Source organism: Sciurus carolinensis, chromosome 4, assembly GCF_902686445.1.
Source record: "Sciurus carolinensis chromosome 4, mSciCar1.2, whole genome shotgun sequence".
In the NCBI taxonomy this organism is placed as follows: domain Eukaryota; kingdom Metazoa; phylum Chordata; class Mammalia; order Rodentia; family Sciuridae; genus Sciurus; species Sciurus carolinensis.
The window spans coordinates 37528403-37672581 of NC_062216.1; the positions used below are offsets into that span (position 1 = coordinate 37528403).

The 144179-nt window shown below is 40.4% G+C and overlaps 1 protein-coding gene and 1 non-coding gene across 4 annotated transcripts; both read right to left on the reverse strand.

The window, feature by feature from the left end:
• Positions 1–1154: 1154 nt before the first annotated feature.
• Positions 1155–62135, reverse strand: Acsl1 (acyl-CoA synthetase long chain family member 1). Of its 3 annotated transcripts, none has more exons than XM_047548904.1 (21): positions 61980–62135; positions 42642–42868; positions 29448–29562; positions 25928–25992; positions 22880–22981; positions 20515–20614; positions 20125–20303; positions 17002–17034; positions 16822–16873; positions 16219–16292; positions 13529–13606; positions 11905–12039; positions 10282–10416; positions 9542–9637; positions 8466–8538; positions 6823–6911; positions 6102–6218; positions 4946–5089; positions 3324–3425; positions 3136–3207; positions 1155–2818 (listed from the first exon to the last, which is right to left on the reverse strand). In XM_047548904.1, the coding sequence occupies exons 2-21, from the start codon at positions 42834–42836 to the stop codon at positions 2678–2680; spliced, it is 2097 nt and encodes a 698-aa protein (XP_047404860.1). In that variant the 5' UTR covers positions 42837–42868; positions 61980–62135; the 3' UTR covers positions 1155–2677. The 3 variants fall into 3 exon arrangements, with proteins under 3 accessions (XP_047404860.1, XP_047404859.1, XP_047404861.1); XM_047548903.1 differs by lacking the exon at positions 13529–13606 and adding an exon at positions 13678–13755; XM_047548905.1 differs by lacking the exons at positions 13529–13606; positions 42642–42868; positions 61980–62135 and adding exons at positions 13678–13755; positions 29231–29308 and having other exon boundaries at positions 29429–29501.
• Positions 62136–113089: 50954 nt separating this feature from the next.
• Trnam-cau (transfer RNA methionine (anticodon CAU)) lies at positions 113090–113162 on the reverse strand. Its single transcript has one exon. It is a non-coding gene; the product is annotated as a tRNA-Met (tRNA).
• Positions 113163–144179: the final 31017 nt, after the last annotated feature.

The window sequence follows — 144179 nt, forward strand, 5'->3', positions numbered from 1 at the left end:
TAACTGAAGAAGGCAGAATGATCCAGAAACCTTGCTGTAGTTTGAATATTTGTTCTCCAGAATTCACGTATTGGAAACTTAATTCCCAAGGGCTAGGAATATAGCTGAGTGATAGAGTGCTTGCCTAGCATGCGTGAGGTCCTGAGTTCAATCCCCAAAAAGGTATAAAAAGGAAACCTAATTCTCAAAGTCCTATGTTATTAATAATTGGAGAGGAGACCTTTGGGAAGGGATTAGGTCATAAGGCTCCTGCCCTCAGGAATGGGTTTACCTATTCTACACAATGGGCTATTAAGGGAGTAGGTTAATTATTATAAGAGTGAGTGTGTTAAGAGTCAACTTGGATAGCTCTCATGAGCCCCCTTGCCACATGATGTCAAGTACCACTTTGGTACTCTATAGAGTTCCCACAGGAAGAAGACCCTCACCAGATGTCAGCATCATGCTTTTGGACTTCCCAGACTCCAGAATCATAAGCTAAGTAACCTTAAATCTTTATAAATTACCCAGTCTCTGGTATTTTGTTATAGCAACAGAAAATGGCTAAGACAAGCCTTATCAGTGATATGAGCATAGGGCTTGGGCTTTGGAGGAAGGAAAACAAACATAAAACACACTAAACATAAAAACTTAAGTGACAAAGGAAGACTGATTTAAAACAACAGGCTTGGAAAAAATTAGGAGTTAATATCCATGGAAAAGGAAATCTTTAAAATGATAACACAGGGAGTAAGATAGGGATAGAGGAAAAAGGGAAAAGTTGGCTGCTATAACTGATATATCTTCTGAAACAGTTCTGTAGTACAAGGATTACTAAAATATAACAGAATTAAATCCCCTGTAGGACCACAGTGCCAAAGTCTCCTAAAAGATAGCATTTCAACAAAGAAGTTCCATTCAGGAATCTTCATGTGTTATTCACAGCATGATTTTCTTCTCCCCAATATCTTAGGACTGTTGCCAGAGACAACCTAGTGGGAGATTCAGGTCAGTCTGGAAGTGTCAGAGAACAACAGACAGAGGAACAAGACCTGGGCAGGGCAGGAAGCAGGTGGGAGGGAACTGAAGCCGTGGACCGTTCTTCCTCTTTGCTTATATACATCACAGGCTGTCCCACGAGTTAAACCTGACATCAAAAGAGATCCTTCACTCACTTCAAATGCAGAAATATTTATTTTGGTTTCCTTCATTGTTTTTGGAAATTCTGTTTTGGTTTATAAAACATAGAAATAGCCAACACTTAAAGCAAACATTCAAAACCCCAGTGTGACAAATTATTGACTTTTTGTGCAATTAAGAATACAGATATGAAGTTAGGCTACCAAATAGTGTTATTACAATGACAATTCTTTAGTGCAAACCCTGTTGTGCTTGTATAATACATGTCCTCTCACATATCCAACAACAGTGGCTTTAAATGTATAAACAACAGCTCAGTCTATTCAGTCAAATGTGGCAATGACTCTCAATTAAGTGAAATCCTGTTAATTTCCCAAATTAAAAAAATTCCTTGAGAAGTTAAAACCAGGAAGTGATTTTTGTCCCCAATATTTCTACATCCCAGAATTTTGGCTTATCAAATATATTTCCTAGAGGTCAGATAGTATTATGATATAAGAACATTTGCTTATTACTGTCCATTTCAATAAGTACCCAAGTGTATATACTCCCTTAATATTTCTGCGCACATGCTTTGCGTGAGAGTTCATTTTGGGGAGTGGGAAGCGACCAAATCATTATATCATCATTTGATATGAAAACCACTTTGAAAGCCCCTCGGCCATTACAAATGGTGAGTAGTTCAGTAAAGATCAAGTGGATAGTTATTCAGGCATCACAGTTGAGCATGGTAGATCCAGGTGATTCTTGAAATGCTGTCTTCGCTGTAGAGTCTAAGGCAGATTTTTTTTTTTTTAATAACCCCTGGGAAGGTTTGAGGAAGGAAATTAGATCTGGAGGAGTCCAAAAGCATCCTGTTATGTGAGTGAGAAGCCATTTGCTCTTCTTCGGAGACTCAGCACCCACATTGTTCTGAGGTGGATCTGTCCTTTGGTTGATTGGGAACTTTATGTCCCAGCAGGAACAACAGGGGACTATTCTGAACCCTTGGAAATCAGAAGGGTTGTATGAGATAGGGATGGGAAGGTGGCAGGGATTAAAAAAGAAGAAGAAAGAAGAAGAAGAAATCTCTGGTCCACTTGTGACATTCTCCAGCCAGGACAGTTGCTCTTGTTTTTAAAGGGACAGCTTCCCTCCAGTGCACTGTACTTGTCAGAGCAGCAGATAGCCGCAGAATTTGCAGCAAGTAGCAGACATCTCAGAAGTAGCAAAGTCCTAACCCCTTGGTTAGAAAAACAGGGAGACAGAAGTTTTAACACCCACCTTATTAACTGAGGAAGTATTAAATAACTTAGCACTTTTATAAATTTCCCCTTTACAATTTTTAAGGCTCATTTTGGAAATTGTATATCACCGTGAACATGGTCTGCGACACCAGGTGACTGTAAGGCAGTGTTCCATTTCCTCTAGGATTCCTATGACAAGACCCGCACGGACAAGTCAAACACGGACGTTTCCTTCCCTAAGCTTGCTGCAGTCAAAGTTACCAACATGAAGGCCATCAGGAGAAGAAGGGACTGTGCAGGTGTGCTGTTTCTCCTGAGTTCTCTGCCTCATATTAAACCTTGATGGTGGAGTATAGTTCATCTATCTGTGACCTGAAATAGTTCCGTAGCTCTGGCCTTTTTGCCTTCATTGTTGGAGTCAGAAGGCCATTGTCAACAGAAAATAATTCAGTGTGTAGAGCAATGCCTTTAACCTGCAAATAAGCAAAGTGTTCAAGGAGGAAGTCCCCAGATGCACACAACCTACAGTCTCCACAGCAGGTAGTTGCCCTCAGAAAGGGTGAAGACCCCTGTAGGCATCCCATCCACCCTCTCGCTTCAGCCAAGCTACCGAGTCCTCAGCACAGCACAGGTGTTAGAACTCAGGATTGTATTGTGACCCCCAGAAGAGAGAAGTCACGCCCATGGGTAAAAAACCCTCTCATCAAACCACTCCTCATGCATTTCTTTGGGTCACCTTATTCTCTTCTATAATCCATTTGTGAAATATCTTCATCAATGAAAGGCATACCTGTTCAAATGGTTTTAGACCGGAATCTTTCCCAAGTCTCACCATGTCCTCTAGGATAGCTTTTTTGACATCCTAACAACAGAAGAAAAATAAAATCGTTCCTCTGTGAGGAGGTCTGTGCGTAGCCATAGGCACATTCAATACAAAGTGGAGAAACAGAAGGTAGCCTGGATGCTTCGGAGCCTTACCTTATTTCTACACAGTTCCTCGAAGGATCCTTCAAAGCCTTTCTTTCGGGCCCAGGAACACAATATCTCAACATCTGGTACCACAATTGCTATAAGAAAGGCCTTTAACACAGACAAGTGAGTTATTACAGGGCTTGATCCAAGGACTCCAAAGTAGTGGTTCTTTATTTTGCCACATCAAGGAACCCTGGGAGAGTCTGACATGGGCCCTCTCTTGAGAGTGTACCCTGTCGCCCAGGAGTTCACTGAACCCTGGTGAAGAACTCCTGGCCCTGAAATACAGATAGTATCAGGAATTCTGCAACTAATGTTTCAAAAGAAGCACTGGAAATCAAAGTCTAATTAAACCCTATTTTTCATTTACTTTTATGTATTTTGTTCAAAGAAAAAGTATTTTATAAAAATAAAACAGAATTAAATGAGCAAACAAGGTGACATATGTCGGGTAATTACCTTTAAAAGAGTGAAAAAAAATTTAAAAACAATCATCTTTTAAAAACCTTCTAGTACCACAGTCTTTACAACTTAGTAAATATTAAACAAAAATCGAAAGTATGGTAAGACTCTACAGCAAATAAAAAAAAAGTTGGTGCAAACTTAAAAAAATAGTGCAATCTCTTAAAAGAAAGGAAAATTCTTCTAAAATGATTTTCTTCTTTCTTTTTTTCTAATTGTTTGTTTTTATTTTGTTTTTTGGTACTGGGGATGGAACCCAGGGGTGCTCAACCACTAAGCCATATCCCCAGATCTTTTTTTATATTTTATTTTAAGACAGGGTCTCACTAAGTTGCTTAGGGTAAAATGATCTCTTTCCTTTTTCTTTAATTTTAAAATTTGTCCAAAGATCAACTTTTGGGAAACAAGATATTCATCTTTTGCCACCATCTGTGCAACATTTTGGCAAATTTACATTCCACTGACATATTGATTTTGCTTTTCAACTTTGAATATGCTTGGCTCCTAGCGACCATTTGCTCAAAAATTATTCAGCAGGCATATCATAAATAAGATAGGTTTAATGTTTGAAAATCTAAAATTTTATTATAATCCATATCTCATTTTATTAAATGAGAAACAGATATTACCCACCCCACAAGCAAACTTAGGCAACTATCATTGGTACCCAGACCACTGAATTTAAAAAATAAAATAGAGAAATTAAAGAGAAAAGCCAAGCATAATAGCACATGCCTGTTATCCCAGGTACTAGGAGGCCAGGGCAGGAGGATCATAAGTTCCAGGTCAGCCTGGATCCTATCTCAAAATAAAATATAAAAACACAAGGGGCTGAGGATGTAGTTCAGTGGTACAGTACTTGGCTAGCATTGTGAGGCCTTGGATTCAATCCCCAGTACCTCAAAAACAAAATAAAAACAAAACAATAACAATAAAAACAAATAAAAACCCAAGAAATTAAAGAGAAAGAACAACAACAACAAAAACTTTCCTGGGCAGGAAATGCCAAGCAACAAAAATCAATATATTGAGTTAATGATATTCTAGCAGCCAGACATGAAAGTCAATGTACACTTATCTCAAACGACCAATCATATTTAAAACACCTGCAGTCCACAGCACTAGCAATGCCTAGCAACAGAGTTCTCAGCCTAGAAAGTGCATACCTGCAAGCTTTCTCCATGGACAAACACCTGAGCAACAGGTTCACTTCGCAGGTAAACATTTTCAATCTTTTCAGGTGCTATGTATTCTCCTTGTGCCAGTTTAAATATGTGTTTTTTCCTGTCAATAATCTTCAATGTGCCATTCTGTTTATCAGAGAGGAAGGGGATATGAGTAGGTCCGTGGCTGGTTTGCACCCTCGTCAATCACAACACAACACAAGGCATTTAATATGCATTATCCTTTCACCCTAAAAACATCTCAGAGAGGCCCGTCATTATCCCATTTTACAGAGAGGGGAAACTAAGGTTTAGAGAGTTTTATCAATGTGCCCAAGGCCATTTGGCCAGGTATAAATATAGAAAAGGGACTCCAGAGGTCAAGCTCATTCTGCTTCACCACTTGGCACCAGTGACTCGTCTGTCACCAGGGGTGCTTCACTTGATCCCTTTATTTATCTAGCCTCCTACCTGAATTAGGCACATGCACTTCTGACTGGCCATAGTCAAGTTCTGTGAGAGCAGGGCACAGACTTCTCTTTCCACCATGCTCTGCGCAAAATAAGGGCTCAAGAAATGTTCACTACACTAAGGCAGAACCCCAGATTTCTTCAGCATCACCGGGGGACACGGAGGTACTCCTGGCCCTTTGGGAAGTGTCAGCTGGCTGCCTGCCACAAAGTAACTGTGGGAATGACCACCATCAAGGCACAGCACTTATATTGTGAAAAGCTAGTCTTTTTTAGAGTTCAAGTGGGAAGCAGCCACCAGAACTAATGTTACGTGTCCCAACGAAACACATTTGTGGGCTGGGGTTGTGGCTCAGTGGTAGCGTGCTTGCCAGGCATGTGTGAGGCACTGGGTTCGATTCTCAGCACCACAGACGAATAAGTAAATAAAATAAAAGTCCATGGACAACTGAAAAAAAAAAAACAAACCACATTTTCTAGAGTTAAAGTCAAAATGCTGAACGGTTATGGTAAGAGTACTAACCTGTCTCCTGTAGGAAATGAAACAGTCTACAACTACCATTCAATGAGGTAAAAAGGGAAAGAGAAAATGTAGGGTGCCACTGGCACATGGCAGCTGTGTGGCCGGTGGACATTTCCTTCTCCACATGGAACAACACCATGTGTGAACAGGAGAGCTGACAACTTACTGGTAGCCACTTTCCAATGTCTCCTGTGTGCAGCCAGCCATCCTTATCCAAAGCTTCTGCCGTTTTTGCTGGGTCCTTCAAGTAGCCCTTAAACACATTGGGCCCTTTCACACACACCTTAAAAAAAAAAATCTGTTAATAGCATTGATTGGGGATTCTCCCAAGAAAATTGGTATGTCCCCACTTTAAGCAAGGAAGCCCTGACTTTCATGATCCAGGAGTTGCCAGAAACCGTCAAGATCCTGGAGGCACCTCCCATGTCCCTATGTCCCTTTCTTACCTCAGCTGCAGTCAATTATGGGGCTAATGCTTGCCCTCAGTTCCAGCACAAAGCTGCTGGAAAGCCCCCAAGGGGATGTAATCACTTTCAAGTAATTAGGCTTTCCACCCAGTAGACAGCAGCTCCCTAATAGGTATCCAGGGCAATAGTAAACAGGAGATGGACCCTGAGGACTTGGGTCACTTGAGCTTCTGTATCACGCTCTTGAGCTCAAACCCCTCCATGTCGGGCAGAAGGCAGTCATTAGCGTCTGTGTTCTGACCCCTTGGGACTTAAACACAAATGTACCTTCAATAAGAAGCCTGTGGGACTCCAAGATCATCAATAAAGTCGAGCTCAATTGCTATACTGAGCGGTGTTGGGAACTGTTGCTACACTCACAATGGCCAGCTATTATGGGAAATGGCAGGGTGGGTCACTGACTAATGGGGTTTCACTTACCTCGCCCTCACCCTTGGCAGCCATGTAGTTCATTTCTTCCACATCAACAAGTTTTATAAAATTGCAAGGCATGGGGGCACCGACATGGCCTGTGCATTAAATAAGAGGGCGATCATTCCTAAGGTGACTGCTAATATCCTCAAGCCAAAGCATTTTTATAACCAACAAGCCTCATCATAATCAAAGCTGCTACCAACTTCTGGTTTCTGCAATGAAAGCTATTCTCTCCCTGGTAAAATAATTTAAGAAGGTTTCTTTCTAGAAAACAGATGAAAACATTCAAAAATTTCTGCAAGACCTGACCCAAGTTTGAGGCTCTGAATTACTTTTCAAAGTATAAATAATTTAGCTGCTGATTTAGGTAGCACAAATACCTGGAAGTGTGCTATCTAAAACTCTTTTACCTGGTTTCTGTGATCTGACTGACAGAACTCGTTTGTTGCCCAGCCCTTAAGACTTCACGTCCCTATTCTCTCTGAGAGAATACACATAGCTCTGGCAAACCTTGATTATTCTGCCATGCACCATCTGGTTCTGACCAGTACTGCCTTTATCTCCTTCAATATGGACAAACATATTCTACACTTAAGTTTATTAAGACAGGACAGTGCTTATTTCCACTGTCAATTTAATTCTCTTGTCAAAGGGTGTTAGGATTGGTTGTCTTTTCCAAAAACAAAAATGACAGATATTAGATGCATTTGAAGAGCACTGCAAATAATGCCTATGTCTTAATGATTTTAACATATAGGGATCCAAATTTTCTGGCTGTTAAGGAACCTGAGCTTAAAAATGAAACAAACACCAAAAAGATGATTCACAGACTGTCAGCATTCCTTCCAGTAGAAGTATATTATTATTTAGTGCTAGATGCTAAAATCTACGTCACTAGGTAGTGCTAATATGTATAAAGCACCAAATAAATCAGGGAAGTTAATTGCAGTGTAGAATAAACTACCAATGTTGCAGAGAGAAAAGCACAAAACATGTGCAGTCAGACTCAAGCTGGAATTCTAGTTCCAAGGGAGAATGCTGTGTAAATTGTTCTCTGTTATTTACATGCTATTTAAGCAACAATCTACAATTTCCTCTCACAGGAGATGGTACCAATCTCATGGGGATATTATTGGGATTACCCTCACATAATGTCCATCTTAAGCATCTGTTGAGGAAGCTTATCCATGACAGGTGCTCAGTCAATTTATTTGTCTATCTGTCCTCCCCTTTTTCCCTTTTGAGAAAAAAGCACTGTGTTTATTCCTATCTACGGTCCCAGTACATAGCATAGAACATAGTGTATTATGGATGTGGATTAAAATGATCAGCAAATGATGAGACCCTAATCTACCAGCAAGCCCTACAGGGCCAGACATCTTCTCTCAGATTAGCCTGTTGGATCCAAAGACTTACTGCTTCCTGCATTACAGTCAGATTCTCAAAATGCTACTGCACTTGGCCACAGGAGCAGAAGGGCATTTTCACCTGGCTGCCTGAATTACAAGACTGTCTGCCTCAAGGTTGAATTACTTGAGACCTAACACTTGTTTAAGTTGGTTAATGAACTGATCAAGGATTAACCCAATTCCAACATTTCAATAACCCAATCTGAATAAGATCTGCAAATGGCCCTCTGTCAATCATACCTGCTGTCCAGTCTCCGGGCACACTGAGAGAACAGCCAGCCGTGCACTCGGTCTGTCCATAGCCTTCATAGAACTGGGTCACCAAGAGAGAAGACATTATTCTTGGGGACAATCAGCCTTTGCAGGAAGTACACAAGTAATCAAGTTCCACTAACTCCTGAGTAATCACTGATTATGAAGTCTGAAGTTCACCCCGTGGCACAACATGCATCCAAACGTCTCCCCCTCCCCGGCCCATGCCAAATGCCAGCCGTCGTCCATGTTCATTTTCTACTTAACATCCTGAGGACAAGCAAGAGAGAACCCCCATGTGACCAGTCACTACTCACCAGGGAGTACTCCCACTTTGTCACTTCGTAGGTGTGCCCTGCACATGTCCTATCATTAACTATATTCCCCTGCTTCTCCCCTTTAAAATAGGTTCTCTGCATGCTTTGCAGGCAGGTTTCTCTCTTAAGATGCGTTTCTGTATCTGCATGCCTACCTCTAAAGGCATGGCTGAGTCCCACCCCAGAAAAAATTATGCAGCCCACATTCCTGCTTAAGGTAAATAAAATAAATAGATAAATATGTATGTATGTATGTGTGTGTATATATATGTATATGCACACACATGCACACACATACTTGTTTCTCCAAACAACCTAGTAATAACATATCTTCCAAACAAAAATAACACACACACACAAAGTGGAGAGAGAAGAAGACTGGGAAGACACTGGCCAAAGGACTTTCAGATAAGAGGAATAAGCTCGAGCAATCTACTGCCAGCATGGAGACGACAGTGAATAACAATGTGTCGTGTATTCCAAAATTGCTGAGCAAGTAGATTCTAAGTGATCTCACCACACATATGGAAAGGTGTAGTAGGTAATATGTATGTTAATTTGCTTGATTTAGCCATTACACAATGTAGTCACATATATCAAAACATCATGTCTTATACCATAAAAATACATAATTTTCGTCAGTTTTTAAAAATTGACACACACAAAGAGAAACAAATAGACTTTGTGTAAAGAAGAGGACTTGGCACTATAAAGACTGGGATGATCCAGTGACAGGAAGTGCCTTACCTGACAGCCAAGAGCTGCTCTCAGAAACGTCAGCACTGTGGCGGATACAGGTGCGGCTCCTGTGACCATCAACCGGACTTTACCTCCCAGGCTTGACTTGCGAAGTAAAGAGAGGAGGAGGTGAGGGTTACATATTTGGAAGTCAGTGGGCTCCTCAGTCAAGGATACCTGCTTGGGACCCCCCTGTGTCCTAACCTACCAGCTCCTCTGCAGGTGGCACTAGATGGGACTCCCCCTGGAAAAGAGAACTCTGGGGTGTTCACATAGGACTTAACGTTTTGTTTCCATTCAGAATTAACCCATTCATTCCCAACAGGTATGGAACTAAGCCACTGCTTGCGGGCATTTTAAGGAATTAAAACAAGATGGTGGCGAATTTATGGAAGCTACCACAGTTTGAGCACTTTTGAGGGACATAATGTCATTGCACATTCTTCATCATTCATGATTTAAAAAATTACCTCAAGAATGACATACTCATTCCAGAAAAGCTAGACAAAATGGAGACTCAAAAAGCACCCTCTTTCCCTAGTTGACTACAATATTGTCTAGATGAACCCTGGACACTGAGATGGTTTACTTCATGACTTTGTCCTTAATTTTTTAAACATGTATCAGAATTAATAAAACCATGCTGTTTTCTTCCTTATCTTCATATCTCTTAAAAAAAATAGCCCTCATAGAAATTTTGAAGTCCAAATGAATTTACATGAGAAATCATAGCTGAGTCTGCTTGGTACCTGTATTTTGTGGAAGATGAGTTTATCCCACAGGCTATTGTTTCTAATGATGCCACTGCGAAGTTCTGCTTCTTTTCTCTTTGAGGCAAAGTCCAAAAGCCATCGCTTCAGCGTGGTGTTTGCTTGTGCAAAAATCTAATGAAGCAAGAAATAAGAAGGTTTTCATACCTACAGGATGACATGAATAAAAAGATAATAACAAGTGCTGGTGAAGATATAGAGAAATGGGAACCCCCACACCCTGCTGGTTAGGATGGAAACAATGCAGCTACCGGAAAACCATCTGGCAGGGCTGGGGATGTAGCTCAGTGGTACGGCACTTGCCTAGCATGAGGCCCCAGGTTCCATCCCCACTAATGCAAAAAGAAGGGAGGAAGGGAGGAAAGAGGGAAGAAAACCATCTGGCAGTTCCTCTGACTGTTAAACAGAGTTAGACTCTTAAGACCTGGCAACTATGCTCCTAGGTGCACACACCTAAGAGAAATGAGAACATACACATATACAGAAATGTGCACACCAATGTTCAAAGCAGCATTATTCATAACAGCCAAGAGCTGGAAACAACCCAAATAACCACTGATGAAGAAACAGCTACATAAAATGTGTTATATTCATACAGTGGACTATTACTTGGCTGATAAAAGGAATGATGTACAGATAACGTGCTACTTCGATGAACCTTGAAAACACACTAATGAACGAAGCCATTCACAAAAACACACACATTGTATTCATATGAAAGTCTAGAACTGAGAAAATTATAGATTTAGAAGGCAGATTAGTGGTTGCTTAGGGGTTGATGGATGTAAGAGGGTGGCAGATGACAACTAAAGAGTAGAGTTTCTTTTCAAGGTAATAAAAATGTTCTAAAATTGACTGTGGGGCTGGTTGTGGAACTCTTGTGGAAGTCTTTGTATTGTAGACTTTACACAGATGCATTGTAAAGTATTGGCATTATGTCTCAATAAAGCTATTTACATTTTTTTTAAAGAATGATTTAAAAAAATGAAGATCCTTAGAAGAAAAGTTCTGAGTCAAATTAATATTAATATAAAATTAAACAATATTAAAACTGCCTGGTTAAAATTCACTTTGGAGAATGCTCGCTGGTCACTGCTCGTTGGTCTTGCCCAGCAGTGTGGCCACCACAGAGGACTGACATCCCCTCAGCCTCTGCCTCAGCTCTGTCGCTTCTCTCAATGGAGCTAGGTAAATAATATTTTACACGTGCATGGAGCCATATAGTCAATAAGGCCCTTTCATAGTTGTTATTTTGTGTGATCCAATTAGCAGCTTTGTGAGATAGGCAGCAAGGGAAAACTGGAAGAGTCTATTTCGTGGATGAGAAATAGAGGCTCAAAGGATTGACTGTAAAAATCAAATGGCCTCCCGCCACCCGCCTGCATCCTTCACGAAGCGACTCTTGTCTTCTCTAATACTCCTTACTGACAGCTCCATGAAGTCACGGTATTCTAATTTTATAGAGGAGTAAACAGAAGATCTGTGAAAGTAAGAGGACTGTCCACTGTCACACACATGGTAGGGAGCTGAGCCCGAGTGAGACCCCAGCCTCTGACTCAAAGCCCAGCCTTCCAGCCCTCATATTCGCTGCCTGGAACTTACTCGGTCAAACATCCGATTCAGCAGTCTTGGAACCACAGGGAAGATAGTGGGTTGAAGCACCTTGAGGTCATCCATAAGCAGCCTAATATCTCCTTGGAAAAATCCTATTTTAGCTCCATGGCACAGCATTACACACTACGGAGGTGAAAAGAAACAGCACAGGCTTTATTGCTGCAGCAGGAGCTACGCAGCACACAGAAGGCAAGGCACGAGACATCAGTGTTAGGTTTCAAGCCAGTTTCCAGAAATCTTAAAAGCTTCTAAATATAGGCAGCTTCTTAAAAAGTGCTTCCACATTTACTGTTCATTGTACAAACAACACCGAAATATGGTATTTCTCTTGATCATCCTGAAGATACAGGAAGGATCATGAAACTAGGATCTGTTGTTTTAAATGATGATCACAGAGAGTCTATCTTGGCTTCATGATCAATATCTGTTGAATGAATTGCATGGTATTATATACTCCAAATATTTTTAGACTTCCAGAAACTTCAGGGCTTTTTATTCTCAAAAGAAAAACTTAACAATGTTATCTCTAGTCCAGGCTTGTTAAAATTTCATTTTCTTTTATTTGAATATAACCGCAAATTTCTGAAAACACACTGCATATGCTGAAGTTGACAGACCAGGATATCTAATCTGATGCCAGAGTGGCTTGTCATTCTGTTGTAGTGTATGGCATGATTTTTTTCCCTCTGCCTAGTGCTAACTGCTCTGGCAGCCAGATGGACTTGTCAAACAGACTGCCTGTTTTAAGTTTAAAAAGAAAAGGAGATTCAAAAGATGGTGCCATGGAAGTACCATCAGTCTCTGGCTTAACCCACTAGACAGGTATATCATGTTTCACTGACAAAAAATTAAAGTTCGGACCTGCCTCCTAAGCACAACCTCTGAAGCTAAATTTAGGGTCACACAATACCCTGGTAACTGACTTGAGATCAATTTTATAAACTCAAGAGATTCTTGAGGTGTGCAAGAAGCAGAATAACACATCACATGACAGGATCTAGTGATCCTTGCTCATTAAGGGGTAAGTAACTCCTACAGGACCACAGTCAACCAAAGCATCAACTCTATTAGTCAATTGTCCACAACACCTAGCACAATGCCTGACAAACAGGCACAATCAATATTCAGTAAATGAATAATGGTACCCACTGTTTTTCTTATAAAATCCAAAATTGTCCAAGAAGGGAAAAAGGAAAGTTCTTGGTTGGTTTCAAAATTAATTGCTCTGTTATGTACAGGGAGTTCAAGCCAAAGGTTGGTTAAACATCACCTGCTTTTTCCAATCTTGCTGAAAAGTTAGTCTTAAGTCAACTCGTACATTAGGAACAAGTGCAATCAAAAACAGACTTTATAAAAACAGAAGCCTTGAGAGGCTTTATCAGATTGAATGGATAAAAATCTTCCTTTTATATTAATCTTCCTGGAATCATGTCCATATTTAGTTTCCTTCAAAAGCTTGAGTATCTAATTTTAAAATGAAGGATTAGGGTTCAGGTATTTAGGTCAGATGCAGAAAAAGAACTTAACACTGTTTCTAATAATTTGTGCCATTTCTAAGATGGGGCTGAGCAAAGGCTTATCTGGGGGATGGCGACCTGCACGTCACACTTACCTCCATGAGGCGCTCATACATGTGTGCAAGTGGTAAAAACGAAATGTGTGTGTCACTGGCATTCAAGGCAAGTACTTTCTGTAAAACACAACAACTTAGCAGAACACAAAACAAGCATGCACGCGGGCAAAACAAAAACAAATGCCTACCTCTACAACTCTCTCAAACATATGGGCGAGAGGCAAGAAAGATATCAAAATATCATCTGGGGAAGGAGTGACTGCGTTCTGAAAGCAAAGATACCAGCAAAGCAGAGAAGCATTAAGACTTCCATCAACTTCCCACTGCCTTTCAAAGCACACAGTACCTCAACACAGGAGAAACTGCTTTTGCATATAGCTTACAACTTTTTTTCGCCAAAGAATGAAATGGAAAACAAATACTTCATGCAAATACAGTGGAGGTCATCTTGGCAACCAAGTACATCCACTTCAGGACTTTTTTCTTGTAAGGAAAATTTTGCCCCAATTGGGATATTGAGGGATCGTGTGCTCTGTTTATTTCAGAATTAACAGTATCCGCTACCCAGCAAGTTCAACTGCACCTTAAATATAAAATCCACTCCAACATAAAATAGCGCATTATGTTGCAAAAGGAAAATGGGGGGGTAAGATTTACAACATCCTTTTATTTATAGTACAAATGCATCTACAGCATTTTGAGTATGATGAACATTTTTACCCCATGAAAATGTCACCATTTGTTTAAGGCACCCTCAGATCTGGTACCGGGCAAATTTGATCTCCTATAAAATTGTGATCATGATGGGTCTACAGGCAGATTAAGTTTAGGCATCTTGTATCCCTCAGACAGGGCCTGATTTAGGGGCAGGCATGGTGAGGGTGTGCTTGGAATGTTCTCTTTATTAACATAATAATTTCTTGCTAACTGTAGCTACACTGCATCAACTGGAATATGAGGGTGTCCTTTCCCTTTTCAAAGCTGGACGTCCTCAATAAAGTGACAACTGGTGAAAACACCAGTTCTGGGCAAACACAGCAGCCCCAGGAGTTTTGGATATGGTACTGTATTCAAGTGTGACCTGCATCCCAACTAGGATTTCTTACTACAAAAATGTTTCATAATGAGAAATTAGACTCACTAACATCCATACTTTTTTTTGGGGGTGGGGGGACAGGGCTGGAGATTAAACCTAGAACCTCATGTACTTAAAAGCACGTTGTGTACCACTGAACTACATCCCCAGCCCTCATAGTTCAAAATGTTCTGATTTAATTAAAAATAATGTTCATTGTCATGATCAAATGATAGTATAACTGATTTTGAATAAAGTTCTGTAATCATTTTCCTCAACAAGCCAATGCATTTCAAGGTATGTTTGAAGGACTACTGGGAAACTAAAATTTCACCTTTGGTAAGGTACTCAGTGTTGAGCTCTGCTTAGAAACTGTATACTAAACAGGCATCATTATCCTATGTACATGTATGATTACATGAATGGTATGAATCTACATTATGCACAACCATAGAAATGAAAAGTTGTACCCCATTTGTGTACAATGAATCAAAATGCAGTCTGTAAAATTTTAAAAATCAAAAAAAAAGAAAAAAAATGTTTTTTGGGACTAAGAGAGTGACTGTGGAGTAAAATTAAGTGACAGGAATCCTCAAAGATCAGACTTCTATTGCCACTCCCCCAAACCAGTAAGCACAGGCTTTTGCTACAAAATTTAGGGCTACAGAATACTCTCGAGAGATTGCAAAAACAAATTGTGTTAAATGTGAAATGAGTATGTGGGAAAAGGAATTATATTGTTCAATGTAAGTACCTTCATAAAGACAAAATTGAAATATAACTTTGATTGTAGGGACAGAATTATATTCCCCTCTCAAGTTCATATGTGGAAGACCTAATCCCCATGTATTTGGAGGTTAGGGCCCTGAGAGGACCATATTTGAGGGTGGATCCTGATCTGATAGGGATGTTGTCTCATAAGAAGACACACCAGAGCTCTCTCTCTCCAAGCATGCACAGGGGAGAGGACAGGAGAGCACCCAGCGGGAAGGCAGCCATCTGCAAGCCCATAGAGAACCCTCACCAGAAACCAAATTCGCTAGCGGTTGATCCTGAACTTCTAGCTCCAGAACTGTTAGGAAATAAATGTCTGTTGTTTAAGTCACCCAGTCTGTTATGCTATGACAACCTGGGTAGAACTAAGACCTGTGGGTAGCATACTTTAAGATTATAGGAAATTAATTGAAGTTTGAGGCTTTTGTCCTTCTCCTGCAATGACAATCAAATTGACCACGAAATAATATTTCAAAACCCTTCAGCAGTCTTTATATAAGATTTCATTTCCAACCTAGAGAAATTATTTTCCCCACATTGGAATAGTGTATAAGAGCAGAGAGTCCCTTTTGCCTTTGTTGTTTCCTAGAAATATTAATAGGACAGTGTCCAAATAGCTTTCCTATGTAAACACTATGGTAGTTCCACCTCTCAATTCACCTCAATGGTCCGGAGAGGGCTGATTAGGTCCACAAGGAAAGCCATCTGAGAGAAGGTGGCCTTGCTCATATTACAGTTCAGACCTTGCCCATGTTTCCAGGAGCGTTCTAAATACAACATGGACCCAGCTTGGGTGGTGGGCAGTCACCTTCGTACTTCCACTCTGAAGGCCTAAAGCCAATGCATTAATGTGTGGGAAGATGATACCGCCCAAATTTACCTCTGTCACTTTCACAAAAGCTGAACAGTCGCTCACAACATTTTGGTGAGTAATCATTGCTCCTTTGGGGTTGCCTGCAGAGCACACAGAAAACATAACAAGGTCAAAGTACAGGTAATTCATCAAAGAATGGCAGAAAATAATAATTAAGGTTTAATAATTAAGGTTTCTAATTCCTCTCCTGTCAGATATACCCATGAGAGTCAAATGTTGAGTAACATCAATTCTTGGGTAACCTGCAATCCTTTTAATGAAACTTACTATCTTAAAATTATCTTAAACAATCTTCATTAATATAGACAAATTTTAGAGGATGCGTGTATTAGTAAGAGAAGAAAAACCAAGAATTTTATTTCTAGGAGACACCAACAGTTTGTCCTAGCAAGACGGGTGACTCTAAAATCACCTTCAATACATGTCTGAATGCGTATGTGGACACTCAAGATTCTGAGAACATCACAGAGAGAAACAAGAAGACAGCACTTGAACTACCTGTCTCTCCTGCTTTCTTTCAGTCCATTTGTAAATAAGTCATTCAAAAAGGGGGATTGAGAGTACAGATTTCCAGATACCAGGTAGAAGCAACTCCATCTTGAAATTTACCTGTAGTTCCACTTGTGAAACAAATTACTGCAAGATCTTCAGGTGCTGGAGGCTGAAGGTTTTAAAAAAAAAAAGCAGTATAAATCAAAATAGAAAACTATCAGACATAAGGTATCACCCAAACTTTAATAATCTCTATATGACTAGACATTGCAAATTTCAGAGAGGGTTGTGACATACCTTGGGCTTCCTTCTGTTGGCTCTTCCGAGGTCCTTGATTAGAAGAAAGAAAAAAAAAATTATTAAGTGGAATCATTTTCTAACTATAAAGAGTAAGGTCACATCCAGTCATTTGAAGCTGCCTTTCCTGTGAAGTGCACTCCCCGTTAGTTCAAAGACATGATAATTTTTAAGTTAAATAAACTATGGTACTTTCAATTAACCAGAACCAAAATACTTATCTGCTATTCTAAGAATTCATTTTCCAGTTTTCTCCTTTCTTTTATAAAACTACCTAAGAGGTAGGAGGACTGGCCTTTGAAAAATAAATTATTCAAGAGACAGCAATCAAAGTCTTTTACACTGTATTTCTGGTCCCCACTCACATCTCCTATTATGGCTTTTAAGAAGTCCTGCTCTCAGTCATAGCCAAAGAATGGCAGAGCCTCTTCACCCTTACTGATTCAGAGTGTAGCACCACCTGACCACCTAGCTCTGCGGAGCTGACATCTTCAGGTGGGAAGAGAAACCAACCTGTCAGATTGCTAGCCATTTAGGTCAGGCTCAAATATCTGTACTCACCACACAGAGAGAGGAGAGGACTTAGGGGCCTCCAATTGCAAATTGGACCCCAACAGAAACCTTCCTGAATCAACACAAAGGTTCCTAAGGACTGACTCCTTTCTGAGGTACAGCAGTTGCCAACGCAGGCTTCCACTGACTTGGCTCAGTTTGCTGCATTAAGGCAAACTTTCATACCCATTAATTTCCAAAAATGAACTATTTATAATCTTTTCCTATTAAAACTGAATAGCTTGAGTGAGCACATGGAGCAAGCAGCCTATTATAAAATGGAAATTAGACAGGAATGCTCAGGGCTCAGTGGGCTTCATCAAGCTCAGGGTTTGAAATCTCAATCACATTTTAAATTACATACCTGAAAGACCACGATTAAAAACAGGTATGGTGATGCCCAATTAGAAGTAAGGTAGGAGCTAAAGCAATGATAATTCAGCAAATCTTTTTTCAAAATAATCTTTATTAGCTCCAAATTTTTACTCCTCTGTCTAAAATTCTTACATAACTTCTGGAGACCTTCAATTCTTCAAAAATTGATATCAAGTGAAATAAAGCAATAGTTACATGCAACTTGGTTTTTAATTTTGAGGGATGAATACTGGATAAATTAGAGCACTATTTCCCATGGAAGTTTCATAGGCTTAAATCGGCCTTGTCATCATTTGAAAGAAATTAAAAAAAAAAAAGTTGCCATTTTAAGGTTAAAACAAAACCATAAATAAAATCGAGTTCTAGTTAATGATAAACATTCTTAAGTATTTAGGGGAAATAAAATCTGTAACCTATTGAAAATGCATAAAAATAAGATGTATTGTTGAATGTCTATAGCAAAGGGGAGATAGGTTAATACATGATATAGCAAATTTTTTAAAACTTTAATAAACAGACTTTGGTGACAGGACTATGGCTGGCTATCTATTGTATACTTCTTTCCACTACTCGCATGTTTGAAATTTTTTGAAATTAAAATGCTGAAAAAATGCAAACCTTCCAAGTACCAATGTTTCTATTTTTGGTCTGATAAAAATATATTTTTACTTGATCCCATGATCAACCACAATGCTAATTTTAAGTTCACATCTTTGAACCATCATCCTTTGCTTACAATTGTGTTTAAAAAGTACAAATCATATCAGACAGGTAAGAATAAAACAATGTTTTTTTATAAGTTAAGATTTAGTATAAACTTTATATTACAATGTAATGTTTTCATTAAAATTTTTTTTATCATACAGCAATCACAAAGACAAAAAAACTCTGTGTGTGTGCATGTGTGCGTGTGCGTGTGTGTGTGTGTGTGTGTGTGTGTGTGTGTGTCTGTCTGTCTTCTTGGGGGAGGGATAGAAGGGAAGATGGGGGTTATAAGTGAAAAAAAAAGTGGGGAAGTAGGTAAAATGTTAGCTAAAACACCAATTAAACCACAAAGCACAGTCATGAATACATATGAAGTCATGTGGCAAGTCACTCAGAGTTTGTGTGTGTGTGTGTGTGTGTGTGTGTGTGTGTGTGTAGTGTGTGCGCGCACACATGGTGAAAGGTTCTGTTGGAACGACTTTCCCTATGACGTCGAGGTTCCTCAGGAAAGGTTCTAAGGTCCTTCCTTGTAGCCCTGAAGTCTTTGTAGAAGGGAGAGAACTATAAATACAAATTTTTAAAACCCTATTTATAACAGTTTCATAAAAATATTTACAACGTCTTCAGAAACAGCATGACTTACTCTCTTTAGCCTACTTTTTCCTAAGATGTGTATAAAGAAAGATTCTCCTGCTGGCTCCCCTGAACTCTAATCCAAATCCATTTGGGTGGGGGGATCAGTTCACATGGACCACACTCATTCTCCTAGAACCGTTACTTATAAAGTTGTGCTTACTGTGAATCCTGAGTATGAAAACAAGCCAAATCAAACATCTATGCTGGAAATTCACCAGGACTCTATAAAGTCAACCTGGGGAAAAGAACCATGAGGCAGATTTTGTATCTGGCTCAGTTTCAGAGACAAATCAGTAAGTAAAAGATACTGAAGCTAAAGAAGACAAACTTAAAACTTCCACAGCTGTCTCGGGGTGAAATTCATAGCTCAGGCATTGACTGGCATGGCCTGCCAGTGCTCTGGAATAAATATAGGCATTGCAACTCTCTCTGAGTGAGAACTCCTGTGAGACGTGTACTAACAAGGGGCATGCCATAGAAACCTTATTTTCAGTGATAAGATAGGAATTTCTAGCTGGGCAGGGTGGCACATGCCCAAAATCCCAACGGCTTCTTGGGAGGCTAAGGCAGAAGAATTTCAAGTTTAAAGCCAGCCTCAGCAACTGAGACTCTGAGCAACTTAGCAAGAACATGTCTCAAAATAAATACAATACAATACAATAAAAAGGGCTGGGGATGTGGCTCAATGGTTAAGTCTCCTTGGGTTCAATGCTTAGTACCAAAAAAAAAAAAAAAGGCATTTCTGTCCTCTGTCTTTAACAGGCTGCAAAGACGACTGGCCAGTGTTGGGACTGCATGGTGGCATGGGACGTCATGACTGACCTTTCAGAGAAGTGGGCTGGGCAACTGACTCACCTCCATTGCCTTCATGCTGATGACTTCCACTCCACACTTTTTGCCTCGTTCCACCAAATCGCTGCCAAAGGTGTCCATGAGAACTATGATTTTAAGGCCTGGTGTCAACTTATTTTCTACACCCTCCAATAAGAGTCTGGCCTTCTCTGGCTTGTCAGCAAAAACCAGAGAGAGCTCAGCTGTAAATGAAGAGAGATGGCAAAGAATAAGCTCTCGGGTATCAAAAGCTTACCTGCATGATACTGGACACAAGGGTAATGTAAGAGCTACATCCTTTGAATGAAAAGCACATGTATATTTAAATATAAACCCTGTCCAGATGTGCAATTGCAAAGACACTGAATTCCACCAGAAACTAGGCCAGCGTCCACCCAAAGGCCACAGACTCACCTTTGTTGACTATGTACGTGATGGCTTCGGCTCCAAGGGTATCGTAAAGGGGAACGATCACCATTGAAAAAGCGAAGCATCCCTGTTCAATAATCACCCACTAAACAGAAAAGGTTGGGGAGAGAAACCGAGATGTCACACAGTAATCACTAAGGAGGACAATACTCTGAGACTCAAAGGGAAAACATCTGATGTAGCAAAATTAACACTGGTGTATCTGCTACTGTGTGCCAGGTGCCATAAGGGAGTCAAATGGGAATATAACACTTGCCCCCTTCTTAAAAAAGAAATAATTACAATCTGTCTGAAGAATGGAGGTAAAGGTGGCAAGATCATTAACAGTACAAGAGAGTGGGTGACTCATTCAGGACTGCTCGCCAGTGACTCTGGGAGGTTGCCAGAGGCACCTGAGCCTGCCCTTTGCAGAAGAAACACAGTTTGGAGGAGGATAGGGAGAAGGAGAGGATGACAAAGGCTTTCAACAGAGGGAACTGGATGATTAAAAGCACTGGCTGGCGAGTTTGTGCTCTAGCAATCTGGCTCTAGTCCATAGGCCATGCAGAGCCACAAAGGGTTCTAGGCCAAACAGTGGCTGTGGGGTTGAAGGAAGAGCCATCTGGCAGCAGTGCTTGAGAGCCTGGGAGTAGGGGAAAGAGGGCGCAGATATACATATGTGTTTATTTTGATAAAAATCTCTCCAGAAAAGTGATGAAGGAAAGGCATGATACAGCTACTGGTTGTCTTGCTACTAAACTCATCTGCCACACAGCAACTGACCTACTTCCAAGACAAGTGTGGCATGATCACTCCTTCATTTATGACCCCTTGGGGGCACCCCGTTTCCTCTGGCTGCACTTTTCAAATGAAACTGTCTGCAGGACTCTGACACAGAACAGGTAAAGGCACGGCTGCCGTGGGAAGGGAACGTAAGCATTCACACTCACTTGATCCAGAAGTAGGATTTGGTGGGGGTTTTGTTTTGTTCCTGGAATAGATGTTAAGTTACTAGCATGGAGGTCAGGTCTAAGGCACATGTGACTTACAAATGGCCCTCTCTTTTCTACCCCTTATCCTGTAACTCCAAACTCCACCACTGTGAAAAGCTTTGTTCCCTGACGCAGACATGCTATTTGATGTAAAAATGTGTCACTTCTGGAATTCCCTTGGCCTCTCCACCTCTGTTTCCTTGAAGTATCTACTTGGGCATCACCTCCAGGAAGCCTTCCTTGGCTGACCTCCCATAATCCTGTCCTGTGTCCACAGTTACCACATTACAGCTAAAGTCTCTTCTTCTGGGTCTTTGTTCCCTTATATGGTACTGCAGGAAAAAGATCCAAGTTGTTTTGTTGCCTTGGTGTCTCACATAGTGTCTGGCATACACTAGGTGCTCAATAAATGGTAGTTGAAATAACTCATACAAACATACAGGAAGAAGTCTACTTCTTGAAGTAAGGAATGTGTTTCATAGTTACATATTCATGATAAAATTCCACTAAAACACAAATTTTGGATATGTTCATTTGGAATGAAAGAAGCCAAATTCCACGAGCCTCGTCACAGTCCAGTTGTGAAGAATGCCGTTTTTTCATTTTAGCAGAAAATGAAACCCCAAGAAGCCACTAATTTATAAAATACGAAGTAGAACAGGGATTGAGTCAATATGCTTTTGGACACAAGAAGGTATAAGAATACATTTGACTTAAGCCAGATGTTGAATTTTTTTCAGCCAGCTGTGCCATGTTGACTAATGATATAAGCAACACCTCCAAGAGGGCCTCTCATTTGAATTCACTTTCATACAATGCTTTCCTGAAACACCATGCTCCAGCCTTGATAGCCTAACAACAGGCTGTGAGTCTTCAGGAAGGCCAGCTCACAGGGAGGTATTTCCTCCATGGCCTATAGTATTTTAAACTTTGAAATCTGACCTGAGGGAAAGTTTCAGACCTTTCAGAAAAAATAAAAAGATGAGACTTTGCTATTAACAAAATGTATTCAAGTTTCTCTATAATTTATTAATGCTATTTTTCTAATCATAGAGGTGACCTTTAAGGTGAGAAGACTTTGTTAGGTATTTGTTCTAAGAATTTTGTTTGGGGATCTGTTTTGTTGAAAAATAAAGACAATAACAAATAATAAGGTGGTAAATGTTTTTTTTTTTTTTTTTTTCCTTTTCAAGATTAAGAAAGTCCTGGTTTAGGTTTTCATACATTTAACTTCCTAAGGTGTTACATAATGTCATAGTCTCAGCAGAAATTAGACCACAAAATCTGGTCTCAAGTAGAAGTAGGTGTGAATTGTGGCTCCTACTTCTATGGTTTAGGACTCTCAAACCCCTGTCCTGTAAGTGACTAATGGTTAATACCTCAGGTCTATTTTGAGCAAAGATGCCAATGTACTGATCTGGAGAGGCCTTGAATCCCTTGTGGATCAGCGCTGAGCCGATGCACTCCGACATTTCTGCAACCTGAAATGAATGAGGAGGGAAAAAGAAAAAATGAGAAAATAGAATCAGGTCCCCTCTCAAGCAATGAAGCATACTAGGTGACAGACTCGTACCTCCGTCAGCAAGCAGAGCTGTGCAGAAAAGGGGAGACAGCTCTTTGTGTTAAATTTTTGTAAAATGCAAAAACTGATCCTAAGGTTCCTTCTGTAGAGAATTATTATCATTTCAATAGCAGCAGGTCACAGATGATTAGATGTCCGGGTTTCTCATCTATTTCTTTTTTTCTATTTTAGTTTTTATACAGTTACAGAAGCAATATAGGAACATAGTTTTGTTTTTGCTTTTTGTGCTTATAAAGACGGGGGGGTAATGAAAAATGGTGGACTGAGACAGACATGATTACCCTATGTACACGAGTAGTATGAATCTACATCGTGCACAACCATAGAAATGAAAAGATGTACCCCATTTGTGTACAATGAATCAAAATGCAGTCTCTAAAAATAAAAAAAATTAAAAAAAAAAAAAAAGAACAACAAAGAAGCCAAAACTTGTCTTTTGGCATAAACAGAAGCAGCAAGTTTTTTGAGACTTTTGAAAATGTAAGAGTAAGCTCTTAACACTGGACTTGGCAATTCCATTCTTAAGAATTTATTCTTAGTAAATAATTTAATCTTGGAGGTTTTATAAGCTTTTCATATGAAGATACACATTTCAAAATTACCTGAAGTTAAAAACTCTAGAGAAAGAAAAAAAAGACCAGTGAATAGATGACTAAGAAAATGATGGTAAATCTCTGAGGAAATGCAACATAGCTAGGTAAATACATGAGAAACCTATCAGACCGTAGTCTTAGTGACAATGAGAAGCAACCTGAGTAAACCCAAACTGGCACATTATTATGAAAACTAAATAAAACTAGGCAGATTTACAAAAATTAGCCAGTGCTGTATACCTGTGCCTATCTTCTCCCCAATCCTACCCCAAATTAACTAAACATTTTTAAAAAAATCTTAGCATTTGGAGTTCTTGTCTTCATTCTCAACTGATGAAATCTCAAGAGCACTTTTAAAGCACACCCATGCCCATAGGAAGTGTAGCCACACCCACCCCTGCCAGGAATCCTGTTGGATCTAGCACCTGGTGCCATCCGAGTCCTGCCAATGGGAACCAGACTGACACAGCTGGGGTGACAGCAGGATAGCATGAACAGGCTTAGTACCTTCTACTCTGTGGCCTAGTTCACAGCTCTTGGTTGCATTTAAGGGACTGGAATCTGAGAAATGCCTGCAACTGCTGGCAGAGTTTATTGTGACAATATGCATCCATTTGTATTTCTAGAAAGATGGGTCCTTATTGTTCTTCTAGAAAACCTCGGAGGGATTCCTAGACTTCAAAAAGTCAGATTCACTGAGCTAATAAATGAATTTAAAAAAAAAAGATTTTAAATCTTTAAAAAAAAAAGATTTAAAAGATTTAAATTTAATCTATTTTTAAAAAAGATTTTAAAAAATTTAAATCAAAGTTGGCTTCAGTTAAGTCCAGTTTTATATCTTTACCAATCTCCAAGTGAAATGTGCAAATCATAGATTAACACCTTTAGAAACCTCAGTGATTTGCAATCTGCCTTGAAAACCCAATCTGCAATAGACATTTCTTCTTTCTTCTAGCCAATCCAGAAAGTGCTCGACAATTCTGTGTTACGGTTCCAACACAAACCATGTTTTTATACCACTTGTGAAAATGAGGGATCTCAGAAACTACTATTTGGATAGGAAACCACCTTATGGCTTTGGTCAAGCAAAAATAAAAACAGGGAAATCATCTGCATAACAGCTCCTTTGGCTAGGTGTGGTAGTCCTTTCATCTTTTCTCTCTTGAGAGACAAATACTCCTCCCTAGGAGGCTTGCACAGTCTTGCAGACCACTCTCCAAAGAGGGAAGTAACCCTGTATTTATGGTTGTGTTGTATGGCTCCAAATGACAACTCCCTTCACAGACATACCCGCAAACAGACCAACTACTACAAACACCTTTCACACAAAACATAGAGGGAGGAAATTAATCTGTATTCATGAACGCCACAGGTGATCTGGCCCTGGAGCAGGGAGGGGGAGACCAGGGACTGACAGCTGTTTCCTGGACAGATGGAGGGAAACAGATGCTTGCAGCTGTGCCTGCCTATCCTCTGGGTTGGACCAGGGAAAGGCAGTGGCATCTAGATTTGGTGCAATCATAATAAAAATAAAAACTAATGGCTTCCTGTTCTTTGACCTGTTGCTCATACTCACAAACTGCTAAATAGTTAAAGCCACCCATCGGCGGCACCTCGATAGTGACAAGAGTAAAAATACCCAGATCCCAGGTTCCTTTGCATTCATACAGTATGGCAGGTGTCTTTTCTAAACATCTGTGCTCTTCCCTACAGCGGCACTGGGGCTAAATGCCACACTCATGGAGAGATGGCCAAGGACAGGTTTGAGGGTCAGTATGCACATTAGAAGAACCCGACAGAAGTTGGCTGCAGACCTCACTTTTGATCCTGCTTCTACCGAATAGCTGTGACCTTAGGAAAGTCACATCTCTTCCTAGGGCATGCTTTCCACATCTATAAATGAGAGGGATACTCCACATTGGGGTATCTAAATGTACTAGTACCCCTCAAACAGGGAGAAGTAATCTTATTCCTCCAGAGGTCTGAGGAGGAGTCTAGTTTCTAGAAATTTATCTTAAAAATGATAGTCTATTTCACAATGCATCTGCATCAGTTTTAAAATGAAGTGCTTTAAACCATCAGTTAAATTACTGAACTTGTTTTCCCCTTGAATCTTTGTGTCGAAAGTTTCTCCATGAATGCTCCATGCTTTTCCAAAAGCTCTGAGCTAGTCCAGCACATGCAGAAACTTCCCAGCTCTATAAAGCTCATTCTACAGCATGTATGAATAGCTCACAGTACGGAAAACTCACCTGTTTATAGGAAAGCCACTCGTAGGGTTGGTCTGGCTTCCGAGAGCCTAAACAAGGGCCGTTATCTAAAAAAGGAAAAAATACACAATAAAGCAAGATGGCCTTAACATGTATAAATATTCCTATGTTTCAATCTGCATCTTACCTCATTCTATAAAACATAAGATAGAGTCCACTTTAGCCCCCAAATTAGAAATGATGAGTTCTGATTAGAAATGTTTTCTCCCTGCATTTTGAGTTTTGCACTTGTTTATTTGTTTTGTTTCTTAAATAAGGAAGGAGAGAGGGATGGATAGAGAAGAAAAGGCAAATAAAACTTTTAAAGACACTTAACTTGTCAAATTCTCTTTAGCACCCTATTGGTTTGGACTAGGAGTCAGTAACTGAACGGTAAAGAGGTCTTGCTATAGGTTTTCTTTTTTTAAAAATTTCTTAATTTATTTATTTTTTATTATCTTTTAGTTTTTACAGACTGCATTTTTTATTAAAATATTCTTTATTTTTACAGACACCTTGCTGTAGGTTTTCAAGAAGAGATCTTCCTCAAATTTTCTAAAGAAGTTCAACTTTAAACTCAACTCAGAATATGAAATGGAAAACACAATTTTTTAATGTGTCTAGATTCTGATGACCAAATGTAATAGCTAGAAGCACATGGAATCCGAATTACATGGGTGAACTCTTGATTGCTGAGGAATGCTGATGAAGATAAGATGCAAGCGGAGGGGTAAGAAGAGCACACTTGCAAAAGCAAAAGTTAAGAAATATCAGGATGTGTTCTGATTTCCATCTAGGTACCAATGAAGCAGAAAGAGATCACTACACATCTGGCTTCACTATTTCAGGTTTGAATTTGTGAAGGTGTTTTCAATTGATTTGGGGACTTGCAAGAACTGGGAAGGAAGGAGCCTGGTCCCTCTTACCAAGATTTACACCCTAGAGAAGTGTGATGTGCTGCAGATTCAGTACCAGCCATGAAGATGCGCAATACAAGCTGGACAGTGACTTCTCTGCCACCCCTAAAAACTAACCTGGTGAAAACAGAAAGAGCTTATTCTCAGACCCTCTTCAACTTACAGAGACTGTAACAAAGACAGGGCAGTACATGACAAGTTCTATCAGATGTTGTTTGCACATGGAGGGAAAAATACACTGACCGTATAAAATGACATTATTTTATTTCTCAAAAACAAAGACTGGCAAACTATGGCCAAGAGCCAGGTCAGACCCACTGCCTGTTTTTGTAATTTGTGTCACTGGCACACAGTCACACTCCTTCATTTACATGTTGTCTGAGGCTGCAGTCGCCTATCTGCCATAGAGACCATATGGCCCAAGAAGCCTTCAATATTTACTCTCTGGCAGGAAAAGTATGCCAACCAGCTCTGGCATAGTGGTGGTTAAGCCTGAAGCTCACCTGCAGAACTTAAAAAATGACTTATACACAGGGTCTACTTATAAAATCTTTGATATAACTGAATGCGGATGAAGCCTGGGCCTTACTATTTTTTTGTGTCCCCAAGTGATACTAAATTGCACCTAAGGATAAGAGCTATTGATAAACAGGGCACTTTATCTTTACAAATAGCTTCCTGGGTACAGTTTTAAAATAAAATTTTTTTAAATTCTAGGCTGGCTTCTCCCATCATCCCACAAACTTCTGATCCCCTTACACAAATCCTGGACTTTCCTCTTCCATAATACTTTAATCCTAGAGCAGCCCAAGAAAATTAAAGTGTAGAATATAAAGCTCCTCTGAGAAAAAAGAAAAAGAGTGACTTGCAAAGCAACTTCCTTTAATCAGTACAGATGAAGAAGACAATTTATTTTCCTTTTTCTTCAACACATTTATAGAAGAACTAACTTTCATTTTCCAAGTACAGCATAGTAACAACAAAAAAAGGTTATGCAATTGGTCAGAAGTATGCTATGTCTCCATTCTCCTAAATGAATCCCATTCATTGCAAACAATGGGAAAAATGCATAATATTTATACACATATACTTTCATGTGGTCTTATACTAGACTGCTTTCTATCTTATGCATATTCACTATCACAGACAAATTCTAACACTAACTTTCATGAAGTTCATAAATTAAATAATACATAGGTAAGTCTGCCTTCCCTTGGTGGAGCTTAGTGAACCTACTATAGGACAAGGTTCGACACAATGAGCTGAGCAATCCAACTGTACCAGTATCAAGTAAAAAAAAACCCAAGGCACTTCTTGAGTGCGTATTGCTTGCAAGGGATTATGGAGGACAGAGAAAGCAATACCTAACCCCCCCTCCCCTGACTTTAAGAAGATTACAATCTAGCTAACAAACAAAAGATTTAAATAACAAAGCATGAATTCCCAAAGACCATTTCTATACAGGAACCTGGTAAAAGCAAAATATGAAATGACTAAAACAAAATAGGGCATTCCTTCCTTCATGGAGGAAACATTAATGGAGAGTCCACTGTACGCAGACACTAAATACATGTGTCACAGAAGAGCCCACTGAGAGCTGTCCCGTTCTCAAGGAGCACAGGCTGATGGGTCAAAGAATCAGGTAAACACCTCTGTACTATGAGGGGCTTATGACAGAAGTAGGCATGAGGTACCGGGAAGGAAAAGGGGAGATATGCCCCATTTGGGCACAAGGGGTGAAAACAACAGACCAGGAAGATTTTATAGAACCAGTAAAATGCAATATGAGTTTTTACAGATTCATAAGAAAACATCATGAGTTAGGCATGCTGGTGTACATCTATAATCCCAGTTACTTGGGGGACTAAGGCAGGAGGATCATAAGTTTGGGGCAGCCTACGCAACTTAGTGAGACCCTGTCTCAACATAAATAATGGTGATGATTTTAGCTGCAGATATGTCTCAGTGATAAAGTTCCCCTGGATTGAATTCCCAGTACTGGGGAAAAAAATACATCATCGGCACTGGCTGGGAGTGGAAAAGATAGGCTTTATGATAAGGAAGAAAAAAGTACAAGAAGTCTTGAGGTGATCTTGCATGAGGGGAACATTCAAGGGAGAGACATTGGAAAGGAAGCAGGACTCTTAGGCCACAGTTAATAATTCAAGGTAATCCCATGAACCAATGTGGCAATCCCATTCACTGTATGCCTTTGACAGAACCCTGCTTCCATGAGATGTCAGTATTTCTTTCTCAAAATACAGGTCTTGTGGTCCAGCAAGCTTGAAAAGTGGTGGGTTTGAACTAATCAAACAGATCTCTTTACTGCAGGAGACCTAAGAGCCTATCAGAAGCTAATGTACATGTGATTCTCCAAAAAATAGAGGACATATTTGGCTGTGGAGCCTCTGTGACCACAGGGAGCATCTGGAGGGTCCAGAGAGGTTTGAGGCTGGTTCTGGATAAGCTACAGGAGGAGACACAGGGGTGTGAGCAATGCTATGTAGGTGAAAGATTTGAGTCAAGGCTCCTTTTGGAAAGCAAGGTCACTCTTTCTTTGTGAAAAACATTTAAGCATCAGTCACACAAATGCAGTGGAGGCTTACTTGACACCTGAATACCCCTCTGGAAGCCTTCGTATACCGTTCTGACGTCATCATAGAAGTACACCAAAGGCTCATCACTGTCAAGGAGTGTGGACCTTCGAGCACCATCACTACCCTATTGAAGAAGACAGGCAGAGGAGCATGTTAGAAGGAGTTGAAGACAAAAAGGCGACAACATGAGGGTTTAATGGCTCAATGAAGTTAATTAACACGTACATTCCCTCCCATATTTATCATCTGTGATGAGAATGCTTCGAGACTACCCTTCTAGCAATTTTCAAGTGTACAATACATCGTAATTAACTATAGTCACCATATTGTAAAACAGACCTCTTGAATTTACTCCTTCTATGGTACGCCATTAATATATACAATCTCCATTTGTTGATTAAACACAAATACATAAAATGAAAAGCTCAAAGTGGCCCTGTGGTATCCCCATCACCCATGCTCTTGAGTATTTGCTGAATGTATGACGGGATGCACTAATATGAATCAACCCTCCACTGGGAGGTAAGTTCAAGCTTTAAGGAAGGAAGGCTAAGACAGGAAACTGAGGGAAAAAGAGGCTCATAGACCTATAAGCATCTTTCCTGCCAGACACAGCCAAAGAGAGCAAGAGGACAACGGGAAACTGCCACCATCACATGCACTGTGAAAATCCTCAAAGCACTGCCATCAAGAGCACAGAGGATAATCCTGCTCAGCTTGTGGAAATGACACACCACTCAGTATTACCTCTGTAATATCATCTGCGTTCTTTATAAGATCATTTCTACTGTTCTGTCTGTTCACTGACTGCAATACAATCCACTAGGAATGTTGGTTTCTTGTACAGCTTCTACTAGTTAAATTTTTCATCTATAAAATATATAGAGATGCAGAGACAGGTCTGGACTGGTTTTATTGGCAGCATAAACAGGTGTGGAGATTTGATATTGCTGAACACGCTTCTCTAATTTGTCTTCATATGCTGGCTCGTAAGTACATTCACTATGTACACCAACTTCTAGCCCAGGATAAGACAACCATTCCTAGCCTCATTCGAAAGCAAGAGTATGGCTGAGTCCTCTGGGCCACAGAGCTACTGCAGCGGGTATCCACAGGAATTCCCAAAAGCATTCTTTATGGACTGATAAATAAAAGTTCAATTACTATGATAATGGAGCCTTTTTTCTTTTTTAATTTCAGAAAAGGCCTCAGGAAACTCTTGGGGAAATTATATAGTGATATGATAACTTTTGGTACCACAAGAAAGCACTGTTCAGAAGTGGAAAGGATCATTTCTGGCTTAAAGTTTGATGAAAGAAAACAGGAATAACTCATGAAGCAGGGGTCAAAGGGCCAGGTCTCAAAGAACAGTTTAGATAGGCAGACAGAACCAGACATTCCAAGGAGGCACCAATGGGAGACTGCCAACCAAGACTGTATTTATGGATTCTTCCCCCCTCCACCCCAATGCAGGGGATCAAATCCAGGGACCCATGCATGCTAGCCAACAGCTCTACCACTGAGTCACTTCAAGCTATGATTCTTTTTTAAAATTATAATTTTTCACCTCTCTTACTATAAACTCTTTGGCCTGTTTGTTCCCCCTTAAATGATAATTTATATGCTGCTTTAAAACTATTTGCATAATTCAGAAGTATATCAAGGAAAAAACTACTAACTACCACTCATAATGTGATATATTTCTCCAAACCTTTTCTTATGTTTACACATTTATATACATTCTTTTAATATCTACTCTGTACTATATCTGGATGTTAATTTTTTTTTTCAATGCTAGGGCTCGATTCCAGGGACTCAGGGTCTTGTATATGCTAGGCAAGTGCTCTACCACTGAGCTATATCCCCAGTCCTCACGTTTAACTCTTGATTTATAATAGTTTTATGGAATAAATATGACCTGATAATATATGTTAATCATAATATTATCTTTTCTATCTTGGCAGAAACTTTCTAATCACTACAGTCACAATTCTAAACATACATATCAGCTATAACATGCTACTTTATAAAGCAAAGAAGCTATTCTTCATGCATACAAAGTTAGAAAAAGATCTTCACTTTCATATCATGCATTAATGTTAATCTGAGTCTGTTTTCTTTTTGGTAAAATGAAGATTCTATATGTTCATTCCAGGATCATTTTTAGTTAAATAAGAATGTTCCTATAAAATATGAATGTGTAGGAGAAAATATTCACTCATACATTGCTGTTGGGACTGAAAACTGGTGTAACCACTCTGAAAAGCAGTATGGAGATGACTCAGAAAACTTGGAATGGAACCATTATTTGACTCAGTTATTCCACTCCTTGGCCTATACCCAAAGGACTTAAAATCAGTCGCATCAATGTTTCCTTTTTGTTGTTGTGGTTGTTGTTGTTGTTTTTAATTTTTTTATTTGTTCTAATTAGTTAGACAGTAGAATGCATTTCAACTCATTGTACACAAACAGAGAACAATTTGTCATTTCTCTAGTTGTACACAACCCAGAGTCACATCATTCATGCAAATCATACACGCACATAGGGTAATACCCTGGTAATATCCTATGTGCGTGTATGATTGCACACCACTGTTTATAGCATTTCAATTCACAATTGTCAAGCTATGGAAACAACCTAGCTGCCCTTCAACAGATGAATGGATAAAGAAAATATGATACATATACACAATGGAATATTACTCAGTTATAAAGAAGAATGAAATTATGGCATTTGCCAGTAAATGGATGGAACTAGAGAATATCATGCTAGTGAAATAAGCCAGTTCCAAAAAACAAAGGTCAAATGTTTTCTCTGATATGTGGATGCTAGTCCCTAACAAGGGAAGGGAGGGAGGGAAATTATAGAAGTTCATTGGATTAGACAAAGGGAAATGAAGGGAAGAAAGTGGGATGGGTATGAAAGCCAGTGGACTGAATCAGACATAACTCTCCTGTGTTCTTACATGAATATATGACCAGTGTAAGTCTACATCATGTTCAACCACAAGAAGGGGATCAAAATTATAATGGGTTCCACCCCATGTATGTATACGATGTCAAAATACACCCTACTGTCATTTATTTCTAAAAACAACAAATAAAAAATTTTAAAAATATGAATGTAGAAATTAATCACATAACCAATAGGATGCACTAACTACAGTACAAATCCTCCACAAACTACATATTTACCTCAACCAACAGACTAAAATTCAGAAGGAATTTTGTGGTTTTATAGTAAGCATCAGAAGCCTCTTCAACCCCTGAAGCCACCAAAAAGAGCCAGGGAAGAGGACAGAATGACAGAGAAGAGGAAAAATAAGGAAGAATGAAAAAAGTTAAGTGTGCAGAAGAGTCAACTGCCATAAGTAATTCATGCTTCCTGGTCACTGGCCCAACCCAGTCTGCCTGTCAAGACATGGACAGAAGTACAGGCAGCCTGGCTGGTCACGAAGAGGTCCTTCTGACACTTGGCTTAGGATGGAACTTTCTGTACCTCCCATGATGACATTAACTCATTCATGACTTTTCTCCATAGTGTCTATTGAAAAACACTACTGTTTTCTGCATTCTGCAGAAGGGTTCTCATGGCTGTAAATGGGGCAGGTGAGAGTCAAGGGAATAGGACAAGCTTGTTCTGAAGGAGTCCAAGTCTTGCCCTTGAGTGATCAAAGAGATTCCAAGGATCATTGGCTGAGAAGACTATAAGAGGTCAAAATGCACAGGCAGGAGGAGACCTGGAAACTCAGGAGCACAGACTTATGCTATAGTCAAAGTCCTCAAGGTGTAGACTGGGGAGCACCCGGCACTTGTTAGGAAAGGGAATTATCAGGGTAGAATCAGAAACTCGGGGGGTGCAATCCAGTAACTGGAATCTTAACAAGATTTTCAGGGGATTCTGATCCAGGTTAAAGTTGGAGAAGCACCATCCTGGAGCCATTAAGGTCCCCAACGGAGAAGTGGTGAAGATCAAGGTAATGCTGTAGAAAGAGCAAAGTATGTAAGCCAGTGTGTAGAACAGGAGTCAGGGAGAGACTAGGGAGAAACGAATGACTGGACCAGGTCCGTAGGCAAAAAGAGATGCTGGAAGCACCTCAGCACTCATGCATAGGGTCTGAGGGTTACCAGTAAGTGGTAGAAAAGGAGGAAGGACTGAGAAGAGAGCAGTTCCATGCAGGCAAATGGAAGACCAGGAGCCATTGGGTAGTTTTGAAGAAAGAGACTGGGTTTAGCTTAGATATGGAGACCATATCCCTTTAAGACAGGCCACCTGTCCTGGTCACCATCTCAATTCTTATTTTGAAAATCACTGCTCTAGAGGTTCATTTTATAACAAACCTTTAGCTAAATAATCCTTCAGTTAGGTTAAATTTTCAGTCGTATATAATCTTTAGGACTTTGAGAAACATGGAGATAAAACTGCCAAATCAAAGCTAAAGAAGTTAATTATATCCCTTGATAAACTGAGGACAAGATATTTATTATTATTCTAATTAGCAATTAAACTAATTAGCAAAAGCTTGAAAAGGAAGTAGTGAATGAGATGTATGCCAAAAAGAGGTATAAGCTTTAAGGCACAGGTAAAACTGGGCAAAAAGGTTACACTGCCACTCAATTGAAAGGCAAGTACTATAATTTTCAGAGAAGGATAAGTGAAATGGGTGGGGCTACTAAGCAACAAAGATTTGCGCTTTGAAATTTGTTGCTTTATGAAATGATCACATATTCCCTTAAAAGAATCATCATATTTGATGTGCATTAGTATTCCCTTTCTTCTTGAATACAAATGTTATATACCATAGCTGGGTATTTGCAACCTCTGTTATACCTGCAAGCGCCAAGGCAGACTGCATTCTGCCTGCTGAGAAGCAGGCTAGAACTGACTGGAGCCCCCAGTGTCTGTATGTGTTACAAAATAGCCACTTCAAAAGCAGGCATTTAATTACTGGGTTATCCAAGTCCATGTGGCTATTTCTAGGAACATCTGCGGAAATGAAAAACAGTTTAAGTGTGGCCTTCTGACATAAGCTGCTGATTGGAGGTTGGGGGTGGGGTCAGTTATACTCAAGAAGCAGGTGAACTAAGCAGACAGCCCTGACCAGTCATTAAGACTATGAGTCAAGAAGGATTATGGGTCTTTTATGCCTTCTGTTACAGACCCCTTTCATGTGGTTACAGAGTTTTTCCAGTTTTAAAACAAAAGAGGGTTCATCGAACACACTACAGCCAAGTCAGTGGTCACCATTACATCCTCCAACATACAAACTAAGGTTCCTTTGAGGTCAGTCTTCCTGCATGCTGAATAAGGAAATAAAGGCTCAGGCTGAATTAGGAAATAAAAGTTTAAGTTCCCCTTCAGGGCAGGAAGGGAGAAAGCTAGGAGTAGGAAAATGGTGAACATCTAAGGATCAGTTGTTCCTAAGACTAAGGCTCTTGCCAATACTTGACAAACAGGAACTCTTGCCGACGAGTTATTCTGTGCACTCTCATATTTAAATGCAAAAGCATATTACATCCCTGAAGATTTCTCAGAGGCTTTAGAAAGGCCCAAGCTTTATAATTTGTGGCCTCGCTCATCTCAGTCTACCCAATGCGAGTCTACAGGCCTTACTGGTATCAGGTGGATGCCTTATTGGGTTACTGTCGTTCATTCTGAAGAAAGGACTGGAAGGGGGAGTGGGCAGAAAGACGAAGGAAGGGAGGACGGGGAAATGAGAGGAAGTGAGAAGAGGGACAGAAAGAAAGAGGGTGATAAGAAGTGACTTCTAAAGAGAGTGGTGTCCACTCAGTTGAATTTTAACACTACATTCATCGTCAGAGAGAAAAGTAGCATGTGGAGCCCCAGAGGTAAAAGTGACCCTGTGTCCTTTCCACAGGGAGTATTCCTCCCAGCATTTACATTTTACAGCTCTTTTCCTCCGGCCAGACCACCAACATTCATTTCTTTTTATACAAAGGAACAAAACCACTTTTTTTTCTCTCCAGTGGTCCTTCAGAGGGGCGTCTCTCGCCATCAATCTCCATAGAGGTTCAAGCAACATTTGACCTTGATGTAGCAGACCAGGTTTTTTGCTTTCGATGTTGTTGCTGTTTTTGCAGTACTAGGGATCAAACCCAAGGCCTTGCACATGCTACTGAGCTACACCCCCCATGTGGACCAGGTCTTACCCGTCCACATCCCCTACAACAATTTCTGATAATGAGCAGGACATTTGGAGGACACCTGGACTGTACGCTGCACTGTAGAGGTCACAGGGTAACAGCGAACCCTCAGGTTTGCTATTCACTACAAAACTAGCTAACTTCCCAAGATCTTTTGCTCAAATGCAAATAAAGCATCCCTGTAACAGTCAATGCTGGGTTTGACTCATACATGCAGGAAGGTGAATATTTATTGAGTGTTTGCTAAAAGCCAGCCACTTTTCAGATAGAGAATGTCTCAGGGGGACACTTTCCCATTCTATTTCCAGGTCTATGAAGTGATGGAGCAGAGCTTCAAAGCCAGTTTAAGGAGACATCGGGTTGAGTCAGAGTTTTGCTTTGTGGTGGGCAAGCAGGTTCCAGACTGGCCCACAGGACACTCACTCGCATCTTTAAGAAGACAGGGTGGAGATCATCAATGCCCACCTGGGTTTTCTGATTCTGCCACACTTTGCTCTAATTCTCAGAACTTTTTTTCTTTCCACTCTTCATCCATTCTCCAGTTTCTAATTTCCTGAGCCTCCACTATCCTAATCAGAGGATTTGCTTGAGAGGAGTAAGGGTGGGCAGGAGACTGACACAGAGCTTAGAAAATAGCACCTCACCAGAAAAACTCTGCCAGTCACTGGAGGGACAATATCCCATCTCGACAGAACAGGACAAAGTTTTTAAAGTCACAAAATCTAAATGGCCACAAACATACGATGTTGCAGCAGAATGAGATGACTACCTGCAGAACTCTTCCCTGCCACCCATTTAGAACACACAGGCACTCCGCTTCACCTTTGCCTCCTCTACAGGGACCACATCTCCTACTCTTTGTCGCCCACCCTTTTGGATGCTGATGTGCAATAGGGATTTTTGCCAAGAGGCCCAGAGAGGCAATGTTTGTCACTTCTTATTTGGCCCCAGTTAGACCCATTTGGAGGAGGCTATTTTAAAATGCAAATAAATATTAACAGCATGCATTTCTGTGATTTACATGTACATGCGTTCCTTCTTTAAGGAGTCCTGTGAGAAGTGGTATCATTTCTATGAAATCACACTGTGTTTTCAGACCCACTTTATTGTATTCCTATACAGTGAATGAACATTAGCTTTTTCTTCCTACTGAAAGGAACCCAGAAGCAAATAGTTCTTTAAAAATAACAATCAACCCCTTTCTTTCCTCAAATACCTAAGATGGCTACTTAATTCTCCTGGGGCCTGGTCTTGGCAAGGGGGCCAGAAACTCTGCCTCCAGCTCTCTATAATTCCCACCTCTCACCTGCAGGGCACTCGCCCAACTGCCATGGCTCCTGCCGACACATCTTCCACCTAATCAAATCCCTAGTCACTTGCTAGAGTGTTTCTAAGTCAGCAGAAAGATCTTACAAACATTTTACACTCAGTTTCCTATGAGAGTCATTAAAAAAAAAGGGAATTTAGAAAGGTAGTTTTTATAGTTTATTATTAAGAAGCCTGCTAAGTTTTAGAAAAGGTGTTAAGGTTATCTAAAGGTATGAAAATACTGAAGCTTGCGCACTGCCAGAAGAATATTTCTGAACAGAAACAGCACTCTAAAACACTCTCCATCCTCCCCCACCATCCCAACCGCGAGGACTGCTTGCTGAAAGTGCCCTCATATATTAGAATGTTTTGCAGGAAAACACAACCAAGAACTCTTGGAATTGCTCACGGTAGAATTAGGTGGTCAAATCTTTGCTCACCTCTTTATTTGATCACTTGCACAATTATACCGTGATTAAGACAAGGGAAAACTAGGCCAGGGGGAAGCTATGGTGACAAAGCTAAGTAAATGAAACTGAATGCCTGGAAATAGTCAAGAGTGACACCAGGATGGCTCCAAGTAGGAAGCCAGAGCACTAGACAAGGAAATCCCTCTGAAGTCTCATTTGCACCTCTGGTCAAACATGTATCTGATAACTACTGGGACCCAAGGCCTCCCAAAGGTAAGAATGAGGTTTCTATTCACAAATGACCACAGAAACAATACAGATGATGTCACATTTACAAACAGCAACAGAAATAACCAATGCTGCAACTGTTCATGATGTCTTTTGGAAATCTCATGCTACCTCCCACCTGGATCAAAATCATTAGTCTAATGCCCCATCCTATGGCTGGTTCTGACACTCCTTCTGCAGACTTCTAGGGTAGTGTCAGAGAGAGTCAGAGATACCACCATCCAAACCTAGCTGCTCTTCTCTGACAGTTTTCACTTGACCCTAAATGTCTGCCTGACAGTAGTATTTGCTCCTACCCAATTCAACAAGAGCTCTCCAGCTCAGAGCTGCTCCCGGATGCTCAAGTCCAGGAGGGCATCACCTTTCTTCCAGTTTTTTCCATCACTATCTCTACAGGCCCCCACAACTCTGGTGTGAGTTTCCATAAAAACTTATGAATCGATGACCTGTTCTCTTCTCTTCAAGAAATGGCGTGTGCCAGTTTGTAAGTGGTTCTTTACATATATACCTGGATATAAATGGATGACATGGAAAAAGGTGATTCTACCAGCCACATGGAACAGATCCTAGTCCACAATATACTCCATACACACCCTGTGAATGTGGACTAAGAATTCTAACCCTTGTTGCCGTGTGCATATGAGCTGAGAGGTTTGTGGTCTGTCTGTGCAAGCCATGGCATTGAGAAAACCTCCAGAGGGTTGTAAGCTTTGGATTTTGAAACCAATACACACAGGGTAATGCGATGTTTAGTTTGCCTCTTTCAAGTTCTGACCTGAGAATGACCACAGTTTTAAGAAAGGAGAACAGGTTGTTTTCATTACTTAGTTTAAGAATGGCTCTCACTCTGCATGGATAGGAGCTCCAAGCAGTTCTTCCCACTGGCCTGTACGTTTTCACAAGGGAGAAACCTGTTCTGCCTGGTATTATACGTATCACATGGCAGAAGCTCAAGTACTTCCTGAATGAATACATATATGACAGTTATTCTCTGTAACTTTAGAGGATTAAGCCCAAAACTTTACACCCCACACATTAGACTTCCTGGAGCACATGATTAAAACGCTAATAAAAGTTGATAACCAAATATATTTCAATATATAGATGTACTGCTTTCAACCTTTCAGGAAAAAGGGTCACCAATTAGCATGTGATCTCAACTTCATGAGATCATTTAGTATGGAACCAAGTTACTTACCCAACTCAGAAACAAGTTGAGTTATACCCACAGAACTGTTTTCACTTATTATAAGATATGAATCCACACTAGAACCAAAGTCTAATAATGAGTCTACACACTGACTGTGTTATAGACTAACTGGTTTAGTCACCAGAAGTAAATTTTAAACTAAGTTCTGATATTTAGAAAGGTATTGTACTTGCTATAGCTTATAACCTTCTATAAGGTTGAAAACAACCAACCACAAATAACAGGGGTTTACCTTTTAAGTACTTCATGACCTAGTGGTAGTTGTCAAAAATGTTTTGGACCTAAATGGACAAGTCATTCATGCCAGCGTCATATGGCATCTCAGCAACTAGAGGAACCCACAGATTCCGTCTACCACCACCTTCAGTAGTTATAGCATTTCTCATTTGTGCTTCATACAGGTTTGTGTCCTAAATCCCATGAACCTGAGGAGTGGGACTGAGGTCCTGGTAGTATGACATTCTGCTCTGACAGCATCTGGGTGTGACCTGGTTCAGTGGGAGAGGATTCAGGAGGACAGAACTACTCAGGTTTCCCTGGCTCTGTGTCTCCTTCCTTCCCTCTCAGTTCTCACGAGCCCTCATTCTTGACAGTTTCTGATTCTATATCCAACCTGTGTGCAGAATCTAGACTCTTTCTTACCTTACCGAGTCCTCCTCTTTCCATCCCCACCTTCAGACTCATATCCATTTTCAGAAGTGCCTACTCCTACGTTCCATGGCTCCAGCCAACTGAGTCTTCAGATCCACCTGGACTGAACTAAACTTCCCTTATCATTCTCCTATCTTCCCTCTCCTGAGCCCTGGTTATATTACACAGCTTTCAACTGCTACAGCGAAGGCAGTCCAACAGAGTCCCAGACCTTCCACCAATTCTATGGCATTACCTCTTTGGGTTCAGTTTTCTCGTGTATAAAATGTGAGCGTTAAAAGAGAAGGCCTTTAGGGAAGAAGAAAACTAACATTTCCTCAATACTTATCTTGGGTCAGGCAGACACTGGGTATCTGCACTGTCTTCTTAGCTGAAGGAGGGCAGGACCATCACTTCCATTTTCCAGATGAGGGACGTGAAGGCCAGAAGAGTCAGGGGAATGTGCCCAGGGCTGCCTGGTCCAGCAGAAGGGCAGGGCCACCCCTGCCGCGGCTCTCCAGCTCCCCAGTCCTTTCTGGCTTCAACATGCCTTACCTTTCCCTTACGTGCAGCCACAAGGTCTGAGCCCTAGCCAGTGCCAAAAGGTTTCTGGGCACGCTAGGGAAGAGCATCTTCACTAGGGGGTTATGGGGCTGGCTCTTAATCTGAGTAAATAAGCTGGGACAAGATAACAGGAAAGCTTGCACATCAAGTATGAAAGTGTTTTAAAAACCAACCCCACAGATTGCTTCCATCCTCTGCTCAGAATTACAGAGCAGCACTAAGCACAGAACTTCAGGGGACGGTGCTCCACCCTGGCCAGCAGGGACAGTCTGGCTTCAGGTCACTGCTGCAGCTTGGGGAGCTGCCACACAGCACACTGCCACAGGACTCTTGGAACAGGGCCCTGATCAGACAATGCTCAAAAATTTAAGAAAGGCTTTTTGGATTCTTGGTCCTAACCCGAGCTGCCCTGTCTAGGCCACCCTGCAGGTGTCCACTGCCTTTCTGGTACGGATCTGCAGTAGGCGGGCTGACGTCCTCTTTAGGACCCTGAGCATTCAGAGGGAATTGAAAGGGTGTCGTTTACACGGATCCTCTGTGCTGCTGCTTTAAAAAAGTGGAGCTGGGAAGCAGCCAGCATGGGCTGTGAGGAGAAGCGGCCAAACCAAAAGTGCCGACTCCTCTCATTTTCACATCCACGTGAAGCTGATGGGAAGAGACAAGTGATAAAAACCGGGTGAACTGGGAATCGGGGAGGCAAATGGTGTTCCTGGTTCTCAAAATAGGAACAAGGCCACAACATTTCGATCTGATTGTCAGCCCCTAAAACAGTTCCAGATAAATAGGATTTCACCAATACCTTATGAATGAATGAAGCTCCTCTTTCCCGGCCATAGAGGTCCATACAACAATGTCAGCTAGCTCAAAGCATCTACATTTGGTAAGCACCCAAACTCCAGAGTACTTTTAAATTTAAATCTATATGTACACACACACACACACACACACACACACACACACACACTTTTTTAAAGGCAAAGCAAGTTCAGTATCTATTCCTAAGACCCATGAATTCTGAAAATCAGAGCTAAATCCACTTCTACAGGAATACAGAAAAATCAGGAAGCCTGTATAAAATTATAGATTTTAATTTTTTTTCTGCTCATCTGGAGTTTTGAATTGTTCTACCGAGAACTTGTATAATTATTTTAATAAGACACAATGACTTTATGCTAAGCTGGAATTTAAAAACCACACTGTAAATGCCCACACAAGTTCTCACATATTCAGAATCAGGCATTTCTTATACTTATTGCTAAATTAGAAACGTCTACCCTGTGTAGTTGCCAATACCCTTGTCACAGCAATGGCAATGCCACTGAGGAATGCTTAAAACCGCTTGCCAACCTCTTAGGGAAAGTTAAATTCTACTCCTTATTCATATGTGCTTAGCTGAGGTGAAATATTAAGGTACCTTCACCTTCTCAATAGGAATAAAGCCTAAAGTCAACTTTTCTCTGCAGTAGTTCATTCATTCGATGTTTGTATAGCTCTGTCATAGATTAGTTTGGTATATGAAAATTTCCTATGGATGAATCCAAGAACTTATCTAAAACAAAAAACGAAAACCTCACTAATAACAAAACATGAATAAGCAAGCCAGGGCTCTCTGTGGAAGGGTGCACATGCTCCTCCTTGGCATTCAACTGAGGGAAATGGGGAGGGCCTTTTACTCTACCTCCATATCTAAAAGCAGTAAGTGAGGGGGTCCTGTGTTTCCCAACATCCTTCTACATAGTGTTGAAAGTAAGAAATACTGAAAAGTGATTCTGACCTAGAGAGAGGAAAGCAAGCAACCACAAAGCAAAGAGTAGGTGAGGGGTCAGAGTGCCACTAGAACCTGGGTGCTTCTTCCTTTCAACCTCTCATGTTTTTTAGGAACCCTGAAAAGAGATGAAGAAGGGAAGGAAGGTAGAGCAGAAGCACTAAGAAAGAATCTTCCTGAAAGGGTCTTAAGGTTTTCCCCATGCCTGCCCACCCATTAACCCCTAAATGCATATATTCTGGTTTAATTTTCGTGACTGGGAGGGCATGACCTTCAGTTTGCCCTACTCATACAACTGTGGCACTCAACAATTCAAGCTTGGGTGTCTCTCGAATGCTCTTGTTTCTTTGCATCGTATCCTAAATGCTGCAGCTGTTACTCTGACAAGTCCCTATGCTAGCCCTGTGTTGTGTGAAATCCCAGTGTCCCTTTTGACAGTGTGAGGATAAGTTCTCAGTAACAGATGTTACACAAGTGAAATTGTCCTTCCTGGAACATTTGTTTGACGCTCCCCTGCTGGAATGTATCACCCGTGGGGACAGAGACTGTCTTTTCACTCTTGCAGAATTCTCTGTGCCTGCACAGAGCCCAGGCCAGGCTGGAAGCACAGTATGATCTCTGGAATGCTCTTCTGTGACTGTGGAGAGATGACCCACCTACACCACCTCTTCTGTCCCTTTGCCCTGTATTGTGGCTTCTCTTTTTACTATTACCAACAACTTTTGTTTGTTGAGCACATTTATGTTTACACAGTGTCCTTACGAACACATATTCGAATGGGACTATGATCTTGATATATCATCTTCAGTGGCTTTAACCAGCAGTGGGGGAAGGTTAGGAGCGGGGCTGGGCCTGTGACTTACCGCCACTTCCACTGACTGCATGGAGAGGTCACATGGTGGCTTCAGGGCCTTGGGCCTCGTGGCGTACCAGAAGGTGGTGATGGCTGCAAATGCTCCAAAGCCCATAAGCGTGTTGGTCGGAAGGGTGCGCACGTACTGCCGGATGTCAACCAGCTCTGGCATTCGAAAATACCGGAACAATTCGTGAGCTTGCATGGTCCTGGGTTGGTGGTTCCCTAGGTCGAATTCTGTCAGAGGAGAAAATGTCACATTCATTACAGAGAGAAAGGCCTCCTCACAAGAATCCCCAGAGGCTGTGGCTGGTGACCCAGCAAGGCATTCAGCCCACAGCCTGATGGCCCGTGGTCCAGGTCTTTCCCCGGTTGTCAAGTTTCATTTTTCTAAAAACACATTAGGAATTCGTTTCTGTTCCATTTCTCCATTATCTTGTGTTAAAAAAGAAAGAAAAAAAAGGTGCTATTTTGCTTTTATTAACCACATTAAAAATATTTTACTTATGAAGAATTCTTACCACAAGATGCTCAAGTAAGTGGCAAAAGTATCTACTTTCTTCCAGGATATTATATCTCTGTTCTCTTCCAGCTAACCAAATACACCCCACTCTCTTTACCAAAACATGAGTGCAGAGATCAGACAAGCCCAAACCACCTAAAGTTGTCAGTTCCAACAGGTCTCAGAACAAGTTCCTCAACTGGTAAAACAGACCGATCCAAATTTCAAAATGTCTCTCACCTTCCTGGAACACTCTTCACACCACAAAAGTGGCACACAGATGCTGAACTCACAGATGGCCATTCTGACTAGATCATTTTCTTTGATATTCCCCAAGATGTTATATATAAAAGAAATGAATAAATTAGTGTCCATAAACTTTAAACCAGATATCTAGAAAGAGATTATCACATAGTGTTTGAGAAAAGGTATAAATTAATATTTAGGATCCAAGGTTCTGGGATTAAATCTGGCCTCTTCAGCTTATAAGCTGTATGATTTTGGACAAACTACTTTAGCTCTCTGTACCTTAGTTTCTTTATCTATAAATGGAGATGAAAATAGTACCTATGTCACTGGATGTCCATAACTACTAAATGATTCAAATAAATAGCTTAAGATGATGCCATACCCCAGAAAATGCACAAAAAATGGTAGATATTGCTATTATTTTCCTCGACCAACATTGTGATTAATCTGGAAGGCACAATGGTAATAAAAAACAGTGCTTGCCTACTGTTTGCAAACAAACTTAAGAAGTCAAAACACACAGAAGAAAATCAGATGAATAGCTTGATATATGTCAAAGCCCCAAATTTAATGTTATAGACTATATATATACATGTATGTATATATATAATGTGTATTATGTATATTAGTCTAAAAAGTAAATGTGCACTACAGATAATAAATGAGAATAATTCTAGCAGGAAAACTATTGATGAGTAACTGTTCTGATTGGCAGCAAAGGGAAGGAAATAATAGTGAATGAATTGAAAGCCTTTTCTCTGGCAATTCCAATAAGTGTTCACACTTAAACTCTAAGTTCCTGTGGTACTTGTGAGCTACTTAATATATATTCCTTTAAATAGCTAGGTCATAAGACTGAATAGAGTTTTCTTCTCTTAAATATAGAAATCTTCTGTATAAATTCAAATCGATACTACTACATATTTTTTCAAAAAGTAGCAGAATATCAAATTGCTTTTACTGACCGATAATATCATAGGACCCAATATAATGCTTGGGTTAACAGGGCTCTGGATAAGATGTGCACACATGCGCGCACGCACACACACACACGCACACACACACGCAGAGGGAATTTCAAGGTTTAAATGACAAGAGAGAAAGAACAGATAAGCAAATGTCTTCAGGTCAAAATTCTGGAGAGAAAGCTCCAGCACTCACAAAACCACTCACCATCTGTGTCACCAACAGCTGACTGCTAGGTGACACACCACTGCAGAAACAGAAAAGGGCAGCAGGCTGGGGGTGGGGCGGGGGCTGGAGGCACTCGGCTGGCGCTTGCCTGGCCTGCCAAGGTCTTTCAGGGCACCAGTCACATGCCGAATCCTACACTGCTGCCCACTGGGCTAAAGGTAACTAGCAGACAAAATCCATACTTGACTTCTCAGGAGAAGAGGGGGTGGAGGATGGGCCAATGAGGAGATGGGAGCAGAGTCACCCCATTGCTCCACCCATGGGCAGGGACCAGCATCAGTGAGTGCTGCTGCCAGTACCAGTTCTGCAAACAGACACTGTTTTCTTTCTGCTTAGCTTCCCAGTAAGAGGAGACAATGGGCATATATATATATATTTTTTTTTTAAACCACTGAAATGAAATAGGAAGTGGGGTGCTTTGCCTAACCAACATGAGACATACTCAGAAAGAAACAGATTGCCAAGAGTGCATTCACCACAGATTTATTCTAGATGAATTCATAGGAATTGTGCTATTCCCGTCACTTTGCACATCTGAGCGCCTAGGTTGTATAGGGCACAGTACTGGGAGCTGGGGCGACTATACCAGCGGCCACGTGTGGCCTTCAATGGGCTATCTACTAGGGAAGACAAAAAATTAAACAAGCAAGGTCCGCCAGGCATCAAAAGTGTCTTTCCAGACAAACTGTCCAAACAGTACTGCAACTCAACAAAGACAACAACCTTGTGAATGTAATGTGCAAACCTGCCCTGTCCTCAAATCATTCCACCTTTCAGTTGTCTTCATCACCCTTCAATCTGAATAGGAATTATTCACCCCTTACACCCCCCACCCAGGTCCTTCTCTTGTCTCTCCCCAAAGTTTCTGCAGTAATTCATGGGGGCTATCCAATAGAATCCCATCCCTGAGTGAGAAGAGCAAATGATTCCTTTCCACACAAATACAGTCATACACAGGGGATTAATTTGTTCACTTAAAGCAGCAGCAGCCAAGCTACAGAATGCACTATATCAACAAGAAAGATTATTAAGTCTGAGAAGAAAAACTTTTTAAAAAACCTTCAGAAAACTGCAGACTGAATGGCTCACATGTAAGAGTATTTTATTAGATATTAATCTGTAATACTAAGCATTTAAATCCAGCCAAATTCCTACCTTTAGTGGGTGATAGTGATAAACTATTGGAGTTTTTAAGCCATGCCCCTCAGTTGGCAGTCAGGTAACAAGCTACAAACCAACTTCAATGAGCAAATTGGTTAATACTGTACAATGGAAAACTACATATAAAGAACTAAGACAATACCCCATTTTGAGCCATGTGAAAAACAACTCTCATGCAAGAAACTGACAGCACAATCTTTCCCCTTCTATTTATCTGCTATTAAGAAAAAGAAAATGAGATTGGCAATAAATAGTCTTAATGTGCTCTATGTGAATATAAACACCATGCTTTGAGTCTCTAAGAAATATTGATTTATGTACTTGCTAATAAATGGTTAAAACTCACAAAAGGATTCTACTCTGTTTTCAATGGTGTTCTAGTTGGAGGTTTTTTTTTTTTTTTTATTCTTTCAAAAGCAAATTTCCATATCGTCATCTAAGGAAGTTTATAGCCCAGGCTTATAAATCACCCTGCTGCTATTTGCTAAGAATATGATTCAACTGGCGTAAAGGTTTAGGAAGCCAGTATTTCTCAGTTGTGAACACACAAGTCTATTGACAGCTAGTTTCTCCCTCTACAGCTATTCTTGGGCATCCTTCCTCCCCTTACTTACAAAAAGTGAATTTGCTCAGCTGGGTCTTTTGAATTGCCTATAAAGTAATTCAAAAATAAAGTCTAAAACTACAGAATCATAGGGAAGGTAACAATCATCAGGAAAATCTGGCACAAGCCCAGATACAAAGAACTAGAGCAGAGGATACCTTTGAATAGACATGGGTAGAAAAAGAGGGAGCATCTTACTGGAACATCACAATAGCACAGTGATGACGAGGAAAATAAGGCCAGAGACTTAAAAGGCTTCCCCAAGGTGTCTTCAAGATCAGGAGACTAACCTGGCTCTAAATCCAATCTACGCGAGTGATTCCTAACTTCTGCTGGGCCACTGACCCTGTACCCCATGAACACCCACATGATGACCTTGCACATAGGGTTTGCAAGTCCCCTTTAGCCAGTCCAGTTAAGAAACCATGAAAACAGGTACTCAGGGTCCTTCCAGCAGGAACACTCCATGGTCTAGAGATCCACATCTGAAATCCACCTAAACTCCCAACGTCTTACATAAGTGCCAGCACTTGCTCTATCACCCTGGCCTCTCTGCGCATATGCATTCATGGCCCACTGTACACAAAGGTTCACCTCCAACCAGAGTTTGTATTATGAAGAAAGTGACTCGGAGCCAGAGGTAGACTCACAAGGGCATCACTCTTCAAGGACACACATGGACACACTAATGCACACACACACAGACACACACACAACACAGTTCCTGTAATTCCGTAGACTTTTACTTACATTAGCATTTTATTTTCTTCCAGTCATTTATAAACAAACAAAAAAAAAAAAACTGAAACAGGTGCTCTGAACGTTCCTCTCCTTCTGAAGTTCCTCAATCTTTCATCAAGCTGAATAATAGCAGTCTGAATGAATATTTCACTAAGAAAACAGACCTGAAACAAACCCACATAAATAGCAATCTTGCCCTGGCAGCAGCAAATTAAGAAATTCTGACATCTTTCCTTAATGCAGCAAGCCAAGCTGGCAAGATACTGCCACTCCTTGCCCCATCTCCTCCTCTGTACAATAGGCTATTTACAGAAGGCTGAAAGCACCCCCTTTGTCCTACACGAGCTGGGCAGAGCTTGGGCCTCTGGGAGGAACAAGAGAGCAGCAGCCAGGCCATTTGCTGGTCTTTCAATTTGCCACTCCAGAACTGTTGGATTCTTGCTCCTTCACCCCAGCTGGCAAGTCACCTAAAGCTAGATTTGTTTAAGTCACCACCTCCTGAACCAAAAGAGCAGTCAGGCTGTCCTTAGAGAGAGGGAGGCACTGAAGCTCTAGAGAGATGCCAGCATCTCCCAGTTAGAGAGGAAGGCAGAGGTCACTGTCCAAACCCATGCCACATAGGGAACGCTGCCGTGGTACTGCTGCCCCCATTATTAGAAGGAGAACGAGTATTTGGGTAACTTTGAGACCCCATGCACCAATAAGCTTGTAGGGCTGGGTTGTGGCTCAGTGGTAGAGAACTTGCCTAGCATGTGTGAGGTACTGGGTTCGATTCTCCGCACTGCATATAAATAAATGAATAAAATAAAGATCCATCAACAACTAAAACATTAAAAAATAAATAAAAAGAATGGAAAATGTTATAAAAAAAGAAAAAAAGAAGCTTGTAGTTCCACAGAGAATTAATTATTCCCATCCACTGCCTTGGGGCTTTTCTTCTCAACTAAGTACAATAAACCTTAAACCAGTGGGTTTTTAATTTTCATTAAAGGGATTCAATGGATTACCAATTCAATTTCCATGAAGATTAAAAAAGGAGGAACAAAGCAAACAAAGGCAGCCCTGTTTTCACAGACTTGATTTCATGAACTTTTCAAGTCAAGTTGAATACTTCAACGCTCACATCACTTGCTACTCACCCCTCCTAAAGTCATCAGAGAAAGAATGGGACACACCACTTTCAAACACAAGCATAATACAATGTTATTTTTTTCTAACAAATAAGATAAGGGTCATACCTTTCCCATTCATACTGGCCACAGGTAACAACTATTATATGTGCCCCTGCCAAAATAAAAGATCCCAAATGCGACATGTCCAACTTGAAAAGAAACATTTTTAGAGATGTAGATGAAATATCCAAATATTTACTTATGGTAGCTTCCATATTCATTCAGCTCCATAGACATTTAAGTCACCTGACAAATTACTTCGGAAATAGTTTTTTTTTTTTTTTTAATTCACATTCCATTAATATTTTATTCAAATTCTTTAAACATGAATGTTCAAATAAGGTCTTAGGTATCTTTAACGTCACTTTCTGAGGCATCTGTTTTCTGTGTGACGCATCACATATTTCTCTTTCATTTAAATTAGGTTGAAGCATTTTCTGAAATCATGTATGTACCTATTACTGAAAAAAAACCTCTCCCAAGTCACAAGAACTTATTTAAATAGTAGGAGAGGACAGAATTTTGTCCTGTAGATCCACAATTACATACCTAAAACTCATGCTTCATTATTTAAACTATTTTTTTTAAAAGATTTTATAACAATATCCAACTCTTGTCTTTGTATGTTCAAATCCCAAGAACTAATTACCCTACTAGTTTTATATTTCTTTGTCTTAGGAAGAGTCTAATTCAGTGATTTTTTTTTTTTTTAAACCTCTACAAGGACCCAAGACTAGGATTGGCTGATACGGTTTCAGGACAAGCTACTTTCTCTACCTGATGCTGTTCAAAGAAAGAAGCTGACAGTGCACCCCGTAATATGAGCACTTTGGTAAGACTTTAATATTAAGGCTGATAAAGTATTTTGAGGAACCCTTCTCTTATATTGGGGTCTATGAATTATTTCACATGGAGATGTGAGTACAAACTGAATAAAATTGGCAGACCCATTCTGGAAGCTTGTAAGTAGAACATTTAATACACAGATAAAAGAGTGCATAGCAAGGTAGCAGTTAGTGCAGAAGAAATCTTGCAAGGGAGCATTCACTTTCCACCCCAGCTACGTGGAGGAAGTATGTGACCAGCTGGCCCTCAAAGGATGAGTGTAGTCTTAGAAAATGGGAAGGGGTGGACAGGAAGGTGGTTTGTGATCTACCAGTCGGACATTTCAGGGGCCTTCCTTCCTGTGTAAAAAGAAAGTGTCTCTTCTGCTCCTCCAGGCCAGAGGGGCTACCCTGCAGGGGCCCCGACAACACTGCTACAGGGCGGGTGCCAACGTGCATGCACCTCTGCTCTTCCTTGGCTCTCCTGTCCTTGGTGCCCCTACCGTCCTTCTTCTCCCAAACCTGGCTCTCCTGCATTCCCCCTCCCCCTCTGCCCCCTTCACCTACAATCCATCCCTGATCCATTTTGTAATGCTTGAATCCAACCCAAACAGGTCAGAGGTCACTTTTTTTTTCTTTTTTTAAATTATTTTTGTAGTTGCCGATGGACAGCATGCCTCTTGTTTTATTTATTTTTATGTGGTACTAAGGATTGAACCTAGTGCCTCACACATGCTAGGCAAGTGCTCAGGCCACTGAGCTACAGCCCCAGCCCAGAGGCCAGAGGTCACTTTCTTTAACAAATTCTTACACACTTCCCTCAGAGAAAAGCAATTAGTCCTTCCTCTGAATTCTAGCAACACTTTATTCGCAACCCTTGTATGATACTTAGCACCTCCTGTTTTATGCTGATGGTGGGTGACACTCAGTAACTCTAGCTGCTTCTCTGCTTTCCTGCCATCGGCCTTAACACAGTGCCTAGCCCCAAACAGGGACTTGAGGAATATTTACTGAGTCATGAGTGGCCCTCTGTGATTCTGACCATTTCTCTACTTTATGCCACTAAAGGATGTATTTATAGAACAGTGATTCTCCAAAGAGGAAGGGGACCCTCAAAGCATTTCCAAATTTCAGTATTCTCCTTCCCTGCCCCTCCCACCCCCCAGAATTGCTGTGAGTCCACATACTAGAAAAGAGTAAATAGCATTTCCTGGGTGGTGGGTTGGGGCAGGGGCAGCTAGCAAGACAATGATTTAAAGCCTGCATGAAAGTATTCTCTTGCCCCAGTACCACGATGTTTCATGTTTCTCAAATTGCTTTGCTTATGTATAATGCCATCCCAAGAACTCTGTCAACACTAAGAGGCTAGCAGGGTCCTCTTCTCCTTAAAGACATTTAGACACACATTTAGACATGTGACTGCTGATTAGCTTAAAACAAATCAAGGCTTTTCATAGGGAGGGGAAGAGCTCCCACTAGCACCTTTCTTAGGTAGAAAAGCAAAGGCCAGAAGCACTCGAACCCGGAGAGTCACACAGAGCTGGCCAAGTCTGTGAGTGAGTTTTGTTCCAAGGCAGCAAGCAAGGCCATGTTTCTTCTAGCACAGGACCAGGAGTGCCATGTGAGGCTCTGGAAAGGAGACTGCTTCCAAAACACTGAGAGTGCTGGGTGGGTGGCTCTCCCAGATGTAAGGAATGCTGGCAATAGGACCTGCCCAACATGCTCCAGAGCCATAAATAACTAAACAAACAAACCATATAGCTCCCCTCCCTCCTCTCTTTACACGCAGATAGATACAAAGAAGACTTTCATGGACTTCCACCTGGGAGAATGATAATTATCATTTGGACATGCCTGACGAAGATATCCAAGTCATGTGAAAGCCTTTGTGCAGGACAGCAAGGTTAGATTTCTAGGAGATGCATTTATGAGGGAAAGCTTCCATTCAAAAAAATTCCTAAGAGAAGGAAGTTTCTTCCATTTGCCTTCAAATACTGATTTAACACTACTCCATGATTTCTGTCTAAATATCATGGCAAGGCAGGGAAGTTTACTGACAAGAGTTGGAGAAGGACTGGGCCTGGACAGAGGAGCCAGTCTCAGCCCAGCTTCAGTGGCTAGAGATAAGACATGTTCAATGGGTTGGCCCAGCTCCTCTGCAAGAAGCAAGACAAGAAGAGCTTCTGGAGACTTCCCACTCACCAACTGGAATGAATAGGGCATGTCATTTCAGCTGACGTCTGGCATAGGGAAGAAACCTCATTATGTCTATACAACCACATGTTGAAGGACATGACACCATGGTCTAAGATGTTAGGCAAGATGACTAGTCTGTGACTATAATAGCTAGAGAAAGAAAATTCCTTTTGTCACTAAAACAATCCAGGAGAACAGATCCTTCACCTTACTGGACAGGGGTAAGCCACAAAGGAAACCCTGAAATAAGAGGCCCCATTGAGAGGAGGAAGAGCAACTAGTCAGAGAGGAGATACCATGTCCTTTCATGATAGCCTGGGCTGGACCACAGTTAGGCAGGAACACTTTTCCACTGAGGAGCTGGGAATGGGCAATAAGGTCCATTTGTTTGAGAAACTTCCCACAAAGAAGGGAACTATGTCGTGGGGTCTTCTCAGGTGCTTTCTAGTGGCACCTATGGAAATAAACAAAACAGAAACATGGGGAAAATCCTAGACTCCAAGGCAAAAAGATCCCATTCCAGGTGCTGGCTGTGCCCCATCTGATGCACAATCATGACCCTTTCCTCGCCTGTATGGGCTTCAGGGGGCTAAGAGACTGCAGGGGAACCAAGGTAAGCTACATGCCCCTTCCATCAGGAGCATCTCCAAGACTGTAAGAAAAGGCAAAGGACAGCCAGGACTAAATCAACAGGATCCCAGAAAGCCCCAGGTAACAGTGCATAAGAAGAAAACAGTCAATAACTAAAATCATCAATGCTCTGTGGTAGGACTACGTGTCTCCCCCTCCTCCTTCTACTACTTCTTACTACTACTACTATTTTATAATTCTTTATAGTTTGCTTTACTTTTTCCTAATTTTTAATTGTGGCAAATATATCACACAAAATGTCATATTAACTATTAACCGTATTAACCGTAAAATATTTCTTAAGGTAAATAAGATATAACTGGGTCAGTCCAGTTAATTTCCTCTTGTATTTCTATATTTCCCACCTGCTCCACAAAGGCTTTAGGGTGGTAACCAGTCCTCGTTAAAGAATGACAGATGGGATATAAACCCCTCCCAGAAAACACATATCTAAGCTCTCACCTTCTGTCCTGTGTTGGGCCCTGGCTCACCACTGACCAGGTTAGCAACTTCCTTTGTCCCTTGGAAAAAAGATCTCATTGCAAATACACAAATAATCCTCTGAAAATTGTAGGGGATAAGAAAACTCTCAGTATCCCTTGCACAGGGAAGGCCATCGCCTTGAAGAAAAAGCATCGACAGTGTTTTCTCCACCTTTGCCAAGTTTAGGATATCAATGGAGACAAACACACCTACGAGAGCAAACCCACCCATATAAGATGGGGGACGATAACCTCAGAAGTGAATGCTGGGGGCCTGGTGCTCCCTGGAGGAGGGAGAAAGCACACTGTATGGGCTGGAGGTCAGGACCAGGGCTCAGAGCTGAGGGTGAAACCAGGCCAAATCTAAACAGGCAGAGACATGTGGGGGTGGGGAGACCCTTGAAGGCCAGACCATGCTAGGAGCAAGGAGGTGGGCAGGGGAAGCCAGTGTCATTAGGCAGAGGCCAGGACAGCATCCTTGTCAACAGAGGCTGGTCCTCGCGGAGGGGTGTATAGCTTATATATCCCTCCAGGTCCCTGCCAGGGCTCAGACCAGTGTGGGAGATGGAGAACACACCCAGTCCTTGTCCTCAAGGAACCCACACAGCCCAGCAGCTCACAGAGGTCGCAGCTATCAAATACCAGTGACCTGGATAAGGAGGCTGAACAGGACACAAGGTTGGGTAGGGTTACTTACACCTCTTAAAATAGATCAAGGTTTCAGAGTGAGCCCTGAACTAGAGAAATGGCTTGGCGGAACAGGTGTGAGAAGCAGACAGAACACAAAGACTGACTTCTACCCAGAGAGAAAAGACCAGCTACTCTCAAGGTTGGAGAAGTCACTTTTCAGTATTTACAGATTTCAACAGGTAACTGTGGTTCCTTTAATCCATTTTATCCTGCTGTCCCAGATATGGAACACCTATGAAAACTTAAATACAGCATATAATATGCAATATAATTATATGCTAATATAATTATTATAATAAGAATATGATTACATTATAACATAATAATTATACCAATATCAATATAATATATATAAGCCTTAGCTTATGATTTCCAATTGCCTTTAATGCACCTGTGTTAGTTTTGTTGAAATAGTCACACAATTGAAAACTTGAAACTTTATGGGTAAAAAGCAGAAGCAAATGAAATCTACAGAATGTTGGTATGTGGTAAGGTTCTTCAGGACTCACAGGGCATTTAAGGAAATGGGACAACAGGAGAGACAGAGAAAAGGTTAAGCAGGATTTTGCTCATTGTATGGGGAGGGATAAGAGAGGTACTGGCAATATACTAGGATGTGAGTTAAAATTACACAGAGATTTAAGGTAACCATCAGAAGCAGTAACTGGCCCTGGGAAGCCTAAAAGCAAAACAAATCTAACAAGTTGCATAAGATTATAGAATAATAACACAGAGAAAGAAGAGAGAGGAGAGAGAGGAGAGGGAGGAGAGGAGAAAAGATTGTTCTGTTTGGTCATGACCTGCTCTGAATAGGTGACATTAGCTTTGGGTCTCTATATTCCTTTTAGGCTTTGTTTCAATTTTTATTCTGAAAAGTTCCAAGTCTTATTCAATAGTAGCCAAAGTACAATAAAACTACCATGTATCCATTATCCGTGCTTCTTATTTGATCAAAATCAACATTTTGTTAAAATGGTTTCATTATATCCATGTTTTTAAAAAAGTTTTTAAAAGCAATCTCAAACATACTGTCATTCAGATGATACTTCTGAGGTCCGACAGTTCTATGAATTTACAGTTCAGAAAATCATTTGTGTAACAGTAAGACTGGCACATGTATGGTATCCTGCCAACTGCCCCCAAAGGTTTAAACAAAGGAGACCAACTTAAACACTGATTTAAAGCAGTTAACCCAGAATGATATTTAATTGTCAAGCATGTAAAAGGTCCTTATATTCCATTTGCACATATTCACTAAGTATCCACTATATGCCAAGCACAGCTCCAGTCTTGGGAGATAAAACAGAGAAAAAGAAAAAGAGAGAGAGAGAGAGAGAGAGAGAGAGAGAGAGAGAGAGAGAGAGAGAGAAAATATCAATCTTACTGAGGTTTCCACATTGTTAGGTTTTTCTCCTGAAGTCAGAGACTCATTCTAACATGGATCACAACCTAGTTTCTAGAGAGGAGTTTCAGTTTCTAAACCCCACACATTGAGTCATCTTCTTTGTAAAATTGGCATTCAGAGGTCTCTTGCCATGTTGCTGGTAGAAAAAGATTGAACTTTCCATTTCTTTAAACTTGTGATAACACAATCCAATTATTAATAAATACAAGCATCCCTGATATTTAAATAGTTTCCATAACCTGTATATGTACAGTCCCCAAATATTTTCTGAATATTGTAAAGCAAGTAAGAAATTAAATGAAGTAAAAAAAAAAAAAAAGAAAGAAATATCTATGGAAGTTCTAATATTTCCATCCTGTACCCTAATTGGTGGTCTGGCTGCCTCTGCAGAGTGAGTGTGCCCCATGTTGAGAACTATCTGTCAGGCTTCTGTTGATCACCTGCCTGGATGGAGTCACTGTCAGTTTCCTCCTATGAGCAACTCTATACAAAACTGCTAACTGCAGCTCTGCCACATCTGAGAGGCAAAACCACTGAGTCTGTCAAAAGAACTCACATCTAGGGGTGAGACAAAGATTCAGCATCAGCCGGTGACCAAAAGAGACATTCTGGAGAGGGCAACCGTGCTGGTGACTCTCACTAGTCATTTTGAAGGAGTCAAATGGACTGGGATAGCTGTTCCGGAGGAAGAAGAATCTAAGCAATGGGGCCACACGGGACTCAGAGATTGGCCTCATCTAAGGAGGTCTGTCCTGGTTATCCCACAGCATCAGATCCTACCCCAAGGCTGAGGATCTTCCCCTTGCCTGAGTCTAGAGAGGTCTTGCCATCACCAGCAAGAGAGAAAGGAGAGGAAAACATAGACTGTGCAGTGTTACAGGCTAATCTACGAGGTAGGGCTGCTCAGCTGCACCCTCTGGACTTCTGTTCCATGCTTCATAAGTGCTGGGCTGGACTACTGTGCAGACTAGGTCCCCGCCCACTCCACATGCTGGAACACCTCAGAAGACTGCCTAAGGCACAATGTGCGTGACTGTCCTACAGAGGGAACAAAGAGCTATTTGACCATTTCACTGGTGGCATAGAAACAAGGTACAGTTTTAAAATAGGAATACCAGGTAAATGAAGACTATAGTACAGTTATGTAAGATTATCTAGAATTTGACACTAATCTCCCCTCCCACATCCTGCAAAGCCCGCAGCCACCTGCGTCTAACATAACTGAAACAAAACAGAAATAAATCCCTCAGATGTATTCCTAAACACAAAGTTCACCCCAATGAAGACATAGGTTTTGGTCTTGAGATTTTTCAGTTCCTTGATCTTAACTATAAGATCTAAGTTATGCACAGAATAGACAAACCTGTAACCTTATATGACAAAAAAAAAACAAAAAAACACGTATTCTTGTCAGGGGCCATTTCTGTGGGGCCCTCCGAATGTCTCCTAGGCTCAATCAAACATCAGATAATATGACGTCCTTAGGAGCAGTAAGGTGCTATGTTAGAAGTTGCTGAAAACACAGAAATGACAATGACTAGGTCTCCTACATGCTCTAGGCTTAGAGTGTGGCTGAGGTGTCTATGTGAAGAAGCAAGGTCCACACACATGAAAAGACACATGAAGGATAGAGGCAGGGATGCTATTCAAAATATTTAATAACCAACATGGCCAGACATCAACCAATCAGGAAAGACTCAGGCCACTGCGCCAGACCAGAGGTCAGAAGCTCTCCGGGCAGTGGATGAGCCCTAATTGGTTTCTGAATTAGGGGTGCAGCACCCCGCTCAGCAGTTTTCTAACTAGCACAGGAGTACTTCAACATCTTCACTACCAGCATGGCTGCTGGTGCATTCTGGCTGCATGAATGTCATTGAGCCTCAGGTTTCAGTGAGTGATGGAGCATGAGAAGAGTCTCTGAAGAACAGGGCTCTGAGCAATAAGGTTGGGATGAGGAATGCATTCCACATGGGCCAAGGTGGGCACGTGGGGCCCAGAGGCTCTTCCAGGACACAGGATGGCCAGCGGGGCACCTAGACAGCCCCATACAGTCTTGGGGCACAGACCCTTCAGCCCGGTGCCACCAGCGTGTCTTCTATAAATCACAGCATGTGATGGTTTGGGAGAGGTAGGGAAAACAGCAGGTTGGAGCCAAGCTATAGAAGTCCCAGAACAGAAAAGCTAAATAAAATTTGGGGACTTACAGAAAGGCACCCTGACAGTTCTGCTCCAGAGGGATATAGCCAGAGCTCTGCTCCAGAAAGAGTAGTCACCCTCCCTCCGGCCACCTTTAACTAAAGGCTTTTACTGTCTAATCCAGGGGTGACAGGCTCCAGATTAGACCAGCACCATCTTCAGAGGTTAACTGACCTGGTGATGCTGAGAACGAAAGGAAGAAAAGTGTGTGTGTATTGGGCAATATTGTACAGAGAATGGGCTAGAATAAGCGGAACCTGTGACTTGATGGGATTTCAGAACATAAGTCAAGGACAGCAGTGAGGGCCAGCCATTTCTCAAATAGGCACAGGGCCCAGGAACAAAACTCCATGTGTGTGTCATGTCCAGAGGCGAAGGCAGGTTGTGTAACCTTGGCTGAGTCACCTCTTCTCCCTGCAGCACAATTACTACTTCAGAAAGATGAGTGAGTTGGGCTGCTTCAGAGCTTGGGGTTGTCCTGCAGAGCCTCCAAGGCAGCAAGGGAGACAGAAGATACAACCATATTTGTGTGATCTGTGATTCTACCCATACCCAGCCTCCCCACTTCAACCAGGGTGGCTTTATTCTTATTTAGTTTACGTCTTGAAGTGCCACCTACAATTTCACTGGGAAAAAGAGACTCATAATCACTAGCGATGCTACTTTGCCTTCAAACCCTCCCCCCCAAATTCACAATTCTAATCTCTTGTCCGTTACAAGTTTTTAACATGATCTAGAACATGTGGAGGTCTGTTTCTGGTAAAAGGACTCCAAGAAATGCAGCAGAAAGCAAACCTATGTGTCATGGAAAGGTCAACCTCCTACATAGAAAGCACTGTTCCACCACCTGTGCTAAGCCCGGGTCCCTGTGCACATCTGGAAGGTGCTCTATTCCTCCTGCACACCTGATTGCATTAATCATGTGTCCTGACTGCCCTCCAGGCTTCCAAGACCAAGTTCAAGGGCAGGCAAAGCCTTTTACTTTTTCAATTTCTAAAAAGTCATTACCATATAGCAAATGATAGTGTCATGCACCGAACCAAGCTGAATCAAAATTTGTTGTCTCTTTCAGTACTCTGGTGACACAAAGGGAAAATTCATGGCAGACTGTAAACGAGATGGAGAAAAATCAAGGAGCAATGACACAGGAGGAGGAGACTCAGCACAGTCCTCTTTTGCCACCAGCTGAATAACCTGGAACTTTCCAGCATCTGCTGCACTGAGAATCCTTCTAGTTCTAGAGGTCAGCAGAGCCAAGCAACTAGGGCAGAGGCCCTGAAGTCAGACTGTCTAGGTTCAAATGCTGGAGTGGTCAACTTGACCTCTGAACATTGACTTTTGTAAAGTATGGATAAGAAAGAATGGGACCTACCTTACAAAGTCATTGGGGGACTAATGAGTTAACATATCTGAAGCACCAAGAACAGTGCCTTGACCTGTGAGTCGCTATCATCAATCACCTCTGTGATCCCTAAGCCTGTCCCTGTTCAGGCTGCAGCTACCACTCCTGTAGCTGCCAGAGCCCTGCTTCACAGTGGACAGCTGTGCCTTGAGAGAGAAACTAGTCTCTACTGCAACTTTCTCTTGCTTCTGTTTAATAAATGACATTTAGGACTTTCTAACTTAATGGATATTGAATATTTCTTCCACAACAAACCTCAGGGGAAAGTGCCAATTTCTACAGCAGCCAAAACGGTGCAAATGGACAGATAAGACATTCATCAGAAGTCCCACCCAGAATAAGGAAATGGTCTAAAAGGCAACCCCCATCTTCTACTCTGTTGCCCCAACTTCTTTCAATTTATCTTTCCAAACCATGAAATCCTTATTTCAACAACTTTTCATTAGAACCCAAAAGTCCATAAAAACCCATACACTAATAAAATCAATTTTCAAATCATTGTCAATTTCAAGAGATTTAAAGCAGAACCTGCCTTAATTAAAAAAACAAAAACTAATGAATCTTGGTAAACTGCTTTGAAGTAGTTATTCCTCAATATCCAACAAGGAGAAGTAAATAAAGCATATTTCATAAAGTACATAATGCTGTCATCTTTAAAACTCATTTTTTAAAAAATACATAATAACATAAAGGAAAAGTTCACAATATAATTTGGGTGATTAAAATTGAATTGCCAAATTTTTTGTCTTCAATTAACAATGTATGCTTTAATTTTTTTTAATTTGTAAAGGAAATAAAAAGAGAGAAAATACACCAAAGTGTTATAATAGTACTTAATCTCTGGAAGACCTTTATTTTTTTTTGTATTTCCCCAAATTTCTATCATAAGCATACATTACTTTTATAATAAGAAAAAAAATACAACCTGGGAGGGGGCAAATGGTTTTGATTTAGATATTAGAAAAATTTCAAAGTTTTTATTTGAAACTTGAGGACAAGCAAATAATGCTTGAAGAAAACACCCACGACACCAATATTGAAATCAAAGATTTAGGAATCAGTAATTACATTTGGAGGTAGATGTCACAAGGGCACAGAGCCTTTTCCCACCTCCAGGTGAGTTTCTGTCCAAGGGTGACATCCTTCTAGCCAGTCACACATCAAGGAAAAAGCCATTCTACTTCATCCTCCACTTCTTGGTTCCTCTAAGGTTACAACCGGCTGAACACTGTGTTGTCTCCAACACAGTTAATAACCGGTAAATGACAGGATGTCAAGAACAGGGAAACATTAACACAACTCACTATACCATGACTTTCCCTTCTGCTACTACGTATCACACGTATCACACTAGGATTAAACAAACTAAAATCCCTTAGGAGTTGACATTCAGCATTTTACAAGACGACAATCTCAGAGCTGCGCTCACAAACACTAGTAAAACTGCCTCTGCCTTTAGTTCATAAAGTTGAGCTGCTATTTCAAGGCTTTAAAGTTCTCAGAAGCCCCTGGAAGTACTAACATGTACCTCAGATCAGCTCTGTTCACTGAAAATTCTTCTTCAGACATCAGTGTCAAATATATTTTAACGACCCTCATGTATTTGTTTAAACTGGACTGATGACCCTCAATAAAAATTCTGACATCTTAATTTATCTCCGGGCTGACCCCTGCCTGTTGGAGAGTATGACTTAAAGTCTTTAGGATGTCAGCAGCTTTGAACTGCCTTAAAGGAAATTCTTTTCTATTCTGTAGCACAGGAGCTTTGCACATTGCATCTTCCAAACAAGACTGTCCATAAAATTACTAATGGATTATAAACTAACAGATTTTGGTTATGAGACAGTGAATGCAAAGGAATAATGGGCATCTATTTTAAATGACAAGATGATTCAATAAATTCAACTGATCTTGAAAACTAATAGTCCTTTGAAGTTATGAGTGTAAACACTTAGAAATTACTAGTATTCCTATTCCTCTTTCCAGAAAGCAAATCTAGGAGACAGAAATCTCCAGCTGTAAATGAACTGGATCTTTTCCCAGGCTCTTTCCCTAAACACATAGCCATATTCCACAACACTGTCACACCAAAACTAAAGATGTTGTAAGACTTAGGCATAAGTACAACACTGTAGCATGCTGATATACTTTGAGTTATCCTGGACTTGACTCAGAAGCAAAGAGGTAGCTATGAAAACTCTACCATTATGGTATAAATAGATGGCCTGTCCCTACCTGCATCTGTCACATGTCACCTCTTAAATGTCAAAAATTAAAAAGCCCAGAGATTTGTTTTGAGTCAGGCTGCCTACAATAATAATAAAATTACTACCAAAATATGAATAACAGAGACAGGAAGGAAATATGTCAAATGCTTATAATTATGGGGGAAGGGTGATTTTTAAAAGTCTTCTATATTTACAGTAAATTTAGAAAACAGAGGTTTTCAATATGCCCACATTGTTTTGAGAGGGGAGGTTTTCCTTTTCCAGACACAGAATTTTAGCTCATGAAAAATTTTAGTCTAATGCAGTCTTTTCATGAATGAGGAGTCGTTTTCAGGCTAGGAAGGGATTTTCCCAGTTGAGCCCAAACAAGAAGGAATATCTCACAAGACCTGGTCCTGTTTTCCACTGTATCACACTGCCCTGTCTTGCTCCAGACTGATGGGTTCTTTTTAGCTTTACCTTCTCAAACCCACGCACTCAGGATCATTAACTCAAACTAAGTTTTGGGCAAATATAACCTGCCATGTTTACCTGAAAAGAAATAGAATCAACCAGAAGTTTTTGTTTGTTTTGTTTGTTTGTTTGTGTTAAGTCAATACTTGTTTTCTTTGGGATAATTACAGGTTAAGTTGTGAAAGGTGTGTCAGAAACTATGCAATTGAACCAGTTTCTCTCACATTAATCAAAGTTCAATAACTAAAAGGTACTGATAGATAGTGGGAATACTTTGGATACTAAAGCATCAAGAGGCAGCTTAAAAGTCTTAACCAGGGCACTGGAAGGGCACTTTTGTAATGGCTATACTTAATTAGGCTCCATAACCTTGAGCTTGGGTGGAGTGGGGATAGGGTTTGCAAGCCCTGACATTCAACGCTGATTAGCTGGAGTCTGTCTCTAGATTCTAATCCACGTCTTTATTCAAGTCATCTACCAACGCTGGCCCTCAACGCTACAAAGTGATACGGATGATCTTCGTTGCCCAATTGCAAAAAATGGCCAGAGTGCCTCAAATCAATGATTCTATCACGGCTATGTGCAGGGGCTGTGAACGCTCCTCTGGAGACACCGCGAGAATTTCTACATATGGCAACCGGCTTTTGGTGCTGCCTCTGACCCTCCTGCGAGCGTTCAGCGCAGGGGCCATCGTCGCACCAAGGCACCGTAGTCTAGCTCCACGCGCGGTCTGAGCGCGCCCTACAGACCCTGCCCCTGGGGCAAGAGGGATGCCCGGAGCCGAGAGAACTCCGTTCCGGGTCTGGTAGGACCACCTCCTCGCACCTGGGCTCGGCCTCCTGCTGCGGGCCGGGCCAGGCCGGTCCCCGGCGCCACGCCAACAAGGGGCCGGTCCCGCGGCGCGCGTCCCTCGGATCCGCCGTGCACCAGCCCCGCGGCCGCGCCGCCAGCGGGAAGCGGCGAGCAGGCAACCCCGGCTCAAGCACAGGAAGCAGCACCGACTGGGGCGGCCTGGAAGCTCCGGCTGCCCAGGGAAGCGAGGCCGCAGAGCAGAGACCGGAAAAGAGGAACGTCCCCGGGAGCCTCGAGCTGTTCTCGAGTCCCCGCCGCCCACCGCCTCCGAGGATCGGCCGGGCTGTGCAACCTCAGCCCCGCGCCTCCGCCGAGACCCGGCACCGCAGCGGGAGCAGCCGCGGCCCCGCGCGGCAGGCGCACTCACCTCCTCCGCTAGCCCGGCCGCTCCGCCGGCGGCTGTCACTGCAGTCCACTCCCAGCTCAGCGCCGGGTCCTGGTGCTATTTAAAGAGTCACCACCGCCACTGCCCACTGGCTGCGCCCCCTCGGCTGCCGCGGCAGAGCCAGGCTGCTGTAAGTGCGCGTGCCGCGCCCGCCCCGCCCCACCCGGCAAGTCCTGCCCAGTCCTTCAGGCCCCGCCCCGCAGGCCCCGCCCCCCTGCTGGGCTCGTGAGTTGCTGGCGGGTGGCGGGCAAAGTCACCCGAACTACCCTCCGGTTTCACAATGACTCTGAGAAAGGGCAAAGGGTAAATTGTAGTGCCTCAGCCCCAAAGGCCCGGAAACCGCGAGGTCTGTGATGCCTTGAGGTGGAAGACGTCCTTTTGCACCTTGCACGCCCTGCCACCTGCCCCACTGACTTCTTGTCGGTCCCGGGGTTCTGCTTTGAGAATCTCTCTCTGGTGGTCAAAGATTTTCCCTTTCCATTTTTCTTTGGCACGGACTTAAGCGACCCCTTTTAGCACGATTTCACCACGGTCCCCACACTGACTTTCGCCACAGTCCCTGGCAGGGAAGACCTGTGTGGACTTCCGCAATGTCTTAGACATGAAGCAATCCCGGACAACTCAGGCCCCAGGATACTTAGAGCCAAAGAGACTAGACATTGCTCAAGTGCCACATTCACCTGCTGAGTTCTTTGGTCCTGTCTGCCCTGCTCAGCCTTAGCTGTGCAGTTTTGAGGGATTCTATGGGATGAACTTTTGGGGATTTTTCAGACACCAACGCAATTGTTTTCAGACCCAAATCTCAAATGTTACTTTTCTTCTCAGTTCCTGAGGCCTGCCAGTATCCTTCAGCTCTAATAGTTGTCCAGTTACAGTGGTATTTGCATTGGGCAGAGATCTCTTGTCTAGTACTGCTTTGAATTTGAGGAATGAGAAGAATTATTGTTCCCATAAAGGTCTCTGGTGATAACATACCCCTTACTGGGTGCTTGCTATTGGACACTGCCCATACATGACCCTATCTTCATTATAACTCTATGAGATGTTGCTGTCCTCATTCCCTTTTTACAGAAGGGGAAATAGAGGCACACAAGTTATATGCCAGTTGAGGGCAAGACTACACTTGGAACTCAAAATGGTCTGTCTCCAAAGCATGCACATAGCAACAGTGGGATTATACTGAGGTTTACACTGGTCAAACAGATGTATTCCTTCCAGGCTCAAGTATACTCAAATTGACTCCAGCAAATAACATCATTTTGAGGGGAGGGGCACTGGGGATTGAACCCAGGGTTGCTTTACTACTGGAACACATCACCAGCCTTTTTAAAAAAATTTTAGACAGTGTCTCCCTGAGTTGCTGAGGTTGACCTTAAACTTGAGATCCTCCTGTTTCAGTCTCCCTAGTCACTGAGATTACAGGTATGCACCACTGCATCTGGCTGCAAATAATATCTTAAAGACTTTTTCTGGGTATCTCTAACTTTTCTAGAACACCTGATGACAGCCATTGTATTTGTTTCCTCCACACTGTGCTGGGCTCTGTGATGAGAGCAACCCACACACCAGCAACCTCTGTAACAGCTGGATGCTTCTAGCTCCACTTCAAGATCTGTAACTTCCAGATCTACTCTCTCCTATTTAAAAGAAAAAGAAAAAAACCAGACATTTATTTTTATTAGAGAAAAAGGTTTTATTAGAAATGAATAGACTGTGCAATCCTGTATTGGCTAATCCTTGGTTTCTTTGCTGGGGTCTCTTTCTCCCCACCCATGATTTCATCATTTTATCCTCTCCTGTCCTTTCTTACTTCTTTGACCAGTCTGTCAGACCCAGGGCACCCTCAAGCACTTCCCCTGTTCTGTAGTATATTCATTTCCCAGGGCTATGTAACAAAGTATCACAAATTAGGTGGCTTCAGCAACAAAAATTTATTGGCTCACAGTTCTGGAGACTAGATGTCTGATATCAAGGTGTTTGACAAGGATGGTTCTTTCTAAGAACTGGAAGGAAGAATCTGCTCCAGGTCTCTCTGGTTTGCAAATGTTTGTCTTTTCTCTGTGGCTCTTCACATTACCTTCGCTTTACAATGTCTCAATGTCCTTTTTATAAGGACACCAATCATATTGCATTAGGGTTCAATCTAATGCCCTTATTTTAACTTGATTGCCACTGTTAAAGATCCTATTTCCAAAATAAAATCACATTCTCAGGCACTTGAACATATGAATGTGGGATGGGGACACCACTTCTTTCCATAACCTGCAGGCCATTGTCATCTTATCTCTTCCACTCCAAGATATTATTTTTCCTTCAAACTGGAACCCTCTCCCTGGGCTCTTAACTCTTAATACAGGTGATTTACAACTTCCTTCCTTCCTTTCTTTCCTGCATTTTTATTCATTGCACACAAATAGGGTACATCATTTCATTTCTAAGGTTGTACACAAGATAGATTTATACCATTCGTGTAATCATACATGTACATAGGGTAATGATGTCTGTATCATTCCACCATTTTTCATACCCCCCCCACTTCCCTCTAGGTAATCTAAAGTTTCTCCATTCTTCTATATATATCATCATTCACCCCCATTATATATCATCATCTACTTATCAGGGAAAACATTTGGCCTTTGTTTTTTTTTGGGATTGGCTTATTTCACTTAGCATGATATTCTCCAATTCCATCCATTTATCTGCAAATGCCATAATATTATTATTCTTTATGACTGAATAACATTCCATTGTGTATATATACCACAGTTTCTTTATCCATTCATCTGTTGAAGGGCATCTAAGTTGGTTCTACAATCTAGCTATTGCGAATTGAGCTGCTATAAACGTTGATGTGGCTGCATTACTGTAGTTTGCTAATTTCAAGTCCTTTGGGTATAAAGCAAGGAGTAGATAACTGGGTCAAAATGTGAATCCATTCCAAGTTTTCTGAGGATTCTCCATACTGCTTTCCAGAGTGGCTGCACCGATTTGCAACTCCACCAGCAATGTAAAAGTGTGCCTTTTTCCCCACATCCACGCCAACATCTATTATTGTTTGTGTTCTTGATAATAGCCATTCTAAATTAGAGTAAGATGAAATCTTAGAGTTGTTTTAATTTGCATTTCTCTAATTACTGGAGATGTCGAACACTTTTACAACTTTAAAGTAGGAAATGCACACAATCTGGAATCAGATCTGAGTTCCTACTCTCTCTGGCAGAAGCTGCTATGTGACGTTGGAAAGCAACTTCATTCCTTAGAACCTCAGACTTTCCCTCTGGAAATAAAGGAAACAAACTAAATAATCTCAGTCTCTCAGGTCTCTTTCAGCACTCACACTGAAGAAAAAAAGTAAAAAAGCCTTTCTGCCTAACATTTCAAAGTGTTTCACAATTTGGAGGAGAGGGTTGTCCTATGTCCATCAGATAAAGACTTTGATGGGAGGTTGTATTGCACAGTGGTTAAGAATACAAGCTTTAGGGTTGGGCAAATCTGCATTAAGCCCTATTTTATCCTCTGTAAACAGGAATAATACCTATTATAGAACAGTGTCCTGAGGACTGACAGCCCAGGCCCTCAGCCTTCCCGTTCAATGAAGTTCCAGACTCCGGAATTGAACATTCCATTTTGTGACTTAGGGAGAGGGATCTTAATCCTCATTTCTGATTTCTGTTTTCAAACATTCCTCTAACCAAGTGCACAAGAACCAATTAGTAGAGCAAATTTCTTAATGGACGTTTGAGTCTCTTTTCATGTGTGCCAGCCTTCATTACATTTTGACCTGATCGCAATTTTGTGGCTCATTGTGTCTAGATTCAAATCTCTACGTCTAAAACTAATTGGTCAGTCTTCTAGAGACACTAGAGACAGTCCAAGTCCTCTGGGGGATTGATGATGACATTGTCTCAGAAGTTTTCACTTAGGATTGTCAACTGCTAAGCTGTGATTATTCTTGATCTTCTATATCTAATGCTTTCAAGCTTGGTCCAGTCAAGTCACATCAATTAATGTTAGTCAATGTGCTTTTAATTCCTGGTCTTGGCAACTGGATGAAAGTTGTCATGAGTGAATGATGCCCAATCTCTTCTGAGGCCACATCTATAGTAGGCATATATTGGGGCTGGGGTTGTGGCTCAGTGGTAGAGCTTTTGCCTAGCATGTGTGAGGCCCTGGGTTCGATTCTCAGCACCACATATAAATAAATAAACAAAATGAAGGTAAAAAATAATAAAAGGAATGTGCAAAATATTCATTAAAAAAAATAGTCATATATCCCTGTCCCTCGTGAAACTGTAAGTGCCAGGAGGGCAGGCACTGTGTCCCATGAATACTCATGAACCATCCCATCCCTTCTCATTCCGCTGCTAGTCCTAGCCTAGTATTTATGTAATAGTATTCAGGTGTTTAATTGGACATTTTCCTAACGATTCGCATGTAATCAGTGTCAATCAAGGATGGATTCAGGGTGTGTGGGACCTTAAACTTATACCATTTATGGGAGCTCTTTAAGAAAATTACAAATACAAAACTGAATACAAAAGTGAATGTTTCTTCTGGATGAGAACAGAAATCACAGTGAAATACAAATTCTAAAAATTTTGGTCTTCCCAGCAGTGGGAAGGAAAATAAGGTTGCCCATTATAATTGCACCAAAAATTTCATAAAACCCAGAAAAATAACCTAAATTAAAAAAAAAAAATTTCTACTACAACTCTAAGGTTTTCCCCCCATGTTTTGGGCTGTGTACTCAGGAATGGTGTTTTGTATGAGATTTTTAATAAATTTTGTTTTTTAGAGCAGTTTTCAATTTATGGAAAAATTATAGCAGTCTCACAAACCTCTCACCCACCTTCCACCATGATTCATGTCTTACATGATGAGCATGGTACATAGGATACAATCAACAAGCCAGTACTGATATGTTACTGTAACTAAAATCCATACATTATTCAGATTTCTCTAATTTTTACCTTTTTCTATTTCAGGACCCCAACCAAGATACCACACTACATTTAGTTGTAATGTCTCTTATGTCTCCTTAGGCTTTTCTTGACCGGGGGAGTTTCTTAGATTAGCCTTGTTTTTCAGGACGTTGACAGTTTTAAGGAATACAGGTCAAGTGTTCTGAAAAAATCCTTCTTTTGGCATTTGTCAAATGTTTTTCTCTTGGTTAGACTGGGATTTTGTATTCAGGGTAGGAAAGTCACATAGGACTCTTTTTTTTTTTTTTTTTTTTAATTTGGTAGTACTAGGGATTAAACCCAGGTTCTCTTGATGCTAGGCAATCACTCTACCACTGAGCTACATTGCTGTCCCCATGTGACATTTTTAATAATGTGAATAGAAAGAAAATCCAGTCTTTCAGTCATTCTTCTCACATGACTGATGGAATTCTTAGAGTTGTTGTTTTCTTAATGATACCAGGGATTGGACCCAGAGGGGTTTTACCACTGAACTATATCCCTAGCCCTTTTTATATTTTATTTTGAGACAGGTTCTCACTAAGTTGCTGAGGGCCTTGCTAAGTTGCTGAGACTGGCTTTGAACTTTTGATCTTCCTACCTCAGCCTCATTAGTTACTGGGAAGACAGGCATGCTTGCACCACCAGGCCCAGCATTTTTAGAGTTTTAATTAGATATTGGTGAGAATGAACTCCATTGTTCTCCATTTTAAAGGCATGCTGATTGGAAGAATTTTCTGTGATATATCTTCTGGCTATGCACATTTCACTCTGCATTTCTCTTCCTCTGACCACATACTTCCAGGTGCCTTAGGACAGATTGATTTGGAGATGTGAACCTCTGACCTCAAACCTCCTACCAGGATGCTAGGTAAGCTGGCAGAGCAGATGGAGTCATCCTGGAAACATTTCTGTTGAGGCAAATTCCTTAAATATAGTTCCCCAAACCCAAAGGAACATATATGACCAACACCAGTACCCCTTATCTGGGTTCCAAAAATGATCTCAGCACTACCAAGCAAGAGATGGTGACAGAAGAGACAGAATAGAGTGATGGCTAAACCAATGGATAAATTATCTAAATCATCTTTTGCAAAGACTAGAGGAACATTTAACTATGGAGAGCAGGTTACTAGGGCCCCTCCCTAAATTTCATGGGGCTGCTATAAGTGATTGGCTCTGAAAATTAAACCATGTTAGCCTAAAAGTTAATCTCCCCCAATTAGCATATCTTTTTGCACTGTTACTGTGCCAGTGTTTGGATTTGCAAGTATAACTCTCTTGGGTTTCCAGCAGTGAGGAAGAAAGGGTGTTTCCGCCAAACCAACACTGTTCTATAACTACTAATGACTATCCTGTGGTCTTTAGTGGCCCTAATTAAGCCATAGCCTTCTCTCTACCCACACCCCATGTAATTTTTAAATATAATGCAGTCACTGCTCTGGGTATTTCCCTCTTCTTTCTGTGTCAGAGTCCACCAGCTCCCCCAGCCTTGCTGTTCAAGTCCTTTCCTGCCATTGCACTTCTACCCAACCTAGAGCCATGAAAGAGGCCAGGGATTCCTGACCATACACCCCCACACCACTCTACTTCCTGTTTCTTGGTATGAGGATTTTAATTAGTCAATATCAAGATTTTATTCATTCCTCCATCTTTCTAACTCAACCAGCTTCTCCTTCTCAACTAGTAGAATTCAAACTTTTTCCAAAATCTCCTAAGTTGACCTACATAACTTGTACCTGCTTTCCTTATCAACCAGTTGGTCATTTCCTTCTCCAGCTAGATGAAACTATTTGCAGGTTAAGATCCAAAAGTATTGTGTCAGATTGCTTGGATTCAAATTCCATTACTTACTAATTACAGACTTAGGGCAAATAATGCCCAGATCCCTAGCTTTTGAATCTGCTGAGTATAAAATGGCATTGCATCAAATCTAAGTCACAATTTATAAGATGCATATTATTTTATGAATCCCTGAGAAAGAAAAAGTGCTGCTCATTTTAATTGCAAGACACTATCATTTGAAGATGCACTTTGTATCAGTTAGCTTTTGCTGTATAACAAATCACACCAAAATTGAGTAGCTTAAAACAACAGACATTTATGAGCTCCTCATTCTGTGGGTTGGCTGGTGGACTGGGTGCAGACAGACTATTCCTCTGCTGGTATCTCTTGGGCTCTCTCCTGCAGATACTGTTCAATGGTGGATCATCTGGGGTTAGATGTTCTGGGATGGTCTTCCTCACATGTGTGATGGTCCACAGACTATTTGCTGAGGTCCCTCAGTTCTCTGCATGACCACTCCATCAAACAAATCCAAACATGTTCAAATTTGGTCTTAGGCAGCTCCAAATAGCACAGGGGATAAGTCTCAATGTACAGCTGTCTTTCAAACCTCCACTTACATCATGTTTGCTGTATTTCCATTGACCAAAGCAAATAACAAATTCATGTCAAAAATCAGCATGAGAATGAACTTTCCAAGCACATGGATATAAGAAAAGGGAATTATATGGCCACTTTACAAGTAATCCACACACATCCTGATTCCATAGATATTAAAGTCTGAAAAAATGTGTACCTAGGAGCACATAGAATGTGGCAATAGTGCCTACTCAAAGGCTTGGTCTGTGAGATAATGTCTGTATAGCACTTAGAACAATGCTTGGTCCCCAGTGAATGCTCTATAAATACTATTACTATTTTTCTTGTTTCTCTTTGGGAAGTCTTTGAGTCTATGCGTTTTTCTGCATGAAACCTGGTAGATTCTCATTCATCCTTCAAAATCTAACTTAGATATCCCTTTCCCCAGAATACATATACACAGTTTGTTATTCCCAGAGCTGTGTCAGCCTGTAGTTCAGACACATTGCTTTTGTTCTGCCAGGTTGTAATTTCCATTCTTTAAGATCACCCACCTGGCAGACATTCTGAGTCTAGACACCTTCTTCCCCCAAGCCAATCCAGTGCCTGGAGCTTGCTATATGTTTATTTAATTGAACTGACAAGTCACCTCCAATAGAGCCACTTCTTGTTCCCCTAGGTGTAACCTCTCTCTCCCCTCTGGGAGTTTGCCTGCAGCTCTTTATCATGTTTCTGGTGTAGACTTATCACACTGAATTGTGATTATAGGTTTGCATAATATGCACCTGTGTAGAAGGCACATAATATTACACAGAGCTCCCTAGCACCCTGCCAGGGTATCGGTGTATACTGTTCAAACACCCATTAAATGAATAAAAACAGAGTTTTCAATCTCTGTGTTATATCCAAGAAGACGTGTAACCAAAAGTCCAGAGTAGAATTAGATTTAGTATTTAATCCACCTCTGGTTGTTTTCCCACTCTGTTCCTAGGGGCTAAGCTCCACTGGCTTCTCTCTTCTTTTTCAGATCACAATGCAACATGGCTCCATCTCCAAGTGTGCGAGGCCTGATTCCTGTCCCGATGGCCACTCTAACACCCCTGCCCAACACACACACACACACACACACACACACACACACACACAGTGTTGTAAGTTTCTCTGAGGAGCGTGTGGAAAATGGTTAGAACTTGTATCAGGTCATTTGTCACTCTATGTCCCTGCAGGGAGGACACTAGTACCACCTGGAGTCAATATATTAGCTTGGAGTGATGTTGAATCTGAGCAACTGGAAACACTACCACCTTCTCCCACCTTGGCCCCCTACCTTCCTCTCCAGTGCACCAGGCAGATGCCAGTCCAACATGTGAACAGGAGCTCACTTGTAAGCCCTGTAGAGGTCTTAAACCACCTTGGACTCTGATGAAAGGTACAGATCTTCACCTCATAAACATTTCCCGAATGCATTATGTGGATTTCTTAGGGTCCCTAGTTAAGAGCCCTGGGTAAAATAGAAAGTGTACTAGATTGGTAATTCTAAGGATCTAAATTCAAAACCTGATGCTCTTTCCAGTTCCGTGACTAATCTCATTGAACCTCACTTTTCACATCTGAAAACCAGATATAATAGCTAGCACTTCAGGTTGTAAGGGGCCTGCCACATAATAACACCTTTATTCTAACTTCTCCATCCCTGCCTTCCAGATATGTTGTATGGTGCTATCAGTATGACACATGTAGTCAGTGATGGGGTGGAGTTTCAGTCTAAGTTTAGGTCTTTGTGTATTTGCTTAAAAACATTTATTGAGCTCGGAACGGAACTGGCCCGCTAGTGAGAGACTTTCTGAACAGAGCAGGCTCCGAGTCCCGGAGCTGCCGCAGCGCAGTGTACTCCTGCAAAGAACCAGCGGAGAACCTCGATCTGCAAACAGCCCCAGGGATAAGGGCAGGGCAGCCGGAGACCTCTTCAGGCGGCTCTGCCCACTCCGGCTGCGGGCTCTCTTCACGGGGTGATCCAAGATGGCGGCCTAGAGGGAGACTGCACCCCCATTCGCTCCAGATCGCAGGAGTTAAGAAGGGGAGGCATTGAGAGACTCGGACTGAAGTGGAGCCACGGGTGAGTCTGCCCACTGGGTAAAGCTCGGCCCGGGTGGCAGGCCCAGATAGAGGTGGCTTATCGGAGCCGGGCAGGGCAGCTTGAGTCTTCCCAAGGTAGTCTTCCACACTCCGGCAGTGGGCTCTTCCCACACGGCCAGCTGCACGGTGCAGGCCCACAGTGAGAGCATTTCCGCACAGAGCCAGTTCCAAAACGTGGAACCAGTAGGGGGCTAGGGGAAGTATTCTTCGAATGAGCTGCTTTATCAGATTCCTCCAAGACATCAGGCTACTGAAGGCTGGGAGGTGATACACTGGAAATCTACTGGGACACTATAAGCCAATAGCGGAAAACTGCAATATCTCAGGGTCCCACTGACAACTGACCATTATGAGAAAACAAGGGAAGAAAATGTCCCAAACAAACCTAGATACTACATCAATAAAACCCAATGACAGCACAGCAGAAGAAATGTCAGAAAGGGAGTTCAGAATGTACGTAATTAAAACGATCAGGGAAGCTAATGAGGAGATGAAAGAGCAAATGCAGGCATTGAAGGAGGAGATGAAAGAGCAAATGCAGGCATTAAATGATCGCACCAATCAACAGTTAAAAGACCAAATACGGGAAGCAAGAGATCATTTCAATAAAGAGTTAGAGATACTGAAAAAAAACCAAACTGAAATCCTTGAAATGAAAGAAACAATAAACCAAGTTAAAAACTCCATAGAAAGCATAACCAATAGGATAGAACACCTGGAAGACAGAACCTCAGACATTGAAGACAAAATATTTAACCTTGAAAACAAAGTTGAACAAACAGAGAAGATGGTAAGAAATCATGAACAGAATCTCCAAGAACTATGGGATATCATGAAAAGGCCAAATTTGAGAATTATTGGGATTGAGGAAGGCTTAGAGAAACAAACCAAAGGAATGAACAATCTATTCAATGAAATAATAACAGAAAATTTCCCAAATCTGAAGAATGAAATGGAAAACCAAGTACAAGAGGCTTATAGAACTCCAAACATACAAAATTACAACAGACCCACACCAAGGCACATTATTATGAAAATACCTAACATACAAAATAAAGACAGAATTTTAAAGGCCGCGAGAGAAAAGAATCAAATTACATTCAGAGGGAAACCAATAAGAATATCAGCAGATTTTTCAATCCAGACCCTAAAAGCTAGAAGGGCCTGGAACAACATATACCAAGCCCTGAAAGAAAATGGATGCCAACCAAGAATCTTATACCCAGCAAAACTTACCTTCAAATTTGACGATGAAATAAGATCCTTCCATGATAAACAAAAGCTAAAGGAATTTACAAAAAGAAAGCCAGCATTACAGAACATTCTCAACAAAATATTCCATGAGGAAGAGATGAAAAACAATGATGCAAATCAGCAACAGGAGGCGCTAGCCTAAAGGAATAGCCAAATAAAGGAGAAACCAAATCATGTCAAAAACAAATATGAGTCAATTGACTGGGAATACAAATCATTTCACAATAATTACCCTGAATGTTAATGGCCTGAATTCATCAATCAAAAGACACAGACTGGCAGATTGGATTAAAAAGAAAAATCCAACAATATGCTGCCTGCAAGAGACTCATCTCATAGAAAGAGACACCCATAGACTAAAGGTGAAAGGATGGGGAAAAACATACCATGCACACGGACACAGCAAAAAAGCTGGAGTATCCATCCTCATCTCAGATAATGTGGACTTCAAACCAAAACTAGTCAGAAGGGATAAAGAAGGACATTACATGCTGCTTAAGGGAAGCATAAATCAGCAAGACATAACAATCATAAATATCTATGCCCCGAACATTGGCTCATCCACGTACGTCAAACAAATCCTTCTCAATTCCAGAAATCAAATAGACTACAACACAATAATACTAGGCGATTTTAACACACCTCTCTCACCACTGGATAGATCGTCCAAACAAAAATTGAATAAAGAAACTATAGATCTCAACAACACAATCAGCAATTTAGACTTAACGGACATATATAGAATATACCATCCAACAAAGAATGAATACACTTTCTTCTCAGCAGCACATGGATCCTTCTCTAAAATAGACCATATTTTATGCCACAAAGCTACTGTTAGTAAATACAAGAAGATAGAGATACTACCTTGTACTCTATCAGATCATAATGGATTGAAATTAGAAATAAATGACAGAATAAAAAACAGAAACTTCTCCAATACCTGGAGACTAAATAATACACTATTATATGATGAATGGATAACAGAAGACATCAGGAGGGAAATAAAAAAATTCTTAGAAGTAAACGAGAACAAAGACACATCATATCAAAATCTCTGGGACACTATGAAAGCAGTACTTAGAGGAAGATTTATTTCATGGGGTGCATTCAAAAAAAGAAGTAGAAATCAACAAATAAACGAGTTAACACTACAGCTCAAAGCACTAGAAAAAGAAGAGCAGACCAATACCAAAAGTAGTAGAAGACAGGAAATAGTTAAAATCAGAGCCGAAATCAATGAAATCGAAACAAAAGAAACAATCGGAAAAATTAATAAAATAAATAGTTGGTTCTTTGAAAAAATAAATAAAATTGATAAACCCTTAGCCACACTAACAAAGAGAAAGAGGGAGAAAACTCAAATTACTAAAATTCGGAATGAACAAGGAAACATCACAACAGACACGAGTGAAATACAAAACATAATTAGAAGCTATTTTGAAAATCTATACTCCAACAAAACAGAAAACCTCAAAGACATCAACAAATTTCTAGAGACATATGAACTACCTAAACTGAACGAGGAGGACATACACAACTTAAATAAACCAATTTCAAGCAATGAAATAGAAGAGGTCATCAAAAGCCTACCAACAAAGAAAAGTCCAGGACCAGATGGGTTCTCAGCTGAGTTCTACAAAACCTTTAAAGAAGAGCTCATTCCAATACTCCTCAAACTATTCCATGAAATAGAAGAGGAGGGAACCCTACCAAACTCGTTCTATGAAGCCAATATCACCCTGATACCTAAACCAGACAGAGACACATCAAGGAAAGAAAATTTCAGACCAATATCCTTAATGAACATCGATGCAAAAATTCTCAACAAAATTTTAGCAAATCGCATACAAATATATATTAAAAAGATAGTGCACCACGATCAAGTGGGTTTTATCCCAGGGATGCAAGGTTGGTTCAACATTCGGAAATCAATAAATGTCATTCACCATATCAACAGACTTAAAGTTAAGAATCACATGATTATTTCAATAGATGCAGAAAAAGCATTTGATAAAATACAGCATCCCTTCATGCTCAAAACACTAGAAAAAATTGGGGTAGTGGGAACATTCCTAAACATTATAAAGGCCATCTACGCTAAGCCCATGGCTAATATCATTCTAAATGGTGAAAAACTGAAAGCGTTCCCCCTAAAAACTGGAACAAGGCAGGGATGCCCTCTTTCACCGCTTCTATTCAACATCGTCCTTGAGACTCTAGCCAGAGCAATCAGACAAACCAAAGAAATTAAAGGGATACGAATAGGAAAAGAAGAACTCAAACTATCCCTGTTCGCTGATGACATGATTATATATTTAGAGGAACCTGGAAATTCCACCAGAAAACTTTTAGAACTCATAAGTGAATTCAGTAAAGTAGCAGGTTACAAGATCAATGCTCATAAATCCAATGCATTTTTATACATAAGTGATGAATCTTCAGAAAGAGAAATTAGGAAAACTACCCCATTCACAATAGCATCGAAAAAAATAAAATACTTGGGAATCAATCTCACAAAAGAGGTGAAAGACCTCTACAATGAGAACTACAGAACACTAAAGAAAGAAATTCAAGAAAACCTTAGAAGATGGAAAGATCTCCCATGTTCCTGGATAGGCAGAATTAATATCGTCAAAATGGCTATACTACCTAAAGTGCTATACAGATTCAATGCAATTCCAATTAAAATCCCAATGATGTACCTTGCAGAAATAGAGCAAGCAATTATGAAATTCATCTGGAAGAATAAAAAACCTAGAATAGCTAAAGCAATCCTCAGTAGCAAGAGCGAAGCAGGGGGTATTGCAATACCAGATCTTCAACTCTACTACAAAGCAATAGTAACAAAAACGGCATGGTATTGGTACCAAAATAGACAGGTAGATCAATGGTACAGAACAGAGGACATGGACACAAACCCAAATAAATACAATTTTCTCATACTAGACAAAGGTTCCAACAATATGCAATGGAGAAAAGATAGCCTCTTCAACAAATGGTGCTGGGAAAACTGGAAAACTATATGCAATAGAATGAAATTAAACCCCTATCTCTCACCCTACACAAAACTCAACTCAAAATGGATCAAGGACCTCGGAATCAGACCAGAGACCCTGCATCTTATAGAAGAAAAAGTAGGTCCAAATCTTCAACTTGTTGGCTTAGGATCAGATTTCCTTAACAGGACTCCCATAGCACAAGAAATAAAAGCAAGAATCAACAACTGGGATAGATTCAAACTAAAAAGCTTTCTCTCAGCAAAGGAAACTATCAGAAATGTGAAGAGAGAGCCTACAGAGTGGGAGAATATCTTTGCCAACCATACCTCAGATAGAGCGCTAATTTCCAGAATCTATAAAGAACTCAAAAAACTCTACACGAAGAATACAAATAATCCAATCAACAAATGGGCTAAGGAAATGAACAGACACTTCACAGAAGAAGATGTACAAGTAATCACCAGACATATGAAAAAATGTTCAACATCCCTAGTAATAAGGGAAATGCAAATCAAAACTACCCTAAGATTTCATCTCACCCCAATTAGAATGGCGATTATCAAGAATACAAGCAACAATAGGTGTTGGCGAGGATGTGGTGAAAAAGGAACACTCATACATTGCTGGTGGGGTTGCAAATTAGTGCAGCCACTCTGGAAAGCAGTGTGGAGATTCCTCAGAAAGCTTGGAATGGAAACACCATTTGACCCAGCTATCCCACTCCTTGGCCTATACCCAAAGGACTTAAAATCAGCATACTACAGAGATACAGCCACATCAATGTTCATTGCTGCTCAATTCACCATAGCCAGATTGTGGAACCAACCTAGATGCCCTTCAGTTGATGAATGGATAAAGAAACTGTGGCATATTTATACAATGGAATATTACTCCGCAATGAAGAATGATAAAATTATGGCATTTGTAGGCAAATGGTCGAAATTGGAGAATATCATGCTAAGTGAGATAAGCCAATCTCAAAAAACTAAAGGACGAATGATCTCGCTGATAAGCGGATGAGGACATATAATGGGGGGTGGGACGGGCTAGCATTAGGTTTAGGGTTAGGTTTAGAGTTAGGCTAAGGAGAGCGGTAAGAATGAAGGAAAGAAGGACTGTGTAGAGGGAAAAGAGGGGTGGGAGGGGTGGGAGGGGTGAGAGGGGTGGGGGGGAGGGGAAAAATATAATAAACATCATTACCCTATGTAAACGTAAAAAATAAATAAATAAATAAAAAAAAAATAAAGAACCAAAAGTAAAATGAAAAAAAAAAAAAAAAAAAAAATTTATTGAGCATTTACTATGTGGTAACCACAATGGTAGGTGCTGGGGTGTGCAGGTTCCTGTGTGTGTGTGTGTGTGTGTGTGTGTGTGCGCGCGTGTGTGTAGCTGGCCCTGATCGTGAAAGGTGTATAGAGTTGAATAAATATGGGGCCTCAAAAAACTCCCAATCTGATGACCTAGTGCCAATCTATCCCTGAAATGCAATATCTTCTGAAGTTTTTAGCATGAAACATTTTACCTAATTAACTTAATAAAAAGATGTGGTCAATGTTCATTGCTGCTCAATTCACCATAGCCAGATTGTGGAACCAACCTAGATGCCCTTCAATTGATGAATGGATAAAGAAACTGTGGCATATATATACAATGGAATATTACTCCGCAATGAAGAATGATAAAATTATGGCATTTGCAGGCAAATGGATGAAATTGGAGAATATCATGCTAAGTGAGATAAGCCAATCTCAAAAAACTAAAGAACGAATGATCTCGCTGATAAGCGGGTGAGGACATATAATGGGGGGTGGGAGGGGTTAGCATTAGGTTAGGTTTAGGGTTAGGGATAAGGAGTGTGGTAAGAATGAAGGAAAGAAGGACTGTATAGAGGGAAAAGAGGGGTGTGAGGGGTGGGGGGAAGGGAAAAAATAATGAATCAAACATCATTGCCCTATGTAAATGTATGATTACACAAATGGTATGCCTTGACTCCATGCACAAATAGAGAAACAACATGTATCTCATTTGTATACAATAATAAAAAAAAAACCTCAAAAAAAATTAAAAAAATAAAAAGATGTGGTATTATTAATACCTCCAGTACCTTGGTCTTATGATCAAAGTCTGACCCTTGTTTGGCACCCATTTATCTCTGTGCATACATTCTCTTTCTTGACTGTTAAATTTGAACCCAAGAGTCCCCATCACAAATATTCTTGGGTAGTCAAAATTGAGTGAGGTGTCTTTGGCCTGAATATCTTGAATACAGGGTTTTGGAATTAGTTCAATGAGGTAAATATCAATGTTGTCACTGACTGGATAAAATCGATTATAATGTTGCACTCTGCAAAGCTAAAGTTTATTAAAATGTGTTTTGTGGATGCTGATTTTGTATCTGCCTGAAAATACCTATTTTTTAATACTCACCAGGCTGTTCTTTAATACAGTTCTCCATTTGAAATGCAGGCAGCTTATGGTATTCTGGACATTTGGACTCACTGTTGGAAATGTCTGAATGTCGCTGCTTTCAGGGTGTCTTCTTCAAGTCTGCCAGTTTGGCGGTATACTGCTGGTATACTAGGCTCCCACTTTGCCCCAGATCTGGCTTTTTGGTAATAATCTGGAGAGACTAGATTTAGATAATTTTAATGTTCTGAAATCTGTCTCCTTGGTATTGTTCCTACTGAGGTACTGCATGCCATGAATTCCCATAATTTGTATATTAAATAAAAATAATGCAGTGATCTCGTCTAAACTTTAGGTTAATTGTTCTGTTTTGATTTGTCTCCTTTTCAAGTATGTTCATCTTTACTGTCAACTCATTAACCAAGCACCTACTATTTTGCACAGTATTATTGAGAGTAAAATAGCTGACTTCTTGATTATAAATAACAGAAACCAACTGTGACTATTTTGAGTAGATCCAGAATTCACTGGAAGGAAACTGGAGAATTTTAGAGTCTGAAATATCTGTTCTGATTCAAGAGCCAAGAAGCAGGAAAAACTGTAGCTATCTTTTAAGAAGAATGATCTAATCAGGACTTTGCCATTGCAGCTGCGATCCCTGGCACCGTGCTGGATACTGCTGGATACTGTGGCCACAAGTGCAATCCAGCCCTCCCCTCATCTGTTAGTCACTTAAGGCTCAGAATTCTAGACAAGAGCTTCTGGTTGTCGGTCTTTGGTCCTGTACCCATGCCCTCACTGCCAGGGGTAGAGAGAAAGATAAAGGGAATCTCTGTTTTGTCATCTGCAGTTGCAAACAGGATAATACAATGACGCCCTGCTCCCAAGCAGGAAGGGGGTTAAATCCTTGATAGTAAAAACTGACAGTGGTCAACATGTTCTGTATTCAATAAGGCAAGTGCTAGAATTGGAATTAGTTGGGGGAAAGGGATTATTTGCTTCTTGAGGTCTTGGTGTGGGAGACTAATGGGAACCTCCCAAGGGAATTGACCCTAAAGCCAAGTTTTTAAGTATAATGCATAAGAATCACCAGGAAGATAATAATAAGCCCAGGCATGAATCACATCATGTGCTGAGGCCTCAGAATATGGAACAGCATAGAGCATGAAGTTGCGAGAGTAGAGGAAGAAGATGGGGACCAATGGACAGCTTTCCTCAGCCTACTTGGATGGTGAGACTGAATGAAGAAGGATACAGCACAGTCTTAAACAGAAGCAGGTCACATGTACATTTTAGAAGACTCACTTGTATCCCTCTATGGAGCGTGGATGTCAGGAACTGGTGTGGGTTGGAGTAGACCTGGAGAGACCAAGCTTCTAATTCTGGTTCTTTCACCAATTTGCTGTGATTTGGCCTCCAATTCCATCTTTACCTGTCTAGGCTTCCTGTTTCTCTTCTTATAAGTGCTTTGATTGGGTAATACAATTCTAATGTGGCCTCTTCTAGATTAAAATTCTAAGACTTAGCTTGGAGGTCAATTGGAGGACAACTATGGAAAGTCTTAAATGATAGGGTAGATATTTGAGTCACTTATTTATTTGTTTATTCAATAAGTATGTATTGAGTGTTATATAAGCCAGGAGCTATGCTAGGCTTCGAGGAAATGACAATAAATAAGAAAAGCCCTTAGCATTATATGAGGTCTTTGGCATGAGGTCTTACATTCTAGCAGATGTCGGGGGCTTGTCTAGCCAACATTAAGCAACTCTATAAGGTAGCAATATTTACTATAAAGAGAAGTAAAACAGGTTGGAAGGACTAAGATTGACAAAAGGGCAGAGGTACTCTACCCAGGCTGGCAGGGAAGGCCTCTCAAGGAAGTGAAAGAGATTCTGAGCAAAGATTTAAATGAAGGAAGGGATCAAGTTTCATGAAAATCAATAGAACAATTTTCCTAGGAAATAGCTTAAATAAATGAGTAGCGCAAATGTATCAAGGTGACTTTTTTTTTTTTTTCTTTTTTTGGGTACTGGGGATTGAACTCACCACTGAGTCACATTCCCAACCCTATTTTGTATTTTATTTAGAGACAGGGTCTCACTGAGTTGCTTAGCACCTTGCTTTTGCTGAGGCTGGTTTTGAACTCGAGATCCTCCTGCCTCAACCTCCCAAGCCACTGGGATTACAGGTGTGCACCACCATGCCTGGTTCAAGATGTATGTTGAAAGACAGCAGTAAGGGAATTTTCAGGTTAATGAAGGAACAAATGCAAAGGTTCCATGTCAGGTTCAAGAAGCATCAAGAATATCAATAGGATATGGTGGAGTGGGCCAGAAAAGAGTGATAGTAGATGAAGTAGATGATAGTAGATGATAGTAGAGAAGTCAAGGGCCAGCCTTCATCCACGGATTGTTGATTGTTCCATTCTTCCATCATGGGTGGCACTGGGCTAGACTCTGGGAGTACAACCATGAGCTGACTTGGTTTGGGGGAGCTTAAAGTCCTTCTAATGGCTCAGAAGAACTGCAAATATATTTTAAGACATCAGTCTTATTTCCTGTCACTCCATTTCTTGCCACTTGTACCCTAGTCACACTCTTCTGGTCCATTAAACATTTACTTGAGTTGTTTGCTTCGTCTAGGTTTGCCCTTGTTCTCATCTCACATGTCTAAGTCTTCCTTAGACCTTAAGGCACAGCTCCACTACCAGCTCCTTCAGAAAATTTCTAATAACCCAGGCTGGAAGAAATCCCTGCCGCTCTACATCCTTATCCATCCACTTGTCCATCTATCCAGTTAACCATCTTTCAATCTATCCATCACATTCATCAATTTTCCTCCTCTGATGAGAGCAGGCCTGTCCTAGGCCCTGTTTGGTGTAGCAGTGAACGAAACACTACCCTGCTTCAGTAGTGAAGTTAACGAAGAAAAAATCAGCCTTTGAAATATTGAAAAGTATGGCAATCAATCATTTTTTTAAAATCAGTCATTTTCTGTTTGCTCAATGCTATATTAAGCACAGTAAATAAGGACAAAAAGTGAAATATCAAATCCTCACTTTAGGACTAGGGGTATAACTCAGTGGTAGAGTGTGTGCTTAGCATGCACTAGGCCCTGGGTTTGATGCCTAGGACCACTCAAAACAAGCAAACACCCTGACTTTAAGCATGACATCTGCTTTAAAATAGTTTATAAACAATTTTCAGTGCAAAGCATAGATTTGAAATTTCTGCTTACTCAAGATTTAACGTAAAATTTGAATATAGAGACTTAGATCGGCAATTTGACATGACAACAATAAATAGTCTAATTTCCTCTCTGTGACTCTCCCATAATAGAATAAATTCCTCAAATAGTAAATTCCTATATAAATCGATTAATCAAAAATATTTCAAGGGGTTGGTGTTGTGGCTCAGTGGTAGAGTGCTTGCCTTGCACGTGTGAGGCACAGGGTTCGATCCTCAGCACCACAGAAAAATAAATAAAGATATAAAAATATGTACATAAATAAATAAAAATAATGGAATCAACTAAAAAATTATTTCAAGGCTATCTAATGCTTAGACTCCATAGGATAACCCTCCTCAAGGTGTTTATATTTGCATCTAATTGTGGGGATAAGAGTCACACAAATAAAAAGGTAACTGCATTACAAGAAATAAGACTGGAGGATAGGAATCAGATAAATGGTGTGCAGAGGGTAAATGATGTGGATTCACAGAAGCATGGAGGAGGGAGACTTTGAACTGACTCTTTGGATATAAACGAAATTCAAATGAAGACGAGTGGGGAAGGAGCTCCATGCTGTGGATATCATAGAGCGGAGGTCTGTCTGGGGGCTGCAGAGATATTAAAAATCATACAGTAGAGAGTAGAGCTCATTCACACTCCAGGAGTTCTGGGTCTGTTTTATTCGTTGTTATTCCCAGCACCTAGCATAATGTCAGTGTTGGACACACTTTTTTTTTTTTTTTTTTTTTGGTACCCAGGATTGAACCCAGTGGCACTTACAAACTAAGCCACATCCTGCACCCTTTTCAAGTTTTATTTTGAGACAGGGTCTTGCTAAGTTGCTAGGGACCTTGCTAAGTTGCTGAGGCTGGCTTTGGACTCACGATTCTCCTGCCCCAGTGTCCTGAGCTGCTAGGTTTATAGGTGTGTGCCACCATGCCCAGTGGACAAACACATTTTCTTAAAAAGAAACTGTGGTATATATATACCATGGAATATTACTCAGCCAAAAAGAATAATAAAATTATGGCATTTGCAGGCAAATGGACGCAGTTGGAGAATATCATGCTAAGTGAGATAAGCCAATCTCAAAAAACCAAAGGACGAATGATCTCACTGATAAGCGGATGATGACACATATAGGGGGTGGGAAGTGGGCAAGAATGGAGGAAGGAAGGACTCTATAGAGAGATAAGAGGGGTGGGAGGGGAAAAATAACAGAATGAACCAAAAACTATTACCCTGGGTAAATGTATGATTACACAAATGGTATGCCTCTACTTCATGTACAAACAGAGAAACAAGATGTAGCCCATTTGTTTACAATAAAAATGAATTAAAAAAAAAAAGAATGAGGGCTGGCGATGTAGAGCAGTAAGTAGTAGAGCACTTACCTAGCAAGGGCGAGGCCTTGGGTTTGATTCCCAGTACCATGAAATAATCAAACAGATAAATAAATAAAATATGAATGAATAAGCCATAGGGAGTTACTGCACATGCTTATTTGGGAGCACAACTTAAAGAAAATGATGCTTTGGAAGATTGACCTGGCAGCAGTGAGCATGATGGGTTAGACTCAGTAAGGAAGAGAGTGAAGAGAGGACCTGTCCTGGGAAAACTGTGGTCATGTGGAAGTACGGTGATATGGGCCAGCTCCAGATGGTGCCCACAGGACCCAGAAACCTTTGAAGGAATGCACACGAGCAGGTGGTGGATGAGAGTGACCAGATACAGGCGGGGTCAAAGATGGCTCCAAGGAGTACAAGGGCAGGGGTGAGTTTGCAGGTGTCCACTGAGTTGCAGGGGAAGTGGATGTTTAAGGAGGATGGTCTTAGGAGAAGGTAAAATGTAGGGACAGGGGGAGGGAAGGGCATGAAGATGTTGGGCCCCAAGTCGGATAGCAGAAAAGAGCTTCAGAGGTCCCTGCCCTCCTGTCATGGAAGGGAGAACGCATAAGTCCCATGTGTAAGATTCAGGCTCTGTGTGTCCCCCTTTCTGCTAAGTTAAGTCCGTTTTCCCTGCAGTTCTACAGCAAGAGGAGTTCATTAAACAACCGAATCAGCAAAATATACCTGTGACTTAGTTCCATAACTGCTTGACTTCTTTATTTTTCTGTGATCCTGCAAATGAAGATTGTTTTTCACATTTGGTACCATCCAACTGAAGGGTGAGGGTTATGCTTCACTTGCTTCTGAGCTTGGGAATACCCTTAGTGAGGTCCCCAAAAGCTGGCACAAAGGGCCCTGGAGTGAAGAGTGATGCTCACCCCTGGGGAAGACTAGGGTCGGAGCCCAGGCCTGCCTGTCTCTGGACCCTACAGCCATGGAGAGCTTTATAAATGGAGCAGAAGGCAGGTGTATATTTAGATGACTGTCCCTAGCTGTTTCCATCTTGCAGTTTGTCTACTCTATATTAAAGTACATTTGTTCAATAAAGATACAAATCATCATCTCACAGTAAAAGGCATCAGGGTGCATTTTATTTTTGTCTTTATCAGAAGGGTCATAAAGGCTCACAGAAATTCTGAAAGTCATGTTAGCAATACCTGGATAGCAATGAACAGTAGCAGAGGTGAGACATGAAGTGGTAGTGGAGAAAATGCACATATCTAGAAAAGATTTTTCCATAGAATTGAGGGAAGTGTTTCTTGATTGGGTGGGGTTGGATGATGGTGCTAATGACAAGAAAAAAGCAGGGAAATAGAGAACTCAAGAAGGATATATGGGTTTTTGCCCTTTTTAGGTAGATCATGGTGCCATTTGTTAAGAGAACGAAGACTTGGGCAGGAACGACCTTGTGGAGAAAATAAAGAATTCTTCTCTGGAGATTTTAATTTTGGGATGCCTGCTCCATACCTAAGTGGAATTTGCAAGTAGATAGTCAGATGCGCCCTGTGGTGGGGGGAGTTCAGGGCTAGAGATGCAAGTTTGGGTGATAGGTTTGCAAATCTCCTACCTCCTTCTCAGACATTAGGTTAAGGAAGGCATAGAACTGATGCTCAAGAGAGATTCACAACTGATATCTGTTTATTCATTCATATTTTCATTTGTTTCTCAAATAATTATTTGAGTACTTTTCAGGGCTAAGCCCTGTGCTGAATTCTATGAACCGGATTGAGAAAACCAATTAGTCACTGCTCTCATTGAGTTTGACATCTAGACATCTGTGCAATAGAATGTGAGTCTCATGTGTATGTTGAAATTTTCTAGTAGCCACATTAAAAAGGTGAAAAGAAACAAGTGAGGTGAACTTTAATCATTCACTTCTCTAATCCAACATATCCAAAGTCAGTTCATTTCATTACCATAAGAGTTATTACTGAGATAGTTTGTGTTCTTTTTTGTCACGTTCTCTCAAAATCCATTGTGTACCTTATATATCCTGCACATCTTGGTTCAGATTAGCCACCTTCTAAGTGCTTGGCAGCTTCATGTGGCTCATGGACAGCACAGATTTAGAGGATACTGATGTCTAAATTCCTTTCCTTCCCTTCCTTCCTCCTTGATGTCTAAATTCCCTTCCTTCTCCAGACACTGGGGGACTGTTTGGTGCCCCCAGATACTGTAAGTCAGTGAGGTAGAAACTCTAAGGATCATTATCCCTGGAGCAAAACCACCAGTTCACACTGCCTGAAGGGCCAGAATGACCATCTGAGGATACAGATGCCATTATTACACCGATCTGTATCCAGCAGTCCCTAGCCATGCTTGGATTAACCAGTGACCCATTGGAAGATAATTGCTGTGCGTTTTTAAAGTGGGAGCATTGTTGCTGTACTAAGTATATTTGTTAGCATACTAAAAAACTATGTATATTTTTAGTAAAAGCTGTTTCAATCCTGTAGTCTCCCGCGTTTTCCTGACACTTGGTGGTGTCTTTGTGACACTGCATTTCTTCTCTGTATCCTGCCGTCCAGGCACAATAGAGCTCAGAATGCATTTGGCAGATGAACAAACACAAGAATGGCAGAGCTGTTCCATGATTCAGGGGAGAAGAGTGTGTGGGATTATGTTTTTGACACTGTTTCCTTCTTCGAATGACAGATGCAATGTCTAATGCCTTCTCTGATATCTCCCTGTCAGCAGAAATCAACATGGATGTTTCTTTCATCAACAAGTATGGTAAGTTGTCTCTTCCTCTTCATGTCCAGTTTGAAGGTCAACAAAACCAGATCTCAAGGACAAACCTTAGAGGATGCAAAAAGTCAGACAGGAATAACTTGTCTTCCACAGTGAGATGGGCTTTATCAAGAGGCCCCACTGCTTAGGAACCATCATGTTTCCGAGGCCATTTCAAGGTATCTGCACGCATATATATATATATATATACATGCCCATGACTGGATCAGTTTCCGTACCTCAATTTCCCCTTGACGATTGCTCTTTGGCCAAGGATAGATTCGGGCCAGTATCGGCATGCATGCTGAGGTTTACCTAACCTTTCTATCTTTTGCTTTCTTGGTTTATTTGCTCCTTTACTAGAGTTTGAGTACTCTCCTTTTGTCTCCCGAGGCTGCAGATATGCCCTGCAGGGACATTAGCAGTACAGATTAGATGGCTGTGGCAGTCTGATTCTTCTGGGAAGCAGCAGCCTGGGGTTATACCTGGGAACTGGAGAAAGGTAAGATTGCTATTAGACCACCATACAGTCTGACCCTGAGTGAAGGAGAGGAAGGCAGATAGAATGGAGTCTTCCTCAGCATTTGTGCAGTCTAAGGCAAGTTCAGCAAGGTAGGCTGTGAGTCTTGAGACAGTCAGTCCCATGTCTCTCAGGGATGGATGGGAGCTCCTCAGGGTGCCTTCTCATATCTGTTGCTGAGGCCTATGCCCAGATTGTCTCATGGACAAACTGTGTGGGTCCTGCTTGGTGCAAATATAGAGCAAATACCACGTGACATGGTGGAATGTGCCTTGGAATTGGCATGGAGATTTTGAGTTGCACCCCTGATCTGTCACTTACCAGTTCTGTGATCTTAGGTAAGTCACTAAATGTCTTAGTCTGTTTTCTGTTGTTATAACTGAATATTACAGGCTGAGTAATTTATGGTTATGGTTCTGGAGGCTGGGAGGTCAGGGGGCTGCATCTGGTGAAGGCCTTCCAGCTGGTGGGGACTCTGAAGAGTCTAGAGTTGGCACAGGGCATTACATGGTGGGAGAGATGCATACAACTGGCTATTAGGACAGACCCATTCTTGAGAGTTAACCCATTAAATCATTAATCCAATAATCCATGAATAGATTAATTTATTTATAAGGGCAGAGCCCTCATGACCCTCATAATTAACTCTTAAAAGTCCCGCTTGGTCCCATCTCCAAGTAGCTCACAATGGGGATAAAATTTCAACAGGAGTTTTGGTGGGGACATTGAAACCAAAGCACTAAAACTCTCAGAGACTTGCTTTCTTGTTTTTCTTTGTCGATACTGGGGATTGAACCCAGGGATACTTTACCACTGAGCTACATATCAAGTCCTTTTTATTTTTTTTATTTTGAGACAGGGTCTTGCTAAATTGCTGAGGCTGGCCTAGAACTCTCCATCCTCCTGCCTCCTGAGTCTCTGGAATTATAGGCATAGGCCACTGTGTCCAGTTCAGAACCTTGGCTTTCTTGATCTTAAAATAGTATCTATCTTTTAGTGTTATATCAAATGAGATGAAATTTTGTGATAGAGTATTTTATACGATGTTAATAGGAGTGCTCATGGAACAAAACCAACAAAGCACAATTATTAAAGATGAATGACAGGAATTCTGGTGTTTTGCTGTAAAGAGGGTCTGTGGCAATGATAGAGATTTGTCCTTCTCGTGATTACATATTTTTATAATCCTGCATGCTGTTCCAGTATTTCAATTTCACAGGGTCTCAGTCATTTAGATGTTAGTGGTCTCTACTATGATCTGAGCAGATATTTATAAAAATTAAACATGCGTAAGGATCAGAGAGATAAAGAGTGTTTCAGAGTAGCCACTGATGGTCATTCTGCATCTCATGAATAATACACAGTTGGTGACAATTTGTGGTAAGTCTGTGAAGGCTTTCACCACTTGCCCCTGCTCCTTTGCTTTTCTGCTTCTAAGATGAGGAAGACACTGGTGGTGTTTTAGTTGAAGGACATCCCTCAGTCCTAATTCTACGGAGATGTGCAAGGCTGTGGAACAGCCTCTTAGGAGGTATGGAGTGAGGTCTCAGATGTCAGCAGTGGCTTGAGACCTCATCCACAGACATCTCTCAGGACAGTTCACTCATCTACTAAAGGATTCCAGAAGATGTGGAACAAAACTGGAAAGATGTCACAGGTTTATTTCTAAACAGTTGAAAAATTTAGAACTGGGTTGATTCTATGCTGGAGAAAAAAGATATATTAAGCAGGTGATCTTGAGTTAGAATCTTGGTGCAACCTTGGGGCTGTAATTAGAAATTAGATGTTGGACTGGTAGGAACCAGGTAGCCGAGGGTGGAGGCTGAATATACCTGAGTGATTCACACTGGTAATAATCTACTTGACTGTGAGGAAACACATCACCCCATCTGAGGACACCCACAGACAGAAGATAGTCCAACCAGGCTACTGACCTCCCTGCTGATCCTGGTGAAGGCTTTCATTTGTTTTCGCCACCACCCAAGGATTAAAGAGGCAGGGATTTCTCCATCAAACAGCCCCAGAGTTGTGGCTTCCCTGCTTTTCTTTCCTTCTGGCTGTGCCACTTCATCCAATCCATGGCAGTGCAGCAACCACAGTCACTTCAAAGGACATGTGACCACAGCACAAAGGAACCAAGTGAACACTGACAGAGGGGCTGGCCTCACCAGGGCTTCTGAAACTAGTCCACAGACTACTGCATTCGAGTCACTGCAAGAGCTCATTAAGAAGGACACATCTTGGACGGGGGGTGTAGCTCAGTGGTAGAGTACTTGCCTGGCATGCACAAAACCCTGAGTGTGACCCCAGCACTATCCCCACCAATGCAAAAAAACCCGAGAAGATGTCTTCTCATGCATTATTGCATAGAAGTACAGTAGGGTGACTAGAGCGAATAATAATAACATATTGCAAATTGCAAAATAGCTCAAAGAAAGGATTTTGAATGTTTTCACCAGCAAGAAACCATAAATGTTTACAGATAGACATACTTATCCTGATTTGAATATTATACAATGTCTCCATGTATTGAAACATCACGATACCCTATAAATATATACAATTATTATGTCAATTTAAAAATCTTTAATATATTTTTTAAAAAAAGACTTCATCAGTCCCACTCAGACCTGCTTATTCAAAACATCCAAGGTGAAATCCAGAGTCAGTTTTCCCACTCATCCAGTTTCCTTCAAGTGATTCTTTTGTGCATAAAAGTGTGAGAACCAATCAGGTGAATCCTAAGCTCTCAAATTAAAAGGTCCTGTGACATCAAGATCCCAATTTAAGAAAACCTATATTATTTTTGTTATTTACGGTTTTAAAGATTTAAGCTCCCCTTTTGCCCCTGAGTATTTTCTGTGGACCTGGTCTTTTATTAGTCAGACTCCTAATTTTTAAGCCTTGACAAATTATTTGTTAAACAAGGTATGGAGCTTATTTCTTGCAAGGTCCTATGTTTTGCATAGGAGAAGGGGACTCTTAGAGAAACAGATGAGGTGCACTGCCCTGAAGGGACTTGTGGGCTAGTGTGGGAAATGGAAATGTATGGAACACACTTTGCTGAAAAGCAGAGGTAACTCACAGAATGGATTATTCAGGAGACTTGCCTTCTGAGGAGTCAGTACTAACTATACTGCATATCAATCCTGATAATAAGTACCATAAGTGACAGAAACAAAGTTCTCCAAGATTTCAGAGGAGGATGTCAAAACCAGTTGGGGCAATTAAGGGAGCTTCATAGACGAAGTGGCATTTGAGGAAGACCTTTAAGAATAGGTAAGATTTCAAAGGGCAAAGGGCATTTTGGCAGAAGAAATGACTTGAGAAAAGGCATAGGGATGGACAATTGTAAAGTGTGATGACAGAATAAGGAGAAGTTCAGTTTGGAGTGAGAAGAGAGGGACTTAATGGAAAAACTGATGGGTGTATCAGTTATCTATTGCTGTGTAACAAACTACTCCAAAGTCTAAAGCTTAAAACCACAATAATCTATTTTGCTTATAAATCTACAGCTTGTCATTATTGCCATCTGTGCCAGCTTAACTGGGACTGGAGGATCACATTCAAGAGGGCTTCCTCACGTGGCTGGAAGTTGGAGGAGGTTCTCTGTTCTTCTTTATGTGAGCTCTTGATAGCTCAGACTTCCTCATAGCAGTGGGTTTCAAGAGTAAGTATCCCAAGAGAGCCAGGTGAAAGATTTACTGCTATTTATGACCTAGCTTTGGAAGTTATAATATCACTTCTGCTCTGGTCGCAAACCTAACAAAATTTAAATATGAGGGAGGAGAAACATTATGTTTCAATGATAGGCATGTCAAAATAATAATTGTAAGAATAGAAATGCATGTGAGAATGCAATAAATAATATAAAGTGTTTTTAAAAATATGCAGGATTTCATGATGTAACACAATATCTTTAAAACTGGCAAAGCAAATATTATCCTGATTTTGTAAATAAGGAAACCAAACTCAGAGGTCTGGATAAGAGTGAATTTGCAAAGAATTTAATAAAACTTTGGCTTCTGAACCTCTCACTAGCATTGATACCTTTTTCTAGGACACTAGAAGGAACCTAGAATCGTATTCACAGTCATATGTTTTGTAAATTATCACAGGTAAGATACATTAACTATAATTGGTACCTTTTTACTTTGACCTCCCCTCCATCCCATTTATCTTTTGTCAGATGTCATTGGAGTTGTTATGAGCATTTTAGAAATCCAGTTAAGGGAAAATTGAATTAAAGATACATGTGGTTTTGGTGGTATAGATAAAACTGATATGGTTTTCAGTAACTCCAATATGCACTTATTACTGGGCATTCTGGTACAGAAATGACTTCCAGGAATACACCTATGCTTACTGGCTGACTGACTTGGCATTATGTTGCTGAAGTCAAGGACCAGAAGTAATGCTGTTTATATATACTGTGTCCTATGGTATACATGATTAGAATGAAGATATATGAACACTGAAGGAAAAATAAGACTTGAAATGTACATAGTCAGAAACTAGTCTATGAAGAATTCTTTCAATCAGTAGACATATAAAATTATAAGGATGATACTTTTTTGCATAATTTTGGTTTTAAAAGTTTTTTTAAATGTTTCACATATTCAAAGAACAAACTTAAATAAAAATGGTTGAGATTCAGCAAGATTGCATGATATAAGGCCAAAATATAAAAAAAAGGTCAATTTCATTTCTATGTTGTAGTAATGATTTAACCAAAAATGAAATTAAGAAAACAAATTTATTTATAGTAAACAAATAATATGCTTAGGACTAAATGTAACAAAAGAAGCACAAAACTCCCCCCCCCTATAAAAAACTATAGAACACTGTCAAAAGAAATGAAAAATCCAAATGAATTGAAAGGCATTCTATGTTCATGGATTGGAAGAGTTAATTTTGTTAAAATGGTAATATTCTCCAGATAACTCTACAGATTCAGCTCAATCCTATCAAAATTCCAGTTGAAATTAGCAGGCTGATCCTAAAATTTATATGGAAATTCAAGGAACCTAGGATGACCAAAACTATCTTGACAAAGTAGAATAAAGTCATAGGAATCCCACTTCCTAGATTCAAAATCTAAGTATGCAGCTACAGTAATCAAGACAATGTGGTCTAAAGATAGTCAAAAGATCCATGGAACAGAATCAAAAGTCTAGAAGTAAATGCTCTCATAAACAGTAAATTTTATTTTGACAAGAATACCAAAACAATTTAGTAGGTAAAGAATGCTACTATGACAACTGGATATCTATATGCAGAAATGAACTTTGATCCCTGCTTCACACTTTATTCAAAAATTAATTAAGAATGAACCAAAGACTTACATAAGAGGTAAATATATAAAACTCTAAGAAGAAAAGGTAGGTTTAAATATTCATCACCATGGTTTCTTAGATGGGACACCAAAGGCACAGCAACATGTGGAAAAATAGATGAATCGGACATGACCACAGTTAATTTTTTTTTACTTCAAAGAGTATCTTCAAGACAATGAAGACAATAAACAGATGACAAAATTTTTGTAAGCACAGATCTGATAGGGGGCTTGTGTCTAGAATAAATAAGGAATAGATTACAACTCAACCATAAATATGGACAAAGATTCTGAATAGCTAATTCTTTAAAAAAGATGTACAAATGGTTAACTAGTGCACAAAAAAGGTGCTTTAACCATTAGCCATTAGAGAAATGTAAATCAAAGTCACAAAGGAGATATTAGTAGGATGTCTATATTAAAAGAATAAATAATAACAATGTTTGTGAGGATGTGGAGAAATTGTAGCCTCATACGCTGCTGGTGAAAATCTAAAATGGTGCAAGCTCTTTAGAAAATTGTAACAGTTCTTTCAAATGGTTAAACATCTCTAAGTACCATATAGTCTAGCATTGCACACCTATGTGTACACTCCAGAGAAATGAAAACATATGTCCACACAAAAACTTGTATATCAATGTTCATAGCAGCATATCCATTATAGCCAAAATATGGAAACAACCCAAATGCCCATATAATGGTGAATAGATAAGCAAAATATGGTATATCTGTACAAGGGAATATTACTCAAGCATAAAAAGAATAAAGTACTGATTCATACTACAGCATGAATAAACCTTAAAAATATTATGCTGAGTCAAGAAGGACAGGCACCAAAGAGAATATTGTTTGATTACATTTATATAAAATGTCAGAATAGGCAAATCCATAGAGATAGAAAGTAGATTAAGGTCATCTAGGATTGAGAGGATGGGGGAATTGATGAATGATGCTAAGGAGTTCTTTATAGGGTAATAAGAATGTTTGAAAATTGTGGTGGTAGATGCAAACTCTGTGTATATACTAATAGTTATTGAATTATATATTTTAAATGTGTGAATTCTAGGTGTGTGAATTGTATCTCAATAAATATGCTCAAAAAGGAAAGAAGAATAAAGGAAAATCCTAAAATTTATTATAGATAGAAACAGAATAAGTCCAACCCTATTTAAAATGATGGGGGAAATTTTATCTCCAATTATTTTAGCGACAGTTTTTTTGACTATAAACTCCTAGTCAAAGGAAGAAAAGGTACTGCAAAAAATCTTGAGCTCTAACAGATTTGTTTTTCAGGGTTTTATAGGGGTAAAAGTTCTGAAACTATATTATGTATATTTTTGGACTAAGCAAATGAGTAAATAGAACGATACTGCAAGACACTATGCTCCCTGTGGAAGAAGGGAAGTACAAATCTGGAATGTGAGAAGGTAAGAAGGAACCTGTGAGGTTAGGTGGGTATTGAGTTATCAGAATAAACTCATGTAATCCAGTTCTGCCACTCCAGTAGCAATGAACACACCTAACACCGAGATCTTAGCTTAACAAGGACATCTTGGAGAAAAGGCAGATTCTAAGATGGGAGCAGAGAAAGTTCAAGAAGATCCTTGAACATCTTGTTTATCTCATTGGGCCAGAAGCAATGAAAACTCAAAAGAAAAAAGAAAGGATGGAGGCATGTCAAAAGGTCAGAGGGACCAGCTTAAATGGGCTCCCATCAATCAGTCCCAAGACAACTGAACCATAGCCATAGTAATGGATTCTAACCCAAGGGACAAAGTATGAACCCAAATTTCCATATGAAAATACACACACAGTCACACAAACATGCACATATACATAAAAAAAAATGGAGAAGGAAGGAAAGTTCTACCTCATATTAGAATGCAACTAAAATAAAGAAAGAATGATAGAGTTAGAATATCTCCACTTCACAAGAGCACAGCAAAAATTGATTCAGGCAACAACCATCAATGGATGCTAAACCTCAAGTGAGAACTTGATGGAGAACAGGGTATTTAAAAAGTCACAAAGCACCTCTCCACAAATTATTTGTTATAAAAAGAAAAACAGTACCCTTACATAGAGAAACTTACAATGTCACTTTCACCTGGAGACTGACATTAACAGCAAATAGTGTCACAAGCCAACATTTTGTGCTTCACTCTGCTCCATTTCATAGGATGAAAGTTCTTACTTGTATGTCCACAAATCCCAGGGAATGCATAGACAAATTTAAAGAGTTGTGAGCTTCCTGACACTGCAAGCAAGATTTTGTTGTTTTTGTGCCTATGTGCTTTTTTATAAAAAGAGGATTCATATAGCTTTCAACCCATTCTCAAATGGGTAAGGACTCCCAAAAGGCCAGGAGCCATTGTTCCAAGCTCAAGACTCAGCATTTCTTATATAGCATTCCTGACCCAAATTCATGACCTGATTAGTCATGAGGAAATGTCAGATAAACCTATACTGAGGGACATCCTGTAAAACATCTGGCCTGTGCTCTACAAAAATAGCTACAGGATAAAAGAAAAACCTAAAGAACATCCAGTTACACACTGGATGGAAAAAAATCACTACAAAAGACATAAATGCATAATTGGTGAAATTGTTTTATAGATTCTAGGTTAGATTACAATATTGAATAAATATGAAATTTCCTGGATTTGATGACTATGCTGTGGTTATGGTATTCTCTCTTTCTCTTTATATATATATATATATATATGTGTGTGTGTGTGTGTGTGTGTGTGTATGGACGTGTATGTGAACTTATATATGAACATGTATACATATAATTTTTTGGAAAATACATATTAATGGGTAAAATGGCACAGTATATGCAATATGTTCTCAAATTATATAGAAAAAAAAGAAAAGAAACATATACCACACATAAATAACAATGACAAAAAATGTAATAAAATTTGAATAACTGTCAGTTTTGGGGGGAAGGAAAGATGGTGAAATGAGACAAACAGTATTACCCTATGTACATGTAAGATTACATGAATAAGATTACATTACCCTATGTACATGAAGACTCTACATCATGTACAACCAGAGGAATGAGAAGTTGTATTCCATTAGTGTACAATGAATCAAAATGCATTCTGCTATCACATATAACTAAATAGAACAAACAATAAAAAGGATTTGTCAGTTTGGGGTAAAGGCACTTGGGAGTGTGTTTTGACAGTCTCGCAATTCTGTAAGTTTGAAAAAATTTCAAAATAACGAATTTTAAACTTCTAAGCAGAAGATAATGCCTGTTCAAAGGAAAATTCTTTTCCACTAGAATATACTTAATTATGCACCATTTACAATTATAAATGAACCATAAAATACAAATATTTTCATCTATTTCCATATGTAATCAAGAAGATGGTGGTAGATATTATGAAGAGTGAATGTATATTACAAGAAATGAATTACCAAAATAATTTTCAAATCATACAAAAATCAGAAATTCATTAGGAGAAAGAGATACATTTGGAATAGCAATAAGGAGTAAATCTTTGGATTATTTGATGATCTAGCCAATGAAGAGGAGAGAACCCTATGAAGATATTTAGAAAGAGATTTCAGGTTCTTAATGATTTGTCCTAAGATATTGATTTCAGCAAATATAACAGAAATCTAATATCTCTAATGAGGACATTGATAGCAAACTGGTTCATGAGTGAAATCAGCTCAGAGTATTTATGATTGACCACTATATAAGCAAACTTAAAAGACCTTGAAGTCTTATAGAAACTTAATAGCAATTTTCTTGAATTTTACAAACTCCTAAAATGCATCAATAACATTTGACATTAATAATAAAGAACAAATTCTAATCAATCATGCTAAATGAAAGACTAAATCACCTTTCTTTAGTCTCACTTAAAATTATACTACAGCCATGCACCATGGCACACGCCTGTGATCCCAGGAACTCAGGAGACTGAGGTGGGAGGATCAAGAGTTCAAAGAGAGCCTCAGCAATAGGGAGACACTAAGCCAATGAAGAGCAGAATAATACTATTAAGTCATAGGTGGCAGTTCATTTAAAAATATTGTTACTTTTTATGGATGATGTTTGTGATATTGGTCAGCATTTAATTAGTTTTTAAATAAATTATCACTTTTTAACCTGATTTTTTAAAATTTGTACTTTTTATTCTGCTTCTTGAAGATGGTCCCCTAGATTATAAACTTCATCCCCACAAAAATCTGGATCTGGCCTTGGTAGATTACTTGTTCTCAGCCATTTGGTTTCTGTTTCAATCTCTCGATTCACTGCCACAGCTATTTAGAGAAAGGAGTTTGTAACAGAGTCACTGAAGGTATCTGCAAGGAAAATGAAATGCTTAAGAGCAGCTTCCAGGAGGTGACACTGGCTACGGTGCCCTGTGCCAGGCTGGAGTGAGCAGTCCTTGCTCAGAGGCTGGGGGAAAAAAGATGTCAAGGAAAGAAAGGAAGAGATGTAAGGAATCTCAATGGAAGAATTAACAGAAAATGACAGCTGGGTAGTTTGGGATCACGGGATCTGGTAGAAGTCTTCCCTGGGGACAGAAGAGGTTTTAGGTTGTTTTGTTTTGTTTTGTTTTTGTCAGTAGAGAAGGATTTCAGAGTTTTGGTGAAAAAGAGCATTGAAAGTCAAGTTAGGGAGTTTGCATTTTATTATGTTGGTATCAAGGAGCTATTAAATGTTCGTGAGCAGGACAATAAACATCATCTGAATGTTTTAGGAAAACAAATCTGGCATGAATTATGAGAGGTAGAAACTGTAAGTAGAATAACTAGATCAGATTCTATGTCAGAACATTTCTGGGAGGACACACGAGAAAGTGGTAACTGGTTGTCTCTGGAGCGAGAGATTATGGGTCTGGTTACATCACTGAGAAGATAGGGGCTCTAACAAGGGAAGAAAATTCGATTTACTAGTTAGCTTTTTGTATTCGTGCTTGTGTGTGTGTGTGTTCTCTTTTTCAAAATAATTTTAAGAAGAAAAAGAAGCTATTGGCAGAGTTATGTCAGGGGTCTTTCCCACGTTACACACCTCTCTCTCCACGGTTGGAATCACATGACCTTCACCTGCATGCTCAGCCCTGCTCCATTCTGTAGGACAAGGTTCTTATCGAGGTGTCTGCTAATCCCCAAGGAATGCATCAATGAACTCCTTGAGGGTTTGTGAACTCCCTGACGTTGCAAGCAAGATTTTATTGTCTTGTGCTTATGTGCTTTTTCTGGAAAGAAGATTCATATCATTGCTCAAGGTCCAAAATGGTCTTAACCAGCCTGAAGGTTAATATTCAAGTCGTAAGCTAATATTCAAGTCTTAACAGATATTTACCCTTGATCCTACTCTAATCTGCCTTTGACCTTTAACTCAGTTCTAATAACTGAACTTCTGTCCTGTTCTAGAATCAGGCTTCCCATCTGGATCCCAGGAAAGTTAAAGCCAATGGAATATATAAGATATGAGTTGTATAATTCCATTTATATGAAGTTTTATAAAAATAGGTAAAACTTAACTATGCTCTTAGAATTTGTGAAGTGAGAGTGGGTGAGGGGCTGGAAGGGAGTATTTGGGGTTCTTCTGGGGTGCTATAATACTTTGTTTCTTAATCCGATTACACAGGAAAATTCCTCAGCTATGCACAAAGACATATACCCTTTCCTCTATGTATGTTAAGCTTCAGTTTTTAAAAAATGGTAAAAAATGTGGTGAATATTTGTGGTGATTTGTGTTGAAAACGATTTTTCCTTTCTGGGCCACCATGACCTGAACACTATGACGTGGTATCATGGGAGGGAACAAAGGTTTTGGGTTCAACCTGATCTGAATTGGAACCTGGTTTTCTTATTTACTAATTGCATGGCTTTCCTCAAATTTTCTTTATGTTGCTGATTCTAATTTTCTTCATTTGCTAAATAAGGATAATAAATACTTATCCTCCAGGGTTGCCATAGGAATTAGGGATCATCTAAGTAAAATGTCTAGGATTACTGGTTTCCTACACCAATGTGAAAACTGCAAAAATAGAGCCATTTTGTCACATCCTAACAAGAAATAAATGAAGACAGTAAGTCATGAAGGAAGGGATATAAGCCCATAATGCCTATTAACAAGAGCTGTCAGAAAAAACTCTGCCAGATCTATAACCTTGCACAATGGCAGTGAAACATTATGCAGAAAATACTTCAACAAGGATGTCTGTCCAACAACTGCCTGTTCAACCTTGAACTGACACACCCCTTGTTATTGATCCATCTGTCTGAGGATAACCAGTTCAAAACAACTTATGTAATATCCCTCATTTTGCACTTTAAAACTCCCCCTTGCCTCAGCCTCTGTGAACACACACACAGTTTACTGTGGCACACATATTCCCATCGCAAGGCTGTTCTCAAATAAACTTCACTTTTGGAGAATCTCTGTTTGTTATTTAGTTTGATGGTTATGTGAGGATAATAAATACCTACCCTTCAGAATTACTATGGAGATTAGAGATAATATAAGTAAAGTACCTGGCACAATTGGTTTCCCAAATTCGATACCTTTCCTGCCCATGTCTAATGCAGGAATGGAAAGTCCAAATTGTGACTCTCTGGCCAGTCATGCAACTAAGAATGGCCATGTGATTACAGTTCCAGACAATGAGAAATCTGGTGGGGATGCTTGGGAAAGGGCCAACATGGCGGCGGCCACTCTTTTGTCTTCTCCCTGACTTCAGTTTGGAAATTAGTCCAAGCTGTAGCAGTCATCTGTGACTGAGAGATGGAAACCATGAGGGAAAGGCTAAGAGAATACCAGAGATAGTAGCAAACTGCTGACGCAGAACTCCCAGCCACAGGGAGCTATCTCTATGCATCTTGCTCTATGATGTTTAAGCCTGTGTAAGTCATTTTTCTGATCAGAATGCATTCTTTAACCCAAACATGCTTTAAATTATTACTACCACTATGGAACACAGGATAAGCTTTTGATAGATTTTTATGAGCCATACCCCACTACAATCTCCTGCTGACCAGCGATCAACTAAACTTGACAGCAAATACTGTTGCCAGCCCCTGCCTTGTACTTATGGAATTTGTTTAAATTGAAATTCAGAACTCATCCTGTTAAATTTTATCCCACTAGCTTTTCTCCTCTCTTTTAAAGATATTTACAGTTCAAGTTAGCATTTTAAACTCAATCAATATCTGGCTTTGTGCACCAATAAAAAATAAATAAACACAAAGAAAAAAATGTTAACAGAGAAAAAGGCAAATATACATCTTTAAAAAATACTGTCATTTTGACCTTTCAGATCCTCCGTGAGGGTCTCCAGGAATTAATGGACCACACTAATCTACTGCTTTAATCTACTGTTGCAAAATGATGATTCTTCCCTGATTCTCCAACCTAGACAACGATTGCCCCGGATCCGATGGGCCTTAACTTTATAAACCAAAGCAATTTTCTTCTATTTAAAGTTCAAAATGAAACTCTTCTACGTACACATGTACAATGAAGATGTTCACCTTTTTAAAAATTGGCTTTGGAACAGTCATGAATCAACCCCATTCTGGAAAGTTGAAGAACTTAAACTTTCATATTGTAACAGATATCTTCCACCCAACTCTGCCATTTATATCATCTCCTTCCTCTCAGAAATATGCCATCTTAGTCAAGATCATACTTGAGTCCACAGTTCCTTTTGGTGACCTTGAGGGCTTTTTGGTGGTAGGGTGGAGAATGGAGAATGGTCACCTAGAATCACTGTTATGTCCATGTTTCATGCCATAGTAAAGGGGGTAGGGAGTCTGCATGCACATCTCTGCTTGATTGCAGAGAATCCCCCTGTGAGATGAACAAAGATGCTTTGGAGTCAGCATTGGAACCCCGAGAAGCCAGAAATAATTGTTGTACCTCTCCAAAGGCAGAATAAAATTCAATCGAAGCAGAAAAACATTGTAATGCAGATATGAAGAAAGAAGGTCTTTATTCAAATTCTCTGAAGGAAAGATTGGAACTCAGAATCATAGACAAGTAAGAAAGTTAATGAGGACTGCAGTGAGCTTGCAGAAAAGGGAAGGAATGTGAAGCTGTCCCCATGAAAGAACTGCACAGGACAGGAATGGGATCATGGTCATTATTAAGTCAACAAGTGGTGTTTACAAGGTGCCATTTTAACATGATATTCTGCAGGGATGCTATAGGACAGAGACTGACCCCTAGTTAGACACCCTGAATTAGACAGTTTCTGATCTGTATGATGGAAGGTGATATAAATGAAGTTAACACCTGGTTAGCTTATTGGGTAAATGCTACAACAGAAGGAACCATATCTACATTGTTTATTGGCACATAATATTTGTAACTTGGGGTTAAATGCAGTAAACATGTTTGGGAAGAGATGGGAAATAATCATGGAAATCCTCAGCTTGACCGGGGCAGGAATTAGATCAATCCAACTGGATACGCTTTGAGAAGGACGTAGGCCTCTAAGAATTACTTATGAAGTGGACCAGAGCAGGGAGGTTTTTTTCTGGGGCATGTTCCAAAAAACAATCAGTTGTAAATCATAGTGAAGAGGCAATGGAACTTAGAGTGTGCTGGAGAGGAGAGGTCTGAAGACAACAATGATAATAATTGCTATCATTTTTCTAGTTAACTGTGTCAAACCAGAACACAGCAAATTAGGTAAGCTCTTCATTCATGATGACACCTTTGAAGGAGAAACAGACAAACTTAGATGGACTTGGTGAAAGTTATAAGATCCATGACATCATTAGAAATGGTGGGATGGGGTCCCCTTGATGAGGTTGATAAATGTGGGAGCAACAAGGAAATCTAAAAAAGACAAGAGTTAATAGAGATCAGGCTAAGACTGTGGCAGTAGCAATGCAGCAAGGGTGTAGGTTCAGCAATGAGATCAAGAAGGTATGTGCTGTGGTAAGGGGTGGGGGATGAACTGAGGCTCACACTGAGGATTATGGGTGATATTGGCTCCTCCAAAAACTAAAAAAATCCTCCTCTTTTGTCTTGCTACAACTTCTGGTTCTTGCTATGTACTTACACTCCCAAAGAAAAGGCTGCGACTGTGGTCTTTCAGTTCCACCTAGATCCCCCCAGTCTAGGTTCCATGTTGTCACTGCACCAACTGCAGAAGTTCTAGTCTCCAGTCTTGTCTTCCCTTGTGAACCCTGGGCACAGTAGACTTCCCTCTCCTTTTGGAGAATCCTTTCGTGCTCTGACTTCTGTGATCCACAGTATCATCTTACCTGTTCCTCTTCTCCTTCCTAATGTCTTTCATTGACTCCTCCTCCACACCAACTGTGGGCACCTCTAAGCACCAGTCCTGATCCTCTGGTCTCCTCTCTTGAGACTAGACTTCAGTTCATCTTTATTTTTCAGTAATACACACATAAGCCAGAGGTGAGGTGGCGCGTGCCTGTAATCCCAGCAGCTCAGGAGACTGAGGCAGGAGTATTGGGAGTTCAAAGCCAGCCTCAGCAACTTAGCCAGGCCCTAAGCAACTTATTAGAGACCCTGTCTCTAAATAAAATATGTTTTAAAAAGGGCTGGGGATATGGCTCACCGGTTAAGCACCCCTGGGTTTAATCCCTGGTATAAAAATAAACATATAATTATCCCAAAACCTATATTTTTAGAGTCAATTCTTTAACCAAAAGACATTTCTTATATACTCCCTCATGTATTATCATCATTTGAAACTCAAATATCTGAATTCAACTCATCATCCATCCCCCAAAACTAGCTCTCTTCCTTACCCCCTAATTTCTGGTCATGTTATTATACTTCCCACATTCTCCTAGATGTGTAACTGTTAGGCTTGGTTTTTCCTTTGTCCCTTAAATCAGTCACCAAGTCCTGCGGATTACTCTTTGCCATGTTTGAAAGTTCAAACTGACCTGTCTCTCCTTATCCCAAGAACCCCAAGCCATCTCTTTAGCTATCTCCAGGAAATAGTCATTTTTCTCTATTGTCTTCCTTAAACACTGTTGTGGTAGTATCAACATCTATCATGTATTAAATGCTTACTGTATCTCAGGTTCTTTAGGAGAAGCTTGAAATACATTATCTCATTTAAGCCTTTCAATTCTATGAATTGATACTACAGTTGAACACTTTTTGTAAGGAGAACACAGAGTCTCAGCAAGTTTAACCAGGTTCCTAGAGTTACACAGCTGACATGAAACAGGACCACAGACATAGATCTTGTTGGACCAAAGTTTGTCACACTACACTGATGCACTGAAAAGTCTGTGACAGTTCAAGTTAAGTAGGCAATGTCTCCATAATTCAGCCTCACCAATCCACCCTGGCCTACGACTTTCCACTTCCCATAGTGGTAACTCCTCAACTGCCACCAACTTCCTATGTCATGGGTGAAGCACCACATAGGAAGTGCATTGAGTACTTCCCTAAAATTGAGTTCTCTCATTTGTCAGATACCCACGTCATAGTCTTAGGCTTACTGTAGGGATCATAAATAATAAATGTGATGGTCTTGGTAGTAGAGGCCTCTAATAAGTGCATAATACATAGGACCTGCTGTGATTATTACTAATATTTCTGCTTCTGTGCTTTTACTCACATTGCTTGTACTCCCTCTTGAGACAGGGTAACAGGTTTTAAGGGCCAAATCCCAACTCTATCAAATGGTCCCACGACTGTAGCACACATTGATCTTGCCCCTCTGTAATTCTGAATGCACTTTTGAAGTGCACTAGATAACTTGTATGAATCTCATACATTACTTGTGAGCTTGCTTTTATTTCTTCAGTTGTCATCTTCTTTCTGTTCTTATCTGAAAGCTCCTGCTAAAGTGTACCAAAGGAATTTATTCCTTGACCAATGGGGAAAATGAAATATTTGGACAAGTTTGAGGGGGAAAAATGAGCAATTGAACATTATCTGGTTTGATTTGAATTGGCAATTGGTGGTTTGCATTCAGATGATCCTGTAAGAGGCCTGAAACAGGAGGGGAAGTTAGGAAGGTGGTGCTTGCTGGGTGTGGGAAAAGAGAAACAGATCTTTGGGGTATTGAAATTTTTACTTAAAATTTTTTCTTGTGTATCAGAAAAGATAGGTCCCAGAGGAAATAAATTGAGATACACTTTCAAGGAAGAGAAAGGAAACTACTCACAATAAGGAGACATAAATGAATAGGAAACTGGACTGGGAATAACGAAGAGGGAAATCCAAGGCATTCATGTTTATGAAATTGTCACTGTCAGAAAAGGAAGCAGAAGAACCTTAAATGAGCTCAGGGACCTCCTGAGTTAGGTCATGGAAAGTCAGAGCATTGCTTAACTACCTACTAACAAAGGAGATTAGATAACTGCAATATTTTGAAAGAAAACAGATGACTGAATCATCAGAAAGAAATTAAAGGGATAGGTAAGAATGCTTTGCTTCCATTTCTGAGATGGAATCACACCAGGGAGCCCATTTTTCTGTATTCATGCAATGCCAAAGTAGAGGGAGATCTCAATAGACTTCCAAACTCTGAACTCTAACCTGTAAGGTTGGCTACCATGGACGAGCTGCAAAGGCACGTTGAAAGGAGGGTGAGAGCTCATGACTCTGAACCCCTTTCTTATTCTGCTGAGGAGATATCATTCAAAATACTTAACATGAAGGAGGAGTACATAGTAGAAGCACCATCTTTAAACATGCCATGCAGCGGGGCTGCTCTAAAGGTTGTGTAGTCTTATATTTGTTCAACGTAAAGGGGAAGAGAAGAGTTAGGATCTGCTAACTGCATATCAAACAATTCTAGAACCCTCCTGCCTTACCTCACAGTCTAGCAGGAGACAGGTGGGTGGCCTTCCACATAATAATCCAGGGACACAGTTCCTTTCTTGCAGTTCTATCATCTTCAATATGTGGTTTCCAGATCAGCTGGATATCTTCCTGTCAGCACTCAGGGAAGAGGGAAGAGTTGCCTTGGTGCCTACGCGGCTGGAACATTTGCACTCCATTCCATTGCCTGAGAACTAGTCCTATGGCCTCAGGTGGATGCAGTGGTGACTGGGAAATTAATATGATTGTGTTTCCAGGAAAAAGAACTAGACTTGGTGAGTCAATCTGTTCTGTTCTAGAGAAAAGTATAGAACCGAATTGGATTTTAAAAAATCTAGTTAGTGGCTCATGTTTTGCTACCCACCAACATAGCCATAAATATGTAATTTTTCAGTTTCAGGTAGAGGATTTATATTGTGAAAACTCAAAAAAAATATAAGACTAACTTCTTTCTCTCTGTCTCACTCTTTTTCTGGTACAAGCATGTGAATAAATGAGGACTATAGGAGTTTATTTGTTGGATGGATGCGTTATTAAATTAATGAAGTTTTCTTCTGCACTGAAGGAAGAATATAAGACCATAACTCAGTCATATGGTGGGAACTTATTCTGCCCAACAAGAAAGAAATTTTTAAAAAGTCTCAGAGGCAGAGATGAGAAAGGAACTACGAAATTAATCATTTAGACAACAATTGCAGCACATATTGAGAGACAAACAGTACAGAGCATTAAAATAGTTCAAATCCAGTGACTTCAAATTTCCATAATAGTATCAGCATGACATTTCCTTTTAAAGGTCATTTTCATTATTTCATGTCTCCAAACTATTTTCAGATTGAAATTAATTATCATGCTTTTCGTGCCCGTAGCATAATGTACAAAGTGGAGGGTATTTTATAAAAGTGTCAAAGGTAGACTTTAAAGTAAAAAGTAAAAATGACCAGTGTAATATAAGCTACAGAGATAGAAAAGGTGGTTCTCAAACAATGGCTGGAGAAGCTGGGTGTAGTGCTGCACGCCTGTAATCCCAGCCACTTGGGAGCCTGAGGCAAGAGGATCCCAAGTTCAAAGTCAGCCTCAGCAACCTAGCAAAGCCCTATTCAACTTAGCTAGATCCTGTCTCAAATTAAAAGTAAAAAGGGCTGGGGATGTGGCTTAGTGTTTAAGTGCCCCTAGGTTCAATCCCTGGTACAAACAAACAAACAAACAAAAACAATAGCAGGAGGGATATGAGTTGGAAATAAAGACTAGAGGTCTTGGGGCTGGGGTTGTAGCTCAGTGGTAGAGCACTTGCCTAGCATGTGTGAGACACTGGATTCAATCCTCAGCACCACATAAAAATAAATAAAATAATGGTATTGTGTCCATCTACAACTAAAAAAGTTTAAAAAAGAAAAAAAGACTAGAGATCTTTGCCTATGATAGAGCAAATTTCCAGAATCTCCTCCTGGAATACATACAGACCTACTTAAAGACCAAAGTGACTTTGTGACTTAGCCAAATAACCATGTTTACCCCCCTTAGAATACTCATATGACAGAAAAAATGTCTCAGCCCTTATTTCAAGAATTTTCTAGCATAAAGATATCATATAATTTGATGACCATTTTAAAGTCATCAGAGTGGTGAATGATTTGCCCAATGTCACAGCTGGAATAGTCAAATTCCAGTCTGTAAAGACACTGCAATCCTATGGTTTGTAGAAACCAAGTCTACTGAGATACAAAATATTATAGGTCCTTTGACAACATGGGTGATACAAAGTAAGAAGAAAGGAGGGCCCCAGTTTTTGAAGCAGCAGGTCATGAAAGGAGTCTGTTCTCTGGCTGATAAGGCCAGGGAGCAATGGAAGCAGGCAGACTTCAAGTGCCCAAGAGCCAAGAGGATGAGGGACTGTGCCATGAAATCTGTCTGTTTATGCAGGAACAGACACTACTGAGCTGTTCAGTTTCCAGGGCTGGGCCAGGTTGGGTGCCAGAAGCAGGACCTGAGCCAAGCAGTTGTGGGCAGGCCATGGGACCTGGATTGGGGCTGCAAACTCCACCAGGTTTGTGAGGATATCAGAGGATGTGGCTGGAAGACAAGGCCTATGAGAAGCAAGGTAGGTTTAGTGGTAAATTAAGTAGAAGTGAAGGACAGGCCTAACAGCTCTGTGTCTCCCAAAGATCCTGGATCGGTCCCCTGAAGACCTGGAATTTCAACACAACATTGTCACTCACTGGTTGTTTGGCCCTAGGCACATTGTCTGCACTTTTAAACCATGAGATGGAAAAAGGTTGCAGCTTTCTTTCTTTTGAAGAGAGTCTGGGGGTGTAGCTCAGAGGTAGAACCCTTACCTAACATGCACAAGGCTCTGGGTTCTAGCCCTAGCCCTGCAAATACCTACCTGCCTACCTTCCTACAAACATACCTCAGTGAATGAATACGGAAAAGGCTAGCTGATGAGTAAGGGCACTGATCTCAGTGAGTCTTTGATTTGTTTAAGTTCAGTCTGTTGAGCAGATGGTCAAATAGCTGGAAGGTAGAAGGAACTGAGGCATATGAAAGAGCTTCCTGAACTGGAAGGTGTTGGGCAAGAGGGGAGCTGTTGACACTTCCCAGTCACCTCTTCCCTGATACAAACCAACTGTTCTTCCAGATTTCACCTTTCCAGAGGTTAGTTATACATATTGTCCTCATGTGACAAAGTCTAGAGTTGAATAGAGGTTCTCAAGAACTGCTTGTCTATCAAGACAATTTTACCACCTACACATATTTAAGAAACATTACTTACAATGAACCTTGATTGAATTCTTCTTCAATGACCAGTTACACTACATTCATTACCCCTCTTCCAATAAACCATAACATAGTTTCTATTTTTAGTCCCAACTTACTGATGAGGACACTGAGGTACAAAGAGGTGACCACTATTAAGTGCTGGAATCAGGATCTGAACTCAGGCAGCCCATTCTTTATAGCTCCCAAAACACACAGATTTCCCTGGGTGCAGATGCTAGGGAGCAAGCAGGAACAGAGGATGAGGGGGGATGGTCAACACAAGCTGACAATTGGATAGTTTCGGGAGTTGGAGATAAAAAAATCATTGAAATAGTGAAGACACATCTGTGTTTGTCAGGGAAATAGAGAGTGAAATGCATCTTGGGAATAAGATTATAATGACACCATCAAAGTCTGTTTTATAATTCATCATATATGCATCAATCAAAATTTCAATGAAAAGCTAGAATTATACATAGCATCAGTCTTCAGGGTACTCAGTCTGAAAACTGGATATTCATATATTTCTAAAATCTGCTTCAGTGACAAGAGAGATTTCCAACAGAGGAGTAAAAGTTGTTGCATAAAATAGATCCCTGGGCCAAAGGATACTTTCAGCCTAAGATGCTGGGATCTCATCTTGCAGACCTCTCTCTTTTATCAAATGAGGAATAACGTGCTATGAGTAAGCTCTCTCAAAGAGATGTCTGAATAATTCCTCTGTCTCTGCAAAGAGCAGGTGCAAAGAGCATGGTGCACCATGATCGGGGAAGCGGAATTCCACTGGGTCTCCCTCCCTTAATCCCAGCCAAGAGCAGACAGGAATGAACCTAGGGTCAATTATTTGGAGGTGGAGAAGGGATGTAGAAATTTTGCCCCTGGAGACTTCTTACATTACAAAGATCTAAACTTATTCTCAGTTTTGCTATGTTGTAAGAGGATCCCAAAATTAGCAGCAATTTCTTAGAGGAAAGAAGCTGAGCCTATGCCTTTATTAACCTCTGCCTGATATTTTCGGATCAGGCTTTAGAAAGTTTAATGGCCTATTGTAAGTAGAAGGAGTGTCAAAATCATTACTTAAAACTTATTACAGGAAAAATTTCAAAGCAATAAAATCCTGCCACCAAAAAGGAACGATTGATGTGAACTACCACAGGAAAGGGACCCAGCAAGCTAGGATTCAAGCCGGGACTAGTGCACCAGATGCCTCTGGAAGCCAGAAAGCCTCAAACAACAGAAGAATAGGATGGAGACGGCAGGAATGTGGTTCTGTCCTATTCCTTAAGTTCTGATCAACTCTCCTCACCCATCATCACTGACCTGTCCTCTGTGTGTCGTTGGGCTATGTATTCACACTGAGGAAGAAAATTTACAGCCATCTCAAGCTAATATCACTTTTCATTATTGGCTCCCTTCTGCCATTTATCTTTCCCCAAATACAACAGCATACCCATTGAAAAGGGTTCAGAAAATACAGAAAGGGCAAAAAAGAAAGTATTTTCTAATAATATCTGTTCTCCTCTCCATTAGTGTAATGGATCAGTTGTCTTATTTATCAAGCTGTATCCCCAGAACCAGAAGAGTAACCAGCACACAGAAGGTGCTTAATACAATTCTCATTTTTGAATGCATCAGTCAATACTCAGAGATTATATCTTAATATCTAACTATATGTTGTCATCTATTTCAAAGAATGCATTTTTGGTAAAATGGTGTGTATGTATGTATGTGTATGTATTTTGGTAAAATGGTGTGTAAAAATGCCTATGCATTTTTATCACAGTAAAATAGGCATAACTTAAAATTTATAGTTTTAACCATTTTCAAGTGTGCAATTCAATAGCATCTAGTGTATTCACAATGTTGTGCAACCATCACGTCCATTCCCAGAACTTTTTCATCATCCCAAACTGAAACTCTGTACCCACTAAAGAAAAATTTCTCCATTCCCACCTCCTCCCTCCAGCCCCTAGTAACCTCTATTCTACTTTCCATTTCCATGAATTTGCCTTTTCTGGGCACCTGGTACAATGGAATCATACTGAATTTATCCTTTTGTGTCTGGCTTATTTCACTTTGCATAATGTTTTCAAGATTCATTCACATTGTAGCAAATAGTAGAATTTCATTCCTTTATAAGGCTATTCATTTTCCTTTAGATCTATATGCTACATTTTTTTACAGTATATTGTTTTAATTGTTTTATTTTATTATTCATTATCTCTTATTGTGCTTAACTAATAAATTGAACTTTATAATATGTATATATGTATAGTATAAGGAACACAAATATATATAGTGTTTGTCACTCTCTGGAGGTCCATTGGGTTGTGGAACGTCTTCCCCACAGATAAAGGATGACTACTCTGTATTTCAAAGGAGGTACCACTTCATATACAGTTTACTGTCCTTAGTACCTTGCCTGTACTACTGAGAAATATCCCAGTACAGCAGAAGGGGAGTCAGCTGGGACCATGCATGTGCCCTGCCTTCATCTAGAAGCAAATGTTGACTAAATCAAAGTGGACATTGGACCATGTACTCCAAAAACACAGCCACACATTGCCCTGGATGCATGCTGGTTTTCACGTGCACCGCTGTTTTCTGGGGGAAAGATCCCATCACACATATAACTTCTAGACATTCATCCAGAAACTAGGTCACTCCCAGGTGCAGGATCTATCTTGGCTTGAAATTCATGATGGTAGGTTGGTATGGAGCTCCAAAGCAGAATCCCCCTCCTAGTGCTGACACCCCGGGGCTCCTCTCACATGTCCTGTGGTGGGGGATGGGAGGGAGTATTACACCACTTCTTCAATTCTCAACTTCAGTGACTTTCTACAGAGCTTCCTCCTGTCTGATCCAGCTGTGGTGACATGAGCCTGTGGATGGGGTAAGATTAGAGTAGGGAGAGACTTGGCTTCTGCTCTTGCTCTTTCACTGCCTTGCAATTTGATTGCAGATTATGGTTTCCATTTCCTGGGTTTCATTCAGTTTCTTCCTTTGCAAATGCCATAATTTCATTCTTCTTTAAGGCTGAGTAATATTCCATTGTGTATATGTACCACATTTTCTTTATCCATCTGTTGAAGGGCATCTAGGTTGGTTCCATAGTTTTGCTATTGTGAATTGAGGTCATAGGATCATTGTGAGGATTAAAGAATATGAATATTGACAGAAATAGCCCAGATGAGACAGGCACAATGGTACAGAGGCTGAGGCAAGAGCATCACAAGTTCAAAGCCAGACTCAGCAAAAGTGAGGTGCTAAGCAACTCAGTGAAACTGTGTCTCTGATTTCCTATAGTAAAATCTTCCCTGAGATCTCATTTTTCAGTTCCTCTCTTTGCAACTTGAGAGACTTTTCCTCCAGGAGGTCAGAGATGGCTCCTATATGCTACATTTTGTTTATCTATCCATCAGTTGATGGGCATTTGGTTATTTGGTTGTTACCACTGCATCTAGTTTTGCATCTCCTTTTTTCAATTTATAATATATCATGAACATTTCTCCATCTTATTAAATTGTCTTCAGGAAACATTTCATCTGATTAAGTGACAACCTCATTATAAGTGCACGATTGGTCATTGAATCACTCCTCTGTGTTTGAACATTGAGGTTATTTCAAACCTTCACAATGGTGAACAAAGCTGCAGCACCCTCAGACATCAAACTTTAGCCAAGTGTGTGACTGACATTTTCTAAAGATAGATTCCTAGGAGGCAAATCACTGTGGCTGAGTATATGATATTCTAAACATCTCAGTGTTTTCTTTCCTATTTGCTTGTCAATTAGCTTTCCAAAAAGTCTGTTTGTGTTTGCACTCTTCCAGTTATGCTGCAAAAAGTTAGTTTATTGTACTCCAGTCAACATTGAAGGTTATCATTGAAAATGTCTTTGCTAATTTGATTAGGTATCTTGTTTATCTAATTTACATTAGAGTTGTTACTCGACTCTTCTCAGACATATTACCTAATATGTACAATTTTTTTCATGGCTCCTCTGACACCATCAGTAGGGGAATCAGCAATGAGGAGGGCAGGGTGAAAGGAGATAGGTGGGTGGACAGTGGAAAGTGGGATGAGTGGATTGTATGTGTGGTGATAGTGTCTGACATAGTAAGAATCTACCTGAATTTCCAGTGTGCCAGGTGCTTCCCAAATTCAGCCCTCTGCTATAGTCTTTCGCATTACAAGTTGAATCTTTTCCTCTTTCTCTAGGATTTATGACCTGATTGCAGCTTATCTGGAATCTCTAATGAAGTCTATACAATTTTTTTGACTTATCACTAATAGGTGTTATTTTTCACTTTTTGCAGATGAAAAAAAATCAAAGCTCAAATAGGTTAAAAAACTTCAAGAAAATTCGTGTCAAGTGACTAAGCTGTGATTTGAAGGCATCTGACTATAAGTCTATGCTTTTTTCACAACATTCTCTTTGTAAAAAGGTTTTAGATACTTAAAAAATTCATATCAAGTATATGGAAAGGATATTGACCTCTTTCCTTTCATGTGGGCACATCTTTTCTATAGTATCTTTTTTTAAGCTAGATCAACAAAGTACCCAAGTGAATTGGTAAGTGTTGGAATTTTCTATTTTTAATCTTTGGATTATGAAAGCAAGATGGAATGCAGCAAATACACCAGGACCTAATCCTGGCTCTGCTGCTTGCTGTTTGGTAGAGGTTTGACTTTGGGCAGTTCACTAAACCTTCCAGGGCCTCAGTTATAATAACTTCCTTATTCACAGAGTTGTAAAGAGTAAATGGGCATAGACTGGGATTGTAGCCTGCTGGTAGAGTGCTTGCCTTGCATGCATGAGGCACTGGGTTCAATCCTCAGCACCACAAAAAAAAATTAGTAAGTAAAATAAAGGTGTTATGTTGATCTACAACTAAAATAAATAAACAAATAAATAAAAAGAGTGAATGTGCGACGTATGTAACTGAACCTAGAAAAGTACCCGGAATGCATTAGATGAACTATAAAAAACTTTTAAAGGTTCACAGTGAGATGGCAGTTGGCAAAAGGAAACAAATTTGGGGCAATTTAGAAGAAAGGGAACCAGTGCACTTATTACCATTTGATGTCTCTAGGGAAAAGGAAGTTTTTAAAAAGTTTTAGTTGGCGCTGGGTGTGGTGGTACATGCCTGTAATTCCTGTAGGCAGGGGGCTGGCAAGGTTAAGTCCATCCTGGGCAAATTGGCAAGACCCTGTCTCAAAAAAAAAAATAAATAATAATAATAATAAAGGGTTGGAGATGAAGCTCAGTGGTAGGGTATCCCTGGATTCAATCCTCAGGGATTAAACACACACATACACACACACACACACACACATAAAGTGAGCAAATCATATTTGTACAGCTCAGGGAATTATCCCCAAGTAATCACACCCACGTAACCATCTCCAGGACAAGAAATGGAATATTGCCCGCAGCACAAGAGACCCTGGTGCTCCCCACCTATCCTCTCAGTCCTTCCTTGTATTAACTATCTTGACATTAACCACCAATGAATTGAGTTTTGTCCATTTGTCTAAACAAAATGATGTATTTTTGATTTATGATTTTTTTGTTGTTATTGTGATAGAAAAAACACAATTTTTGAACACTGGTATGTCCAACCTTGCTAAACTTACTAAATCAATAAAGTTTATCTGTAGATTCTATTGGATTTTCTATGTACAGCACCAAATTACTCATGAACAGGGGTAGACTTAGTGCTCATGCTCATATTCTTCATATTTTGTGGTGCTGGGGATGGACCCAGGTCCGCGAGCCTGCTAGGCAAGTACTCTATCATGAGCTACATCTCCAGACCTCCGTTCATGTCCTTTACTTGTTTTCTTCATCTTGCTCATCAAATTGGTTAGGAAATACTTATCTTGGTCTGATTTCTAGAAGGAACATTTTAAACATCTAGTCAAAAAAGTTGTGTAAGTTTTTTATAGGTTCACTTCATGAGATTCAAGCATTTCTAATTATATTTGCTTAAAATTTCAGTGCCAAATACACACTGAATTTTGTCAATTTCTTTTGTAGCACTTATCTAGAAAGTCCTATGATGTCTTCCTCTTTATTCTGTTAATGCAACAAATTTCACTCTTTTTCAAATGTTAAACCATTCTTGCATTCCCCCAAGTAAGCCAAATTCATCACAATGTAGTCATCTTTTTAGACATTTCTGGATGTATTTTGCAAGAAGAACAATGGAGCTGGTTTAAAGATTTGTTTTCATGCTAATGTAAAACATGCTATACTGATCTGTAGCTTTTCTTTCTTATATTCTTGTCAGTTTTTGGTATTAAGGCAAAAGTGGCCTCAGAAAACAAGATGAAAAGTGTTCCCATTTTTTCTGTTCTCTGGGAAAACTTAGGTACAAGTAGCATAATTTCTTTTCTTCTCTTTTTTCTTTTTTTCCTTTTGTACCAGGAATTGAACCCAGTTGTGCTTAACCACTGAGCTAAATCCCCAGCCCTTTTTTGGTTTTACATTGAGACAAGGTTTCCCTAAATCACTTAGGTTGCTAAATTGTAGAGGCTGGCTTTGAACTTGTGATCCTCTTGCCTTAGCCTCCTAACCCCTGGGATTACAGGTGTGTGCTACCACACCTGGCCCCTTATTTCTTTCTTAAATATCTAGTGAAATTCACCAGTGAGGACGTCTGGATCTGGAGTTTTCTTTATGGGAAATTTAAAATCATGCATTCCATTTCATTCTAACTTACCTTCTGTGCTCTGCTTCGTGATTCTGGAACTGAGTCTCCGCACATATTTTCCTTTGCCAGCTGGTTCCCTCTAAGACTCTGTCAGTGCAGAGGAGCACTAGAGGGAACCTGGTCAGCTCGAAGAAAGTAGAGGGACCTGCTTCTTGACGTGGCTTCCTGTGGCCTTCCTGTTTGTTTCCTGCTCTGGTCAGCATCAGAACTCTGGCTTCTTCCCCCACAGCTGTGCGTTTCTCCTGATGCAGTCTGCAGTTCTCCTACCTTTCAGAGAACCTGCCTTAGTGTGCTTCAGGGACACAGGACCAGCCCCTGCACTTCATCCCAAGAGATCTGGATTTCTGCTCTGCAGGCCCCTTTCAAAGCTTCTAAGTTCCAAGCATGCCAACACCTTTGCCTTTGTTAATCCAAGCCTAGCTGAGGTTGTTCCTCCCTGAAGTGGCTGATTGAGTCTACATATGATACCTTAGTGTTCTTTTTTTTTTTGGTGGTGCTGGGGATTGAACCCAGGGCCTTGTGCATATGAGGCAAGCGCTCTACCAACTGAGCTATATCCCCAGCCCCCTTACTGTTCTATTTTTGCCTTGTCAGTTGAAGAATAGAGTAACAACTCCCCAAAGATACCCATCCACATCCCAATCTTTAAAACCTGTGACTAGATACGTCACAGGGCAAAAGGTACTTTGCAAATGAGATTGTTAAGGATTTGGGGATGGAAGATAATTCTGGATTATCTGCAAGGGCCCATGTAATTACAAGTGTCCTTTTGAGAGGGAAGAAGAGAGTCAGAGTCAGAGAAGGGCATGCCACTGCAGAAGCTCAGGCTGAGGCAATGCGGGGTGGTCAAGCAACAGGAGCACAGGCATCTCTTGAAGCTGGAAAAAGGGAGGGTACAAGTTGTCCCTAGAGCCACTAAAGGAACATAGTTCTGCCAACACCTTAATTTCATCCGGTGAAACTGCTTTTGAACTTAGAATTGTAAAGTAATAAGTTAGTGTTGTCAGAAGTAACTAAATTTATGGTAATTTGTTGCAGCAGCAATTAGAAACTACCACAAGTAGCCAGTTACTGATACTTTGTATCAAATTCTCTTTGATTAAGAAAAACAAACCAGCTGTGGTCTGTGCATCCGGACTTGGCCTTGATTTTGCTCCCACTCCAGCTCCACAACTTTGGGAGGCCAATTTATACGTGGCACAGAAGCAATCAGGTAAATGAGTTTAATCAATTTAGTGAAAAAAGTAATTGAATGAGTGATTGAAGGTTTTGAGAATGGGGTTTGTCTACCTAGAATGCAAAACATCCAACCCACCTAGCAAATTCAAGAGTCTACCATGAATGAATCAAATACAAGAGCTTTGGATGGTAACTCCTCAATACCTATTTCCCCCTTCCCAGGAAACCTGCTTTCTATACACACTCACCCCTTCCTCTTTTCCTCTATGATGAATATCTTGACTGAGTTAAGGACACCCAGATTTTTTTTGTTTTGTTTTGTTATGTTTTCTGGGTGTGCTTATGAAATATTTTTGGAACAAATTTAAATTCAAATTGGTAGGCTGAGTAAATAAGATCTATTATTACCAGTGCAGGTGGGTATCATCCAATTCATTGGAGGCTCAAACAGAAGGAGAGAGGGTCAGGGGAAATTCACTCTCTGCTTAAGCAGGGACATCCGTTGTCTCAACCTGGCCATCAGGATTCCTGGTTCTCAGAACTGCGACTTAAACCATTGGCTCCCCTGGTTCTCAGAGTTTGGGCATTGGAATGGCCTCCAGTGTACACCACCAACACTCCTGGGCCTCCAGTTTGTAGTCTGCAGATCATGGAACTTAGACTCCATGATCACATGAGTGAACACCTCATGTGTTGGAAACTTAATGCAACAGTGTTGAAGTGGGACTGTAAGAGGTAACTAAGTCACAAGGACTTTGCCCTCATGAAGGGATTAATCCACCTTTAGTGGCAGGAGTGAGGTAGTTATTGAGGAAGTAGGTTCCTAAAGAAAGAATGAGTTCAGCTCCCTCAACCCTTCCCTGTTCTCCTGCTCTCACTCTTCACCTTCTACCTTCCAACGTGGGATGCCTCAGCAAGGAGGCTGTCGTCCATGTGGGTCCCTTGACCTTGGACATCCCAGCCTCCAGAACTGTGAGAAATCGAACCATGCTTCTTATAAATTACCAGTCTCAGATATTCACATATAGAAGAACAAAATGGACTAAGACACTCCCCCTCTGGCTCCTGCCTCCAATGAAAATAATGAACTCAGTTTTCAAACAAGCCCCTCTCTCTTGTTCTTTTTTAATATACACATGTGGATGCCTAGGACCGATGTGCAGGGTGGTGCAGGAGCGGAATTGCTGGGTCGACACATTGGATATTTTCTTTTCTTTTTCCTTCCTTTCTTCTTTCTTTCTTTCTTTCTTTCTTTCTTTCTTTCTTTCTTTCCTTTTTTTTTGAAAGGGGGTCTTGCTATGTTGCCCATGCTGTTCATGAACTTGCCATCCTCCTGCCTCAGCTTGCTGTACAGCTGGGACTACAACTATCCCTGCCTCTGAAACAGCCGTTAAGGACTAGAGATTGATTGGGAGTTCACTGAAAAGAGATGTATTTGCTCATTTTATATCTCCATGCTTTCACACAGTAAGTGCTTGATAAATGTTTATTTAATGGACAACTTTATAAATTTAGATATAAACGTATCATTGCTTGGGGAGAATTTAAACCAAATTCCTAAATGTTCTGAAGCATTTTCTGCATTCACTTCAGATGTTTGCTCTCCATTTTGTTCTCTTTAATAATGCTGAAAGCAAGCCTGCATCTTCACGGGACTTTCAAACAATAGGGAAAAATCCTTCCTTTTTACCCATCTCAATATTAGATGAGCACTGTGTCATCTTATTTCTAATATTTAGGCTGCACTAATTTCACTTTTCCATCAAGACTTTCATGATGAAGAAATATTAAATAAGGAACTATTCCCTCCAGAGAATCCTCCAAGAATGATAATGGAGGTGACTACCTAAAGAACAATGTTGGTCCAGCCACCATTACACATGGAGGTAGAACCCACATGGTGACCTCTGAGTTTGATTTCATTAAGGAACCAGGAGGTTTCTTTGTGCCATTAAAACTGTTAACAACATTCATATCCCCTAAGAATTCTTTTTTTTTTTTTTTTTTTTTTTATTTTGATACTGGGATTTAGACCCAGGGGTGCTTAACAATTGAGCCATGTCCCCAGCCCTTTTTATATCTTATTTTAAGGCAGGGTCTCACTATGTTGCTTTGGGCCTCACTAAGTTGCTGAGCCTGGCTTTGAACTTGTGATCCTCCTGCCTCAGCCTCCCCAGTCACTGGGATTGCAGGTATGTGCCAACACTCCCAGATTAAGAATCCTAATGTCCACCTGCATCAAATGGAATAGAGTACCTATTCACTGTTGTTAGCTATAGTTGATGTATAGTTGTAGTATATTGCAAAAATGGAGAAAACAGATAAAAAATGCATAAAAGGACTGGGGATGCAACTCATGATACAGTGTTTGCTAGTTTGTGCAAGGCCCTGGATTTTATCCCCAGCATCATAAAGAGAAGGAAACCTTTGAAAGAAAATGTATTGCGGAATGTTTCTATGCCAATAAAAGTAACGCTATCTCATAATATTTAATGACTTCAGTGATTTCCATTTTACACATTCATAACGACTCACTTGATCCAATCTACATTTTTGAACATTTAATCTCTCTTGTTATAAACATCTTTCGTAGACAGTTTGGACTCCAGTCTGTTTTCTTAGCTAAATTCTTGGACGAGGGATTAGAAGATTAAAGGCTATGCATTTTATAGGTGTTTTGACAGGTACCGCCAAATTGCTGTCCAGAATCAAGGTGCGAACTTGTATTCCCTTTATCAGTGACCCATTTTCCTACATCATTGCTAATCTAGGGTATCATTTCCTTTGAAATATCTGTCAAATATAGGAGTGGAAAAGTAACTTGTTGTACTTCACACTTCTTTACTGGTATTGTTCATATTTTTTATTCAGGTGCAATCTATAAAGCTGTGAAAGAGGCAAGAAGAAAAATGAAAACTGTCGCCTCTTCTTTTTTCCCAGGGCACCTGGTACAGTAGCTGGTTTTGCTTCAGGGGTCTGCACCAGGGGTCTTGAAGCAAGCGCAGGAGCAGGCACACAGCAAGGCTCTGGCTAGTCTGAGAAATGTGAGCGCTGTTTCCCCATTCTTGGCTTTTTGTGCTGAAACTATGGTCTTTCAAAAGACAGTAGTGTCTCAAGACTGGAAAAAATATATCTCCTTTAGACAGAAGCCACTTGATGATGAAAGAGCTTTGCTCATGAAGTGAAGATCTGTAGAAATCAGAACGCGAAATTGCCAATTTCATGAAAAGCAATCCTGACAGCAAGACGCCTTCTAGATCTGGGTCAAAGACCATCCAAGAGCTTAAACTTCCTGCATAACGACTTAGCAGGAAATTATGAGGTTTCTTTTGTAGTGCCTGCATTTTTATGGGAGGTTCATTCTTCTTCCTCCGTGCTGGCTCTGTGACTGGTGCAACGTGACGTGAGCATCTACTCTAAGTACTTTGATTTCACCATTGTCTATTCTGTCCTCGAGTTTGGTTAGGCCAGTCCCACAATCAGGTTGAAGGCTTACAACATGTTAGAGGATTACGAATAATGTCTTGTTATGGCTTTGAAAGCATAACGTGGTATTTTACAACAGAGTTAATAAAGTACTTCGGTTTTCTCTTTAAAAATGGACTTCATACTGCATATGACCATTCGCTTCTTTAAAAAGAGAGAAAAAGAGCCAGGCATGGTGGTACAGGCCTGTAATCCCTGCAGCTCAGGAGGCTGAGGCAGGAAGATTGTGAGTTTGAAGTCAGCCTCAGCAACTTAGCAGGGCCATAGATAACTTAGTGACACCCTGTCTCTAAATAAAATCTAAAAAATTGCTGGAGATGTGCCTCCGTGGTTAAGTGCCCCTGGACTCACTCCCCAGTACTGTGTGTGACACATGCGTGCACACACACACACACACACACACACACACAGAAAAAAGATTTTCTTCCAATTTAGGGAGAATATTGAGGAGAGGTGATTTGGGGATTTAAATGCAATACAGGGCAGAGGAATGAGGGCAAATGCTGGTGAAGTTCAGAAGGACACCCTGTAAAGAGTGGGGGGAAAATCTAACAAAACCATTCAAGCCATAACAAAACACTTTGTTTGCAGCTGAAATATCTTTAGAAGTGTCCACATCAGGTGTCTCTCTTCCCCAGCCCAGCACATGGCCTCAGTGAATGCCCTTCATGTGTGGTCCTTGCACGGCTGAGCAGGGACAGCTAAAATGAGGCTTCTGCAACCCCTTAGCAAGAGGTGATGCACCAGACAGCCAGTTGGTCTGTTTTTCCTCCAAGATGCTCTCTCTGCACCTACCCAGAGGCTTCTCATGTCCCCTCTTTCATCGCTGCTTCTCTTTGGGAGCAGGAGGGAATCTGATGCATATTAAAATACAGTTACATCCAGGTATGGTGGTGCACACCTATAATCCTAGCTACTCTGGAGTCTGAGGCAGGAGGATCACAAATTCAAGGCCAGTCTGGGCAACTTAGCAAGACACTGACTCAAAATTAAAAATAAAAAGGACTGGGGATGTAGCTCAGGGGTGAATCACCCTGAGTTCAACCCCCAGTACCAAACAAACAAACAAACAAAAAATGCAGACAGAAAATACAAATGAAATGTCTGTGATTTCTGGAGGGGGAAATCATATTGGTGGGCTTATAGATGAAACAAGATTGGTAATGAGATAATTGTTAAAATTGGTGGTGGATACACAAAGGTTATTATACTATTCTTTCTAGTTTTATCTGTATTTGAACATTTTTACAGTAAAATATTTTTTAAAAATTGAGAGAGAGAGAGAGAGAGAGAGAGAGAAAGAAAGAAAGAAAGAAAGAAAGAAAGAAAGAAAGAAAGAAAGAAAGAGCAATCCTCTCTAAAAATCAAGGTGAGAGAAGCTAAAAGCACCAGAGCATTGGTCTAGTGTCCCGTATGTGGTTTCTGGTCAACAATTATGGATAACGGTGATCGTGAACAGAACAATGGCATGTGAAGAGACTGGCTAGAGAAACTGAGAAAGTGAGTAGATAGAAAGTGTTCTAGGAATCTCCTGTATCAACAAGCACCTCCCATGATTCACAGGTAGGTGGCCAAGGACCATCATTTGAGATAATCTTCATTAATTAGTTAAATAATAGCCTCATTTTTAGCTTCCCATTAGGTTCATTTCCGTTATTCTAGCAGGGCCGTTTTAACTGTAGGGCATGAGTAATTAACCCGCCTTCCCATATTAGCCAGAAGGATTTGAAAAGCATGATGACAGTTTAAGTACTTCCTAAATGCTACATACCTAATTCCTGCAGTCCCAACATTCTATTGACACAGCAATTTTCCATAATCCATAAAAATTCCCTGTATATATCAGGCTAAAGAAGCACCAGATTGCTCAGAGACTTAATGCAAAAACTGCTAATAATTGAGAAAAATAAAAGGACTGGAAAATACTGAATGTTCTTGGTGTCCATGAAAGCATTTGTCTAAAGAATGTTTGCAAAAAATTACCTGATTGTATCACTACTGGGACAATTTATTAATGTACTAGCATTTCTCTCTGGCAGGTCCAGGGAGCCAGGTCTGGTTCTGGGAAAGGGATATTTCAAGAATGTTCCCTGCTGGGTGGTGGTTTCTAATTTTGGATCAAGTCATGTAGTCTGTGAGACATTTAAGAGCAAGGCTATAGGAAAACATGATCTCTTTTAAGTTTATAGAATGTCACAGCCTCAATAGAGGAAAACCAGGCAATATTTATCTGTATTACAGATGTATTTGCCATTTGACCCAGTGATCCCACTCCTGAGTACTCTCCTACAGACAACATTGCTACAGTGACTGTAATAAGAGACAATTGGAAAGAGCTCAGTTGCTTTGCCCATCAACAGCAAACTGGGTAATAAGCCATAGTCATCCACACAGCGAGCCATGTAGCTGCAAAAAGAAAAAAGAAAGGAAGGAAGGAATGGAGGGAGGGAGGGAGGAAAGTTGGGGACCATTTCTACAAAAAGGGCTCCAGGCCATCAAGAAGAAAAAGCACTGAAAAGAAAACATAAGAGAGCATGAGAAAGGGTGGGACAGTCCCCTGAGTCCCAGCTACTTGGAATGCTGAGGTGGGAGGATCACTTGAGCCCAGGAGTTTGGAACCAGCCTAGGCAACATAGCAAGACACGCTATCAAAAAAGAAAAAGAAAAGGAAAAAACAAACAAACAAAAAAAACCCAAATAAACAAAAAAGAAAAAACAAAGCAGGGGCTAGGCAAGTGAATATAAATTCTTTCTTGTTTGATTTTACATAAAGAAACGCTCAGTACTAGGGGTGTAGCTCAGTAGTAGAGCTCATGCTCAGCATACACTAGGCGCCGGGTTCAATTTCCAGCACCACAAAAATAATAAAAATAAATAAAAAGACTGGAAGGAAGTAGTAATTAACTATAGATAGGATAATCTTAGTACTTTTTGCTTAAGTGAAATTTAAAAAAAATTTTTTTTCAGTTGTCAATGGACCTTTTATTTAATTTATTTATATATGGTGCTGGGTATTGAACTCAGGGCCTCACACATGCCAGGCAAGAACTCTACCACTGAGTCACAACTTCAGTCCCAAAGTGGAATTTTTTTTTCCCAAAGTGGAATATTTTTGAGAGTGAAAAGGCCACTATTAATATTTATACCAAGACAACAGGCACAGGTTGGAACTGTTCCAGAGAAACAAGTCCTTGTGGTCCCTACCTACAGAGGATGGGAAATGAGAGTCTTAGGGGAATACAGTACCTGAGGACAGGTGGAAATGAGATTTCTCAACTTTGGAATAATGTACACGTCTTACCTGTTGAAAATGAGAAATAAAATATTCATGAATGCTTTGGTCATTTTAAGATTTGTTGCTGGACTTTCGCTTATTGGTTCTTCTCCCAGGTGCCGGGGGATTCGAACCTGGTTCGTGCACACGCTCGTCGAGTGCTCTACAGGATCTATTCACCCACTTGTTGTTGGATTTTAATGGTCTGCAATGGTGGATGAACATTTATTGGTTTGTGAACTTCCTGGTGAAAGTGATTAAAGGCAAGAGAAGAACATGAATGAATACAGAACTATCTTCTCTTAGGTGACTTTTCCAGAACAGCTTAGGATATTCAACCTTCATTAATTCACCTACCAGTCAGTCACTCATTTAACTTTCAGCAAACATAAATTGAGCTTTACATGTGCTGGGCACTATGTAAGCACTGAGAACTCTGGTGCTGAGAGTAGATCCACATCCTCCTGTGGAGCTCTTAGTCTACTGGAGGCTCCAAATAAACATACAGGATATAAGAACAGTTGTGGCCAAGTGCATTTGCCAGAAAATTGGTAGACACATGGGTCCTGGAGGAGACCACTGACCAGTTAAGGAAGTGAGTGAATGAGAGAATGAATGAATGAAATAAGGTGAAGTAACCTCTTACATACCTTCCAAATCTGCAATTCACTTGTTATATGACACATGGAGATTCTAAAATTTTGGAAGAACAGGATTGGACCAAATGCAAATGACTCTGTTTTGTTAAAGAGAGTGTTTGGTTTATTTTGAATATATAGGGCATTTTCTCTGAGAAAATTTGTGATATACATGGAATAATGGAGAGATAATGGATGTTCCTAATGGGAAAAAATAGTTTATGTCTTTTGAAAAAGTCTTTACATTTTATAAAGCAGGAAGAAAAGAATTAGTCCAATAGCAAAATTCGTTAAGGACAGATACACTGTTCAAGAAAATACCTTGATGATACAGACTATGGGGTCGATTTTGGAGAGTGTAAATTATTTCCAAATCTGGATGTTTCAGAGATCTAGCTCCCATAAGGACACTAGCTTTTCTGTCTGCATATAATTTTTACAAAACTAATAATTATTTATAGCAACTTGGACAACTGACATATAATACCACTGGGACTAAAGTGGCAGAGTTGACAATAAGCTTGCCAATTATGTATTATTTTGGGCCCTTCTGCATAAATCTATTCTCTGACAGACTAAAAATTATCTTCATTTGGTCCTCTCCCTTTTCGTGATATTTTTTCCACTTCCACTTTTGAATTGAACTTGGGCAGCCTCGGATGGCTTAATTTAGTAGTTATCACTTTGGGCCCAATACCTACTGCAGCCCAGACTCGCCTCTCCATTCATTTTGTCAATGGCGTCGTCCAGGCTAGAAATAAGTGCTGACGAGAAACCAGCTAAGGAGAACTTCATACAAAGTTTTTAAATTGTTCAGCTGAGCTCTGCAAATTAATAGTTGTTTTGAAAATGTTTTTCTGGTCACCGTTTCATCAAATGTCTTTCCCTCTTGCCTTCTGCCAATGCTTAGACCTCCAAGGAGCTCACAGAACCAAGGAACATGGAGTGCCACTGGAAAAGACCTAGTCCAGAAAGTTATTTTGCAAGTGACAGTACGATGACCTAAAAGATGGGGTGATTCACTTATGGCACAGGACAAGGCCATGGCCAAGGTGGGAAGCAAAACCTTGGTGTGCTCTGCTCCACTCCACCCTCACGTTGCTCTTCTGTTCCCACTGACAGGCTCACCGACCCCGTTCATCTCCCCATCTCACCTGCCAGCAGTGGGGCAAGATGAGGCCTGGGGTTTCTATTTTCTACCCAAATCAGGCTGCCTGCCTGGTGAAGAGGAAGCTTTCCCTCTGTACTAGTTTCCTAGGACTATTGTAACAGAGAACCATGAATTGGGTGCTTAAACCATAGAATTTTTTTGTCTCACTGTCCTGGAGGTGAGATGTTCAGGACAGATCAGGTGTCAGCCTGGTTGGTTCCTTCTGAGAACTGTAAGGGAGAATCTGTTCCTTGTCTCTTCCAGCTTCCAGCAGCTCCAGGAATTCCTTGGTTGTGGTGGCGTTACTCCAACCTCTGCCACCATCTTCACAGGCCCATCATCCTCTCCCTGTGTGTGGCTTCGTCTTGTCTCCCTCTGCACGTGTCCAAATTCCCTCTTTCTGTAAGGAAATCAGTTGCGCTGGAGTAGGGCCTATCTAAGGACTTAACTTAAACTTGATTACCTCTGTAAAGGACCGATTTCTAAATAAGGTCTTATTGTAAGGGACTGAAGATTAGGACTTCATATCATTTTGGGAGGTGCACAATTCAATCTATGTTGTGGTTTGAATATGTGTTCCCCAAAAGTTCCTTTGTTAATGCAGGAATGTTCAGAGGTAAAGTGATTAGATTATGAGAGTGTAGTCTAATCAATCCTAATTTGAATGGACTGACTGTAGGCAGGTGAGGCATGACTGGAAGAGGTGGGGCACTGTGGGCATGCCCTGTGGCCCCTTCCCCACCCCCCTCTACTTCCTGACCTGACCATGAGCCGAGCAACTTTCCTCAATGGGACCCTTCCCCATGATATTCTGCCTTGCCTTGTGCCCAGAGCACTGGAGTCAACCATCTATGGAATGAGGCCACTGAACGCATGAGCCCCAAATAAACTTCACCCCCTTAAAATTATTATGGCCAGGTATTTCGGTCACAGTGGTGCAAAGCTGAGTAAAACAACCTGTAACACCATCTAAAACCCCTTCTCTGTCAACCGACCTGCAAAACTAACATCTGACAGTGGTGAACAGAGAAAAGACACATGGTAAGAGAACTCTTTCCAAACCCAGGTGGAGTTGAAACAAGCAAACAGAGAATAGCTTAAATTTAAAAGTATTATTATTATTGTTGTTTCTCTTGTTATCTAGTTTCAACATTCTCTCTGACCAAGTGTTCTGTCATTCATTCATTCATTCATTCATTCATTCATTCATTCATTCATCACTGATTTGTTGAATATGTACCAGGCCCTGCTCTAGGGGCTAACTATACTGCAGTCAATAAAACAACAAAAAAATTCCAGTCCTCGCTGCTAGGATTTGGATGTGGTTTAAGTGCATCCCAAAAGTTCATGTATTAGAAGCCTGGTCCCCAATATGGCAATGTTAAGAGGTGGTGTGATCTTTTAAAGGTGATGCCTCGGAGGATCACAAGTTCAAAGCCAGCCTCATCTACTTAATGAGGCCCTGAGCAACTTAGTGAGTTCCTGTATCAAAATTTAAAAAAAATAATAAAGAAAAAAAAATATATATATACACATACGTACCAGCTGGAATGTGGTTCAGTTATTAAGCATCCCTGGGTTCAATCCCTTGTACCAAAAAATAAATGTGGGGCCTCGTGGAAGGTTATCAGGTCACTGGGACCTACCATCATAAGGAATTCATATGGTTTTTGTGGGGCCCCCATCTCTCTCTGCTCTTTGTCTCACCATGTGATCTCTTCCTCTCAACACTTCGTGATGTCATCCACCATGAAGCCTATGCCAGACCTAAGCTGATGCCAGCACCATGCCTTTAAACCTCCAGAACTATGAGCTAAATAAAAATTTCTTTATAAAATTCTCAGCCTCATGTACTTTGTTACAGTTACATAAAATGGACCAATACATTCACAGAGCTTATATTCTAATTGCAAGAGAGGGACATAAATTAAATACGTAGTTATGCCAGATTATAATAAATAGTATGAAAAAAATAAAGCAAGGAAGGATGAGAGTGCTAAGGGAAAGAATATCATTTTAGGTTAGGTGATGAGAGAGGAGCAGAGTGCAGAGGTGAAATTAGAGTAAGTATATACAAAAGGTCTGAGGAAGGCAGGTCAATATCTGGAGGAAGAATACTCTAGGCAGGGGGAAGAGCAATTACAAAGACCCCAAAGTTAGAGCATGCCTGGAGCAGCTGAGGACCTGCAAAGAGGGACACATGACTGAAGAAGAGGAAGTGAGTAGGGGAGAATCAGAAGGAGGTGAAGGTGGGGAGAGTGGAAGGTAGAAGATGTACTCAAGACTACCATCACTGGGGACAGCGTAAGGATGTTGGTCTTCCACACAAAGAGAGATGGCCCCAGTGGTGGGTTTTGGGTAAGGGCATGACTTGATCAGATATGCATTTTAAAACAATGCCTCTGGCCACTGCCCTGAGAACAGACTCCAGGGCACAGGGTGGAAGCAGGGAGGTCAAACAAGGAGCCATCATGGTGACCTAGGAAGGAAGTGATGAGGACCTGGACCAGGGAGATGAGAGGAGAGGCAGGAAGAGTTTTCACTGTAGAATCTGGACAGATCAGGAAGGTACAACTAATCCTTCCCAATGGACTGGATACAAACTGTGAGGGAAAGGGAAGGGTCAAGAATAACTTGAAGATTTTTGACCTGAGCAAGTGGAAGGCTAGAGCTGCCATCAATTAAGATGTGAAAAACCAGGATTTCAACCTCAGTTTGGAACCAGTGAAGTTTGATCAACTTATGAGACACCCAAGTAGCAATGCCAAGTGCTTCTAAGAGGTATATCTCTAGAGGACAAAGCAAACACTTCTTAGACCTCCAAGGTTTCTATTTTTCAGAGCTGCACGACCCCACAATCCCAGGCCCCACTCTTCATGGATATGAACCATGGTGTTTTCCCTCCCTCTTCCACTTATTCCTGCTCCCAAGACTTTTCTGGCATTTTTCTTCTTTCTTGGAATGCCATCTCAACTCTTTTCTTCTCTTCTAATTTCAAACCACCCTTTGTGTTCACTTTTTCATTCCACAAACTCTGAACTGCAGAGCTTTGGTGGTTGTTGAGGGTTTCTTAGACACCTTTCTTGGTTCACTTCATTCACACTGCTGTCCTCTGATCTCAAATACTGACCAAGCCCTGGCTGCCTGGAACCCTCCTTCTGGCCTCTAGAGGTATAGGCTTGCTGGTATTTAATAATCAGAACTGAATATCCTGTTCCCTGAAGAAGATGTGAACTATCTGCACCGAGCACCGTTGAATGTTCAGTGACTTTAAGTGAGGTTGAATTCCCAGCTCTGGTTCATTTACTTTATCTACAGAGCCTTGTTCTCTGGGTACACCTCTAGGCCCATCCCAAGCTTCCCCCACCTCTGTGGGGCCCTGCCTCTCCCATGCTGCTAAAAGAACAGAGGGACAAGGGAAAAGGAAGGAGGGAAGGGAGATTTATCTTGTCAACATTGGATTCTTGACTTTGATCTTGTGGACTAATAGTCTTTGATTCTTTTTTGGCTCACAGTCCTACCCTCCTGAGTCCAGTTAATTATTAGCACTTCTCAGAAAGGTTGTATGGTGTCATATAAACAGTATTAAAATGAAAACTGAGATGAATTCAATTTAATAAAGTTTATCTGAGCAAGGAAAAAACATTCCAGAACCAGGCAGTATTTCAGTCAGAAGATGGTTCGGAATGTCCCCAACTCTGAAAATGTGATGATGTATTTTTATAACCAGAAAGACTGGAAAAGATGTACGGAGATTGCCTGATTGATTGGTGCAGTGTTTTTTTGTTTTGTTCTTTTCCCCCTTATTTGGGTATAATTGGGCAGCCTTCAACTGGGAATTGACTGAGGGCTCTGCTACTGTGATTTGCTGAGACTCAGTTGCTTAGCTGCAAGAGTATACTCCGGTTAGGTGACAATGTGCTTGTACATCAATCTAGGTTGTAATTCGCTATTTACAAAAAAATTCCTTAGGCCAATTCATTGTTGAAGTATGGAGACTGGTTGAGGTCAATTCATTCCAGTTCAACAACGGTATGAGTTTTGGTCTAAAGTTGATTTAGGCTTGAATTTTGACATCGCTACCTGCTACTTGACAATATTAAATGTCACTTAAATTCAATCATTCTCATACATTGCTGGTGGGGTTGCAAATTACTGCAGCCACTCTGGAAAGCAGTGTGGAGATTCCTCAGAAAGCTTGGAATGGAAACACCATTTGACCCAGCTATCCCACTCCTTGGCCTATACCCAAAGGACTTAAAAGCAGAATACTACAAAGATGCAGTCACATCAATGTTCATAGCTGCTCAATTCACAATAGTCAGATTATGGAACCCAACCTAGATGCCCTTCAATTGATGAATGGATAAAGAAACTGTGGTATATTTATACAATGGAATATTACTCAGCCATAAAGAATAATAAAATTAAGGCATTTGCAGGCAAATGGATGAAACTGGAGAATATCATGCTAAGTGAGATAAGCCAATCTCAAAAAACCAAAGGAAGAATGATCTCACTGATAAGCAGATGATGACACATAATGGAGGGGAGGGGGCAAGAATGGAGGAAGGAGGGACTGTATAGAGGGAAAAGAGGGGTGGGAGGGGTGGGAGGCTAGGGAAAAAAAAATAACAGAATGAATCAAACAACATTACCCTATGTAAATGTATGATTACACAAATGGTATGCCTTTACTTCATGTACAAACAGAGAAACAACATGTATCCCATTTGTTTACAATAAAAATAAATTTTAAAAAATCATTCTCATTTTATACAACCCTAGAATGATATACTCGGGGTTTTCAAACATATATATTATATATATGTATGTGTGTGTGTTGTGTATATATATATGTGTATATATATATGTGTGTGTGTGTGTGTGTGTGTGTGTGTGAGTGTATGTATGTATATACACAAACATATATCAGATTACATAGTGCCAAATATAGAAAACTTGCCCAGGGAATAAATGTCATCCTCCCCAGGACATTATGGGATTCCTGTGCTGGGCTATACTGATCTTAGTATGGTCAGTTCCTTGCTTACTGGCCTTGGCCAATGTCCTGGCTCTAAGAAGTGAGTCTAGCTTGAGAGACCTGCCCCAGAGAGGTGGAGGACTGACATGACATTTCCCAGGGACAACTAGGGATGAGAATTCATATGAGAGAGTTGAAAAGGAGCTATGGGGATTCCACATGAACCTCCTTCAAGACTCTTGACCTTGACCTGATGGGCAGACTACCTGTGAGAACTTCTCTTGTCTCTTGACCTGCACTCCGGTGATGGGAGAAATCCTAGTTCTTGGCTGGCAGCAGTGAATGTCTCAAGTGTGTAAACCTGCAGGGCGGAGCATTCCGCTTCAGCCACCTAGGAAAATACACAACTCCCCCAAATTGACTCAGTGTTACCAAGGAAACCCATATAGGAACATGGTGGTCCTATGACCACCTGGTGATCCCCAGTGGCACATTGTGATTAGGCAAGAAACCTATAAAATGTATAGCTGTTCCCGCAATAAACGAGTTTGCAAGCTGCTCGCCACAAGCCTGCTTCCACCCAACTCTCAAAGTCTGTGTCTTCACTTCGTGCCACTTACCCTGTGTATGAGCTAGACTGGCACAAAAGAAGCTACACTCAGGTCCTCTTGCCTAAAGTAGAGTATGTCCCTGTGCTTTAGAGAAACCGTATGTGTATGTACGTGAGTTCGTGCATGTGTGAGTGTTGCAATCAAGGAGATAAAGAGTTTGGAAAAATGCTAATAAAAAAGAGAATGAAGATTTTTTTATAGGGACCCTCTAGTAAAGCAAGACATGCCCCAAATTCCATCATTTCTTAGGTATCCGATCAGAATTCAAGACTAAATTGACTTTAGATCCAAATGGAGGTAGTAGTGGGGACAGGGGGTAGTGTTGCAAAATAGACCAGATACCAGGAGGACAGGAAGGTAGAAAGGTGGAGAGATGTTCTATAAGAAAATATAGTAGTTCTTCCCATCATGTTTCCATTCATGCTTATTAGGCCTTCTTAGCGTACTTGTTTTTGGTGCCTTGCTGGCACTAAGTCCTGGCTTTTAATCTTTTTCATATTCTCTCAAGGTTGTTGACCCCTTGTTTGGGTTTCTCTTGCTCCCTGACCTGATTAGTCAAGCAAAATGCCTTTGTCTGGGATTGGATCTGGATTCTCAGGATTGCTCAGGATTTCCTGTGACTGCTAATGAGGGCCTTACTTTGCAGGTTTGGAATTCACACACCTTAGACTTAATCTTTTAAGTTTGTACTTGTTCGTGGTAGATGATAGTTCGCATCCAATCAAATCTATCTTGAATGAAGTCATAGTATAAGGGAACCAGAACTGAGCAGAATCATAATTCGATCAGAAAGAACTCTCCAAAGATCACTTAATCCAGCTTTCTTGAAATACACGATCTTCTCAATAAATATGTATTGAATAAATGAGCATCTCCATGAATTTATAAATTGACCATAGGACATTGAAGTCTTTCCTACAGAATATACAAGGGTTCACAACTGGCATAAACACTATCCCATTTCTAGCCCAATTTACTTTTTCAGGTTCTTTCTTATGTTGAGAATAGATTCCTTTTGGTGATTATCTGACTTTAGAAGATGCCCCCTCTTCTACCTAACAGAACTTCACATATAAAGAGGTACTTGTCACGATTCCTTAAGTCTTCTTTTCCAAACAAGGTACTTGTTCTCAGTTCACCGGACCTGGCTGCAGATTCTTCATTTCATGCTGGATGATGTCTCTGTCATTTCATGGCCCACAGAATAAAACACAGTTCCAGTGATGAGCTCCGTGAGGGCACAATGGTGCCATTACTGACCTTAAGTGGCACCAAGCTCATGTGCATGTAACCTGTGATTCCAAGAGACCTTTTAGTAACAACATTATACCCTTAGCTCAAGCAAAGTAGTCAGTCAACTCTTAATTCCTTTAAAAAAAAATCAACTTTTCCTCCTTGATTGAAAAAGCAATATATATGACTGCAGAAAACATAAGCAGAAAATATAGTAACAATAAAGGCAGATTTTTATCAGGCTGTCCCTAAATATGAGTTAATTATAGCTAACAGTTTGGCACATTTCCTTACTATTTTTCACATAAATCAACCTCAAACTAAATCAAAATATCCATGGAAGGATCCAAGTCATGTGACATTGCCTCTCTTTTTCCTTCCTTTTCTTATCATTTCTCTCCTTTTCTTTCTTCTTCTTTTATGTTCCCAGGGAAATTAAAACAATTTGTAGCCATGATTATTTTTTTAAATGTTTCCCTGTTGAATTTAAAGCACAGCTAAAATCATTAATACAACCTTGTGAACATTTATTGGATTTTTAAAAGGCTTTTTAAAATATATTTTTTAGATGTTGATGGACCTTTATTGCATTCATTTTTATTTATATGCGGTGCTGAGAATTGAACCCAGCGTCTCACATATGCTAGGCAAGCACTCTACCATTGAGGCACAACCCTAGCCCCTATTTCTTGGATTTTGTTTATCCATTACTTACTTGGCATTTATTATTTGGTTTTAATTAACCTACCCACACTTATAGATCTGATAAGCATGCTTCCTCTGCTTCCTCCATGTCATTCATAAAATTGTCACTTTGTCCCTGGCCAAGAGCAAAGAGCTAATGATCTCCTTCAAGCCAATACAATGACATTCAAATCCAAAGAACTGATCATTCACTAGTTATAAATCAACTCAATATTATTCTTATTCTTCCTTCTACAAGGAGATCAGGAAACTCTATAGTATGTTATTTTCTATGAAGAAAAGGAGTTAACTTGCTATGACTTGATCCCAAATAATTTTATGTGCCCAGATAGTGAGAAGAATACTAGTCTCTCTCTATTGCTCTGAGACAGTCCAAAAGATGAGGGTCCACTTTCTATCACTACAACAAAATACCTGAGCCAATTAACTTATAAAATAAAAATGTTTACTTTGGTTCACAGTTTTGAAAGCTCAGGTTCAAGTCCATGATTGGTTGGCCCTGTTACTTTGGGGCTGTGTTGAGACAGCATATCTGAAGGTAGGGGCAAATGGTGGGGAAAAATCACTCATTTCATGGCCAGAAAGAAAAGACAGGAAAGGGTCAGGATCCCACTATCTCTTTTGAGAGCATTTGCCCAGTGACCTTAAGACCTTCCACTAGATCACACCTCTTAAATGCTATACTCTTTTAAATGCCCATATTTAATGTTATGCTTTTTAAATGTCCATTTTTCTAAGTATTTATGAAAAATTTTAAGTTGTGCCATGGAAGGGTCTGTCTGAAGATTATGAGTTCCCTCTTGACTTATCCAATATGTGATAAACAATTTGGCATATACTAGTTAGTTTTTTTTTTTTTTTTTTTTAGATAATAGCTTATTTTTATTTTATTTTTAAAATTATTTTTTATTTTTTTACAGACTGCATTTTGATTCACTGTACACAAATGGGGTACATCATTTCATTTCTGTGATTGTACACGATGTAGATTCATAGCATTTGTGTAATCATATGTGTACATAGGTTTCTGTGGAACTCACAAGAGCAAATCAGAACCTCATATTCCTTTCCTCTCCCTTTCGTATAAGGCACAGAAGTGAAAAGCCTCCAGCTTTCCAGGAGCTAGCAGATAAATAATAGGAAACAGCATTGGGGCTAAAAGTTCAGGCAAAGTTCTGCCTGGTCGGCAGCCTTCACCTTTGTGCCTATTCTGCACCCCTTAAACATCCCAAATCTGCAGGCTCAACCCCAGACTGGCCTCTGGGATCAAACTATCTACAAGGTTAGCAGATGTATTCCACTTCTCTGACACTTTTTCTGGTCCCTGAGTTTTCATTTTGCACCCCAAAATGAACTCCATCTTTTTGACCTGATCATTGGGTTCCTGTCCTGTTTTTGAACTCAAATATGCATTTTTGTCTTTTGATAACCACTTTAGTCCCCATGGCATTGAGTTTCTGACTTTCTAAGATCAGACATTTTTCCAGGGGCAGGAAAACTGTCCCAAAGATGGGGCACAGAGCTTGGGGTCTGGTACCAAACACCATCTACCAGCACAATCTCCCAACATCAAACCGCTCCCAGCTTCTTCTCTTGAGTTCCAACAGCTTTGAAAATACCACCTCTTTCTGCAGTCACAGCTTTCAAAGACTTGACTCTCTTTCTCAAACTCTACTTGCTCTCTGCAAAAGCTTTTAGTGTGGCTATTCCATTCAAGGAGGTTCTCCCAGACCCAGGTTCTGATTGATGTCCATCTGACAGATATCCAGGTCATGCTAGTGATGTTCTAAGAAAAGGATGCAGAGAAATTGCTCTTTCTAGTCCTGGCTCTTCTATGGTTGACTGAGTGGCCTCACACAAATCGTGTGATCTTCTTGAACCTCCCTTCCTTCTTCAACTTCAGAAAAGGACCTTTCTTATTCTAAAGGTGCTAAATTGGAGGTGGGGGAATGGATCAAAAACTATACTCGATGTTATGGTTTGGATGTGAGGTGTCCCCCAAACCTCACATGTGAAACAATGCAAGAAGTTTCAGAGGAGAAATGATTGGGTTGTAAGAGTCTTAACCCAATCTGTGAATTAATCCCTAATGGAATTAATTGAAGTGGTAGGGTGAGGCTGGAGGAGATTGGAATTGGGTCATGGCTTTGGGGTATATATTTTGTATCTGGAGAATGGAGATTCTCTCTCTGTTTCCAGATGATGTGAGCTGCTTCTCTCTGCCACACTCCTCTGCCATGATGTTCTGCCTCACCTCGAGCCCTGAGAAATGGAGCTGGCCTTCTATGGACTAAGACCTCTGAAACCGTGAGCCCTCACATAAACTTTTCCTCCTCTATAATTGTGCTGGTCGAATCATTTAGTCACAGCAGAGAAAAAGCTGACTAAAACACTGCATCATCTGCAATTTGAGAATTCTGCAAATACCACATTTTCACAATGAATAAGATGGAAGACTTTTTTCAATATGCAAATGTATACACCCTTGACTTATACATAATTCAGTGTATTTAGAACAAATTAAGAATTTGGTGACCATAGGCCGCTGGACAAGACCATCCCAGGGAACTTCAGGTTCAAGAGAAGGGAATGTGAAATGAGTACTCAACTACTTTTGGTTCCTAAGTCGGGTTTTATCAGAGATTCATATTCAAACATGCCTTCCTGGCAGCCAGAATCAAAAGATCACAAGGTGACACTGCTATTCTTTCCCAGAGCAAGTCCCACTGTGTGTAATCACTTCCCACTAATATAGTAACTCAGGTGAGATCAGATGCCCACCAGAGGCAGCAGGGAGGGACAGGGCTGGAGCCAAGGACAACATGCTTTCTGCTGGGGGTCTACCTTTGTCCAGCCCCCTCCCCAGGGTGGTATGTATGTAGGAATACCTCCTTCTCCCCTGTTACTTGCACAGCCATGCCCTGCGTTCTGGATGACAAGGACAAGTTCTCTGCCCAATCTCCTTTGGTTTGGCAGAACTGTACCCTAAGCACAATTCAGAGCAAGGAGAGGAGATTCTTTATGGAAACATCTAAATTATCTATTGGGGGCATTTTGAAAATAAATTCTTACAATTTCTTTCACTCCTTATATCTGGATGATTTTATAGATTTTTAGTTGATAGGCCAATAGGAGACATAATTTTCTATCTGTAAAACTAGCAAAATAGATTTGCTTATAAATATGTATTTCCATTTCTTTGACCAGCATATCACATTCGCTATTGGTTTTCAAAATTTGGAAAACCTATCTTATTTTTAAGAATCAACAATAACAAAGCCTTCCTATGTCCACCAGGTCGTGGGGTGCCAGTTGGTCACCCCACTGGCTCACTGTAGGTCCTGGGGTATCCTGCACTAGTGAGGCATGGATGAGAAAGATGAGGGTCCCTTCATTCACAATAGTCTTGCTAGGTAGTTTGAGCCAGTATCGGTCCTATTTTGCAAATGAGGAAATTAAGGCCTGAAGAGATCGAAGGTCTGTCCAAGATCTCATGATTTGTTGTGATGGAAACAAAATATGGTCCCTGATGTTCTCCACTACTCTCATGGGGACCCATGGCTCTCACATGACTTCCTCTTCCCTCCGTCTCTAGGGGATACATTACCATGTATTGAATACTGGTGTCCACCAGGGATTCTTCTTGATCACTAGTTGGCTCCAAACAAAGTGTTGCATGATTCCCCAGGAAAACAGGTAGGGGACTACAGTCTACCACATAGATTATGCAGGAAAGATGGAAGGAGGGAGGTTTTTATTCTCCCTGTTGCCAAAATATGTCTATATGCAGAGGAAGGAATCAGGCAGTGCTTCAGAGAGGTACAAGTTAGAAGTCCATCCCAATGCCTGCAGATTCCAGTTCTCCCAAACCAGTTCTCTTACCCATCACTCATGTTTAATGACATGCACAAATCAGTGAATCTCTACACATCTGGGTCCTCATCTGTCAAATGGGGAAACAAGAGAACTCACACACAGGGTCATCACGAGGGCGAATTGAGATAAAAACACTTTGTAAATAGTAAACTTCTAGCACAATGTCACTACTATTGTTTTTAGGTCGTTAAGAGTGTGGAATATAAAAATAACAGATGGTTTCTGCTTCCTCCTGAGAGAGATTGCAATCTAGGAGGGATGTACACACATGAAATGTCTTGAAGGCGACTGCATTCTTAAAGAACGACATCATTCAAAATTCACCTAACTCGAGTCTGATTTTTCCACAGATAGACTCACAAAATAAAAAGGAGATAGATTCTTAGCGTGTCATTCTATACTCGCAGTAGCATATTTTTGCTTTAATGATGTTTTTTAAAAAAAGGTAGGCATTGTCCCTTTTATTTTGCAGTCTTTCTCCTAAATTAGCTGCACTGTGGACAAGGTCAGGCTAGGTCTTCTTTGTCTACCATGATAATCTCGTGTAATCTCATCATGTTCAGGACATTACCTGTACTACCAGCTACTGTTATTGGCATAGGATAGAAAAGATGTTAAATCATTGAAACAATGAATGTTTCAAATATCCACTGTCACCAAGATGACTCATGAAAGTCTTTGCTCCTCATTCGTGTCCTGGTTTACTGTCATTCACCAGAGGTTGTGGGAATTTGTTACCATACTGTGACCAGATAAAGATTTAAGTGTGGTCTCAATGTTACCATATCAGTGCTCTGGCTTTGTTATACCACTTTGGGCAAATCAAACACATTTGGAGGAATTTCCACTACTTCAAATGTTGCCCAGTCAGTGATACTTGATTACTATTTTAAATGACCTTATTCAAAATGTGCATAATTCAAATTTACATGAAAAGCGAATGCACCCTTCAAATGACCTCCAAGTCTGCAGAATAAGGGTGGGAACCACTGATTTGGGATGGGGCTGACTTATTGAGAAATACATTTTGAAGGATGAACATTTTGAACATGTTGAATAAAAACACAAATTGAATATGTTTGAGTAGAAAAAAATTTGGAATGTGTTGAATAGAAGACACATTCTAATTATTAGACTAGCACAATTCTTTGGGACCACTGGAAATTGCTTACTTTCAGAATCAATAGCTCTGATTGCTGCACTTTTAAAGGACCTTGGATCCTTCCCATCGTAGAAAGTTCTGCCATAGCCAGCCTTTGGGTTTCACTCCAAGGCAAAATAAACGTCCACAGACAGGGAACAAGGCCATTCTCAAAATTCCTGAGGTGCTAGGATTTAAACCTATGTCAAGTTCAGCACACAGATTATATAATATCTTTCAATAACTAAAAGTAACCGGTAATATTTGACTGAAAGAAGTCTGATGCAGTAGTCCTATCTTTGGTTGCCAAAGGCTACATTAAGTCCTTTTTGGTGTGTGTTTGAATAATGGAATAGACAGTTTAGGTTGCTTAGCTGAACACAAAGCACATTTTTATCCTGAATGAGCAATTAGAAATCTGGACTTCAAAACAGAGACAAAATTCCTTCTCTGCTTGAATTAGCACATCAACCAGTTAATCAACAAATATTTATTGAGTTCCTGCAATGGAACCTTTGACTTCCCTATTTAATAACTCTTGACAGATTCTCTAATATCCTGTTAAAGAAAATATTTCCTCTACCAAATCATGTTAAAGCATGTTTATTTTTCCATTTCATCTGAACTAGCTAAAAGTGTTTCATTTTTTTCTCCCATTAGAGATGGATTATTCAATTCTGTGTTCTAAGATCAGCAAAATTAATTTGTGTTTCCAAGTTAAACAGCATAGACTCAGAGGATAAGATCACCTAGTCCACCAGTCCCAAATCTGGCTTGTGCATCAGAAGTACAGAGGAGACAGACAGATTTTATATATTTATTTATTTATAAACCTTTGACTTCATTTTATAGGCAAGGAAATTGAAAGTCACACAATGTATGAAACAGTTGGGTCAAGAGACCCCTAACCTCCTCCCAACTCATGGTCATTTTTTTTTTTAAATTGTTCTAATTAGTTATATGTAACAGCAGAATGCTTTTCAACTCATTGTACACAAAAGGAACACAACTTCTCTTTTCTCTGGCTGTATGTGGGGCAGAATCACACCCTTTGTGCAATCATACATGTAGGTAGGGTAGTAACGTCTCATTCCATCATCCTTTCCACCCCTACACTCCCCCTCATCCCCTCTTTCTCCTCTACCCAATCCAAAATTCCTCCATTCTTCCCTACCCACTCTTCCAGTTATGGATCAGAACATTCAGCCTTTGTTTTCTGGGGGATTGACTTATTTCACTTAGCATGATAGTATCCAGTTTCATCCATTTACTAGCAAATGCCATAATTTCATTCTTCTTTAAGACTGAATAATATTCCATTGTGTATATATACCACATTTTCTTTATCCATTCATCTGTTGAAGGGCACCTAGGTTGGCTCCATAGTTTAGCTACTGTGAGTTGAGCTGCTACAGACATAGATATGGCTGTATCTCTGTAGTATGCTGATTTTAAGTCCTTTGGGTATAAACCCAGGAGTGGGATAGCTGGGTCAAATTGTAGTTCCATTCCAAGTTTTCTAAGGAATTTCCATACTGCTTTCCAGAGTGGTTGCACCAATTTGCAGTCCACTAGCAGGGTTTGAGTGTACCTTTCCCCCCACATTCTTGCCAACACTTATTGGTCCTGTTTTATCTTGACTGAACCTTGCATTAAACTCAATAATCTCTAGGTTCAAAGTGGTAAATATCTCTCAATGAAATTCTAAATGAATTTTTGAACATATTCATTTTGTTGTTTTCCACTAGATGTCAACTTTCTAAAAGTATGTTGGGTCAGTCCCAAATTCCTTAGCAAGGAATTAAAGTGAGCAAGAACAGACAACCATATACATTCATCCCTCTCTACCATGAGGGTTCCACATCCTCCGCTTCAACCAACCAGCGATTGGAGCAGAGTTGCATTTGTACTGAACATGTACACACTTCTTTTTTCTTGTCATTCTCTAAAAGAGTTTAACAATATCGACATAGCATTTAAGTTGTATTAGGTAGTATGGTAATCCAGAGAGTATTTAAAATTATGTGGGAGGATATGCAAATACTGCATCATTTTATATAAGGGACTTGAGCAACCTTGGATTTTGGATCACTGGGGGTCTTGGAGCTAACCCTTTGTGATTACCAAGGGAGAAACTTAGTACTATTCAAAACAAAGCACAAACACCCAATTGCATCCCATTTGAAGTCTGTTATATCATTTGGTATTTACTGAAGTCTCATTAGGTGCATACCTCTGTGCTAGGCTTTCTATGAATGTAAGACTTTTAAATAGACGCGTTGCAAAGGAATTTGTAGTCTAATTGAAGAGAGAGGACCCAAACGTATAAGAACATAATACATTTGTACAATATTAACTCTCCACTCGGTATTAATGAAAATAGGATAGCCGCCGTAACACGCAGACTTCTGGAGGTGTAATATAAATTCCTGACAGGTGGGTAGTTCTCTAGGTGCTGATTCGGGGTCTTAGTCTCTTTTTATCCTTTAGCGCTTCCATTTTTACCATCAAAGGCCAAGGCCATTTGAACCCCCACTCCCCTGCCACACACAGCCCATTAAATTGCTAGCAGGGTTGCAGAGCAGGGGATATAAGTCATCTTTGTATCTTTTCACCCTCCATTGGCTAGAATTTAGTCACCTGGCCTCACCTAATTGCACAAGGGGTGCTGCAGGCTGCAAGAGGGACTGGATAGAAAAGAAAGTGATCAGATGCCCCATAAAAGACTCAGAATTTCTTATCAGTGAAAAAAAGAATATTACAGCCAGGCACAGTGGCACATGCCTGTAATCCCAGCAATTTGGGAGGCTGAGGCCGGAGGATTGCAGGTTCAAAGTCAGCCTCAGCAACTTAGTGAGGCCCTAAGCAACTCAAGTGATATCCTGTTTTTAAATAAAAGTCAAAAAAGGGCTGGGAATGTGACTCAGTGGTTAAGTGCCCCTGGGTTCAATCCCTGGTACCACAAAAAGAAAGCATTGTGAATTGTTATGGTTTGGATGTAAGGTGTCCCCCAAAAGCTCGTGTGAGACAATGCAAGAAGATTCAGAGAAGAAATGATTGGGTTATGAGAGCTTTAATCCAATCAGTGAATTAATCACCTGATCTGATTAACTGAGTGGTAACTGAAGGCAGGTGGGTTGTGACCAGAAGAGGTCAGCCATTGGGGGCGTGACTTTGGGGCATATATTTTGTATCTGGTGAATGGAGTCTCTCTGCTTCCTGATCACCATGTGAGCTGCTTCCCTCTACCACACTCTTCCGCCATGATGTTCTGCCTCACCTCCAGCCTTTAGGAATGGAGGCAGCCTTCTATGGACTAAGACCTCTGAAACCATGAGCCCTCAAATAAACTCTTCCTCCTCTACTGTTGTTTTGGTTGGGTCTTTTAGTCACGGCAGCAAAAAAGCTGACTAAAATACGAAAGTTCTAACGTTCCCTTCCAGGTCCTAAAAGACTCCTTCTGAAGGAAAGAATTGTGCCAAGGGCAAGAGGAGGAAATGCCAACCAGCATGGATGGAGAAGCTGAGGGCTCTGTTTCCACTGAACGAGAGGTCAGTGTGGAGAAGACGTGGGTCTAAGGCTGCTAATATTTGTTGACCGTGGCTTGTGGTGGCCTTGAATGGCAGGCCAAGGAATCTTAGTGACATGTTAGGTCAAGACCAAAGACTCTTTATCTAGATTTAAAGTTGGGCAAAGGCTTCTTAAGACCAAGTCCTAATTTTTTAATTTGTTCTTTTTAGATAAACGTGACAGTGGAGTGTGTTTTGACATATTATACATACATGGAGTAGAACTTCCCATTCTGGTGGTTCTACGTGATGTGGAGTTTCACTGGTCATGTATTTATACATTGTGATGGGCTGACAGATCTGGCTCCATGGGAATGTTATAGGCCAGACTATGGGAGAAATGACTAAACAGACTCCATTTTGCTCTGAGACTCCATGTTATGTAGGAAATAAGCTTCTCCCATGGGAACACCCCACCTCTGTACCCAACATCAGTTACTTAGCATGACATGGTTAGTAATGCAAAATGTAATGAAAAATTCTTATGTAATGAAAAATTGCTCTCTTTTGATCCCTATTGCTCCTAAACAATGTACCATGTGAATGGTGATTGTGTGGATGTTAGTAACCATTCTTTAGTTTGTACCAGGGTCATTTTGACCCACTTCCCCCTCTGTCGATGATCTCATGATGTTAATGTATAATTTTGAATCATAGCAACAAACACTTATGATTGATGTGATTTTTGGTATAAGAACTCCTACAACCCTGTAGTTGGACTGTTCTCCCAATAGTCATTTTTGGGGGCATTGTGTGAGACAGCCGCTGGCTTAATAAAGACTCAAATTTAGACTTCTCAGTGGTGATCGATCTGTTCTTAAGCTGCGCCCCATAACAACATAAGCATAGGAAAGTTATGTCTGATTTGTTCTACTGTTTTTTCTATTCCCATCCCCCTTCCTTCCTTTTATTCCCCTTTGTCTAAACCAATGAACTTCTTTTCTTCCCTTCCCCTCCCTTCTCCCTTTATTGTATGTTAGCATCCACATATAAGAGAGACCATTCAGCCTTTGTTTTTTAGGGGGATTGGCTTATTTCACTTAACATGATACTCTCCAGTTCCATCTATTTACCAGCAAATGTCATAATTTAATTCTTCTTTATGGCTGAGTAATACTCCATTGTGTATATATACCAGTTTCTTTATCCATTCATCTGTTAAAGGGCACCTAGGTTGGTTCCATAACTTAGCTATTGTGAATTGAGCTGCTATAAACATTGATGTGACTGTTTCACTGTAGTGTGCTGATTTTAAGTCCTTTGAATATAGCTGAGGAGTGGAATAAATGGGTCAAATTGTGGTTCCATTCCAAGTTTTCTGAGGAATCTCCATAGTGCCAAGCCCTAATTTGTTCCCTGGGCACTGTTCTGCACCCTAGTAGTGACTCCAGACTTTCTTAGAATGAGTCATAGCACTAAGGTATGTCTGTCTTCTGTGGCCCGCAGGAGTTTATGTTCTCACACAGCAATTGTTGGACTCTGGATGAACTTCAACGAACTATTGATAGTACTTTAAAACGATTAGAGCCCCAAAGCAAGAGCAGCTGGCTTTGCCTTTCGCACTGACTCAGTCATAAGGTGACTCTACCTCCAGGAAGCTTCCTAGGGCAAAGTTTCCCACCCAACCTTCGTAACTCACAGGCATTCTGTGCACTGATAGTCAGTCCCCTTCCCTCCTCTTCTGCTTTTCTTTTTAAGAATCTTATCACAGTGTAGATTTTGAAAAATCAGAACAAAAATTCAGTAAATGAAAGCAAATAAAAAACACACAAGCTAGTATACCCCGTCGAGCCTTTTCTAATGATGTGAAATATGTACCAGTAAATTCATAAAAATGTCATTCAATCCAATTTACCAGCCTGTTTGCTCTGTACTCTGTGAGATATATATTTTTTTCTTTTCTTTTTTTGCTAGGGATTGAACCCTCGGCCTCATGCATGCTAGGCAAGTGCTCTATCGCGGAGCTACATTCCTAGCCTCCTGTGATATTTCTTAATCCGAGCACACCAGTAGCTAAACAGATAGTAAGGTTCTCTTCCAAAAATCCAGGGGAAAGAAAAACTTCCCTGGACTGTGTGGTGACTACCCTTCTATAAGTGTCCCCCATGGAACCACAGGAGACAGGGTTCTCCTTTGCATTCAGACAATGAGATTCAACTTTGTCAACAAACTTGACATTAACACAAACATAACAACACCTTCTGTGGGTACCTGTGTGGATGGAGAGGGGTAGAGAAAGGATCATTTAGAAAATAGATTAAGCACAGGAAAGCTCGTTTTTATAAAAGAGGGTAACAATAAGAGTTTTTCACTGGAAGTTTGTACACACCCACAACTGCTAATATGCTAAGAAGATTCTGTTGCCTCTACTTCCTGGCACTTTATATTATCCAGAAAATTTAGGAAGCAGGTATTTTCTGAGGATCCTTTTTTGGTTATACCCGTCACGATCCTGACTTATTCTACCCAAGACCAAGGTGTAAAAAGATGGCACGGTATTCTCCACCCAGATGGAGTAGTACTGGATGTACCACCGAAGAAAACACAATACATGTACATATACACACAAGTACTTACATACAATGTGTGTAAGCTGAATGTATACATTTACATGCAGTGTTCATATACATGTGTAATGCATTTTTCCGATTATGCAAATAATGGTACTTACTATTAAAAAAAAAACCTTGAGGGAACTTTACAGGACAAAGTCATTCTTTGCCTTTTCTCTCAGAAGCAAACAACACATTTTTTTAAATTATGAGAACTTGTTTATTTTGAAGAATTAATGATTACAAGATTTACAAAACTTTGCTCAGATTTCTTTACGTATTAAATAAGCATAATAGCATCTACAGGAATGTTATGAGAAATATATAAAATAAAATAATATATGCAAATCATTCTTTTTTAAAATTTTTAAGTATTTTTTAATATTATTGATCTCTGCTCTTCTAAAAGGAACATGACTGCTTAAATACTTGAGGTAGTTAATCCCAGATTGCTCAACTTTAAAGGCAATATTTAGTTCAGAGATTTATGAAATATTTTTTTTTTCATTCTTGATCTCTTTTTTTCTGTCCTGAGCTTTTTAATCTTTTTTTTTATTATTTATTTTTTTTCATTTTTGTAGACTGCATTTTGATTCATTGTACACAAGTGGGGTACATCATTTCATTTCTATGGTCGTACATGATATAGATTCATACCTTTTGTGTAATCAAAGGGTAATGATACGGTAATGATGTCTTTCTCATTCCATCATGCTTCATACCCTCTCCCTCTCATTTCTGTCTACATAATCTATAGTTCCTCCATTCTTCTTTCACCCTCCCCCCCATTATATATCATCATCCACTTATCAGGGAGAACATTTGGCCTTTGGTTTTTTGGAATTGGCTTATTTCACTTAGCATGATATTCTCCAATTCCATCCACTTATCTGCAAATGCCATAATATTATTCTTTTTTATGACTGAATAATTTTCCATTGTGTATATATACCACAGTTTCTTTATCCATTCATCTGTCGAAGGGCATCTAGGCTGGTTCCATAGCTTAGTTATTGTGAATGGAGCTGCTATAAACATTGATGTGGCTGCATTACTGTAGTATGCTAGTTTTAAGTCCTTTGGGTATAAACGAAGGAGTGGGATAACTGGGTCAAAACTGGAACAAGATAGGGATGCCCTCTTTCACCACTTCCATTCAACATCGTCCTTGAAACACTAGCCAGAGCAATTAGACAGACCAAAGAAATTAAAGGGATACAAATAAAAAAAGAAGAACTCAAGCTGTCACTATGTGTGTGTGTATAGAGAGATGATATAGATGTATGCTGTAGAGTATGTGTCATTTTGTAGTCTTCTTTCTTTTTTATCAAACATTGAACCCAGGGTTCCCACTGAGTCACATCCCCAGCCCTTTTCATTTTTTATTTTGAGACAGGGTCTTACTAAGATGCTTCAGGTCTTGCTGAGTTGCTGAGGCTGGACTCAAACTTGCAATCCTCCTGCCTCAGCCTCCCAAGCAGCTGGGATTATAGGCACGTGCCAAGGAGCTTGGCTGTAGCCTGCTTTTTTGATTCAACATCGTATCATGAAATTTTTGCCCATTCTATCACTGAAAATGCTTTCAGAATGTGACTGGCAAAAGCTAATATGAATGGACCACTTTTCCCCAGCCATCTCATGTTATTGACCATCTCAGTTGTTTCCGGTTTGATGTGTAACAGGGGAGAGACCTGTCAGTTCCAGAGCTGTGCAGCACAGTGACAGGAAGCTTGTCCTGAATGCCTGCAACAATTCCCCTGGGGAACTGCTGAGGAGAGATTTGCTTTCAAATATTGTGAATCAGTGGCCCGAAGCGGGTGTACTCTCTTGTTGCAGCCAGAATCCCCATCATTCCATATGCTTTATTCTAAAGGAAACATACATCACTTCCTGACTTGCCTTCATGGTCCCAGTTTAGGCTGGTTTTCCCCATGCAATTAGTAATCGCTCCATGCTAGGGTTTGAGCATGCCCCTGAAAAGCAATTCATGTGTTGAAACCTTAATTCCTTGCTGCAGCAATGTTGGGAGGTGGGGGTTAGCAGGAAATGCTCAGGTCTTGGAAGCAGAGCCCTCAAGAACGAACCAGTGCCTCTATGTGAAGGAGTCCCTGCTCTTAAGGGACTGGTTTAATGATTGTGAGACATGGGTTGTTCTGTCTCTTTCACAGTCATGTGCTTGCCCTTCCACTGTCCACCATGATATGAAGCAGCATGAGGTCCTCACCAGAAGCCTAGCAGATGCCAGTGGGTGCTCCTGGATTTCCCAGTTTCCCAAACCAGGAACCAAATAAACCTTCTTCCTTTATAAATCATTCAGCTTCTGATATGATTTTATAGCAACAGAAAATGGATGGAGACATTCACCTTTTCACTCCCAAAAGTGTTCGCATTTGGAAGATAAATGTCACCATCGAATGCCCTGCCTGCCTCATTCCTGAGAGTTACCTGCCCTGGAGGTATTTGAGGTGACAAGGCCTACTCCTGCCCATTATAGGGCAATGAGCTACAGAGCCTGAAGACACTAGGAGGAGTGACTGAGCTCTTGGATCTCCTCAAAGCTGCACCCCAAGGATGTATGTAGAGTGCATAAGACTGCCTACTTTCCAAATACATACATGTGATAGCATTATTCCTACTGAGATTGGTGGAAACTTGTATATTTGTGTTTGTATGACACAGATTTAGTCTGTTTTTTATTGCAGTAATTTGAGTATGATTACATGTCTGTTTTATTTGTAGTTTGCTAACGGCATTATCCATACAATGGATAACTCAGTAAATGCCATGGGCTCACTTTCTTTAAGACTATTGTCAATGCTAGACAAAGGTGACATAAACATATGTTGGAGAAAAGATAGCCTCTTCAACAAATGGTGCTAAGAAAACTGGAAATCCATAAGTAATAAAATCAAATTAGACCCCTATCTCTCACCCTCTGCAAAACTCAACTCAAAGTGAATTAGGGACTTAGGCATTAGACCAGAGACCCTGCACCAACTAGAAGAAAAAGTAGGCCCAAATTTCCATCATGTCAGCTTAGGAACCGAATTCCTCAACAAGACTTCTATAGCGCAAGAAGTAAAATCAAGAATCAATAAATGGGATTTTATCAAACTAAAAAACTTCTTCACAGCAAAGGAAACAATGAAGAACACGAAGAGAGAGCCTACAGAATGGGAG

Excerpts from the sequence above, each read along its gene's own strand:
- Acsl1 (XM_047548904.1), bottom strand. The coding sequence starts at position 42,836 with ATGCAAGCTCACGAATTGTTCCGGTATTTTCGAATGCCAGAGCTGGTT. Across the intron at positions 29,563-42,641 it reads TGCAGTCAGTGGAAGTGGCG|GGTAGTGATGGTGCTCGAAG; the intron begins GTAAGTCACAGG and ends CTTCTTCAATAG. Across the intron at positions 3,426-4,945 it reads TCCATGGAGAAAGCTTGCAG|GCCTTTCTTATAGCAATTGT; the intron begins GTATGCACTTTC and ends TCTGTGTTAAAG.